The sequence below is a fragment of the Scardinius erythrophthalmus genome (assembly GCF_964197995.2).
Source record: "Scardinius erythrophthalmus genome assembly, chromosome: 7".
Lineage (NCBI taxonomy): Eukaryota > Metazoa > Chordata > Actinopteri > Cypriniformes > Leuciscidae > Scardinius > Scardinius erythrophthalmus.
Window position 1 is genome coordinate 21188775 of NC_138227.1, and position 141253 is coordinate 21330027.

The following is a 141253-nucleotide window of genomic DNA, read 5'->3' on the forward strand; positions in this document are numbered from 1 at the left end:
ATCACTAATTTTGGAGGAAATGTATATACAGTGCAATGCATAAGTGAATACACCCATGCTAAAGTTGACTAAAAAGAGGAATAAAAAATCATATTTTGGAAATTGAACTTAATGCCTTAATTTAAAAAATTAGGAAAAATCCAACCTTTAAGGACACCAATTTTCTTTGTGAATGAATAATGTATTGTAAATAAATAAATGTTCTTCCTTAAAATACATGGTGCATAAGTGAGTACACCCCTATGTTAAATTCCCATAGAGGCAGGCAGATTTTTATTTTTAAGTATTTTTTTTTTTTTTAATTTTAGGATACTATGCATCCTGATAAAGTTCCCTTGGCCTTTGGAATTAAAATAGCCCCACATCATTACATAGCCTTCACCATACCTAGAGATTGGCATGGAGTACTTTCTATAAGATCATCTCTCAATGCAAATCAAACTAGCTTTTAGGCTAACTGAAATAAAATCATGCCAATCTCTAGGTATGGTGAAGGCTATGTGATGATGTGGGGCTATTTTAATTCCAAAGGCCAAGGGAACTTTATCAGGATGCATAGTACCCTAAAAAATATTTTTTTTAAATACTTAAAAATAAAAATCTGCCTGCCTCTATGGAAATTTAACATAGGGGTGTACTCACTTATGCACCATGTATTTTAAGGAAGAACATTTATTTATTTACGATACATTATTCATTCACAAAGAAAATTGGTGTCCTTAAAGGTTGGATTTTTCCTAATTTTTTAAATTAAGGCATTAAGTTCAATTTCCAAAATATGATTTTTTATTCCTCTTTTTAGTCAAATTTAGCATGGGTGTATTCACTTATGCATTGCACTGTATATATATATATATATATAATGTTTAATATTATAAATATTATATAATATTATAGTTAAATATAATAAAATGTACTTCTACAAGTTTATTAGCTTATAGTATCATTATTATTTATATAAAATATTTAAATAATAATTTATTTAAAACATCGAAATAATCAAAATAAAAACGCAAGTGGTAGGGAACGTGCAGAAGTTTTTTGAATGATTCTGCAAAAAATAAATTGCGTGCGAGCCTATGTATAGGTTCTCATGTGAAGTCCGATTTAGCACAAACCACAATGGGGATGTTGTAAACAAGAGATGGATACAAAAGAAAGAAGTCTGATGTCACTTACATACGTGTGTACTCTAAAATACACAAATATTGCTGACCTCAGATCCAGCAAACTGATAATCATGCAAATATTTTACTGGCAAATACTGTAGTGTACTGGATTGCATAATCACATACATAAGGTAGTCAAAATTCAGGTCACCATCTTCCTGCTTTCACTCAAATAATAGTTAACTATATAATTTCAAATTTTCAGTTCCTTCCTTAGACACAGATATTTATTGTTACATCATCTGAAATCACAGATCGGCCTCCACTATGACTTTAGTTCAATTTCTTCACTAGTCCTATTATTAAGCCGAAACAGGCAGATCAAACAATGCAGTTACCCATTCTGAACATGACCCAACCAAACATTATAATAAAAACTCAGGTTTGAATATTGGTCATGCACCGTTCAGAATACTCCCCCTGGTGGAGATAATGCATAAGATGGATCGAAACTAAAGTGAATGTTTTCCTCAAAAACAAAATGATGGTCCAGTCAAGTGTGGCTATATATGAGAGATAAATGTGGATTTTAGCATGCTGGTGGATGAACAGATGAGGTTAAATGCAGGCCTGTGGACGTACCTTCTGGGCTGAGAGCGCCGGTCATCGTCAGCACTGCCTGCCTCCTATTGTAAGAGAATGAGAGAAAAAGAGATACAATGGTCAGACCTGGAGTACACTCAAGCAGATTACAGTGGTCCAGCATGAAATCCAACCCACTCAACTTACAGTAATTGTACTCCTACCTGAACCTCTATCTGCAACGATTGGCTGATACGGCGCTAATTTTTCCCATCAAAGTTTAGCATTAGCCAGCAGTGACAGGAAACTACAGAAATTACATACAAATTATATTACCCAGTGTTAGAAATATACTGCTTCTCCACTTTTTGATAGATTTTGTATGCTTTTTCCTATAATAATAATAATAATAATTCATAATTATTTTCAAGTTTAGCAAAAACAAACCGTGAACTGCCGCATGAAAAGTCACCAAGTTCCTATGATATGACTACTAGAAAATAATGTAAAAAAATATATTAATAATAGTCATTAATATTCAATTAATATTACTTTTCAGATCATATCAATCACAACAAGCTCCATACACTTAGCTACCAGCGGAGCTAACTGGTAGATTAGACTCTTGCCGTATCCGGTTGGCAAAACAGTAAAAACGGCATTCTTGCAAAGGAAGGATTCGAGCGCCGTCTTCTGTTCCTCTTTTAGATAAAAAGCCAAGTCTAACTCGTTCATTGTAGCGGCCAAAGCCGTTTCAAACAACTGGTGTTCATCCATAGCCATCTTGCAATGTTTACCAATGACTTTGACGTCACAGCGCTGTCGTCATCTGTTTAGCTCGCCTCTGGCCTGCCTATATTAGATAACCCAATGTGATTGGTGCAGCTCGAATACAAGGGCATATTTAATGAGCATCATTACCCGACGCCAGAGTAACTGGCTGAGCAAATTCAACTTGTGCTCTCGCGAGAACTCTGGATTTCCAGGGTACACCAATGCTGCATTTATTTCAACAAAAATTCAGTAAAAACAGGAATACTGTGAAATATTACAAGTTTTCTTTTTTAACATATTTTAAAATCTTTATAGTTAACATGGTGTGAGAGGGCCTTTAAACTTTATTCAGAATTATGTACTACCATACTTGTACTATTTTTCACTATGCAGTATATGTAGGCTACACTGTGCAAAAAATGAATTTATCGTGAGGCTTGACAATAAACAAAATATTTGAGGTTAATTAAATGTTATTTTTAAAACAGCACATTATTCATATAATTTTTGTAGTATGCAGGATGTTTCCTAAACAATATCAACCACAATTTGAACATCATTTGATTATTTGATCAGACTGCCAAAAGTTTAATATATTTTAAAATGTAATTTATTCCTGTGATGTAAAGCTGAATTTCAGGATCATTACTTCAGTCTTCAGTGTCACATGATCACTGTGTTGATTTGCTGCTCAAGTAACATTTCTTATTATTATCAAGGTTGATAACAGTTGTGCTGCTTAATATTTTTGAGGAAACCATGATACATTTTTCCCCCAGTATTCTTTGATTAATAGAAAATTCAAAAGAACAGCAATTATTTGAAATATAAATCTTAATCATGATACATGGCTTAACTGTCACTTTTGATCAATTTAATGCATACTTGCTTAATAAAAGTATTAATTTCTTAAAAAAAATAAAAATAATTACTGACCACAAACTTTTGAACAGTAGTGTAGATGAACTTAATTGTGAATACAATCAGGGCCATTATAAAGATGAGGATAGGCACTCAACACACATCATTACCCAGCAAAATAGAGGGGAATGTTTATTCAAAACACCTTCTCCATCTGCAGTCTCATTAAGAAAGATAATCTTTTGTCTACTATAATGACGCGTCAAGCCTGCTTATCAAGCGGCTCGCACATCCCCGTCTTCCAGTGATTGATATCTTGCTAAACTAAACCTTCTCACTCACTCACACACACACACACACTCAAGTAGACGTGTGATTACTGCAAAGCTTCAGGCTTCCTCTGCCAACAACGGCCTAGGCTATGTTTAATCCATGCTGCCTGTTTCAGTAATCCCAATCCCAGAGCACTTTCTCTCTGGGATCAGGCAGCCAAACCATGCTGCATATGGACGTCACAACCCAGTGCTTCTTAACAACACTGTTTATGGTACATAAGAAGTAGTCAGGCACAATTCAGATTACAATAACCATATGCTAAATGCAAAAATATGCTTCACCAGCAAACAACAGTGTCATACGCTGCACTGCAGGGCCGTGGACTAAGGTGTCTGTGAGTATATTGTAAGAATACTGCTTTAGTAATATGAGAATGTACAACAATGTAACTCTTCACTTCCAATTTATTTCAATACATTTGAGAAAGTGGCTAATTTGCTTATCCAATACCAGCTCTCAGCAAGCAAAGTTTGCATGCGGACATGTATCACAACTGGCGTCAAGCATGGCGTACTAATAAGGCTCGGTGGGATAAGTTCACTGAGGACTTTGTCTGGAAAACCTTGAGGCATCTCACAAGATGACTCACATGGATGCCTCAATGGGGTCACATGACGTACAGCTGGTAATGGGGGGGGGGGGGGCTTGAATAATAAGTCAAACCAATCTTGACTTATTTTTTGATCAGACTGCCTTTTTTAAATGAAGCTTTTATTTGAGATAATAACCAGATAGCACTCACTAAATTGAATGTGCAACTTATAATAAATATGGTCAAGTAACATGAAAGTAGCCAAAGCAAACTAATATTTTAAGTGTTTATTGTTGCATCTTATATTGTTTCAAATATGTACTATGTGAAGAAAAATATATATAATGTGCAGTATATACTGCGTAGTAACCAGTTTTAAAAAAAATCTGATTCTCTCATATTTAAATACTCATTCCAATTGAAAATGAAAAGGATGGATTGGGGTACAGGAACAGATTTCAGAGTTTAAATATTGGAATTTCATGGTGAGAGTCATACTGTCACTGAAAATTATTTCTTGTGGACCGTAAGACACGACAAAATCATGACGTGAGCTTTACAGAACTAACCCACTTTTCATGGACCATCACCCCCTTGCCATCAACAAACGCATTCATCTCAAGTAAAGCTGTGTTGTCCAGATCTCATAATAGTGGCTAGACATATGGGCATATATGTTCAGAATAGCATACAACTATACTACGCTTAATATTTCTGCAGTGTACAATGTGAATACATATACACAAATAATTACAGCCACAGTTTTACCATCTCTTTCTTTGACACTTTATTTAGCATTTTTTTAAACGTGCATTAAAGCACATTAAAGAGAGAGTTGTCAACAGGCACAAGTAAAAGATGAGACAATCTATGGTCAGTCTGTGCAACACAGGCAAACATTACAGATGTATGAGATAAGCCTGCTGAAACACAAATCATGCACTGATGGTAATAGTGAATTTGAGAAAACATTCAGAGAAACTGGAAAGTGGTGTGAACACACAGGGCTGTGCTACTTTATCAAATTGCAACAGTTGTTGAGACAAATAGCCTAGTCACTGCACTACTGTATCAGGCCAAAGCTTCCACAAATTCGCAGATTCTAACCAGTATTTGTGACACCTATCCTAGATATAGTTTTAACACAGTAACATAAAAATGTTTGTGTGTGTCCTTTCGCCATATTTCAAGGTATAACTAAGACATTTCCTCCAAAAACAGAATTTATAGTATTGATCTGTCTATATAAATTGAATGCAACAGAATGACAGGGTAACGTTACTACATAGATTGTAACTGTACACGTACTACAGATCAGCAGCTAGCAACTAACGTTAGCTCAACTAGCTCACAAAACTATAATAATAAAAAATACCGCTTTGCTCACTAATAGTTGACCAACCCTAATGGAGTGTTGTTTTAGTGATTTTAAAATAACATTCAAAAATCAAACATGAAACTACGAACGCTTGTACAGAACAAAGCGTGACCGGCTAGTTGCATGTCTACCACTGATAAGCTCAGTATAGTTCTACGCATGCGCAGTGAACACTCAAACTGCCGCTACAGCTCGGACATGGATAAAATCATTTAATAAGTAGAAAAAAACTAGTGAAATAGATGAGAAACTCACCGACACGCACGGACTGGAGGTTGTACTAGGGGTTGGCGACCGTTGAACGATGACCAGCGCCATTAAGGTCCAGGAACACAAGATGTAAAAGAAGGTAACGGCGAAACTCACATCATTTGGTGCCGTCGCACATAGGAAGATGTGCAACGTCTTTGAGCTCGCTCAGTTCTGTTCGCTCTGCGCATGCGCGATGCGTTCCAGCTGTCAAACCACTAACAGTACTAAACAGTAACTTAAAGGAGAACTCCGGTCAATTTTAACATTAAGCTAATTTTTTTGTACATTTGGAGTGCTGTCAATACAGAGAACAACGACAAAAATCGGTGTTGCCTACACCGAGTTATTCTATTTTTAAAATTTGCACCCTGTTGACTTCAATGGGGCAAGTACTAAACCTGCTTTTAGCCTCTTAACATCCTTGATGTGTCATTACAAGTGCACAGAAAATGTGAGTGATTCCTTCTGAGTGAACACGAGTGAATCTGACTGCAGTAGATGTGAAAGATATGGATAAAAAATATGTTATTTAAGCCAGCGCAAATATCTGTGTTTACATCCTGTTTTTCGGTTGAAGTCCAAAGTAGTCGATTGCCGAGTTCACACGCGTGATCATATGTAACTAAACCTATGCGCGTGAACTCGGCAATCGACTACTTTGGACTTCAACCGAAAAACAGGATGTAAACAGGTATTTGCGCTGGCTTAAATAACAATTTTTATACATATCTTTCACATCTACTGCAGTCAGATCCACTCGTGTTCACTCAGAAGGAATCACTCACATTTTCTGTGCACTTGTAATGACACATCAAGGATGTTAAGAGGCTAAAAGCAGGTTTAGTACTTGCCCCATTGAAGTCAACAGGGTGCAAATTTTAAAAATAGAATAACTCGGTGTAGGCAACACCGATTTTTGTCATTGTTCTCTGTATTGACAGCACTCCAAATGTACAAAAAAATGAGCTCAATGTTTAAATTGACCGGAGTTCTCCTTTAATAAAGGGGTGAGGCGTCATACTGATCGCTCTCTAAATCCTTTAAATGATGCGTTGCCATGGAAATAACGTCATAGTTGAAAGGTTTGTGGATGCCAGCAGAATATAACTATTTGAAACAAGTTTCTTCTCATTATTTTATTGTTAAATGGGGAACAGGGAGTGTTGTAAAAATTTAGCATGCTGTAGCATAATCGTCTAAACAAGCTTTAAAAGGCAAAAAGCTTAAATAAGAATGTAGCCTATAATGTCACGAAAATAAGCTTTAATTTGTTAGTTGAATTTGTTTCCAATTTTCGAGGCAAAGCGCTTAATTTAATGCTTTTTTATTTTTTCCTATTAAAATGTTTCAAATGAAATGTGGGGGAAGGTGGTGATGGTGGATGGCACAATACAGGCCTATATTTTTTCTTAAGTGTTTTGAATGAATATTTTATACACAACATTTAGCCTACAATCACACTTTTTTTTAATTCTTTCAACGCACCTGGTAGAATACAGTATTTCTATACTTTTATTTAAAGTATTTCTGAACTACTTTACAGAAGACAAATATGTGAAATATTAAATCAAAGTTTGAGACATGCAGCATAAATAGCCTATATATTTTCCCTTAAACAATAAAAACCTAAAATAACCTAAACTTGTCATGTCCATATTATTGTTCAGCTGCTCTACAACAGAATACCTTCATAATGAATGTGTGATCTCATTTCACAGCTTCATTTAAAACCTTTGGACACATGATTACCTTCAATGCAACATTAAGGAAGCTGTGTTCAAGGTGACAGTAAACACTCCACACCTAGATGACTGATGCTAAGGTCATGTTTCAAAGGGAGCTGTAGTCTGTCCCTAACCATCCTCATTAAGACAGAGAACCTGTTCCCCACAGTCACAACAACCTGATGACAAACACCACATAATTAAGAGGATGGCAGTTTGCTGTCACAGTCTTCTGGGCTCTGAGCCTGAAGATAGAGCCTGGCAATTTCACGAATAAAGAATAAAAATAAAACCGGCTCTCGAAACACCACAAAGACTTGCCGTCCTAGTCACAGATGAGTCAGCGTGACACGCATCAACAATTTGTCCTTTTTCGAACTCTGATATGTCTCCCATGTTGTGTGGGTTGCAATATTTTATGTACAGCTGTATTTCAACCTTCACACTTTGCTCTTACTGATGGAATGTAAATCAGTAAAGATTGGCCACCATGGCTGAGAATATACAGTATAGGTGTGATGCATCCAACACTATTGGATTCATTGTCCAACCCCATAATCAAATAGAGTAAAGAGTATGCATATTTGGCTTGCTGTCTGAAGGGCCAATGAGTGGATTATCTGAACGTGCTCCTCCTGAACTTTGTTCAAAATAAATAAATGATGTGATGAAGTGTGTAAGCAATGCAGCAATGCATGTGAAAGCCTGGGAGTTTTAAACAACATTCTGAACATGGAGCATCCGTGAAACCCCTGGTTGAAATGAGTAAAGAATTCCACAGACAGACGGCAGCGGGTGGGAGTGCTCCCGTCACCCATGTGTCATGCACATGTACGGAGGAGGGTGCTATTTCCAGGGCCTAAATAGAAGGGCCTTGATCATCAGTCTAAAGCTGATTGTTTTAGCCGCAGCTTTCTTTATTTTATTTAGAAAAAACTAGACTAATGCACACCAATTCAGCTGAGATTTGCACAGAATATATTCATCTATGGTGGAGCGTATGTAGGAAAAATTCATCAAATCCGTTAAAATATCTCGGCTACAGATTATTAAACCCACCCGTTCAATCTGAGCTCCATCCCCCATTTCATCCCAGCAGATGTAACATCAGTATGCTGGTGTTTTAGAGAGCTTGTGGCAAAAGACCACAGCCAACAATCAATGCAGACTCATTCTGTCAGAGAAAACAAGCAGTCAGCCGGAGACACAACACATATTGATTAGAAATGAGACACCACATTAAGAAATTATTTTCCTGGGTGTTGTGACAGTGATTTATGGAATCATTTCTCTGAGTTATTACTTTCAATGGTCGAATGTCTTATTGGTTGCATTACTATTCCTCATATTTTCTCAATACAGTTAAAATCCCATACTATGAGGTTTTTTTTATATTATTATTATTATTGTCAAACAGTAAAAGAACCACCACAACAATACATAAGGAAATGAAGAAGCATTGTCTGCTACTTCATGATGTCTTTTATGCTCAAATGTTGTTTTGCCACATGGGCACGTCTCACATTTTGTCTGTTATCACATGCTGTCTGCATCTGTCAGTGACCGTATCTCTGTCTCCCCGTGTGGATTAGCAGGGAGAGCAGGGAAAATAAGATTGAGATTAGGGAACACTGACTATCAGGGTTTAAGACAGACAGACAACAGCAGTCATGGCTTTTAATTAAAGTTCGACTCGGAGGGCTTGGCTCGGTGACAGTGAGGGGGGGGGGGGGGGTGAGAGGGCTGGAGTAAGAGGAATTGCTCCTTGGGGATTCGCAAAAATTCGAATACTCCCTTTCAGACGACAAAAAATATTTTAAACGAGAGAATGAAATTCAAATGATGCAGAAACAGATGCAGTGGACATATTCACACTGGAGTAGCATCAAGAACCACTTCATTATTTTTGTGATATCAGTCCTCCTAGTGTTAAATCCTGTTTAATCTCATTTGAGATGTCTCAACAGCAGCATTTCTGATGCAATGGAATATGAAACATCATATATCAGGATACATGCAGATACTCTCATCCTTTCCACAGAGCACTAGTCCTTCTAGTGGTGATATACTGGAATTGCAGCCTGTCTAAAGTCCTGTTATTACAGATTAGATTTCTTGAGTGTGATTGAGTTATAAAAACATTAAATCCACGTGATAGAGGATACAAAATCTCTAATATTGCAATTACAATTGAGGAAAGAATATAAAGCTCTAATTGAATGTATTTAGTACATATTGTCAGCCCCATTGTTTTCTGGCCAATGTACTTCCACGATTTTCTGTTTGCTCCTGATTATTGCACATATTTTTTTAATATCATAATATTACAGAGATTGCAGGTTAGGATTTCCATTTGTATGTAGGTACCAGAATTTTGAGATTTTCCATGATACTTATTTGTGTACAAAGCATCCAAAAATACAAAAACATCCTCTTAATAGATATCAACAGAACACTTTAGGTATTTCCATGACATTCAACACGTTATTAAACTTCCATGAGTTTGGAAACTTGCTTGGAAGTCACTTTTAATAAACCACTATTTAAAGGGGTAAAAAATCCCATTAATGGTTTAACAGTTGTGGGTCCAACACAGAGATCCATAATGTTCATGTTTCTTTTTCTGTCAGCAGTCATGAAATTCTGTTAGAAGTCAAGGAGAGGTGTTCTTCACTCCTGTTTCTTCTCAAGCAGCGAGTTGTAGCGCCCGGGGGAGTGTAAACAACAGCCGCGAGGACGACTATCACAACGACGATCATCAAACTCAATCCCACCGTCAGACCTGTGAAGGCATTTACTCTTTTAATATTATAAGATAAGCTTTCAGAACCATATAGAGTGGATATAAGTTCTTAGAACGTTTATTCTAGTTAGAACGCAAAGCAACTGATACGCGAGGAAGTCACGAGAATGACAAACGACAAAGATGTGCCCACCAAGACAGCGTCTCTGATTATCTTTTTATTTTATTTTATTTTTTACATTTTTTATCATGACAACAAAGCACGGTGTGTGCTTTTCTTTACCTATATGTTGTTGTCCGATGACATTCGCAAGTCGGTCCATGATTTTTCAGGAGATTTCACGATCTTGTTCGATGGATCCACGAAAACTTTTGTCCTGAAGACACGCAGACAGCGTCCCTGTTGGTCGTCACGTGATTGTTAAAATTTAGCTACAGATTCGATTCAGATTGAGCAAAATTATAAAATTAGATGCCAGCTTTGTAATTTGTAATCATTTGTTATGTATTTATTTTTGGTAATTTTCTATATTGTAATTATTTCTGTAAATGTCATCAGCAGAAGTGCAGACGTAAAGATAGATGGCAGCACTGATAATGAGTTTGATTGCTCTGGCATAGTAGAAAAACTCATCAGGTCGTCTTAGATAGAGAGATAGAGAGAGAGATAGAGATAGAGAGAGAGATAGAGAGAGAGAGAGAGAGAGAGAGAGAGAGAGAGAGAGAGAGAGAGAGAGAGAGAGAGAGAGAGAGAGAGAGAGAGAGAGCTTTCAATTTTTAAATTCAAGTTCAAGTTCAAATGTTAAATTCATTTATATGTAAATACACTAAGTGGTAGTTGCATATAGGCTGTCAGATTTCTTTAAAAATATCTTCATTTGAGTTCCGAAGATTAACGAAAGTCTTACGGGTTTGTAACGACATGAGGTTGAGTAATTAATGACTAAAGAATTTGTATTTTTGGGTGAACTAACCCTTTAACATGAAAAAGGTAATGGGTAACAACAGTACTACTAATATTGAATGTAGGCCTACAGTAGGCTATGTATCTATCAAACAAACCTCTAGCACTCTGCAATCTCCATGAGATGGCGCCACCTCCTAGATGATGATAGTGCAACAGTTGTGAAATGCTGACCTGTTAGTTAGTAATTGCAAACTAACTAAAGGTATGTTCTAAAATTTATATTGATTTATAACTTAATCATCATATTTTCCAATTTATCCAGATTGTTCAGTGATATTTTAACAACTAATCCGAGACCACCATATTTTAACCTGAGTTCACCATCATCTCTCTCTCCCACCCTTTCATTTGTTGCCATGTGTCTTTACTCTCAGCACCTCAGTCTATAAAGAAGGTGGATGGAAGTTAAAGGTCCCGTTGCATGCGATTCCATGTTTCAAACTTTAGTTAGTGTGTAATGTTGCTGTTAGGGCATAAATAATATCTGTAAAATTATAAAGCTCAAAGTTCAATGCCAAGCGAGATATTTTATTTAACAGAAGTTGACTACATAAAACGGCTCGTTTGGACTACACCCCTCTACATCCTGCATTAGTGACATCACCAGAACCGTTTCTTGACTAACCTCCGCCCACAGGAATGCTCCCTCAACTCTACTGGCTACTTGCGCACTTCTTATAACTTAGCCTACTGTGTTTACTCAGCTCTTACGGTGATTTTCTGAAGTAAAACTGACGCTTCATCTTTTGTGTGATGTACAATAAACTTTATTAAACTCATCAGTACATGTTTGATCATCATTCAGACAGCAGACTTGTAGGCTATTAATAAATAATGGATACATAGCCTACAAGCAGATGACAAATACGTTATAATAACTGTAATTAAACTACTAAACCATACCTGTTTCATCTCTATACAGCAATCTGACTCTGTAGGCATTATTGTCCGACTCGAAATGAACGCCGTTACTGAGAGTTTCTGATATTATCATCATTCCGTGAGATGAATTTTTCCTGACAGACTGAGCACGAGCTCATGAAGCTCCGCCCCCTGTGTCGTCCAGCAGCAGCTCATTTGCATTTAAAGGGGACACACTGAAACGGCTCGTTTTTCTGAGCCCCAAAAAATGTCAATTTAAACATGCTGTAAAAAATGATCTGTTAGGTATTTTGAGCTCAAACTTCACATACACACTCTGGGGACATCAGAGACTTATTTTACATCTTGTGAAAAGGGGCATAGAACGGGACCTTTAAAGTTCTGAGCCTTCTGAAAACAATTATAATACAGTGTATTGAGAATCGAGAGGAAAAGGAGGAGGTGGACGTGTGTGTGTGTATTTGTTGAGATAAGGAGGCATTCTTTGCGCACAAAATGAGTTCATTAGGCAGTTGCTTTTGATAAAGGGGCAGCAACTGGGGAGGAATGAAAGGTTTCATTTCCTGTCTTAGCAAGGCAACATATCACCCAGATCAGTTAGTGGCAGGGCAAAAGCTGGGTGACAGACAGACAGGAGAATAGAGGAAGAGGAGGAGAGAAATACCAGGATTCAAGGAGCTAATACAAACAGAGAAAAAAACAAACGCTGACTTATATGCAGAAAATACATACAGTTCACAGATCAAAGATAGGTTTCTATAAAAGGAAATATTGCAAATGTTTATAGGCCTATAACATGAAACATTAAAGTTGAAATCAAAACTTGAAATGAAATCCACCATGAAATCAAAATTGACCATTCTTATTTTTATGGAATATTGCAGGATTTATAATAAATTATTTATCCACATCATCATTATTTTTTTAATTAATGTGCTCTTGTAATCTTTAATCAAATAACTTCACCTCTCCCTTAGAGTGTTTACTGGCGCGAGGGCGGGACAACCTGTCACTCACATGACATCACACCGATCGGTGGCTGATTTGAATGCATGCCGTGCATTAGAAATTTTGCCGAATTTTGCCCGACTTGATACAGCGCCGACGCCACGTGACTGTGTAGTAGTATGACAACGGTCACGTGGGTTTCGTGTTTATTCGAAGTTCGAACATCTTCAGATAGATAGATCGCTCCAAATATGTAAATGCGCACAAATCTGTTTTTCATAACAGTAAATTCTCTTTTCATGTAGTCGCTATGTTATATTGTGTCATGTTTATGAAAATAAAACTGATTAAAAAAACATAGACCCAACTACATTGGTATTTAAATAGTAGCCTATAGGCTTGTGTTGAACTTTATTCTTGTACAAACAGACGCTGTTGCAGACAATAAGTATTAAATGGAAACGTATTTGAAACGTGCAGTAGTTGACAAATATTGCATTAATTTCACTTCAGCTGTGGTAAAGTATGCAAACACCACGTGAGCGGTCACTACGGGAAGCAGAAAGCGTCCGACTTCACGTCTCCGTTTGCAGCCGATGTCGAACACACCGTTTATTTCTTTTTAAGAACTTCCGTTTCAGGCCGTACACAAAAAGTCACATAACACAGACATAGGAATGAGTTACAATCATATTTCAATATATTCATTTTCCACCCACTACAATACAATCTGATTTCACTAATTAAACCTACATGTTGCTCTTACATTCTCTTGTGTTTCTTGTTTGCTGTTTATTTGTTGCACATTTGTAGCCTGTTTGGCACATGAGGCTATAACTCCCTGTGATGTTTATGAGGTATGATGTGATCTCACCATTAAATATTCCATGGCAACTTCGGCTTTTATATTTTGCCAACATTTGTAAGGGTCACCAACACACAAAATAAAACAAGTATAAGTGGTTGAGAATGCAACCATTAAAACCAGCATCATAAATGTAACACGCATTTGCTGCCATTCGTTAAACAGGTTACAACAGTTTGGCTACGTTTACACGTGGCCGGCTATTTTCATAAACGGACATATCACCCTCTCCGTTTTTAGGAAGTGTTCGTTTACACAAACCCATGTATATGCCGTCAAGAGCATGCCAAACCTGTAGGTGGCAGTGTAACGAGAAGCTCAAGCCCATGTTAGCCAATCAGAATCCCGAAAATATAGGTCGCTCCTTTGAGCAGTGCAAGTTCTGTCGCATACTGTGATGTCGACTGCCTAAAACTCAGTTTTTCTCAGTTTACATGCAAACGTGCAAACAGAGTTTTCAGAGTTTTTTAGAAAGAATCGTTTTCAGAGGCGAATTCTCCGTTTGCGTGTAAACGAGGGCCACAACCGAAGGGAAATGTCTCCGTTTTTCAAAATAACCATGTAGGCTACGTGTAAACGGGGCCTTTGTCTTGCGTAGAACATTTTTTAATAAATCTTTGATGACTGAATAAGTGAAATTCACCTTTATTCCACAAGGTGGCAATGTCTGATACACAATAATGAAGTGACGTTTCACTCATAGTTACTGCAGGCAGAAAACAAAAGAAGAGGAAGTATCATCAGCAAAACTTGAAATGGCTCAGCGATTTTCTGCAGAGCAAGTACTGAACGCAATCAAATATTAGTGTCACTGTGTCACTTGATGGTGGATCTGGTGAAGAAGCTGTCAGCGATCAAAATATTGACTTTGAAGGTGTTGAAAATTATAGTTTTGAGAATATGTTTGAATAAGATGCTGAATGTAGGCCTACCTGGAAATGAGCTCAAGTACAGTGATGATGGTATAAAACATTTGCTCAAACTGAACCTGTCCAAGCTCCAAAAGGTAACAAAATATGATTTATTTTATTCTTCTGTAATAGTCTAATATCAGGAGAGTTTTATATTATTGCGGCAGGTAGAGAATAGAGATCCATCCGTGTTAGATATAGATGTCGTTGTCGCTAAAGACCCGAATATGTAATTGCTAATGATTGGCGAAACATTCATGCATTTAAGGGTTAAAAGCGATAGGTTTATAGCTATTTTTGTTTTGAATTGCTTTTAAGTTTTGTCAATATTCCATCCATAATGATCGATAACTAAAAACGCGATTTCTATTTGTTTTTTTTCTGTCAGTATGTAAATGTAAATATACATATAAATAGTAAATTTACTTGTAGGTAAAGACTCTTGCAGTTGAACATGCTCCCTGCTTTTAAGTGACCTGTGACAAGTGTAGTCAGTATAAAACTGAGAAAAGTAACTTTTCTGAGCTAATATCAGTAAGAAAGGTCAAAATGATAGGCTTACAAAATCACCGAACAAAAACATTAAAGCAAAAATATGAGCAGAGTGGGTGTGTGAGAGCAGCCAGGCAGATAAAGAGATGGTGTGATCGTTGCAGGGGAGAGAGGGAGATGTGACAGCGTTTAATATAGATCCTCCAGTCTGATAAAACTGACAGGAGGTTCCCATTCCCAGAAGCTACTCATAGGAAATTGCCAGTATGAAAAACAGAGAGAAAGAGAGAGAAGGGTTACGTGACTGACACCTCTCATTACTCTGTATTTCCTCTCTCTCTCTCTCTCTCTCTCTCTCTCTCTCTCTCTCTCTCTCTCAGCTGTAACTCAACAACACTGTGTGTATGTATCTGAGTTCAGTTTGTGTGAAAGCAGAGGAGTATTTATTCAGTCTCTGGGTTCAGAGGCCCAGGCTTCACATACAATGTATAAATTAGTCCCTGATGACAGAAACTCATTCTGTCATTCAGAATTTGAGATGCATGTGACTCTCAGTGAACCGAAACGAGTTCTTGCCCAGTATCGTTCAAGATTCTCAATGCAGTTCATGAATTATCATGAATTATATAATCATTTTACAAAAAAAGAAAAAAGATTTTAAATTTCTTTTTGAATATATTTACAGCATCATTACTCCAGTCTTCAGTGTCACATGATCCTTCAGAAATCATTCGAATATAATATTGGTGCACAAGTACATTTCTTATTATTATCAATGTTGAAAACAGTTCTTCTTAATATTTTATGGAAACATGATTTTAGAATTTCCTGATGAACAGAAAGTTCAACAGAATAATATATATTTGAAATAGAGATTGTTTGTTACATTATAAATGTCATACTGTAACTTTAGATCAATTTAATGTGTCCTTGATGAAATATATAACAAAACAAATGAGTACAAAATAGTAACAAAACAAATTTTCATAAATTATTATTAAATCTGAATGGAACCTATTAACTTGGTAATATTTAATAGTATGTTTAAAGTTTATTAACACATGTAGTCCTTTAAGAATAATATAACCATTTAAAACACACCAAATTGAAGTAATTTCAGCATAAAACATATTTGTACTCCGGTATGAAAATTAGATTTATCATTTAAGACGTTAATGCAGCCGGCATTAACTTATTTCTATTGGTTTGATAATGTATCTCTTAAAGCAGAAAATGATCTTGTGGTTCACTTTGTGGAGTGTCTCCTTTAGGGAATTAGGAAGATGACTGATAGCCCATGTCAATTCGAGGAGAAGCTTCGAGTCCTCTGTGACTTGTGGTGGAGAGTAGAAGCGTGTGTATATGTGTGCAATCTGCTCCTCTGTGAGCAAACCCTAATTTATCTGTGTCCAAACCCACCTGATAACAGGCTCTCAGGGTGGAGTGTGGGATAAGTGGGCTTTCCAAAGATGGGATAGAGTGAATCATGAATTAGCTCAAGTGATTCAGATGCAATCAACTTTAGTCATAGAATTTTAATGAGTTAACATTCTTTTGTTTTTCATGACCACAGCTGTTGGAAAGTGTGGGGGTCAGTAAGATTTTTGAATTCTCTTATGGCTGCATTTATTTATTCAGAAATACAGTAAAAAGCAATATTGTGAAATATTGTAATATTAGGTTAAAATAAAAATGTATAAATTAAATATTGTCAGCATCATTATTCCAGTCTTCAGCTTCACTTTATCCTTTTGAAATCATTCTATGATTTAATGCAAAAGAAACTTTTATTATTATTATTATGTTGAAAACAGTTGTGATATTTAATATTTATTTTTATTCTTTGATAAATATAAAGTTCAAAAGAACAGCATTTTTTGACATTTTTACATTTTGTAAACATTATTAATGCCTTTACTGTCACTTTTGACCATTTTAAAATGACCAAGTATTCATTTCTTTAAAAACATCTTACTGACCCCAAACTTTTGAACTGTATTTTTATGATTTACTGGTTAAATATTTAATAAGAAAAGACAAATAGAAGAAATTTAAAAAAATTAAATTTTAAAAGAAATGATTAAACAAATTATTTTACTTTTTTCACTTTGTTAGAAAAAAAATGTACCATGATAATTCCATGCATGCTTGAAGTAAAGAAAATAACATTATATATGAATATTATTCAGTACCATGTAAGTTCTTGTACATTTTCTTCTGTGTAAGCAACAAATTCTTTGAAGTAAAAATACACAATAGGAACGGCAGTCAAATACCTCCATATTTGTATTATAAACACAATAAAGACTCACATCCATTATACATATACCTTTATTTTATATCTCTTAATAATTCATATATGTCTTTGTCCTATACATATTTTCTCTTAACAGTCTTGGAGACATACATAGATCATAGTTAGTACTATAGATTTTTCAATACTTTGATAGACAGAATATTAAATTCTGTTGAGAAAGAAGAGGAAAAGTCAGCACTGGACTGAAGCACACACCCACCCACACACACACACACACACAGATGCACAATATAGACTCACGTCTACGGCATGCACACACACACTGACCGTGGCTTATTACTTTTCTACCTCAAATGTACAGCTCAAACATGTCAGTTCGACAGAGAAATCGACGTCCTCACATTTTTCCCACTCTACGAAATCAACGAGTAACAGAACGTCGGACCGCACAAACAGCAAGACTCACAAATTACACATGCATTATGCACATACTTAGATGTCCAGTCACACCTTTCTTTTCTCATGAGAAAAAAAAAAGTCGGAATCAAGGCTGAAGCGTCTGAAACAAGCACATTAGTTTTTGGTTTCTGCTAATTTGTGTAACTCACATAAAGAAATATGTACAAAAGAAATGCTCAGAGCCCCATGTTGATATTGAAGAGCATGCTAGTGGTCGATCAATATGGGTTTTTCAATAAACGAGTCTTAAGACTTATACATTTGGTTTCCCCAGTCCTGAATATTTGGTCCCATCCTTGTAAATGCTACATGTAAATGGAAACTGGTATAGGCAGACAAAGAGTTCCAGTTGTAAATAAACAAAATAAGGATTATGTGAATGAAATGCGCCACAAATAAATACCCATATGTCTAACAGTTGATACATATCCACAAAAAGTAGGCTAAACACTTAACAACTGTTTCATACGGGATTGGTGGACAAAGACACACACATAAACACTCACTCAAACACACAAACACACCTGTGCAAAAAAAAACCAAATACATCTGGACCTAAATAAAAGGTCTAATTTGGGCTCTTGCTTCTCTCATTTAAAACATACAACCGTAACCTACATTTACCCTTACCACATCTGAAATGAACAAAAAAAACATTAACACATTTTTTAAGTAAGAAAAAAAGACAAAATATCCATGATTAGTGATGGATTCAGTCTTTAAACCAAAAACAGATTCATTGAAGTCATACTTACTGTACAAATTTCTGTAATAACAATAAAGAATATGGCCTTATGTAAATGTGTGTACATGTAAAATATACCTGAAATTGGTCACAAAACCATAATATAGCAATCTTTATGTATTTAGTTAGTATTAAAAAAAATGTATTGTAGAAAAACAATATATATATATATGTATGTTATATCTTCATAAAGTAAATTGAACCATTTGTGCGTCCATTCCTGTTCCTATCCCAAACTTAACTGAACAGATATACCAGCATTCAAAAGTTTGGGAACAGTAAGATTTTTTTTTTTTTAAAAGAAGTCTTTTATGCTCACCAAGGCTGCATTTATTTACAAAACAAAAAAACAAAAAAAACATTGTGAAATATTATTACAATTTAAAATAAGTGTTTTCTATTTTAATAAATTGTAAAATACTGAATTTTCAGCATAATTACTGCAGTCTTCAGTGTCACATGATCCTTCAGAAAATCATTCTAATATGATGATTTGATGCTCAAAAAACATTTCTTATTATTATCAATGTTGAAAAAAACTGTTGTGCTGCACAGTATTTTTGTGGAAACCATGATATACTTTTCCCAGGATTCTATGATGAATAGAAAGATAAAAACAGCATTTATATGAAACAGATTTTTTTTGTAACAAAGTAAAAGTATTTACTGTCACCTTTGATTCGTTTAATGCATCCTTGCTAAATAAAAGTAGTAATAATCAAAAAAAAAATAAATAAATAAATAAATTCTTACTGACCCCAAACTTTTGAATGGTGGTGTACATATAGTCCTGAACCACACACACACACACATTTTTATATATATATATATATATATATATATATATATATATATATATATATATATATATATATATATATATATATATATATATATATATATATATATATATATATAAAATGAACAATGGAAGGACAAAAACACAATCTCAAGAACTTTCCACGTCGGTCAGTAACTCAATTGAGCGATGACTGGTAACACATGGACGGCAAGAATACAATAAACAACGGCTGTATTCGGAGGCCTGGCCCCACCGTCACACAATACAGGTAGCAGACTCCTCTGGGGTGAGGTGTGAAGGGAGGTCGGCCGGGGCCCTTACAGGAGCCACGGGCCCGCCGCGTTTGTGCTACATGTCCAGCAGAGGACGATATGTGTCACACGGCATTGGTGATGACAATTGTGTCTCTCTGAGGGCCGCTGGACCCCGAAGCCTCAGGGGTAATGCTTTTTAACAGACGCTATGGGGGTAAGCAGTGAGAGTGGCACAAATGTTTAACATCATGAACTGTGAAAACATTTAAGCAACTGAAAAAACTACAGCAAGTGAAGACAGTTACAGCTCAACTTCAAAGAAATGTCTTAGAGACTGCTTATAAATTAAAGGATTTCACAATGCGTTGCAATTCTTTAGCAGTTAAATAGTGAACAGCTGTGGGCTAAAACTCTCCTCTGTGAGAGACATAATTACTCACCCAAAACCTGACATGCTAAAAGCACTGGTAGTTATATCACAGGAGCAACAAAGATTAACCTTGTGTCATTTTTCACCATCTGCCAAACACACATCCTGTGACTAAACACACACTCTCAAAGTCACTGTATGGATGTATGTAGTGACTGACAGCCATGAGGCCCTTTGATGTCTATCTTCACGTCTCAAACAAAGAATGCATTGCAGCATAATTGTGTTTGTGCTGCTGTAATGTGTTTAAATGTTACCTGATCAGACCAGATACAGTCATGTACGTGTTTTGATGTTTTAGTCTGTCTAGGCTCACCTGTTTGAAGGTTCCTTTGGTGGTGATCAGATAGTAGACCATGTAGGAAGGCACACAGATGAAGGAGGAGACTCCAATGCAGTAGCCGAGCACTGTGGTCCAGAAAGGGTAGAGGTAGTCAAACAGCTTCACCTCGGGAGGGAATGCCAGGAAACTCACAATAATGAACTACAGACATGAAACAATGAGGAAAAAAGAAAAAAATGTTTTTGTTTTTATTTCAAAACTGTATTTGCATATCTGACATGCTGGGATCTGTTGTCATTTACATTCTCAGGTTGGTCCAAACCTGTATGACTTACCTTTTTTCTGTGGAACAAAAATATAATATATATATATATATATATATATATATATATATATTTTTTTTTTTAAGTCATACGTTTATTTTGGACCTCATTGACTTTCATTGTAAGGGCAAAAACAGTTTAAACAAATCCTTAACAACAACAACAAAAATCTTCATTTGTGTTCTGCAGAAGAAAGTCATACATGTTTGGAATGACATGAGGGTGAGTAAATAATGACTATTTTAATGTATTTGTAAGTGAATGCAGTCCTTTCTGGACTGGATTTACAGTATATAGCCCAAGCAGTGTAGCATATGCCAATATTATGGGTATGAAACCTAGGGAATGCATAAACCGATACAATGTATTCATTGAAAGCAATATAAGTTGCTTAGGCAAGTCACCAGATGCATAAATGTTATGTAATGGACTGACCAATAGGAAGCAGGGACAGATGGCTACCCAGCAGACCCTCCAGAAAATACCAGGGGCAAAGCCAAGCATCAGCTGCACGTCGTTGCAGAAACGTGTCGTCCCTGCAAGTATTTTACAAACACACTTAGTGCACATTGCCTGAAGCGACATATCGGATTACGAAACTATTGAAGTGCATGATAACATTTTGGGACTTATAAATGGTAGGTGGATGAGAAAGAACAGATGGACAACAGCAGAGAATAAAGTGATAGAATGACTAAACAGTTTTATAGTTTGACATTACGACTTCTCTCCCTGTAGCAGTGACTAAAATGAGATTTTCATAGACTCTCATAGGAAAGGGTACACAGTCCAAAAATAAGAAATATAAAGGACACAAGCTAGGAGGTTTAACAGCAATGCTCAGACAGTCTTGAAGAGTTCTGAGGGAGTTGAGGAACTGTAATACAAAAAAACTGTGACGTGTCAAAAGTATACCTTTTCTGGCTCCAGCTTAAAAGCCTCTAGGGATGATCTTGTCTAGACAATTCATCAAGAAACTACGTAAGAGTTTGTTTGCACTTAGTTGCGTCAAACTGACACTGAATTAGAGGGATGTTTTGAATGATTTAGCTGGAATCCAATACTTACCATAGAACCAGGAAACAGCAATGACCTCGAGGAAGACTACCGTGATAACAGCAGGGCCCGTGGCATACTCCTCAAATAGTTTAACAACAAACGCACCTCCCTAAAAACACATTACGCTAGTATTAAAAGGAATAATGAATGTGCACACTTTGGAAAATGACATGTTGTTTTGGTAAAATTCCAAGTTTGGTCTCTGGACAATGTTTATAGACCTCCAATGCAAAACAAGATTTTTGTTAGCTGTGCTGTTAGACTCACGTAGGTGAGAGTCGAGAGGGCGCCCAAATAACAGACACACACCAGGCCGAGAACAAACCATTCTCTTCTTTTGGCCAATAGGTGGGGGAACTCGTCCAACATGGCTGTAATTACACCTTCCAGACCAGCAAACTGTAGTGAAAAGCAAGAAAAGCAGGGGATGATAGAAAAGTAGGTCAAGGACCCATTGAACCTGTACAGGCATTAATCCAAATAATGCTCGTTACGGTGAATATAGCACTAACTCAGTGGTTTTTGACAGGGACAAACATTATAATGAAAGAAAATTAGACTACATATGGAGTTATTTAATTAGCAGACTGTAATAAGCCATGCCTAACATGACTTCATTGTGAGTGTGATCACTATAAGGACAGGAATGGGTTAACTATGCGCACTAAAGCTTAATGTAATGAAACACTGTTGACAATACATCATTCTAAATTCAGAGACAATAAGCTGAGTAAACAGGGAAAAAAGCTAATTCATTAAGATAAAATTGTCTCGAAAGAAAGAAAGACTGACCGTGCTATCCAGCCCCAGCATAATTATCATGAGGAAGAATATGATGGCGAAGAACGTAGCAGCAGGCATATTGGCAATAGCCTCAGCATAGATGATGAAGAGCAGACTGGGACCTTCGAACACATGCATTTAATCAGCACAGGTACATCAAATGTAATTTCAATGTAAACGGCCATATCAAATTGTATGGCTTCTCACAAACTTTCGTATGCAATGATTTATTTGGTATTATGGTTTAAATAATTAAAAATTCTCTAATTCGTACTTATTTGAATGGAAATGGGAGCAAACATAAAGAAACGTGGTGCTCACCAGCATCCTTAGCCACAGTCTCCACACCTTGGTGGCGCATCTCTGCCATGTAGCCTAGCACTGTGAAGATCACAAAGCCTGACAGGAAACTGGTCAAACAGTTCACTGAGCTTGTGATCAATGCATCTCTGAAAATCAAAGAGAGATATAAAGATTTGAGCTAAAGGAAAAGAGACGAATAAAAAGATAGTTCAAACAAGGAGCAACACAAAAAAAAGGGTTCTAGAAAACAAAACTAGAATTTCTGGAAAAAGTAAGAAAATCTGAGTGGTGATTACGAAAAGGTGTAGTGGCTGTTTGCCAGGGCATTATATAAACCTGCATAGAAACACATGCAACAAGTTGCAGGGGGAATAAAAATGGTGCAAAGGAATGGCTGTTCACGGTTTACTTTCCCTTTGTGTTTATGAGAGAGGCACCTAAAACCTATATTTACTCTTCTAGCTGACCCTGTTAGCCTATGTCACTGAGGTCACTCAGGCCTGTTGCCTTTACTATTCATCTTTAATCATAAGAGAATAATGACAAACATTGTCTGAACCACTTCCTGAGAGAAAAAATATCTTATCAGTGTGTTTTGGGAAAGTTTCCTGGTCAGAGCTAGAACTCGACCAACTCCAACCTTGAAGAAGTGGTGTATCTGTGTGTGTGTGTGTATGTTTCAGTACACTTTTACTGGCAGGAAGGAGAGCTGAAATTACCATCTGCAGACATACTGGAGCCTAGAACCTCAGATTGGTGACCTCAGCAGGTCACTTTGTGCCTAAACCGGGATTTTGACTGACATCCAAATAATAAATAGAGATAGGCTTCTGACAAGCAGTGCCTTTATCGATCGGAATCATTCAACTTGCTGGATGACGTAGTTAGTGACCTGTGTAGTTGCTGTATTTCCCCTACAATAGAAAATGACGGTATGAATGTGAGGTATGTACTTGTAGCAGTTGTTATGAAAAGGATTGTAGCTGGCAAAGGCCAGGAGAACACCAAAGCCAGGACCCAGAGAGAAGAAGATCTGTGCAGCTGCATCAAGCCAAACCTGAAAAAACACAGATGGAGTGATTTGTCTGTAAAGATGTTCATTCATCCATATCATATCTGACAGATGGCAAGGAGTATTTGTTTAGGAGGAAGACAGACATAGCAACCAACACAGATTGTGCAATATCTAAGTATTCAAAATGGTTGAATTAGTTTCCACTCACTGAAGTGGTTAGAAGTTTGCTCCAATCAGGTTTCAGGAAGAAGATCACTCCTCTCCATGCTCCTGGCAGGGTGGCCCCTCTTACCAACAGGATCAGCAACACCAGGTATGGAAAGGTAGCCGTCACCCACACTACCTACCAGAGAGAGTCATGAAGAAGCTGCTAAACAAAGGGTGCAACTTTTGAACAACAGTCTAAAGTCAAGGTTGCTATTTTTCCCCTTGCCTTGAGGTTTTCTGTATATCTTACCTTGCCAGATGTCTTGACCCCTTTCCAGATGCTGAAGTAGACAACAGTGAAGATGAACAACAGACAGAGGGCTAGCTGCCAGCTCACCCAGCCCAGCTGATGAAGACCAGGGGACAGATGAACCTGCAACACCTGCCGTCTAAGGACATGAGAGAACATTTTATAAAGGCATTCCCGTAGAAGCTACTATTGTGAGATTAAGGTGCCACAGAATAATAAAATAAAAATCGGAACACTGTAAAACATTATATGATCAATAAGTTAGGACAATGTATGTTTTTACATCGCTTTAACTCGTCAAAATAAGTCAAGCAACTTTTTTTTATAAGTTATACAAAATTCAACTTGTTTTTTTTTAAGTCAGGTTAATGTAATTTAAAGGGGTGGTTGATTATGATTATGATTTCACTTTTTAAATTTTAGTTAGTGTGTAATATTGCTGTTTGAGCATAAACAACATCTGCAAAGTTACAATGCTCGAAGTTGAAAGCAAAGGGAGATATTTGCTTTTAAAGAAATCCCTTTTTAAGGACTACAACAAACGGCTGGTTGGGACTACACAACATTCCTCCCGAGTTAGTGACATCAAAATTTACATAAACCCCGCCCCCGGGATGTGATTTATTATCAAGACAGAATATGCTAATCAATGATTAGAAGATAACTACACATAAGCTACATAAATTCATCAACTAACCATTCAGAAATGTCCTGTTGCATTCTACATGTTGTCACCTCTTCTTGAGTCTCTCCATCATTGTCTGAATCCGGTTTGAACATAAAAGGCTAAAAGTGCACTGAAATTTTCAGTGCACGTCTGTGTTAGTGCAAGCTGTTGAAGCTCCACCCTCTGCAGCAGCAGCTCATTTGCATTTAAAGGAACAGAGACAAAACGGTGCGTTTTTGCTCACCCTCAAAATATTTTTAAATTTTAACATGCTATCTAAAAATATCTGTAGGGTATTTTGAACTAAAACTTCACATACACACTCTGGGGACATCAGAGATTTATTTTACATCTTGTGAAAAGGGCATTATACCACCCCTTTAAGTTGAAATTACTTAAACATTTAACACTTAAACAAAGTTGATTGTACTTAAAAATTTAAGGCAGCAACTTTTTTTTTACAGTGAAGGTGGATCTTCCAGGAAAGGACTGATGAGTGTAGGACAGTTAGATAAGAACACGGAGCAACATTTATATGGAAAACAGGAAATTCCGGCATCACATAAAACATATGGGAGCAATCAACAAAATAAAGTCTCTAAATCTCTCGTAAAGCAGAGGAAACAACACCCAATCCTGCCTGCATCTTTCGGGATCTTCCTCATTCAAACACAAAAGTCTCTTGATGGTACATGAAGCCTGGTGAAGGCAAAGTTCTTAGTTTCTATCCCTTTAAACCTGGACTTGCACTTACATGCACTTACATGCACTTACATATAGAACTCCTCAGCAGGAGAGATGGAGTTTTCGGTCCAGGAGACATTCAAGTCGGTGGACAGGTAGTGGGTGCAGTTGGGAGTGTTCCACCGGTTGTTGCAGGTGGTCCAGGGCAGTGTGGTGCGAAAGGAGGACAGGAGGTAGTAGAGAGCCCAGGCCATTATGGTATTGTAGTAGAAGGCAATGTAGAGTGCAATGATGCAGATGGCAAAGCCTATACCTGGAAAAGAACAGGAAAAACAAATGTCTAACTGGGTTTCAAGCACCTTCCACTTTAGTGGAGTGGGTGACATTTAGGGCCAAGTTCCATTTACATATAATTAAGTTTCTTAAGCAGCTGGCATTTTACCAGGTAAATGTGACAATTTCCATAACAGAGTCCTGGCTATCAACAAAGAGAGAGTGAAATCGGTAAGAAGTTTAGAAGAATGTCAAGGGAGAGTGTACTATCAGCCCAGCACATGTCAATCTGCCACTATCTGTCTGAGTGTTAACCCGGGTCCTCTGTCTCAGAAGTCTGAATCTTGTGAAGCGAACCCTTCTTACCCTTGAAGATGGGGCAAATGTGTTTCCAGATGGAGATACACCCACTGCGGTGAAACTGGCCCAAAGCCAGTTCCATGTAGAACAGAGGCACGCCACCAAAGACAGCCATCAGCAGGTACGGCAGGAGAAAGGCACCTGTGAAGCACAAGGATTTAAACAGGAAGTACAACTTGATCTTCACGGTTCCAGTGCATTGGTCTAAACACATCCTGAAAGCACTATTATACTAACAATAACAGCATAAAAGGCGCTAACATACACAAAAAGTTCCTGTTCAGACAAGCCCTCTGTGCTTGATTAAAGCTTTATACGTGAGCTTTTGACGTGAACGCTAGATAGCTGTTGATTGAGTAGCATTGAGCCAGATTATTAAACAATATGAGAAAGTCCCACCCATGAGAGCCACAATTATTGGCGTTGGATGCGATGAGTGTCTCCTTGCCCACTCTATCTCTCACGCACTCCCCTTGCATGGTGAAACAGGAAATTACAAAGATTTTATTACTTCAAATTCAATGAAAGGAGACTAAAGCCTGTTCGCACTGAAGATGCTAGCTGGATCGCACAAAGAGCAGAGACAACAGCAGAATTCCCCATTGTCTATTTGTTCTTTTTAAGCAAACAGTACCTAGTTGATCTTGTCTTTAAGACGGAAATCTTTCTTTTAATGGGATGCAACACAATATTTGTTTAACTCCTCTAGAGCGCATCACACTTATGTGTCTCAGTGTTGCCTACTAGTGTTCCTAACTTTTGACCTTACCCCCTCCGTTTTGGTAGCAGATGTAGGGAAAGCGCCACACATTGCCCAGGTCCACTGCATACCCGATTACCGACAGCAGGAAGTCCATCTTTTTGCTCCAGGTCTCCCTAGGTGGATCCAGGCTGGTCTGCTGGACCACCAGAGTCCTGAATGTTCCAGGGGTGCTGCCCCTGTCCGTCCCAGCGCCTGCACCTTCCCTGGGACTTTGTGGGGATGTGCTGGGATAACCGTTGGAGACCTGCCCAGACCCGGAGCAGGATTTCGGACCCTTATCCGCAACGCTGTCCGCAACCAGCCTGCCATTCTCTTGCGACTCCTGTTCTTTCTCCTGCTTTCCCCCGTCCTCTTGATCCATCATCATTGGTTGTTTCATCTCCATGGTGAGGACTGCTGTTAGGGCTGAGAAGGTGGTCCTCTTGCACTGGCTAATATCGTGCCCATGAGGGGATAGAGAGCCTGGAGAAGAGGGGCTGGGTGTGGAACAGAGCGGGCAGGGATGGAGACAGCAAGGAGAGGGTGACTGGTCCTTAACCTGTATGTTTTAACAAGCTCAGGTGGGAAAACAAGGAAGGACTGCTCAGGCCCAGCTGCAGAACAAAAAAAGGGGAATTTAACATGGATTTACCCCTGTCATTCTCATAAAAAGTGTTCTTAAGAAGTCACACATCATCTTTGACAGAAAAAACATATGCTGTTTTGCAAGGTTTCTGAAGATTTTGATTAAATATACCCTTAAAACACGGCTGTAAAACGCTAAGTGAACTCTGTACATGCCACAGCAACTTTAAGCCTTAGGGATATGCCAAACACATATTTATTCTCACTATGCCTGACACTTACGATACTCGAATTACAATAAGAGACTCTACCTGATGTTACACACAGATAAACCAAAAACATGCACTTAACCCAACCTTGACACTAATTTAAACAGATATTATATACATTTGGTATGTAAACATTTAACAGTGGAATACTGAACATTACAACATGTTAAACTCATGTAAAAGACTAATTACAACTATTTTTATTTGTATTTAAGGTCAGAAATAAAGGGTCAAACAAGTTTAACACTTGTTGATCAATACCAATTAATCCATCACTATTTAATACAAATATATTATATTGCATTTTAATAAAAGTGTGATTCAACATCTAAAATTGTCTGGAGGGTAAGTTGCTTCCAGCAACTGCATTTCTTTCCGCCTAGCGTTCTCTAAAAGCTGTTTGTAATTACTAGTTGAGGAGTAGTGAGGCAGGTGGGCGCAGCGACCAGAGTGAGAAGATATTAACCAATACATCAAAACATAATGATTAAAATAATGTCAGGAATAATTGAAAGGGGAATAAAAAATATTCCCTGCTTGCCTTTTCCTCATACTTTTGCCTAATTATAAACAGCATTTCATTTAGTTTCCATCAGGGGATATTTTTTTCTTGCCAAAAATGTTTATTATTTATTCAAAGTGAATAATTTGTTCCGCTAAAACACATTTTGAAAAAAAGACAAATGCTATTAATGATTTTATGATGGCTGTGGAGAAGGTGGAAAGCGTTCCGCACTATTAAAATCAGACAAAAAGTGAAATGTTAAAATGTTTGCGCATATCCAGCATGGCAACTTATCAATACAATTAATTTGAATGTAAAAGTTGAATCGTCAAACATGAGTACGCATACAGGAAAATTACACTTTTTTTTTATGTGGAATGATAAAAAAAAAAAGGACAAGCAAAAGTTACATTATCATGCCATAGTATCAATCATCTAATTAAAACATAATGACAATGTAAAACTAAATTTCATTTTTTTTTAGCTGCCTCCACTCATCCTCCTCATTCAAGTGTCACAAGATAAAATAATAAATAACACTAATTTACTAGTTTTACCTAGGATGGTTTTCTTGACAAAGATTATCTGATTGGCAAACTGCCTGATTTTTATTATTTACAGCTGTATCTCTTTGCTACTTTCCGCCCGCTCTTCTTTGCACACACTAAATCAACCCACAAATCGGCTCTCTTTTACAAACCCTAAATCAACCCTCTTAATGCTGAACGTCTAGGACACCTCGTCTCAGTTTTTCTTTCTTTCCATAATTCATAATTATAGATAATATGCAAGGTCAAGATCAGTGCAGCTTTGTTATGGTAGGAGTTTGTTCGGTTACCAGGATCACAAGATTACCAGGACCTCAAGCCAAATGTGTGTAAAATAACCCATTACTCCACTATCTTCATCTATTACACATCTGATACTGTATACACATAAATGCCAAATGAAATAAAGTTAATATGAACAGTTTTACAACCACTAGATACTGAGATAAAACACTTCCAGTCTCATTGTAGCATCATTAGACCTAATAAAATGAGTTATTCTTGGTTCTCAAAAACCTCCACTACAGCAGAACTAGACTTCTACATTTTAATGAACTTAAAATGTCTGTTAAAGTACAACTTGACGATAACATAAATCAACATAAAACTTTGGACAAAGAATCAACGGCATACACAGAAACATCAAAATGCCTCCTGTTACACATGCAGGCGCATACAGACACACACAAGCAAAGACTTGCCACCCCAAATCGCTTCGTTAAAACACACACGCAGCCACAAACACCATGCACAGTGCAACCCTACCGTGCTGCGGTTGAGCAGTTCTGTGGGGGTCTGTGTTAGGGTGGTGACCAAAACCATCCCTGGGAGCCCAGCACTCAAGACACACCCCCTTCACCCCTGCTCGCTCTCTTTCTCTCACTCACTCTGTCTTCCTCTACTTTTTCTGCTACCAAACTTGCTTTGTGGTAGTCACCTTAAGGCACTTCAGATGTAGTCACATAGAATTAAGCTCAATGATATAATTATGACCCCTGCTACCAAGCATCTGTTCATGCAAAACACAAAAGGCATGAATGGAGAACTCCAGTCCTCATCACATGCGTATCCACATAGTGTTTATTTGTGTCAAAAGAACCCTGACCTACATTCTCAAAATCCCACTAAGATATTTGACTTACTTAATTGACGTCAGGTTTAAGAGGGACTGCCTATTAGTTTAAAAGAATCGCTGATATCTTTATACACATGCAGGTCAAAAGTTTGGATACACTTACTGATACACTTCATCACTATTTTATTATTACATATTTTCGAATAATAGTAAAGTCATAAAAATTATGAAAACAAAAATTAATTGAATGAGTTTCTATGGTGGGCACTTGTTGCCCGCTTTTCCTTTATTATCCGGTCCAACACACACACATACATATCATTTATATGTATTTTACATAATATGATTTTATAATATATGTAGACACAAGAGAAATGTAAAATCTAGTCAAGTGTGTCTAGACTTTTGACTGACTGTATATAGGCCTTTTCAATTACATGCAGACAAAACAGTTAAAATATAGGCCTTGTTTGTCAATGAATCTTCTAAGTGCCATGGCAAATAAGTGAATTACGCACACAGTTGGGAGTCTAATTGTAAACAAGATTTTAGAGATAAATATGAACACGCAACATGGTTTCCACATTGACTTTTTAGCTGTGCATAATGTAACAACTACATATTAGATGTAAAAAAATAAGGATTGAATCAACAGGGAAAGATAAATATACATTACCCTTCTGTTCTCCTGAATGATCTGCAATCCAGAAATAACACAACTTAGTGATGGACACAAAACATATCTATTACCTTTTGAAAATTAAACGCCATGCACTACAACACAACTGACTCTTCAGCTTCATCAGCAGACTATGAACCTTTCTAGTACAGCAAGTTGTTATTTTCTAAGCATAGCTTATTCAAATGCATTGTATACTTGAATAAAAGCCATCACCTCAGGCAAACATAGGCTACAACCAAACCACACACACATACTCATGTTGTGTTTTCATGTTTTATGGGGACTTTCCATAGACAGAATGATTTTTATACTATACAAACTGTATATTCTATACCCTTACACTAACCCTACACCTAAACCTACCCATCACACAAAACTTTCTGCATTTTTACATGTTCAAAAAACACCCACACGGACAAGGATTTCGGATATTGCCATATTTGTGGGGACATTTTGTCCCCATAATGTAGGGTTTTCCAGGACTAGGGAGACCGGGGACAGTTGCAACACTTTTTGCATTTCTCTCAATTACTCAGAGACTATTTGGACTAGACCAACCAAATTTGTATATATTAAACTTGCATCTGTCTGCTAATTACCCATACCATTTAAAGATGATTATATATGACATATCGTTCACAGTATTTATATGAATGGAAGAAGTCAGATGTTGCAACTGACCCCGACCCAGAGACGGTTGCAACATGTTAAAAATACCTTAAATTTCATTAATTAACTTAAGCTTTTTGTCTCAATGAGCAAAGAATTCTGAAAATATTAACTGTTTTAGGCCTACTATAATATTATAGTATTATTTATTTCAATAATATTATTGTAGCTTATTATTTATTTATTTAGTCATATTTATCAAATAACAGTTATTGAGTTTTGTTTGTTCATGTGTAGAACATAGGCCTACATAGATTCAGTGTGCAGGAATTACAAATGCTATTCAATCTCTCCATATTTCAGTGTCAGACAAGAAGAATTTAACAATTTGCAATGCAACAAACTTTTATTAAACATGCAATTTATAACATGTTGCAACCGTCCCCAACCCTATCAGCCATGACAGAACATCATGTGCCTGCTAGACACACTGACTTTGACACATGCTAACCATGTCACTTAGAAGTCAACAAAACAATAACAAAATTTCAGGACAGTATGACAAAAATATATCTCATGACAAATTTTACTTTCATACCCCCAAAACAAGTTTTGTTCAATATAAATGCAGCAGCAGATGTTGATATGTCTACTGTCTTCTTGGTGGGTGGAGGGTCTAACTGTGTTCAGTATGAGTGTCTTCACTCTAGCTTGTTTCTGATTGGAGAAAAATGACATGTTGCAACCATCCCCTGTTGCAACTGTCCCCGGTCTCCCCTACATACACACACACACACACACACACACACACACAACAAACAATGTAAAATGATAACTGAAGATTTGCATTTTCGAACACAGAGAAATTAGGTCAAGGACAGCTTGATCCAGTCCTATTAGTGTGAATTAATTTATGCAGATTTGTTTTTAAAAAGTAAAAAAGAAGAAATTCTAACCGTTTGCTGCATTATTAAATGAAAGTAAAAGTGATTTTCGACGTGCAATCTGTCAAAATGCACTTTGAGCCATGGAAATTGTAACCATTAGCACCAGAAGTTGTGATATGAAAATCAATAATAAAACGTTAGAAAAGACAGTAGGCTAGGCTATAATGCTTCATAAAATGATCAAACTGACCACCCGAAACTGATCAGATGATTCTAAGGTGATTTTATGTATCAAGTCCACACAGGTGTCTACGTAAAAGTGTAGCCTACTGCGTCACATAAATATTCCACTATGTTCAACAAAGTTGCCCAAATACTTTTAAACAGCATACTATGTTGTTGTAGCAGCTATCATTCAAAATCGTAGGCCTACTAGCATATTTTTGTGTCAATGTATGCTATAATCTGAGCAGAAAACAAGACAGTTAGCACCTTTACTTAATCTCTTATTGTTGTGATTGTCCGTATAGATCGTACAGAAGACGGGACAGAGGGATCAGGACAGAAGAAGGGGTGCTGGCTGATGACAGCACAAACGGACCGAAGGAGACAGGACGTTTAATCTGTATAATAACCTTAACCAGTGAAAAGTACAGAGAACCACCTCAGGTGAACCGCATCACAGATCTTATTATTATTATTTTTTATATTTACCTCGATAAAACCGTTCTGAGGTGTTTTCCAGTTTCTTCCATACTATTCAATTAATGTCAAATATTTGACTTTTTCTATATTTATCTGAGTTCCTTCTTTCTGCTATCTTATTGAAAGAAATGCTCTCTGGACATGTGTTGGGGAGAAACAGCGTCCTCTACAGAGCAGTGAATAACTGCAAGGATTGACCAGAAGGCTCTGTCTGCGTCCCGCTGTACTACAAACCACGCCTACTACAACAAGTTACGCCTACCGCGAAGAAACAAGCGTGGTGGTCATTATCTAAACAAACCGCCGGACACACTTGGATTTTAACAGGTACAAATAATATCTTCACATATGAAAGGTAGATGTAATTTATTATTAGTCAATAACCCCTTAAAATACAAAAACGGCGACCTACCTTACAGATGTCAAGTTGAGTTCTGCGGCTCATAATTTGATGTTTTTGGAGCATCTCTCAGGGTCCACGGTGAGGGGACAATTCAACCTATTTTCCCCACTTTTAAGCACTCACACACTGTTAAGCACATAAATAATGTAAAGTACCCAAGAACATTTGCTGAGGATCCATTACATCATCCCATTCCCATCTAAAGATTCTGATCAAATTGTGTCTCAAACGTTCCCAAACGTTCTTCTTATAGCAAGATGTAATAGATGCTCCAAACCTGTTTTAAATCCCCAAAAACAAACAGACAGCTCTTGAAGAACCAAACTTCTCTGACAGACATATTACAACAGAGTCTTTCCAATCTGTCTGAGCTAGTAGGATAATCCGCAACAAGTCCAATGAACTGAAAAGCAGCAGGGTAACAGAGGGGTGGGTGGATGTATCTAAACTAGGTGAAACAGGTTTTTAAGGAGAGAAATAAGAAGCTTAGGTTGTGTCTGTGACAAATGCACTCCCCTTTAACTTTCCCTCTAACAGTGGCAGATTGGGATGTGAAAGAACTAAGGGCACAAATATCCAGTCAAGAGTATCTTCCCATTTCAACACCAAAAGAGTTCTTGGAATCACTCTTTGTTAGGATGAGGACTCGGAGGCATAATTGTTCCATGGAACGGCCAACAAAAAGGTACCGTTCCTCAGAGGTATTTTAAACCCCTTCCACGCTTTTTAATCTTTTGTGAGGCCCTGGTATTTCCACAGTCTTCGCAAAGTTCAAAAAGATACCATCTCTCCACGGTAGTGGAAAAATTGTATTAAATCCATGCAAAATAGTCGGATCATTTTATGTTGTTGGAAGGCATTCAGTTTAAGAGTCTTAAAGAGACACTTTGCCGTTTTGAGGCATTTAAATTGGAAAAATCTTAAATCACATGGAGGACAAATTGGTTTGGCAAAATAAAAACAATACATTTAATTAAATAAATACAATTATTAAGAAATTTCCTAGCAAAATATACATATATATATATATATTTCAGTCGGGTATCTGCTGTGTGATATAATCTGGTGAACAGCCCAAAATGTGCAGGTCTTTAATTAAGACATCAGCCTAATCCTCAACAGACCATGGTTTATGTGACCAAGATTTTTTTTAAATAAAAGTTAATATCTGAAATGTCTATATTAAGGGTCTTCTAAGATAAAAATGTGTTGTTGTTGCTAATGAAAAAGTAAATTAAAACATATTTGTTCTTGTTTAGATCGAAATAAATGCTAAAAATATTGAATAAAGACTTAAAAATAAACAAAAATATTAGAGATATGACCATGAATTAATTTTAGTTTTTGATACTCAGTATATTATAACATTTTAAAACTTTACAACCTGCCTGCATTATACATACAATTTCTAGTGAAGACACTGTGGACAGCCCTGAAAACTTAAATGACCAGTTAATGTATTAACTTAGCCAAATGTATTTTATATATTTAAATAATATATTATATAAATTTTATAGATATTATATATTTGAATAAAATCTCATTTAAAAAAAAATATCTATATATATATATATTAAATAAATATATTTACTATATATATATATATATATATATATATGTATGTGCGCTCAACTATGAATTAGTTTATATTGAATAGGGTAGGTACATGATTACAAAACATTGTTTATAACCTTATATCCTCATGTTTATTTCCTTCTTTCTGTGTGGGTGTAATTAAGAGCCATTAACTCCTCTTAATTAGATTTAACACACGGATGCTGACTCAACTCAATTTGTTCTAGTTTGATTACAAATCGATCTGCAGTAATCAACATTTGAAGTGGATCAAAACCTTTCATCAAAGTTATATATGAATTTTGAACAATATGTTGACTACTGTATTATATGTCCCTTAAAACTGATTTTTAACTCAGACTTGAATAAAAAGTGCAGCATACTGTATGCGAGGCTTTAAAATACGAGCATTAGGAGTTCATATGTAACATACATGTAGCATATAATATCATAGATATCAGCCTGTACTGAGTCTTCCGATGGGATCTGAAATAATCCTGTCTGTTGGTGGTGCCCTTTGCACTTAGGATGCTGTTGTAGGGAAATTGTAAGCATGGCTAGTACATAACCCAATTATTCATAGCATTTCTCTATTGATGGCCATTCAAAAACATATTATACACTACTGTTTGGGTTTGGTAAGATTTTTTAAAATGTTTTTGAAAAAAGTCTCTTATGCTTGTTACCCAGTTACCCAGGCTGCATACATTAGATCAAAAATACAGTAAAAACAGTAACATTGTGAAATATTGTTACAATAATTTTCTTTTTCTATTTAAATAGATTTTAAAATCAATGTAATTTACTCCTGTGATGACAAAGCTGAATTTTCAGCATCATTACTCTAGTCTTCAGTGTCACATACTCTTTCAGAATCCATTCTAATGCGGCTCAAGAAACATTTCTTATTATTATCAATGCTGAACTTTAACTATAAAAAAAAGAAAACTTACTGACCTCAACCTTTTGAACAGTAGTGTAATATATCATCTGAAAGGGAATGCTAGCAGGTGACCACTAAGCAAACGCCGCATTGAAATGACTCGTGACTCAGACTCCAGTGATAATAAAAAAGAGACAAAAAAAACTTTATTTTTTTTATCTAGATCAGGCTTTTTGTGAGAGATGATGGGAGGGGTAAAAACCAGCTGCAGGCTGAGTCAAGGAGACCAGGCTAAAACTGGTGCCTTTGGCTCCAGTGGTTAAGCCAGGGCTCCCATGGGGTCCCAGGCCGGGAGGACGACGGGGTCTTGATGCATGACGTCCAGCACTTCAGGTGGGATGAAACTCTTATCCACCACCACCTCATATACATACTCGGTGAACCACTCGTCTGTCATGATCAGATATCCTGCAGGAAGAAGCAGAGATAAACGGGAAAAATAAGAGAGGAGCAAAAGAAGGGGAACACTATTTAATTTGCAGCAGCAGAAGCTCTTTTGAGAAACTTCAGATTGCCCAGCTCACTAGGTTTGGACAGAATTCAGTCGGCTAATTAAACTTGTAACAAAGCAATATATGACACTATAAAGTCCAGGCCTGAGAGATGTCCGATTAAGTGCCCGCCTCGTGAGACGGGATTTTTCGTCACACTCTGAAAGCCGATTAGGCTTGTGAGTAAAACTTAAACCGCAAACAGTGTTTAACCAAATCTGATGTCAAATGAAATCCTGATCCCATTAGCGCAGCATGTTCTTCATTGTTCCTCACAGAGGGAAAGAGCCACACCCTGTCTTAATCGCCCGTCTGTTCTCACCTCTCGAAACTGACAAGGTTTGATTTTAAAACAAGCAAACACACATTTGAACATTATTTTTTATTCAGAATGTGTCTGACAGTGGCTCCCAATAAAGCCAGTTCCTTTCTTAATTGCTTAAAGGGGTCATATAATGCCATTTTTGTACAAGCTAATATGATTCTTTAGGGTCTAAATGAAAAGTTTGTAATATACTTTAATTAAAAATTCTCATTAGTATTGTAAGACAACACAAATTTTACCTGGTCAAAAACAGCTCTTTTTTCAGCACGCCGTTTAAGTGCATGTGTCTTTAAATGATAATGAGCTTTGCTCACCCCGCCCCTCTGTTTTGTGGGGCGTTTTGACACAACAACATACGTGGAGTGTTGCCTTGACAACAGTTGAGGGTATATTTTGAAGAATGGCAGCGGGAGTCTCTGAGGAAATATCTGTGCAACCGTGTCAATTTGAACCGGAGTCGGAAAACAGGATGTTTCTGAATGGTTGGTTAATGTAATGTCACTTTGATCTATCTTTGTATGTACTGGCAGGGTAGAGTAGTGAGATACGAACGCTATGTGTTTACTGATGTATACGTTAGTTCATTGACAGATTGATGTTACAGCTAATGGTCATGAAAAACTTTTTTTCGGTAAATGTAGGCTTGTCCGTGATGTGTAACGTTATCTATGCAGTGTTAGGTACAACTGTCAGGGCTGAAGCACTAAAATTTTACTGATCTGTTTAAAAAATAACCAGTCTGTGAGACAATGACAGTCATTAGGCACATAAACAACACATAGTTACTCAGACAGGAGCTGATACCTTTTTCAGTGTTCTCGTTTATAAAGCAGTCTGGTGAAATGATCCGCACAAACATGAAAGCATTGACGTTGATCGTGGGATATTCCCTTCGAAAACAAAACTCAGCCACTGCGTCTTCAGCGGTTCGGATTTAGGAACATCAAAATGACTGCTGTGTTCGTTATTACACCCAAGAACAGAACACCACAATCGCTTAGACGCCATTCTGCTCATAGACAGTGCTCCAGCGTATCAACAATGACGCTCGGACTATGATTGACAGCTCGCTCACGAGCGAGGGCGGGTCTGTGTTGAAACGCTGCTGTCAATCAACAGTCGTGGGAGGGGCGTCCGACTGTGTGACGTCACACGGTCGAACGGCTTGATTTGAGAGAGGGGAAAACATGTAAGAAGATTAAAAAAAAAACACTGGATGGATTTTTATCATTTTATGATGGTTGTGTACAGGCACTGCCAACACACATTTCAGTACAATCAACTTGTAAAAGTGCATGTACCATTATATGACCCCTTTAAAGAAAGCAACAAGTCTTGAGAACAGGAAAGTTTTCCCTTGCTGAAAGCAGGAAGTAAATGTCGATAAGGATTATTTTACGTTATTCTTGAGCCATGTCCGGTTGACTAAGACGTATCAACCGGGCAATCAAATCAAAAGAAAAACACTTAGAGAAACAGAGCAGAACACGTACTGGAACAAATAGAACAGTAGAGCTTGAATTTCCATGTTGGATTTCTATGCATCGGTACCTCAGTTCAATGCTTTGGTAATTAAAGTGTGATTTTTTTTTCCCCCTCCAAAATACTTGTAATGTGTGTGAATGGAGCTTCATTTTTGGACTTTTAATGAGCCCGAGCCGAGCCTCAGTGACAAATTGTTCTAAATCTGAAGAACAAATAGATTTTTGCTGCAAAACATCATATTTATTTATGAAGCAAGCAGTCTTTGTATTTGCAACAGAAATCATCCATTCCTGGGGGACATAAAGCATCTGAAAGAATATTTATCTCTCTATTCATCACTCCACTTTTACACCCATAAAATCTACAAGCTTCAGGGCCCCCAGTGAGCCACAGAACACATTATAAATATTCGGTCAAAATCAGTTACACAAATACCCCTCTTCAAACTCTTGTTCGTGACACAGTATGTAAACAGGCAAAAAAAAAAAGGTAGGAATGAGGCAGAAATACAGCCCAAAGTCTGTATTCCCCCTGAAATGTCAACCCGGCCCCCCTGAGTATATCATGTTATTGTTTAATCTTCAGGGGAAACAACTGTTATGACCAATTTGAGAGCCCTTAACCCCTTCAACCTCAACAACACATTTTTTAAATTCCCCCTTCTCGTCTAACTGTCAAACAATATTGCTCGAAAACCACAAAAAGTCCTGATTTATGTGCAGCTGTGATTTCTGAGTTCATAAAAAGCTGTGATTAGGTGCTATTTGTCATGTATTATTAATACGCAGTGTGCTGTAAGACTGCTGTTTTATAAGACATTGGCAGGTGTTTCGAAGAAAGTCAGTGGGTTAAAGAAGAAGCGTGTAAATTCTGCACTACTACCGGGATGTTGGGAGTTGGCACTGCTAGAGTGTTCTAATGGTTGTTAGGGTGTTGCTAGGTGGTTGTTAAGGCAGTTGCTTACTGTGCAGAATATTAAAATTTTATAAAATTGTCTAAATTAAAAATAATAAAAAACTAAAATCAGTGGTTTCAAATGCTACAAGTGAATTTTAGCATCACAACATAATTTAGCATGAAAACTGAATATTCATTTTGAAATTTGCAAAAGAATTTAAGTTATTTTATTATTATTTTAAGATTAACCAAGTTAGCATTAGGTAATTTAAATGATATATGATATATAAATAATATATGAGATATATATATATATATATATATATATATATATATATATATATATATATATATATATATATATATATATATATATATATATATATATATATATATATATATATATATATATATATATATATATATATGTGTGAAATATTACTACAATTTAAAATAACTTTTCTATTTTAATAAATTTTAAAATGATTCCTGTCATGAACACCTGGATTTTGGGCATTTATTATCCACGACTTTCCCGAACTCTGACCTTTCCCGTGATCTCTATGGCAACGTAGAACACGCCGGTAACGAACTTCCGGTTTACGTTAGCCCGAAGATACCGCTATCATAGAGCCTCAACAAGCACAAACAACTTGCTTGGATAATGAGGAGTAGAGCTTAGATCGGGCCCAAAAAAAATCAAGCTCGACCCTACCTAAGCCCGTTGTGTCCGAGCCAGCCCGACACATTAACTGTAATTATGAGCCCGAGCCCAATTTTGACCCAATCATTTTTAATACGTGGGCCGTTATAACCAGGGGTGGCGCCAGATATTTTTTAACGTGTGCTGAGGGGGTGCTAGATATATTACATATAAATACTTTTAATAAATGAGCAAAAATTGGCCACTTATTATTTAATATTCAATTATTTTAATGATCACAATTAAAGTATTAATTGTATTAAATTGAACAAGCACAACATTCGGCATTCAATCAAATATTATTAAAGATTTATTATTATTAATAATGTTATTTCAACACAATATCTCGTTATTTCGACATCATATGTGTGCCGAGTGTGCGTGCAATAAGCAAGATGTGCATTTGTAAATCCAGAGACACGCGTGCATTGATTTTTAATGTGTTTTCTGTAGTGTTTTCTGTCAGTGTCTGCTGCAAAGATGAAGTTGACGATCGCCATCTCCGTAGTGAACGCGCCTATAACCTAGAGAGAAATGCATCTTGGATTACATAATCAGAGAGTAGCCTATTTCTTTTCATTTTGAATTGTTTCGTTTAAAGACATTTAAAGCTTTCTTAATGTGGTGATGTTATCAGCCATCACGGGGTTAATTCCCAAATATGCCATTTCCGCGAGGATAAAAGGAGATGCGACGGACATCTGGGTGAGCGTTTATTCCGTTTCTGGGAAGTGACGTCACTTTCGGGGCGCCGTTTTCGGTTCAGGAGGTAAGGGCTTTTTGCGTCTAACGCATCTTGAATGTTCGGATCAGGAAGGGTGATTTTGGGACTCGTTTACCTTGCAGTGCGGCAGAGGAGACTAGCAGACACGAGAGGCAAACAGATATAACTACAAGTTTTTCTTTATTAGCACGTTATTGAGTGCATTGAGCACCGCGAGTCATTTACCACAGGTATGTGATATTCTCTTATGCCTAAGCTAACGATTAAAGTGGGAGGATCATCTCCTTAACTTAATGTTATATTTTAACAGCGATACAAGCGTGGAGGTGTTGCAGCAGGCTTGGCAGACCTTGAAGACTGGCAGACGCTGTCGGCTCATGCTACTTACTGACTGTTTGTCTACGTGTGATACTAAACGACCCTGAAGTGGATGGGGTGGCGTTTCACGTATAAATTACCGTGCTCGCCCTCATTTCCGTCTCTTGCTCAAACTGTCTACTATTATCTGAGAAGCTGTATTCTATTTCAACAGTGTGACTGCTTCCATCCGGTTGTGGACTGTATTCAAGCCGATCGAAACACGCGTCGAACGTACAGCCTGCCCGGATATTTCTAAAATCGATCCTTAATGTGACAGTATTCCTCGATGAACTGAGGTTGGGGGGAAATAATTGCACACTGACAAATTCTCTATGTCACCCTTGTATTTATATAGTTTATATATGGGTGTTTAATCCGAATTCTGCATTCATTATTGTGTGATGACCTGATCTACTGTTTGTGACATTGTCGTTCATTTTTCTGTCAGGAAGTTTGTGGGGTGGTCTAGAATCTCCCGCTAACGTGCTGAGCACGGTCATTATAGAGAAACTGGCCTGTTTGGCCGTGCGTGTGATTTGTATATGCTTCTTTGACACCCTTGATGTGAGAGTGCATGTTTCGTGTATCATTTTTTTTGTATTGAATATTCTTTTTCCTTTTCCTTCAGAATCTGGGGCCATTCGTGGTTCCTGAAGTCTTCTGGGTGTGGTGGTGGTTTGATTGACAGTCTGCAGTGTTCACAGTGAGTGTAGTGTTGTGAGAGAGCACGAGTGGTTGCAGTGTTGATCTGATAGCCAGGACAAATTCCCCAGGTTCTACCCCCCCATTAGTCATCGTAGTCCCGACGATGAGAAAAAAACTACTGGTCCCACGGTCTGAACCAGGCCAGGTCCAAACCAGAACTGGCAGAAATCTGATGGACTTCACTTCCTGCCGCTCGCGGCAAGTGGTGCCGATTGGAGTGCTGACCTGCCCCAACACGGCCCGTTCTTCTTGGGGCATCCCCTAATGAAGCGGACGGCCCCGAAGCTATAGACTCCAACTCTAACCGAGGGTCAGCGCCATGTCCTCCCACTAAAGGCTGGCCAGTAGATTCTTCCACTTCCGGAGCTAGACTGACCCTGGCCTCCAAGCGGGCTCTACCCCCCTCTACACCTCCTTGAGTACCCGACGGGGCCTCTACCACCACACGGGCCAAGTCCCCGTCATCCAGCTCGTCTTCTATCTCCAGGGGGGATGATGGTTCGACCTGCCCTACTAAGGGCTCAGTACAGGCTGGATTGTTCTGATTACGAGGTTTCAAGGACGCCCGGTGAACATGACGAACCTTCTCAAGGTCCTGTACCGGTGCAATTGTATACACTGACCCGCCATCTCGTGGAGTCTTGACTACCTGGTATACCGTCGAGCTCCAAAGGTCCTGGATCTTATGACGTCCCACGAACCCATGCTCGCGCAGATAGACCAGTTGACCCTTGGATAATGGCTGTTCCCTTACTTGGCGATCGTGCTTAGCCTTACGATGTTGGGCTGCCGCTTGCAACCGCTCACGGGCGCCATCAAAAGCTACTTGAAGCCGGGATTGATGCTCTTCCACCCAATGATGGACCCTACCAGCCACCGGCTCCTGCACCCGACCCAGCAGGAAATCCACCGGCAATCTATGTTCCTGCCCAAACATCAAATAGTAAGGGGCTTCTCCAGTGGCTTGGTGGGGAGTGGTGTTATAGCAAAACAATACCTGGGGCAAACAAGATGCCCAGTCCCTCTTTCTTCCGGTGGGCAAAGTCCGCAACAAATTATGCAAGGTACGGTTAAACCGTTCGCACTGGCCATTGCCGGCTGGATGGTATGGTGTTGTGCGGGACTTGTCCACCTGGTAGAGGTTACACAGCTGCTGAATAAGACGAGACTCAAAATTTCGGCCCTGATCCGAATGGATTCGGCCAGGGACCCCAAACTTATAAAACCACTCACCCACCAAGACACGGGCCACGGTCTCCGCCTGTTGATCCCGAGTAGGGACTGCCATCGTAAACTTGCTAAAAACGTCTGTCATCACAAGTACGTTTTCTTGCCCAGAATGAGAGAGTTCCAAGACTGTGAAGTCAAGGGCCACGATCTCATTTGGACGAGAGGCCAACAAGTGTGCCATATAACTCCGAGCAACTGGTGCAGCCCCCTTGGCCTGTTGACACCGCTCGCACTGCTGTACCCATTGGGTTACGTCAGCAGACATCCCTGGCCAGTAGCATCGTTGTCGCACTAACTCCAGGGTGCGTTCGCTCCAGGCCCTGGTGCCCATGGCCCTGATGTAATTGGGTCAGTACCTCCGCTTGTAACACAGCGGGCAGCACCAGTTGGAGCACCTCCTCACCACCATCGGGACGACGGACCCTTCGATATACCAGACCTTCCTGTTCTTGTAGACGGTCCCACTGCCGAAGTAATATTAGCACCAGATTAGGTAAAAATCGTCTCTCCTGAGGCCCTGGGCCTTGCCCTTGACGCCAATACCTAAGGGCTACACTAATAACCGGGTCCTCCTCCTGTAGAGCCACCAATTCTGGCCCGGATCGAGCTGGCATAGCCTGCACAGCTCTCACCGCAGTGGATCCAATTGGGCCTACACCCGCTGCGCGTCGCAGCAGCTCAGGAACCAGCATACCTGACTGGCTATTATCCCCGGTGGACTGTTCCACCGAAGGTAACCGTGATAATGCGTCCGCATTTTGATTAGACCTACCCGATCGATACTGCACTACAAAATCAAAAGCCGCTAATTCGGCTGCCCATCGCTGTTCGGTGGCGCCCAATTTTGCAGTGGCTAGGTGGCTCAGTGGATTGTTGTCGGTCCGGACAATACATCGATGACCCAGCAAGTATTCGCGAAATTTTTCCCCCATAGCCCATTTTAAGGCCAAAAACTCAAGCCGCATCGAACTGTATGTGGCAGTATTACGCTCTGCTGGTCGAAGACTTCGGCTAGCATAAGCCACTGGCCTCACCTTACCATCGACCTCTTGTGAAAGCACTGCCCCCAGCCCTACATGGCTGGCGTCAATCTCTAAGATAAACGGAAGTTTGAAATCCGCATAAGCAAGAACCGGCGCGGTAGTGAGTTTCTGCTTCAAAGTGTGGAACGCTTGATCGCATTGTTCTGACCACCATGGCGCTAATTCCTGCCTCCGACTACTCCCCTTCCCTTTATTTGCCTCAGTTACCAGCCGATGTAACGGAGCTGCTACCTGAGCAAACCCTTCTACAAACCGCCTATAGTAGCTAACAAACCCCAGAAAGGTCCGCAGCTCTGACACAGTCTTAGGACAAGGTTACTGTGCTACGGCCTCCACCTTTCCTGGGTCCGTAGCTACTCCCTGGGACGATATGACATGTCCCAAGTACTGCACCTTTTCCTTAAAGAACGCGCATTTTTCCAGCTTCACTTTGAGGCCAGCGGCTCGCGGGCGAGCCAGCACCATCCTCAACCTCTGCAGATGGGATTGGACCGATGAGGAGTACACGATAATGTCGTCAAGATACAATAAGACAGACTGATGACGCTGGTCGCCAAAGAGCCGCTCCATCAAACGCTGGAAGGTACCGGGTGCATTGCACAGGCCAAAGGGCATACGATTCCATTCGTATAACCCAAAGGGTGTGCAAAAGGCGGTCTTATAGCGATCGGACTCAGTAACAGGGACCTGAATGTACCCGCTGGCCAGATCTAATGTAGTGAACCAGCGGGCCCCTGTTAAAGAATCCAATGTTTCCTCGATTCGGGGCAACGGAAACGAGTCTCTTCGAGTCTTAGAATTGAGTTGACGGTAGTCTACGCATAAGCGCAGGCTACCGTCCTTTTTCTTTACCAATACTACCGGGGAGGCATATGGACTGCAACTCTCCTTGATCACTTGTGCATCCAAAAGCTGACCAATATGGGTCTTAACCAACTCATATTCAGATGGGGGGATTCGTCTATAGCGTTGTCGGACTGGAGTTTCATCCAATAGAGGGATGTCGTGAGACAACAGGTTAGTGCAACCAAGGTCTCCCTCGCCAGTGGAGAACACACTCTGGAACTCCCAAAGGAGAGCCCTTACCTGTTCCTGCTCTTCGTCCGACAACCCTTGCAGTTCTACCTTGTCAACGCATACCGCCTCTGACACAGCAATCCCATCACAGGTTACGAGCCTAGCAGTATCAGTCGAAACCTCCTTCAACCCTACCGGAGGATCCACAAAATACACCTCCTGCAACTTACCTAGGATTGTTGTAGGATATAAAACCGCGTCAATTAGACCGACATTAACCACGGGTACCAAAACTGTACCCCCGCTCACGCGCACTAAAGACGGAGAGGCTAATAAGCCCACGGGTAACCCGGTCTCAAGGGGCTCAAATAACACGGTCTTACCACTAAACACGGACGAGCACGTAGCAGCTACAAATTTCAGAGTGCCACCGGGAACCCGACACACTCGACGGCCACGGATTTTGGTATTACCTCCGCATGGAAGAACGCCATCCACTTTTTGACAGGCTTGGAAGGCCTGGGATAATCCCGCATCCCGCGCTACTAATGGTAGATCGAATAAGGCTGCTCCGTGTTGTCCGAAGAGCTCACTATAGCAACGACTAAGAACATTCATCCCCAGAATACCCGGAGTACTCGGATTAGCACCTGGGGGGTCGCGAACAACCAGTATTCCACAACCGGATACGGTGCGACCACACAGTCCAATGTCTAATTCCATATACCCAATGTATGGAATTTCCAGTCCATTGGCGGCTCTGAGGCGCAACCAGTGGCATGACTGCAACCGATCCTGGCCCCATGGTTCAAAACACGACCTAAAACAGCTCTCTGTAATGGTTGATACCATGGAGCCAGTATCTATCAGGCAGGGCACTGAGACACCCCCGATCTTAACAACAAGGTGTGGGCAAGAGGAGACTAGACGCGACGTGGAGAGACCATCAGAAAAGATACGAGAGCCATTCGTAAACCCAACCGGACTGTGGCTCTGCAGCCCGGTGGGGACTAGTTTTCCGACGGGTTGGAGAAGCCAGACCTCATGCCGCTGGATAACGAGTCAACGGGGGGATGAGTTGGAGGGCCAGGAGGGTGAAATTGCCGAGTACAATCTCGAGCAAAATGACCAGGCTGCTGACACCGTCGGCAAACCAGGGATGCAAAACGTGGTGAACGACCGCGAAACTGGGGGCTTTGGCTACGGGCTAGAACCTGAGTAAGTTGATCAATTTGCTTTTGCTGCTGCTGCAACATTTCCCGTAATTCACCTAATTCTGATGAACGCCTCCCATGTTCGGAATTTATCCCCATATCGCCTTGAACCCCAAATTGATTCCCGTGCACCAAAGGTGCCGATTGACTCCGGCCCCTAGCACCGCCTGGTATCCCCTCTCGTTCCCAGCGAATAGCTTCCTTTCGAACCTCCAAAAGTGTTGCAGCAGGCTGACGCCGCACTAGCTGTTTTAATTCTCGGCGTAACGCATTATCCAACACACATTCAATGAATTGATCCCTCACTATGACATCTGCATTCAAAATAGCATGCGGTGACTGTTGTTTAAGTTTATCGAACAGACCCAAAAGTACCAAGGAAAATTCTTGTAATGTTTCTCCCTCCAATTGTCGCCGTGAGTAAAAAGCCTCTTGAAGTGCAACATACGATACTGCACAACCATACAGCTCGCGCAGTGCTGAAATTATTTTTATTGGGTCATCTCTATCCCTACTTGGTCGATATTTAATTTCGTCTCTAGCCTCTCCTTCGAGATGATCGAACAAAAAGAAAGCTTTTTCAACAACAGTCATGGTCCGTATGCGCATACACGCCTCTGCTTCTTCGATCCATTCTTCAACGCCTATACCAGATCTACCGTTGAATTTTGGACAACGGCGTTCTCGCGGCACGAACACGAAGCGTTCGACGGTACCAACGTTTGAGTCGACGGAACTAGGTGTTACCGGTCGCGAAGCACTACCAGAGGCTGCGCCAGGATCAAGCAACTCAACCGGTGCCCGCTCCTGTCGCAGTCTCTCATTGTCAGCCTTTAACTGAATCACAAGCTCTCTCATTTCCTGTAATTCAGCCTCCATAATTAAATACTATGGGGGGGGGGCACTTACCAGACAAATCCACTGTATTGTCACCACTCGTACAAAACACACACAAAAACAAACGAAAAAAACAATCACCGTGTCTGAATCTGTCCGACAGCCACAACACCCTGCCGACTATACGCCAAATGTGGCAGTTTGAGACTTTAGGTGAATTCCGACTACGCCACCCAGATGTAATCCGGGAACCCAGAAATAGTTTGAGTACATAAAGCACACAGGTACGCAATGGCTGAGTCAGATACCAGACAATGGTGAAAGTACAAACAGTTTATTGAAAAAAGCATAATTTACTAAACACACTTTTTAATAAAGAATCTTAAAACCAGACACGTCACACATTACACACACACACACACACACACACACCACTTCAGAACCTGGGGAATTTGTCCTGGCTATCAGATCAACACTGCAACCACTCGTGCTCTCTCACAACACTACACTCACTGTGAACACTGCAGACTGTCAATCAAACCACCACCACACCCAGAAGACTTCAGGAACCACGAATGGCCCCAGATTCTGAAGTGGTGTGTGTGTGTGTGTGTGTGTGTGTGTGTGTGTGTGTGTGTGTGTGTGTGTGTGTGTGTGTGTGTGTGTGTGTGTGTGTGTGTGTGTACCTGTTTTTCTATCCCAGTGGGGACTTCAACCTGAATGCACACAGACTCATGGGGACTCGTGTTACAGTGGGGACCTAAATTGAGGTCCCCATGGGTAAACAAGCTTATAAATCACGCAGAATTAGTTTTTTTGGAAATGTAAAAATGCAGAAAGTTTTCTGTGATGGGTAGGTTTAGGGGTAGGGTTAGTGTAAGGGGATAGAATATACAGTGTGTACAGTATAAAAACCATTACGTCTATGGAGAGTCCCCACAAAGATAGTAAACCAGACATGTGTGTGTGTGTGTGTGTGTGTGTGTGTGTAATGTGTGACGTGTCTGGTTTTAAGATTCTTTATTAAAAAGTGTGTTTAGTAAATTATGCTTTTTCAATAAACTGTTTGTACTTTCACCATTGTCTGGTATCTGACTCAGCCATTGCGTACCTGTGTGCTTTATGTACTCAAACTATTTCTGGGTTCCCGGATTACATCTGGGTGGCGTAGTCGGAATTCACCTAAAGTCTCAAACTGCCACATTAAGATAGGCTATATTTCTCATGTCTGACCCCACTATGTCTCCCGATGCATCCTATCATGGTGTTCACTTTTCATAATCAACATAGATGGAAAAAATGACATTATAATATTTGAACAAATATGAAACTAAATGCTATTTAATGGCTACAACAAATATAGTAGCTTAGGCCTACATACTCTCTATCTGTACAAATTGCTGCACATTCAAGTTAATTCTCGAATTAATTTTCAAATTATTGAAAATAAACATACCACTTAAAAATATATACAGTTGTACTGCAGTTTTTTCTATAGCGTTACAAGAAACACTCTTTCTGCGTAGAGGGTCCGTTTATATTGGAAACAACTCCCATTCATTAAATCCTTCAGTTTTCGCGTGTTGTTTGTACACCTGACAACGTTACACGTTGAGCCACAAGGAGCCATTGCTTATCTGTCAGCATTACTACTTGTCAGTAATCAGTTTCACCCGTTTGTACCGCGACGCGAGTATCCCCTGTGTGCTATTTTCATTAAGCGTTAGGCTAAACCGGAACTGAGATACCGGCAACAGGAAGTATCGAGTGTCATGGCGACGCCCATTAAGACTCGCAGGAAAGTTGTGGATAGTATTATAGTATTAATTACTTATTGAGTAATTCTTATTGACCCCAAACTTTTGAATGACAGAAAAGTGAAATTAAAAATAGCCATACTTGCCTTAGAAACACCACAAAGCCATGGCGATTACACTCTTGAGAAAGTCATCCAATGAAAACTTTCATTTAATTGTCTCCTCACATTAAACCACCATAGGAAAAAGTATTTTAACATAGAAAAAAAAGGACATGTTTCATCTTTAAGGCAAACTTTGAACTTTTTAAATGCAGAGATGAAGCAATCTGCAAGGAATCATTTTCTACAATAAACGAGTAGGCCAAAAAAACCTTTATAATCTTCTGAGGAATGCAGGTCTAAGGAAGCAGAAAGAAAACGGCCATGTATGCATGTGCACACACTCTTTCTCTCCCCAGGCCGCCAGATCTAATTAAACAGCCCCTCGATGTAGCGTCTGTTTTAAATAAGAAAGTGGGTATGGACATTTGGTCCAGCTGTGAGCGGGTCTACAGATGTGCTTGACAAGACTAGCGCACACAGCGTGCTATAAACCTCTGAAATCAGAAAGGCCCAGCACAGACCCCATGCTAAATCAAATATCCGACTCCCAGTGTTCTCAGACAAGAGTTAAATTAAGTCATTGAAGAGTGTACTAAGGAGCCCCAAGAGCTAATCCTGCTGCAAATTGAATTATTCAATGTCAAAAGCCAAATATCTGTAAATTAGGAAGCACGTGTAGTCGTCAGACAGATGGTGACCCCTCACCTTTATTCCCACGATCGTCTCCCCACGAGTTCTCTACGCGCCATTTCTCATAGCATTCCTCCTTCCCATTCTGAGGACGAGAGACAAAGGTGAAGAAACAGAAAAAAAGACCATCCCATTCACATGACAGTTTTATTGGTTGGTTTAGCATAATGGATAGATGTGGGCTTGAAATGAAAAGGTTTTAGGTTTGTAACGGCTGAACTGTGAACTATTACAAATGTGACCTTGGGCAAAGCGCTAAAGGACCTAACCAACCGGCCAGGGTAAATAGAGATGACGTGGAAGGGCCACAATCAGAACCTCTGTTTTACTCTCATTTAATTGAAGGAAATTATTAGTCAGCCAAAGCTTAATGTCATTATAGCATTCACACACATGGTCTAAAGAAGATTTCTTTGCTAAACCTACTGGAGAATAAAACTGAAAAATAGAATTCAAAGGATCCAAAAAATATATATGGACAATAAAAGTGGTCCCAAAATCGACCCCTGAGGGATGCCACATACTAAAGGGGCCGATTTAAGTAATCATCATCAATGTTGAAAACAGTTGAAAACCATAATTCATTTTTTTGGGGATGATAAATAGAAAGTTTGAAATAACAGCATTTATTTGAAATTAGATTTTTTTGTAACATTATAAATATATTTACTGTCACTTTTGATCAATTTAATGTTTTCTTGCTGAACAAAAATATTCATTTATTTTACAAAAAACCTTAATGACCCTAAACTTTTGAACAGTAGTGTATATTTCACACAGTGTAACATCTAGCTGCACTTTAAACTTGGGCTATCTTTTACTGATTGATAGACAGGCTGAAGAAGCCCTTTGTTTTATAGCACATGTACACTGAGGCTGCATACCGGCTGCTGAGAAGAGAATAGTGAACTCTGGATATGCATATGGCAACTAATGAGGGGAAAACAGACAAACTGTTGGTAATTAAAACAGGCCGGATGTCTGCAGAAAGGGAGAAAAAAAATCTTCAGGTCACACTGAGTGTCAGAGCTGTTAATGAGCAGACAGGGTCATAATCCATGCGATATACTGGTCGTTAAATAACTTGCTCAAATTCTTGTACTATCCAACCCCAGTGTGTGTTGGGTTTTTGAGCATGCTGTTCTCTCAGTACCTTGTCAGTAACGGCAGTAAGGATCATGGCATGGGTCATCATGGAGTCTCCATAGATCAACCTTTCCGCCTTAGATAGGTTTTTCACTGAGATGCCAAACACCAGGTCATGGTTAAACCTACAAAAATATACAGAGAATACTTAATCACAAATACATTCAGAAATAAGTCTTACTATTTAACTAAAGGAAGAGGCAATACTCACACATTCATGTCATTGATGCCCAGTTTGCTATGGAAATGTTTGCCTACATCACAGCCAAACCACACCGCCTGATGCCAGAAAGACATTACAAACATACAAAAATCCACTTTCAGCTGCTCAGTTATTAAAATCACCATCCTAAAGCCCAAGCTAAACAACAGCATCACTGTTCTAAATCCCAACAATAACTTTGTCAAGACAAACCACTACAACAAGACTTTCAAACAAAACTCCAGACAGAGAGCAAGATATTGCAACTGCAAAAAAATTCTAAATTGTTTGAATGGCAAAAAAACACTTAGGCATGTAAACCTCAGCACATTACTATGGAAATACTGGATACTCTCTGTGAATAATTCATACTTTTTTCATTTAGTGGGATCAAACTTGGTGTAAACAAACTCATTATGTCTCATGTAGACAGAATATGCGGTTGGAAATAGGGATGGGACAATGATCAAGTTGCCCAGCAACAGACTATTTGGTTAGTGAGTTTTCATATTTTTTTCAATGGTAATGCTTTAAAGATGGTGTTTTTTTTTCAATTTATCTGTACTACAACCATCAAAACATTTCTTTTGTAACAGATTCACCACCTTCAAGAATATAATTTAGTCTCTTCTGCTCCCCAAGGCTACATTTATTTGATCAAAAATACGGTAAAAACAGTAATATTGTGAAATATTATTACACTTAAAAAGAATAGTTTTCTATTTTAATATATTTTAAAATGTGATTTATTCCTGTTATGGCAAAGCTGAATTTTCAGCAGCCATTACTCCAGTTTTCAGTGTCACATGATCCTTCAGAAATTATGTTAATATACTGATTTCTCATTATTAGAAATGTTGAAAACAGTTGTGCTAGATAACATTTTTGTGGAAACTGAAACCTTCTGTAATATTATGTATGTCTTTACTGTCACCTTTAATGAATAAAAAGCTAAAAAAAACAAAAAAAACATTTGCAAGGATGATCACATGACCCTAAATCAGCCTTATTATAATGGCCTAGTTGTTCAAACAACCTATTGAATAGCTGATTTTACCTCTCCGCTCTTGATGGAATTTGCAGCAGCTTGCTTGAGCAGCTCGATGGGCTGGTTGTTGTAAAGTGTTCTGCGGCCGCCCACCATGTTGCCCAGAAACTCCACACTGTACAGCTTCCCATAGGGGTTTTGGGGCCGAGGGTCATTAACGAGGCAGACCTGCATAGAAATTACACAACCTGTGAGTGAGGACTACAACACACTGAAGGCAACTAATACGCCTGTAGCTGAGGTAGTCTGTGCTGCTTGTACCTTGTCCTGGAGATTATAGAGTGGTTTGACGTGCTGTGTGTAGAACTCCAGAGGAGTTAAAGGGCCCATGCGGTGAAAGTTCTTGTCCTTGTCCCGGTATTCCCAACAGATGGTGTCTGGAGGACTGCCCAGACATACACTGGCCACTCGAAACACCTGAACACATTAAATGAAAGAGAAAAAAAAAAGACACATGAAATCAAAATTAGCCACTATTCACACAATAAATGGATTTCATCCATGGATTAAAATAATTCTGATTGATTCCCTAATGTTAAAAACAGTAATATTGTGAAATATTATTGCAATTTAAAACTGACAAGAGTTTTTTTCAGAATTGTTTTAGAGAAAAATCTTATGTAACATTATAAATGTCTTTCCCAACACTTTTGATCAATTTAATGCATTCTTGCAGAATAAAACTACTAATAACTTTCAAATAAAAACAAACAACAACATACTGATACCAAACTTTTTAGTGTACAAAATTTTAGAGTACATTTTAAAGCTCTCAAGCTTTACGGCATCTAACAAGCATCCAAAATTCAAAATTTGTTGTTTGAAAGCTCACATTAAGTTTGAAATCTAAAGACGGATGACATATGGATGTGATATCTTGAATAAGACCTGGGAAAACAAACCACATTATAGAGAAAACTCTGGCTTTGACTGGATGTAGCTGAGATGAGCACTAAGAACACAAACACTGTGTGTGAGGCGTCTAATGTTTGATTATAGTACTCTTTATTCTGAACTCAAACTGTTTTTAGTTCTCAGAACTTAGCCTTTGTTACTCCAATCCCAGGCATTTCCTGGCCTCTCCTGACCGCGGCCTCGGCTTTACATATTGGAACGCGGATTTCTCTTAGCCAAGATTAACTTGACCTTGATAATACACGCTTCTTGGTCAATCACAAATGTGCAGGCAGGAAGGCAAGAAAATGGACAGATAAGATGCACCTGTCATTTTTCTTTTGGCATACACAAGTAGGTGGATTGAGGAAAAACATGCGCCACACGAAATGAAGTTTACAGAGACTTCTGGTCGACACTATTCACACTATGTGAGATTTCATTTGTCTGGACTTTACAGGAAGTAAATAGAAAATAATAATATGTTATTTATATATATACATAACTTTTGGGTTTTTAAGGCATACTTTACTTCACCCACAAATTAATGCCACAGTTATTTACTCACCCTCACAAGAAGATATTTTGCATAATGTACAGTTTTAAAGTAAACTAAAAACTAAAAAAACTAAAAAAAAAAAACACTGTAGAAGTACAATAGTACAATAAAAGCAATTCAGAACACATAAGATGTTCAGTCATGAGATGTTTGTTCAATGCCATGTAGGCTTGTACGAGATTTTAAATTGGGAGAATAATAGCTTAAAAGTTCTAGGAAAATTTTATCATTTATTCCAAAGGGTCAGAGCCATGGCTTTTGACATATTTGTCATTTTTCTTTTAATTAACTGTAGTAAATAAAACTAAACTAAATAAAAACAAAAAAGAAAAAATCAAATTATGATAAAAATGACAACTTTTAGTGGTGCTTTTTTGTCCTATTGGGAGTTTGACAGTATAAATCATCCACAAAATATCATTTGGCTTCCACAGAAGGCTTATGATGAACACAAGGGTGAATAAACCAAAGATGTCTCAATTTACTGTACTCTTTAGATGCTCTTCAGAAAAAAAGGTTTTCTCTAACCAACCTTCTCTGTTCTCTCTCACCCTATTCCAGCCCTATCCTGGAAAGAAAACCATTTAGCATTACAGTTTGTTTTCTCTATCCAGTCTTCCAAGAGGGAGAGTAAATACCGGCGGCGCCCCGGCCCTCTTTCCTCCCTGTTGACCCGGCGTTGGACCCAGATACACCAACCGCACAAACAGCCTCTGCATCGCACGCTCTCACATCCTCTCTCCTCCTTGGCAGGTTACATAAACATGCAGGACCGTCCAAACAACACGGGCGCCTGTATTTTATTATTTTTTTGCCTGTTGAAAAGTGCCGCTTGCGCAAAACAATGGCTGAGGCTCACTGACGTCAGTACAGAACCAACGAGTCAATATTGAAACACCTGTCTGAGGATGGGTGGCCACAGGGCAGCAGGAAGAGCCGAGAGGCACAACCAGGGAAGAGCAGCTGGCTCACAGGCCAGGAAGATGAGCACGACACAGCAAAATGTAGAGCTTTTTCTTAAAAAAAAAAAAAAAAAAAAAGTCTCAACCAAAAGCACTAAATCTCATTTCATCTGGCTGTTCTGTCATGCCTTGACTTGGGATAATAAGGATCTGTGAGTCAGAGTAACTTAAGAGCAATGTGTATGGATGCAATGTTTGAATTATTCTGAAATCAAATGTGTATTTGTGTGTACGGAATAAGAAATAGGCACTTGATCTGAAAGAAGGTGCATGAAAACCCACTATATAAGCAGACTGGCAAAGGCATCTGTAAGATGTTATAGGAAAACAACGGTCAGAGCTAGGTCCTCATGCAGGGCATTATGAGATCAAATATGGCTTATGATAATTCTCTTTCATTTCCCCTGTAAATAACACCAGTAAAAAAGGCAAAACATTATAAAAAAAATCAACAAATAAAAATCAACAAAACTAAATACAATATTTAAAAAAAGAAAAAGAGCACAGAACTAAATAAAAACAAATTACAACGAAATAAGGCAATTTAAAAGAGTAATAAACTAAAGCAAACAGAACACTAAAAAATTAAATAAACCCCAAAGAACTAAATAAAAATAACAAAATACTACATTTAAAAAAACAAAGAGAAAACACACAAAAATAACACAAACTAAAAGAAAACAAAAAATTAAATGAAACAAATAAAGAAAAAAAATATGTAAAACTAACAAAACAAAAAAAAGTTTATGGAGTGGAGTGGGACTGTTCAGGCCACCCACGGTCAGACTCATCCAATGCCACACACGTCACCTCTCAGTCTAGTGGGTTGAGATACTGGCTTATCTAGGATTACAAGCACCTGCTCCTGACTTAAAAACATGCCCTCATGTGGGCACGAGGCACTCCAGGTATGGTTAAGGCATACAGGTGTTTGTTGACAAGGAAAGGAAAGGCTGGCTGTCTCACATCAAAGCAAACGATGTGCAAGCAATCAGCCATGCAAATTGCTGGATGTATGAAAACACAACACGGCACGATTCCAGTGGCCTGTGTGAAGGTAAGTGTATCTGTGTGCAAGCTCTTTATCAAAAACATTGTGCCATGCTGCCAGACTCTGGTACTGAAACCACAGCGCTGATCCTGTCATTCGTGTCGTTTGCATCTGCTTCTCAAACACAGCTTTGCAAGGAAGTAAACAGTATGGAGTTCAACGAGGTATAGTGTGTCAGAAATTTGCCTTTCTGCTTTTATCACATGGCAGATATGACACAACGCAAGCCAAAATATAATTTAGAGCATGACCGTGAACAGCTGACAAATACATTTAATTGATTTACTTTTCCTGTAAACTTGAAACATTTGGCCCTTACAAACAAACAAATTCCTCAAGGGAATTTCAGTAAATCTTTGCAGAGAATTATGCATCACAGTAATGAACCAGAGTTCAACCCACAAAAAAATAAATAATACTGCACATTCCTCTATCATAGCTAGAATATGACAGAAAATTGAATGTTTATACAACACAATTGTGATACACACAAAGTATGATTCCAATTGTATGTTTTCCTCAGTATTGTTATTGACTGATTGTGTTGCTTTATTTCATTTATGCAGTGTTGCAAATTAACAAATGTCTATTAAACTATATGGACAAAATTAAAAAAGGCCTCTTATTTTGTCATTCCAGGGAGTTGCAAACAGAACAGTGAACTACGCATGCTTCCTCATATCCGCAGAGAAGCTGTGAAAGACCAAACACGACTCTCCCATTCTCCTCACTTTACGTCTCCTGAGCCAGGGCCTGCAACAGATTTTTGGGGGCTCGTCCGGGATCCACTCCATGTGATCCTAGGAGGATGCAAAGATTCCAGGACCGTGGGACAAGGTAGCGCAGGGGCTAGAGGCTGGCGGCTGCTGTGTCAATGGTGACAACGAGAGTGCGAGACACATACAGAGGGTTGAACAGACGGCTGTCTACATCCTGAGGTTAAGGCGCTTTCGGGAAGGACGACGGAGGGCAACATACAAGGAAACGCTTGGTGTGGGACATCAGAAAAGACCTGATTAGACTGCCTGCTGATGAACTATTCCACATTGCAAGGTAAAGTTAAAGACTCATCTGAGCTGGACCTGGAGGACACTGAGGGTTGTTTCGAGTACATCAGTGCCTTCAAGTCAAGTAAATCCTTGCTTGAGATTGAGGATTAAGGTATGAGTTAACTGTTGTCATTGCAAGAGACTGTAAAATCAGCAAAACAGATTTGCAGTACTACATCTGATGTTGATACAAACACACATCTTGCACATGCGTTACATCCACCCACCAACTGACAACACCACGTCACACCTGACTCTAGGGGTGTTAAGGGGGCCATACCTGAAACAAACACAGACATACATAAAATGCTTGAAGAATATGAAGAAATTGGCAGACAAATCCACCAGTACATGACACCTACCCAGAACACGAACTTGACTAGCTTGACTCACACTGAGCAGCCTAAACGTGTAGATCATGACTTTGCATTCCCTATGGGAGGGTTTTTGATATATACAGTCCAGTGAGTTCAAGATACATGGAGGCCAGATTGGCGATCACTCATCAGACATCACATACAACAATGTTGTATGCTGATAAACAAAGACATGACTGTAGCTGAGCTGAAAGGTTTCTTACAATCACACTTGGGGGACCGAAATAGCACAGAACTGTTCCAAGAACTGATGTGCACCAATCAGAGTGAACAAGAAACCCCTCAGCAATTCCTATACCGAGTCATGGGGTTAAAACAAGAAAATACTCTTTGCGGCAAAACAAGCTGATTCAGACAGGAAGTACAGTGCAGTTACTGTGCAGGATGTGTTCTTACCCACGGTTTACCAGAGCCTAAGCCACCGGTGTAAAGATAGTAATGTAACTGACGACGCTATCCTCAGGCACGTTATGAAAATCACAAGTGGCGAGAATGAGAGGCTGCGCCGACTGGGCCCACCAACCAGTGCAAAACCATCCATGATGAGTAGTGCCCAAGATAGGGATGAAACAGACGGAGATGTGAAAGCTGCAAAAGGGTCTGGTGCACAAAAAGGACAGGCCTAGGGAGGGAGAAGTGCTAGGACCAAAACACACCCATCAGAGACAAAAGATCAAAGATACTTAAGAGGTGAAGTACAGTAGTCAAGGAGAAAGCATTCTGGATGCATTCTGGAAGACCAAAAACAGCAACAATAAAATTGATCGGCAGCAAGGCACTGACCCAGTGCAACTTGACAGTGAGGGCACTGCTCGACACAGGTGCCCAAGTTAGTATGGTGGACCGTGCATTGAAAAAAAAAAAACTGCCAAGTGTTGAGGTGAGGCCGCTTCGGGAGCTTCTTGGGTGTGAAGATGATCTGAAAGTCTACACTGTAAATGGACACCTCCCATTTAATGGCTGGGCAGTTACCACAGTCACCCTGCTAGGAAATGAGGACCCATGTCTATCTATTAATATCCCATTCCTGGTGAGTAAGATGCCAATTGAGAGACCACTCCTGGGTTTCAACTTAGTTGAAGAACTGATTCAGGGTCAGTCTGAGAAACTGATGCCAACACTTACCTCACTACTGGCAGGAGCCATTGATATCCCTTGCGAAAAAGGCACAAACTTTAGTCAAGGTGGTCCGAGCTGCTGAAGATGATGATGGAGACGAGCACTTGAAGGTTAGTCCAAGAGGGGTAGTTATTTGGGCTGGGCAGGTGGCTTGGGTGAAGTGCCAAATCCCTTCAAAGATGGCACAGCCTGATTCTTTGATCTTGTCTGAGCCTCATGAAAGTATTGATCATTTAAGATACTTGGACATTGGAGAGGGACTCTTAGAGATACAACCCCAAAGTGACCCTTCTGAGAGGATGACAAAGATGACATTGGATGCATACCCAGCTTGCAGATGCCGATCACACTTAAAGGCCCTTGCACACTGAGTCCGAAATTCTCGCACGTTAAAAAATAAATACGGCCTCACGTTATGTCAATCACACTCACGCCTCCGAAACTTTCATCCGTCAAAAAAAAAAAAATCGAATCAGGTTCGATTTTCTGCGTTTTTCGCATCCGTAGCAAGCATTTTGAATGGTGTTTTGACAATTTAGAGCCACCGAATCACGAATATTCACGAATACGAAAAAACGCATGCGAAAATTTCGGACTCAGTGTGCAAGGACCTTAAGGATGACAACATCCCAGATTCCCAGTTCAGAGAGTGTATTCATCAGTACCAAAACCCTTGTTCAACGAGGTGAAGAGCTACATACAGGACCTCCTGGCAAAAGGATGGAGTGCCAAATCAAAGTCACCATATGGACTGGCTCTCTGTCAGGGAATCGAACCCCGGTCTCCAGCGTGACAGGCGGGGATACTTACCACTATATACATGATGAATTGATTCTGTGATTAAAGCGTTTATATCAGCATATTTCCCTTGAATTTTGATGTACTATAAAAACATACTGTTACTTAACTTACACACAAACACACGGATGTGTGAGTGTGTGTGTGTGTGTGTGTGTGAATATTATATATATATATATATATATATATATATATATATATATATATATATATATATATATATATATATATATATATATATAAAGCTTCTTGGGTATACTGAAATTAGACATGACAGGGAGGTGTTCTGAAAACAAAACAAATATTTTTAAATGGGTAAGTTCTAGAGTCTCCATCTGTACGTGATCGCATTACAAGGAGGCATTTTGTGTGTGAGCCACTTTCAGGTGTGTTCTGCTGCACAGAGATCTGTCAGAGACAATCCTGATAGTGTAAAGAGTGACACTGTCCAGTCCAGCACTGCCAACACATCAGTTAAACAAGGGCACCTTTGATCTACTAGTGATTATGAATGGAATGACAGATAAAAGAAAAATAAACATGATGCAGGCTGATTATGAAACTATGACTCTCATACAAGTTCAAAGTGCAAGACCACCGCTCCGATTTCATGCGTAATGCTCTTTCATCTATGCTGTACTAGCATTCAATCTTAATTACATAAATAATATGTACTTATTTATGTACATATTAAAAAGTATATTATATTATATTACCCCCCCACCATCACCACGTTATCTCATCCATTGTAACTCACCATTTTGATAAAAGCGACATCTCTCCACGTCCCTGTTAAGTAAACAAACACAATTCCCAACAACTCCTCTGCCAGTGAAGTGTTACAGAAAAAACAAACCAACACCAGGTGGACAAACAAACACCCCATCAAATACAGGAAAACATACAAGAGGAGATTTACAGGGAAGCAGATCGTACTCAGGCATATGTTTGTCCTGTGAAAGAAACGCAGAGCACGAGCTTAGAGATATTAACTTAGATGTGCGCGCTGTGCGTCGTCCCTTCACAGATGGTGGAGGTATAGTAATAATGCCACTGAGATTGCCTTTGCCACTCAACGACAGGCACCGGGCGATAGCAATCATGTTTGTGGAACATTCTGTCATCAAGTCCAGCAGGCACTTGTTCTTTCTTTCTCTCTGTCTAGCTCGCTCTTTCCTCACTCACAGTCACACCCACAAAAATGCATGCAAACACATAAAAGATATGTTCAAACACACATCCGCAGGTATTCACAAAACCAGGGCATGCTTTGTATGTGCTCATTTTGGGTCACAGGTGGTTGACAATGTTATTGTTCAGGTTAGCGCTAAATGATTTTTAATTATTGATGACCATGTTTTATCAGATCAAGTTCTTACGTCACTACTGTACATCACTTACAGTCTGACATACAGAAGGTTCCAAAAGAATGAGACTATTTCAAATGTAATAGGCTTCTATTTATTCGTTCAATTCTCAATATTAGCAGCATAGTAAATTTGCTTAACTAGAAATATTGCAGAATTTTAAATCTTTCAAATTCTTTAAGCTTTATTTCCAGTTTGTTTTTGAATGACATTTGCAATGAAGTTTCAGAGTTTTGGACCTCATTGCATGTGTATTTGAAGAAAAATAGTGTTCACTTTTTTTTTAAGTAAAATTTATAATACTGTTTTATATTGTATTTATTTTACTTTGTGCACTCTATTATATATATATATATATATATATATATATATATATATATATATATATATATATATATATATATATATATATATATCATGTAAAAATTACCATATATCATATAAAAGTTACCCCAGGTATATGCTGCTGATCTTTGAAAAAAGACCTTTACCTTTACTAAATTACGAAACTGATCATCATACTGCCTGTCTGTTTGTTGATTCTGGAAACGTGTCTAAGAAAAGCTTTTATGTTTCTGAGGGCTGATATGTCAGGGACGTTCTCAGAGCTGGCAACTGCTGATAAGGAACAAACAGTTGCAAATCCCATAATTATAAAAGTAAACTTGACAGTCCTCATACAGTTTCACAATTTATGCGAAACATGCAAGGGTTTGCAGCCAACCAAGCCTGTGAAGGATAACCTTGCAATATTGTCTGGCAACCTCAAGTGGTGGTTTCATCAGCAGTGAAACAGCGCCATCAACAGCCATAAAAGAAATGCACCATGGAATATTTCACCCAAAAATAGTAATGATCACTCTTTTACTCAGCCTCATGTCATAACAATCTATCAACCATATGGTGTTTTCTTTTTATGTTGAACACAAAAGAATTATTATTAAAAATTAAACTGTTGCCAGGATCTTTAATGACGTCATTGACGTGCACATGCATGAAACAGAATTCAGGTTTAGCACAACATAAGGGTGAGTAAATAATGACAGAATTTTCGTTTTAAGCTGAACTGTCCCATTGTCATAAAACAGAGGCCGTGTTAGCTCCGAAATTGAACTCACCTCCTCAATCATGGTGTCTATAGTGTCAGACAGCTCAGCTTTAGTGGCTTCACTGGCCACCATGTTCCTCAGCCTTAGACAATATTCCCTCAACTGCAAACAAACAAATGCAAATCATAAAAGCGATTCAAAAGAAAAATATGTTAATATATAAGAACGTTTTAAATTATATAAGACCATTCTAGGAGTACAACGGATCACAAAACTAATTTTTGGATCATATTAAATTTTTTGAGTCATGGATTATTATTTTTTTGGGTCTGCTTTCAGCCTTTCAATCTTTTGAGGTTGCAAGCGTTGCCTTCAATATTGTTATTGTTAAAATAATTTTGGGTAATTAAATCAAAACTTAAATAAAATAAAATATACACAGAGGAAAAACAAACTAATTAAAAATGTTGCCTTTTAAATACTTAAAAATACTTCAACTTAAAAAAATAAGTTTAAGTACTAAAATTACTAAAACTGAAAATTGAAGTAAAGCTAAACAGAAATATAATTTAAAAAAAAAACTAATAAAAAGGACAAAAGCAGAGAAAACTTGAAAACTGAAAATATAAACATAAAAACTAATAGAAAAAAAATAATAGTATATAAATAATACTTAAATAAGTTGCCTATCCCACCATCTTTTCTGGCACACTATTTCATATTGGTTTTAGTTCTTTATTAAATGTCACACTGGCCAAAACTGCCATCTTCCTCAATTATCTAAGGGAAGTGACCTTAGTGACATTCTCCTCTGCTCATCCGGTGAGTCAAAGAGTGCTCAGTCACCAGCTCATACACAGCCACTAAATCCTCATTCGGTAAATGTCAACATGAAAGCTTGAGGGGATACAACGCTGCTGACTGAGAGTAGCTTTCAAGGCTTGAGCGTAACTTCGAACCCACCTTGTGATTGAGGATATCGTTCATTCTTCGGGAAGCCTCTGAGCTGTGAGACTCGGGGAAGCACTTCTTAGGGACGACACCATATTTTTCTGAAAAACACATAGGAGTTTAAACGCACCTCGAAAGTGAAGATTTTCAATTCATATTTTTAAACCAATTTCGGTCTGAACTGAAGTGAACGATATGGATATCAATGATCACTTATCAGTTGAGAATAATTACTTCCCCTGAACAAATGAGAGTTTAGTTGCAACAGTTGCATCAATGCAACAGAGCTAAACTGACCAATAAGGTTAACCAGCATATCCCACTGTCCACCATCATTGGTAGGATTTGATAGCAGGAACTGAACCAATCTGCCATCTACTGACTCCTTCCGCTGGGCTGTCTCCACACAGGCATGCAGAAAATAATAGCACCTCTCCACCTGAGACAAAAACAGAAATACACATAATCAGGGGGGTGTGTACCATCAAGGTGAAGGGGCAAAGAGTGGACACAGTGGGCCACAAACATCCAGGGAACACAATACATCTCACACAAAAAGAGGATTTACTGGACCGTTACCATTAACACAATGAGAGAAGGCGATACACAGCAAAAACAACACACAGCAGAATTATAACCTTAGAGCCTGGTGCCAATAAGTAGTTAATTCTCAAATGTAACACTGTTTTTGTGATGCAAACAAGACATGGTAACGCTGACTTACCTTATCCCAGAAAAAAAGATAAGACTGACTGAATTCAAATTCTTCAATGTTAAACTTCTTCATGAATGGAAGACGCATGACATTGAGGCATGAGAAGATCCAACATCTCCCTGATGGAAAAAACAAGCATAGACAGTGAGGTCAAGGAAGCATTTAAACTGTATTTTCAGCCATATGGACCATTTTCATAGACGTTGTGGTGGATTTATGCAACAATTAACATTAATCTAGTTTTTTTTATATATATATTTTCATTTTTTAATATTAATAAAAAAGATACACTATCAGTTAAAATATTTGGGGTCGATACAATGGTTTTGAAACATTATGCTTACCAAGTCTCTTATGCTTATGATCAAAACAGTATTATTATTAAATATTATTACTCTTTAAAATATCTGTTTTCTATTTGATCATATTTTGATCACCATTATTTGATGCTTCAGAAACATTTCTTGTTGTTATCAATGTTGAAAAGATTTTTGCTGCTTAATTTTGTGTAAGCAAGCATGATAAAAAATTTGAATAGAACATTTTTTAATATACATTTATATAACATACATTTATAACACTACAATTTGTGTTATATTATCCCGGTATTAAACAAACATTTAGTCTACACTGCTGTGTGGGGGTTTCTATGCAGCCGCTGAGGAAGTGACTGTAAATTTGACACCGTTGTAATTCATCACTGTATATTTTTTTTCTTCTTTTGGAAAGTCACAGAAATGTATTAATGGATTTTTTTCAAAAATAATAAATAATACTGAATTTGCTATGCAAATATTACTCCCATGTACTTCTATAAAAGTTTATCCTGTGATCGTTTACATCCATGTTCCAAATCTACAACATGTGAAATGTGTTTTTTGAAGAAATTGTTGTTGTTTTGGTGATTCTTAAGAAAAAGTTAGGTACTTGCGTAGCTTTTTCTAGACTTGATATGACTGATACTTCCCACTCAAGTGGATCTACATCTTTTTAAACATATGTCAAACTTTATTTCAGTGTAGGTACCTGAGTTTTTCTGGTTGGTAACAGGTTTGCCCTCTGTGGGAATGCTGTGCTGGAAAATGTGTACTGTGTCCTGGACTGTCTGCCGATGCAGACACACCTCTAAAGGATCAATGCAAGTCGAGACGTTCTGGGCGAGCAGATATCGAGGCTCCGACCGGAACCGCTTGACAAAAGCTGATGCTTTCTCCAGACTCAGGCCTGGGCAACAAACAAGGACACAAACACAAAACAAGGGCTCACAGTTTACAGTCCAGCAGAGACAGTGACAGAGTGTGACACTGCCCATTTACTTCCACATAACATTCACTAGCATTTTCATGAATGAATCAATTGCACAATCATGAATGGTGAGAAGCAATGTTGATCTATATGACTTCTTTTTTCCCCATGGGACACAAAATAGGTTAGACATAATGACAGTGTCAGATTCTGCCTGAAATTATTGACAGCCAGCTCTCTTGACTTGAGTTTGACTCCCTTCATTGTTTCTGGACTTTGCCGGTGTTTAGCTTATCTTTCACTCTACAAACCTTTCCATTTCAAATAATTACACGTAAACAGTCATTTTAACCCATACAAAGAGTCACTCCAGTGATTTAACTCGAGCAAAAGCCATCAAGAGTTTAAAGTCACATCTTTGCTTAGTCACTTTCAGCTGTAGTAGTAGTAAACAGCTCTGGCTAACTTAGTTAGCCACACAATGCTAAGTAGTTATTACAGTACTGCATTCACATCAACATTTGTGAAGCTCTGAGCCCTCAGCCCGCACCAACGACTAGCGAGAGACAATATTTACACATACGCACCAGTGTCCATGTTTGCAGGTGAGGAGAGGAGGTGTTGGAGTCTGATTTGTAAGTCTTTGTTTATTTCATTCGCCGACAGCCAGTCAGTCCGTGCGGAATTCCGGAAACAGGAAATCAAGTGAAATCGCGTGTCTTTCTGTCGAGGTTGCCATGTCTGGGGGAAACCCTCCTTTCTGGAGCTTCAGGAGGGCACATTTTGATGAATACCGTGGTATTTGCGTGGTACTCCAGGTTAATTTCCACGAATAAACTTAAACTATTAAGTACTTACTTCGTTTTTTCTTTTCCAATGTTAGTCAGTGAGTTTAAAAATAAATAAACTTAATTAAACCTTTTTCAAATAACAAACTGCCATTTTCTTTGGTAAACACGCTCGCAAAATAATCCAAGCAGCATACAATAAAAAAATATATATATATATAATTTACAAAAAAGAAATACCGAAATATATAAACGCAAATTAAACCTTTTCAGTTGCTTAAAGATTACTTTTTTAAAAAGATTAATTATTTTAATTATTTTTAAAAATAATAATACCACAAAACAAAGTTAACAAATCTACTTGTTTAAATAAACTATAATCAAAATGTTATTACACAAAAATTAAACATGAGGTTCCTAACAGCTTCTGTCAAACAAAATTATAAATCAGCTGTAGCAAAATATTCTGCTCATTTTACATGGGTTTTTTCTTTCTTTTTTCTTCTTTTTTTGCCAATTTTGATATTGCAACCTTTGAATTAGCTAGTTTGGGATAACATTTTAGTTTGTAGTGTTTAATAAACAACATTTAAATAATAATAAAAATAATAGTTTAATTATTTTCTCTTAGCTACAACAACACAAGTCAGACTAAATGGTTGAGCTTGATGAATGCAGCGCTGCAGTTTCTCTATGGTGAGAAAATGGAATGAGATTATATACTTGTTTTCCAGCCATGTTGTATAAAGCGTCCAAATACATATTTTGTAATGGTGGAAAATCATGTGATAAAAGGACTGTAAGTAAAAACTGCCATTACATGTTTGACAACTAAAAGAGTTAATAATTAAAAATAGTTTTCTATTTAAATTAATTAAATAGGACATTTGGTCTGAATAAAGTTGTACACGGCCCCTCCAAAGTCTATTTGTCACATGGTTTAATGGACATTATAGTATACGTGATAGTGCTGCCATGGTCCTTGTTTTTTTCTTTTCTTTTTTCTTTTTTTTCTTATGCAATGAGAAATGTTTCAGTATTTTTCCAACTGCTATGACTACTACAGGCCTACTTTCTTTGATGGCTTTGCCCAATAACCTTTCAGACTTATATATGTAATAAGGGTGTGTGCCACTTAAGTCTGAAGTATAGTCAATTTTATTTCAGTAAAGCAAAGGTAACAAGGTTGAAGTCCATTACAAGGTAACACATTTGCAACATATCCGATTCTGCACACAGCAATAGTAGTAAGATTTACTATATATATATATATATATATATATATATATATATATATATATATATATATATATATATATATATATATATATATATATATATATACACTACCGTTCAAAAGTTTTCAATGTTGAAAACAGTTGTGTACAAGTATATGATAGTAAAGTATATATAATACTCTCATAATCTTTACTATTATAGTCATGAACCCTAAGGGAAATTTTTAAAGCCAAAAAAACAAAAAGATGTTGTGCAACATCTGCCCTCTTGTGGCTGTAAATTTTACTGTTACATGAAAACTACAATGAAATGTGATTATCCTTTTGTCACAAGAGGACAGTAACCTTGCGTAACCTCCACAGCTGCACTGACTTGAGTAAATACAGTGTTTCTTAATAGCTTCTTTTATTACCAATTCCAAGAATGTTTCTTTTTTTTTATATAGTGGGATGCTTTTACTGATATGGAACAATTACTGCATTTCTGATGTGTTGTAGTTGTACCCCCAATGCTTTGGAGTATAGACCTAAGTTTAGTCTTGTTTTAAAGGGGAAATAAAATTGGAGGTTATTGCTGAAGTGAAAGCACTTCAAAAAAATTCAAAAAAGTTTAAATTGACAGTATTTTGTCTTTTATATAAAATATCTATTTTACAAAAATATTTTTACTATAAAATTTATATAAAATCAAAGCCATATATCTAACCAAGTTGTGTTCCAAATTTGAAGTTGATATCACAAAAATTTAAGTTCCCATGAGATTTTGTTTAGGCGTAATATCAAAAAAAGCCACCGGGTGTCAATGAATTCCATTGAATTTAACTGTAGGCCTATACATTTTGCCATAACAAATTAATACATTTCTGTCCAAATATCACTTCTGTCACAAAATATGGAACCTTGAGACTCAGACCTTTCTGACAATATGTGTTTTGTCAAGATTAGAAAATATTTTGATCATAAATTATGAAACATAATGATGGCCAAAAGGGGAGGAGCCTGACAAAATAATTTAGAGTACCGTTTCTATGGTAACACAATGTCCAATTTCAAAACAGTTTTAACAGGATGAAATCTGAGATCGTAAGCTTTCAAATGATACCTAATGTATGATAACTAGCCTACTAAAATATGTAATGTAATAAAAAAAGCGAATAAAAAAGACGCTAGCGGTACGTTGACACTTAAGGTTAATTGTTAGATCTGTATATAGAGTTGGTGTGTTTGTTGTCTCTGCAATCTTACATTCTGACAAGAAACACTGGACAAAGAAGCAGCTCTTAGCTCGTCTCAGTCTCTTTGAGTGCTTCCACAATTCACCCACAAGATGGAGACTCTTGTGTGTGTCCCAATCTGACAAACAAATGATTTTATATTTATTATTCTAGCTGAGGCTGATATTAACAATGTTTAGGGAGTAACTCAGTATTCTCTTTGGGTTTATTAGTTGTTTATTTGTAAAAACAACTCGATAATGATTCCAAAATAGCTAGTTTGTGCCAGATTAATTATCAAATACCCTCGTCTCCTTTTAAACCTGCATAGTGCCATGTTTTTGCTCATAAATAAATGTGGCATTGAATGCCAGATGTTGCCCAGTCTGGCTAATTCTTAAGGTTTTTCTGTGTTAGTTGCAGAAACAATAGTGTGGGTGCTCTTCATAGAGAAGGGGGCAGATGGGGTCCCCTCTTCAAACAATGTGCATTGCGTGGGGGAGGGTGTGATGCATTGAAAGTCATCCTTGACGTGATATCACCCTTTCACTGGTGTGACAGAGGGGGAAAACTGCAAAGGTTTATGTGAAAGCTCATAAACCCATATTACAGGAATGGAGAGCTTTAGCCACCACCATCTGTCCGAAATTAACATTTGCGTGCAATGAGTTGCTGGTAAACAGAACGGGATTTTTTGTTTTGCTTGTTTCATGGTATGTAAATATAGACTTATGAAGTCTATTATTTATTTGTCAGATTGGGTATATATATATATATATATATATATATATATATATATATATATATATATATGGTGCATATGAGTGTACATATCACACAGATATATTTAATCTTCAGGAAAATAAACGAGTACACTTATATATACATATATATATACATACATATACACTTTTTTGCAAGGATTAGAGTAGAATAAATGAACTAAATATATTTGCCTTGTATTTAGTTCATGCAGCTCATGAGGTTCCTCTGAGGGTTTTTCTTTTTTTCTTTTTTTTTCTGTGGCATCTGCTTATATCGGTTAAATGTAACACGGATAAACCATAGCATATGTGAACATGCTCTATGATTCTAGTCTGACTACATCCCATTCGGCTGGATCCGTGGAAGCACACACCATTTTCAAGCAATGGTATCATGTATCCTAATTCTCACATTACTAAAGCTTTGTAGTTTAAATAAAATAATCACCCATTTTATTTCCTGAGTAATGAGCTTTTCTCGAATGTGACTGGTAGAATAAACAAAGCGACTGAGTTTGATTGTTTCACATTGATTGCATTTCATGGATGGCCAGACTCAGAAGAGCACAAGTGTTTTATAGTCATATATTTTGCTCAATTTTCCCGCTTTAAATAGGAGTCAAATGTCTCAGTGTCGGTTTGCCAAATACCTCCACTCACACTGAGCATAGGCCTATGTATTTCAGAAGACACTGGCGCACTGCTGAGTTTTTCCACAGAAATGTGAAATTGCGTGAGGGTGGCTCTTTGTGTTCATGCAGTAGACGGCGCAGCATCACCTCGATGCGAATCTGGAATATAGAGAAGTGCTCGCCTCCGGCCCTGATGTGTTGACACAGGAGGAGTGTGAGTGTGTGACAAGAGGATACAGAGACTCTTACTGGGCACTGAGGACACTATATACTGTAAAATATGTATTCACTATGTTTGAACAACATCCTTTAGTCCATCCAGTTAACATCCATTCATTTATACTCAATTTTATGATTTTATTCTAAAGTGATTTTTATTAGTAATTTAAATTCAAAGTTGTCAAATGTGTAGCCATTTCTTTTTATCATCTTTTATCAAACATTTCTTTTTATCGTAAATGTTGCTTGAAATTGTACAGATTTCAGTTTTAGTTAAGTAGTATTTTGTTCATTGGTACTAAGTTTTCAAAGCTCAAATACTGCAATAGTGATAATAATAATAATAATGTCAAATTAAATAAATATAAAAATAAAAATTACATTAAAACTACATTAAAAATAAAATAATGATGATAATAATAATACTAATAATAAAGTTATAGTTAATAACAATAATGATAAATAGTTATTGTTAATAATATAAAATAATAAAATTACATTAATAATATTCCTAATATAAAATATTTATATAAATACATGTACATATTTAAATATATATTCAAATATAGGCCTATATATAAAACATTTTGTTAACAACAACAATAATAATAAGGTAAAATTAAATAATACAAAAATAATAATAAAACAACATTAAAAATGAAATTAAATAATTATGATGATAATAATAAATACGTATTGTTAATAATAATCATAAATAAAATCATAATGATGATGATGGTAATAGGTATTGTTAATAATAATAAAATTACATTAAAATATATATATGTTTAAATATATGTTTATGGTATATTTTAATGTAATTTTATTATTATTAACAATACCTATTACCATCATCATCATTATGATTTTATTTATGATTATTATTAACAATACGTATTTTTAATATTTATTATTAGGGTATAATTAGACTAATATTGTTGTTGTTATATATATATATTATTAGGGTATAATTAGCCTAATATTGTTGTTGTTATATATATATATACACAACAACAATATTAGGCTAATTATACCCTAATAATAATAATTATAATATACTGTGGTAGAATTCTTGGGTGTTAGACAGAGACGAGCTGCGCATTTAGAACTACGACGACTATTATTTTTCACAACCCTGCGCCTATTTTTCAATGATGCTCTCGCATTTTTATCACCACCACCACCACCTCCTCCTGTCTGTGTTGTCATGTGACAAGCAGGATTTATACTTCGCTTTGCAGGAGAAAATCAAATCTCGACCAATCGCAGCTAGAGGGGGGCGTGTTAGTTCCTCCACATTTGACAGGCGCGCGCTCGGCTTCGCATGACGTCACCCGCGGCTCCGCGCTCCAGCAGCAGAAACGCGCAAAGATGCTCTGAAAGCAAGACTGCAGCATCTCCGAGTCAGAGCCTACAAAAACATCGCATCTCCTTCAAGCGCTCGTCCAGCGCTTCAACACCGTCCAGCTCTATCCGCAGGGGGTTTGCCCACCTGCATGCGGGATCCGCTGTTTTTCCCTCTCGACTCTTGTACATTTCCCGTTGCTATTTATCATTCGCGCATCTTCCCAATTTTTAGCAGTGAATCCTTTGAGTTGTGCTGACCACTGAGCCCGAGGTCTCATATTGTTTTCAGCTGGAGAGCGCCATCGCAGAGCCACGAGCGAGGACGTTTCCCACATCACTTGTTATTAATAATATCAGTAGCCTACAGCCTAAGCGAAATCGAGCCACTGGATATCGATGCGTCTTTCGTTCTGTATCTAGGCTGCTACGGAGGATCGACGCACCCCAAACATTCATATCATCGTGGTTTCACATTCAGAAACAACATATCTGCGTATCGCGTGTAGGGGAAACGAGAGCGAGCCTAAAGCTTCTTTATAAAAAATGATGGCCGGTGGGGCAGTGCAGCAAAACGGGATTTTTTCCAATCCGCATCATCACAATCAACCGCCGCACATGGAGTCTGATCCCCCCGATTCCCGCAAAAGACCCCTGGAGACCCCGACGGAGGCCAGCAGCACCAAACGCACAAACACAGGAGGTAAGAGCCAACTGCTGTCTACATAGGCAACTCACTTGGCAATGAATTAGCGACTCTTCCCAAAGACAAGTGCTTTGATGTAAGTCCCAATGGCAAAGATGAAAGCAAAAATCGTTCATGGCATATTCATTCATTTTCGATTTCCACGGAGCATCTCACCATCTAACGTGCTCATGCTTCACCAGACACGTGCATCTGAGATTTTGAATTCATATTTACAGTTCGCGTCCATTTTAAGTGACCCCGAATTGGTGGTTGCGTCTACTTACGCACTTACGACAGTCGTTTACCAAACACATCCTCAAGAATTCCTGAATAAAGGCGTATATATGGAATAAACGGGTTGTGTATTTCTAAATATAGGCTAATATCACGAGCACGTACCCAAACATTAGAAAACATGGCTCGTTCACGCATCCTTTCTATCACCACAGATGACCTTGCTCTGGTGCCTTGAATCTACGTATTCTTTCATTTGAAAAATTAGCCCTGAAAACTCAAATTATGCATGATCAACGATAATATAATATTTGGATGAGAAACACAAATATAGTGCTAATAATTGTATTTATGAATTTTATTACCAGTTGCAAAATTTAATATAAAATGTTGCTCACACACATTTGCATGCTTCACCTGCATCACTGATATTCGAAATTTCACACTGTATTCAGTGCTTGAACATGCCCTTGATCCTTCAATATTTGACTGTAGTCTATTGTTTATAGCCTACTGGACCCATGCTTGCTTGTTTATTATGCATTCCGGCAGATGCCATAAGAAGTCTTGTGTGCACTACACATGTCTGCTAAACTGTTATGCAGACTAGTCATCGAATTAATCAGTTAAAAACAAAATAAGCTTTAACTCTTAACTGTTTAATCTTAGTTTTTTAGCAGATAAAAAGTGTAAAACATTGTTTTTTTCTGATCTGTGATGATTAAATCCCCATTAAGCAGGAAATCTTATAAATCTTATTTAGGTCTTTTTAAGGCAGAGCATTTTGATATTTGCAATATTAACAATATGTCTCAACTGATTGGCTGAGGTCAATATTTGTTTTCATTAAAGGCCAACAAGTGCAAGAATCTCTTATTTCACTTGCTAAAGGGTTCATAAAAAAAAGAAACAAGTATTTGTAGTTGGAGTTATAGGGTTAATAATGGCGCATAGATGAAGTGATTGGCGGATGTTTACATGTGAAAGAATCGATGCTGAAAGCGTAATGAATTGTCAGTCAGAAGAAGCATGCTGGACCCGTGGGAGGCATAACCTGCAGATCCATTTGCTCAAATGAAAAGACTTTGATGCTTAAGAGATCTAGGCTTCACTGGAATTTATTTACCAAGGCAGATTATTCTATGGGGTTCTCACAACTATGGAAGGAAACATTTTAATATTGTCATTTCCAGGCCTGCAAATGACAAAGAAATGAATAAAATCTTGAAATTTCATGGAAGGATAATGGAAATTTCTATTGGTAATAATATACAATTTTGTGTTGCTATCAAAGATCGCCTGTTAGAAATTGCTCTTTGTCCATGCAATCTCTATAAAATGATTTTTAAAAACCTTAGCCAGTTACGTAGTATAAAAGCTATTGAAATGTATTTACCAAAAGCTGTAGAATCCCTGATTCTATTCAAATGCTCAATTCATTTATTTCAATTTATTCCAAATAATGTATTTATATTATAGGATGTATTAATATTACAAAACAGTTAACTTAATTTAGTATTGTAATATGACATGTTTAAGCATATATATTTATATTAATTAATCCATATTTTTTAACTTACAGGAAAATGATCAAATACAAATGCTGAAATAATTTTTTATTATTAATTTAGTGTTTCGTATCTCTAAGAGTTGGTAAGACATGTTGATAAATATGTGGAAGGGGATTTATATTTATATTAAAAGAGTCAAATTAGTTAGGTCATGTAAAAGAGATAAATATGGCACGTATTAACATACGTTTAGAGTCGACATTTTTGTGGTTCATTTTTAAACACCAGCAGTTAAACAGGCAGATCTTTGGCCAAGTTAGTGTGAATCTGAACCATTTATGTAGTTTATTTTTTTGGCATACTGCATGGATCCAGCTTAGCATACTGAAAACGGGAAAAGCAACTGACAACAACAGTCCTACAACAATAATAGGTCGAATTTGTTTTCTCTCATTAAACATTTACTCTTTGATTTAATGTTTTCATACATGTAGGATTAGTTTCATATTTTGTATGACTTGCATATTGTTTGAACGTTTTTTTTAGCGGATTAAATCATGATGTGGCAGAAGACGAAGGATTTTATCTTAAAGGCTGCCTGGAAAGAAAGTTATAGACATTAAGATGAAAGTCAGTTGGCTTAAAAACAATAATCATGTTCCTGCCAATTGATCGTTAAGGCTTCGACTTCAAGTTAACCAAAGAGCCTCTCTCCGCGTTCCCGAGCTGTCTCATAAGATGTAATGTTTTAATTTTGTAAATGGATGAATTGGCACAGGACAGTGCTTCCATTTACAAAAGGTTGTTTTAGGGGATATATGTCCTAGCTGGATGGCGTGAGGGGACTGTGACCCTCTGAGGCCGCAAGAAAACGTGGAAGTGTGTGTGTGTGTACAATCCTGTGTTGTTTTTACTATATAAAGACATTTTCGGATGCTGCTCGGCACCAGTGAGTAGCTTCTTTTTTAGATGCATTTCTACCCGCAGGATGAGAAAATAGACGCAGGATCCGTCTTCGAAGGGGTCGTTACGTAAACATGATTTGCCAGCTGTGTTTGAAGATTCAGGCATTTATACGGGGGACCAATAACCGATTCTTCGCTGTCGCCCACCTTGTTCTCTCACATCCTTCAATGCAATACTCCCACCAGTTTTCAGATTAAGTGCACAGTTTTTTCTACAGCAGGTTTTTGATTGGCTCAGCAGAAAATACATTTAGGGTGCGCTGCGTTGTGCTCCCCCATCATTTGTTTGTTTCGCCTCTAATCATGATTATGGGTCGAGGCGATCGTTTCTTCCTCCTTCCCGGGTCCATCTCTCCCATCTTCCATCAATAGCGGCAAGTCATTGATTATCCATGCAACCCTCAGCCTATTGATCACCGTACGATCACTTCAAAATGAAGGGGGCGCTGCTTCAGTTTTTTCTTTAATGCACTGCGTCAAAGAAAAAAAAAAATCTCATGCAGGATGGCGAGGATTTGGGAGGGCGTTGTGAAAGGCAGCCCCACATTGGACGATTTGCTCGCCTCTCTCGGCTCGTCTGCCGTGGAATGGAGGAAGGGACCTGAGATGAATATGGATGAGATGAATGAAAGAAGCAATGCGAAAGCTTTTCTTCGAGCCTTCGCGCTTGTTAGAACAAAGCATGCTGCTTTCTCTCACGTGCAGCAGAAAGCGAGGAGCATGTTTGCAATGTTTATATCAGAAGGCATTTTGGTCAGGCAGTTGCTTGGACAGCCTTGCAGGGAAAGTGGTCTTTTCATCACTCCACTAAAATTAGATGTTTGTTATGCTTAAGCTAAAATGCTGTCTAACCCAATGATGCATTTGAAATCTAATGCAGTATAAATCTATTTGTCAAAGACTAAAAACAAAAGCAAATGAAGACAAAAAACAAAAAATTCATTGCTTTGTGTCTGTTTTTGAAAAGCCCCCAACATAAGCTCTCAGGAACCTTCAATCCTCAAGGTGACGTTGCTTTTTCTGAACCACAGGTCTCTTGGGATTCTCTTGCAACCAATGATTTGTGTTTACACCCACTGGTTTATTATAAATAATACCCATTCGGGCTTTTTTATTAATTATTCTAACTTCTCAGTGAGTATAATCATAGACGAGGACTTAAGATATGAAGAAAGTTTGAGGAAAGAAAAACAGCATACCAACTTGTTCTTGTTTTGTTCCCGGTGTAGCACAATGGGAGGGACTCATTTCCCTCAAAGGCACTGCTACGGATATGCGTGGAGTGTAATCCACTGATTTTTCTCAGCCAGGGCTTTTGTGTTGACAAGTGACAGGAAATATGCTTGATCCGACTCAAACTTGGGCTGTAGATGCTCCATGTTTTAGAAGAGAATAAACTGAGAATGCCTTTTATTCTGATGTACTGATTATGGTTGATATAGGCTTGTTTAAAGGAATATTCCTAGTTCAAGTTAAACTCAATTGACAGCATTTGTGGCAATATTTTTTTATCGACTGGTTCCTAGTTTTCTTTTTTTTTAAAGAAAAGAAACAAAAATCAGTGAGGCACTTAAAGTGAAAGTGAAGTAAATTTAAAAGCAGAAACATGCTTAACAAGCTTAATATAAAAGCACTTACATGACTTACATTTTTACAGTTATTTTAGGCTTTAGACATTTCATGGCAACTAAGTTGAAAAATTGCGAATAACTGTATACATAAAAGTTTAGTTTGGGGTTTTTCCCACACCAAAATCATGTTAGTACGCATATTGTTTACTTGTGGCTAAACAGTGATTATATCAATGTTTACAGATTGGCCTTCTTTACTAATTTGTTTCTTTAAAAGAAAATTAGGAATAAGTTAATCCATTCATTTTTGTGGTAATCAACATTATGCCACAAGTGCTGTTGTTAATTGAGTTTAACTTGTATTGAACCTGGAATAATCTTTGAATTTACAGTGCCATTCAATGTAGAACAATTCAATGCCATTGAACATTGTTATCAGGTCATAAAAGTGAAAATAATTGGAAGCCAAGAAGTCATTATTTTAAAGTTCATGATTACAGCATCTTGTATCTTTATCCATGACGTAAACATTCACAGCAATCACAAATTAGAGCAGGAGGTTTGAAGGTAGACTCTTGTCATTGACTCTGTCATGTTTCACTTTGTTTTGTTTTTCTATCTGACATTTCCACAAAGATTAATTTTCTCATTCACATTCTTTTAGAGAGATGCAACCAACCGGCCATCCATGATCCTCCATTTTCATCAGATTTTGTCGGATTTCACGGTAATGTTTAATTTTCTGCCCAAATTACGTACAGATCTTGTTATCTGCAAACCAGAGTCTACCTTTAACTCTATAATGTTTCTTTCTTTATTTTTCTTTCACTGCATAACTGCCACAATGCTTTGTAATATTTTGCTGCTCATAATTAAAGTAACATATGTAACCTTTAAAACAGCCTAATATTGTTATGAAAATGTGATGCTTGACATAATATTGTGTCTAATGTGTTACATTAATTAGAGTAGATAATGTCAATTATAGCCGGTCTGGATGCATCCGTGATCCAATTTATGACAGACTTTTGTTAGATGCTTTTTGAAGAGAGAATACTTATGTATGCATGATACACATTATTTATGAACCCCACGCCATATTAATCAAGGTTAAATTTAGACTCATCCAAATCAAAAGGAGGACAGTCTTAGCTCTGTGAGAAATCTGGGTCATTGCAGAAAAGCATGTATCTGTAGTGTTCTGTAGACACAGTTTGAACCGCCTATTCATAATGTGTGAAAACAACAGCAATTTTTAGTATGTGAGTGAAAAATCTAGACTTGTCATGTAGAGCTGTTCATGAGTCTAGTTCTGAGTACATTTATTTATGTCGCCGTAAACCTCCATTATTCCCTTGTTGTTTATGTAACTCATAATCTGGTGGCATCCAGCACTAGTGTGGCTAAATATGAGACTATACTTATTTAGTTAGAGATCCGCTTCATTACACATCCAGATCCATTGGCATGTGATTCAAACGAGATTATCTCACGAAGACTACAACATTGTTAAAATCATCCCATTGCCTACTGTTAAAGGGATAGTTAGCCCATAAATAAAAGAAAATTCTGGCATCATTTACTCAGCCTCATGTCGTTCCAGTCCTGTATGACATATTTTCTTCAGTGGAACACAAAATGTGATGTTAGATTTAAATGAGTAAATAAAAGTAAATGAGGACTTTGATTGTCAAGTTCCAAAATGACAAAAAAGCACCATGAAAGTATCATAAAAGTGGTCTTCAGTCTTCTGAAGTCATAAAAGCTTTGAATGAGAAACAGACATTAAGTCATTATTCATTGAAAATGGAATTTGCTTGTTTAAATTATGTCAGAATCATGAAGAATCATTCTGTCAGAGTCAGATCTTTTCAATTATCAGTAGATCAAGTTCACAAAACCAATCTGAGTGATTCTTTCACGAATCAGATTCAAATTCAGTTCTTTAGTTCAATTCACTGAGTCACTGATGCAGCCTCGTCAGTTACCAGCTCAGTGGAGGCGTCAACTGTCAGTGAATTACGAATTAAATTTCAGTCGGTTCGCCACACGAACAAATCATATGGACTACTTTTATAGTGTATTGTTTTTCAAGCTCGAAATATCTCCGGTCCCCATTCATTGTAATTTACATGGAAAAGAGAGATCAGTACATTGTTCACACTTACTCCATTGTGTTCCATGGAATAAAAAAAGTAAAAATCAGTTACGGGGTCCCGCACATGACATACGAGTAAAAAAAAAATAATGAATGAATAAATCGTGGGAATGAATTCTTAATTCGTGGCCGTGATATACATCTATATATTTGTCCACATTTCATGTGCAGGGCTCCGTAATAATTTTGTAAGAATGTAAGAATTTTTATTTTTGCCTGAACTATCTCTTTAACCTTAAAACAAATCTGCTGTATTAATACTCTCTTTGATTTCCAGCTCAAAACAATCTGATCTGTTGACGTCCATCTTGTTAACAGAACACTGACACTTCTCTTAAATTGGCTCACACGTAACTACAGACATGTGCCATTACTTTGTCAGCGATGCGGTTAAGTCGGGCCTTCGACCAAAACATGCCACGCATCCCCGCCGTCGTTGCTGTTGTTAGCTTGTTTGCTTGTCCAGCTGCACTCTGAGATTAATACTCCATAGTCTATATCATTTTTACCCAATCATCAGTATTAGGCTGCAACTGCATGTAGTTTAGCCTAGCCATCAGCCTAGCTTGACAAAATAAACTGCTTCTCCAGAATAACAATCTAATCTAAAGCGGCCGTCTTCTGGGAGCCGACACAGATTAATTGTGGTGGAATATTAAGCGCGTACCCAAGCGGCCCAGGCAGAGGGATACAATGTCATGTTAAAGTCACTGTGTAGGGACCATGTATAGTGCTTCTGCTGACCTGGATATGCTGCAGCCAGGTAGAGCCCAACAATAGATGAAGCACTTTACTGCCCCACCGCTGCTCCACTTTCAAGAAAACCTTTGCTGACCTTCCTCTAGAGAGGGAAGGGAAATCAGGATGTCTTGTGCTATATTGTATGTGCCATGCTCTTCACTTGCTATAAATGGCTACTTCTACACATTACAATATCTACGTCGAAATGGAGTCTGCTAATACGTCTTTTGAAATTCACCCTCTCTTGCATTTATTTTGATTGACGTTTAACAAAATGTACCCGCATCCCTTTCCTGCTTGCATGACTTCTAATTTTCTTGTACCTGCACTGGAGTTTTTGTTCTGCTTTTGACTGGTAGCAGCCCTGCTTAACTTAAGCATTAATACTTGTGGTTCAGGTTTAATTACAACTCGTTAAGTCCACTGATCTTATTATAGTAGTCTTGTAGTTCTTTGCTGGTCTAGTATTTCAGCTTGACTTTTATTTATAGCTACCTCGTCTGATTGCCACTTAGGCAATATGTGCTTTTTCTCATAAGTCAGGCATTAAAGTGTCTAGCAAAAATTTGCTCTGTGCAGCCATATTTTATAACCATAATGTCTACACTTCAGTTTGCCAACTTGGTAATAGTTGGATTTTCTGATCAGCATATGGTAAAGCTTTGTCATACTTTCTTTTTTTCAGATAACAATTCGATGCTTTAGGCCATAGGAAATAAAGCTATTTAAAAATTCACTACCAGCTAAAATTTGGATGCACTTTCTCATTCTTTATTACTTTATTTTACATGTCAGAATAATAACAGTAAAGTCATTAAATCTATGATGTAGCACAAATGGAAGCATGTGAATTATGTAGAGGCCAAAAAAACAAAAAAAACAAATCTTATTTTAGCTTCTTTAAAGTAGCCACCCTTTGCATAGATTACAGCTCTGCACACTCTGGGCATTCAACCAAATTCATGAGGTGCCACCTGGGATGCTTTTTAAACTGTATATATTATTAAAGAAGTTCCCATGTATCCTAGGCACTTGTTGACGGCCTTTCTCTTCACTCTCCCTGCTAAAATTCATCCATTAAAAAAAGTCATTAAAATATTAGGTTGTAGACATAATTTAGATTTGTCTACAAAACTGATTGCATGCATTTTTTAAATCTCAAATTTAACAGTAAATGTCAGATTACATAAAAACGTTTAAATCCATTGCAAATATTTATTATTATTGTAAATGTCAGATTAATGTTTAAAAAATGCTAAAATCTATTGCAAATATGTATTATTATTATTAGTAGTAGTAGTAGGAGGAGGTATTGTAAATGTTAGATTACAGGAAAAGTTTTTTTTTTTTTTTGCAAATTGATATTTGTTTGTTTTGTATACTTGTTTGTTTATTATTATTGTACGTGCCAGATTTTGTAAAATCTATTGCGGAGTTCATTTTTTTCTCTTTCTCTTTTTCCAGAGGAAGGCGAGTATTTCTTAAAGGTGCTGATTCCAAGCTACGCCGCAGGCTCCATCATTGGCAAGGGTGGTCAGACTATTGTCCAGCTACAGAAAGAGACAGGGGCCACCATCAAGCTGTCCAAATCCAAAGACTTCTACCCGGGTAAGTCTCCTAATTCCAGAAAGCCTTGAAGGGAACCCTCATCAACCTCCTCTTGTTTACTGCTCTACTCTACCATCCAGTCATTAAACGGCACACGTTTTAAAGCACCTGGATTGCTTTATATCTTAATTAATCTATGCTATCAGTCTATGCTTATACATTACCAAAGGTACCTCGTTCCCAAAGTCACTGCGACTCGTGCTTAATGAGAATCATATGGGACGCTGTCACCTTTGGGCTTGCGGCCACACCATATGGCCTTTATCGGAGCTCAGGTTGCACATAGTGCCAGATCAAGTGAGGACAATGAGCTGAGAGACTCAGAATGGAGTTCAGTGCTCAAATGAATGCCGATACAATGTCTGAATGCTCCTTTTCTAGCACTATTAATATTTAGAGAGAAGAAGAGAGATGTTTTGTTTCTGTGTGTGTTGGAATTCTTTCAGATGTTTTTAGGGATGGGGTGACAGAGGAAACGAGAAGTGGTGGGGGGCTTCTGGGCTCTTACTTAAAAGGGCTTTGTGCGATTTGCTCATCCTCCCATCGTTGGCATGTCCAACAGGGCACCTCTGTCCCTTTTCCCTTGGGATGTAGAGCACAGAGCGATGGCCAGCCATGGCAGATGCCAAATGCAAGACACCTCCTACCCACCCCCCCATTTCATTGGTTTTGGCAACCTTGAGTGCTCCAATGTCTAGAGCGGGGGGTTGTGATGGCTACTGAATTCAGCGAGAAGTTGCCGGTGCTGTGCTAGGTTGTTCGAGTGCTTAATGGGGGGTTCTTCCTCTCCAGTGAAGGGGGCATCTGTATGGAAATTAGCTTGAGCTTTTCCTTGGGTGCGAGTCAAAAGATCCACCTGCTGTGCTGCTCTCAGGGTGGGGAAGGAGGGAACTCTTTCCCTTTTCAGGAGAGAAGTGTCCGGTATAACTAAATCATTAAACTGTTTTAGGAAGCACATCACATCTCTGAAGACATCATCTGTGATAGAAGCCGCACTGGCATTTAATTTTGGACAAAGCAGCGCTGGCCAGAGACATCCATTATTTCTGCAGAATGAATTTATTAGTTATCTTCGCTCCAAGTATAACTCCTGCTGCATTTATTGGAAAACAAACATATTTGACAACAACCTTGCATCTGTAAAGAACACTGTTCCATCTTAAAGACACGAGACTGCTAAATTAAATGTAGTTTCAAATGTTGTCGTTTTTTTTTCAATTAGCAATGCATGCAAATGCAGAACATAAAACTGGATGTTGCAGTTTCAGTTCACACAAAAATGAAAATTCTGTCATTATTTACACACCCTCATGTCTTTCCAAACCTCAATTACTTTCTTCTGCGGAATACACTCCAGAACTACTTTCAAAAATGTCTGTGTGTGTGTTGGGGTCTAATGTTGTTTTGGATATAACTTTCATATAACTTGCATATAACTTTCGTTATATGATCAAAAATATATATTTTTGTGTTCCATTGAAGAAAGAAAACCATTCAGGTTTGGAGCAACGTGATGGTGAACAAATGATGACAGAATTTTCATTTTTGGGTAAACTACAAATTTGATTTATGTAACCCTAAATGTATTATGTTGTCATTTTTATTAAATAGCATGCAAATTTATGCAAATGCATAAATGGAATGTTAGACTAAGTATCCACTACTTAAATGATAGTTCACACAACAATGAAAATTCAGTCATTTACTTTACCCTTATATTCATCCAAACCTGTATGACTTTCTGTTTTCTGTGGAACATTAAAAGATTATTTTATTAAAATGTGTCCATACAAAGAACATCGATGGGTCCAGTGCTATTTTGGACCCCAATGACCTTCATTGTATGGACAAAAACAGTTAAAAACATTCCTCAAAATATGTTCTATTCTTATGTTCTTTTGTTATCCACAAAAAAAACATACAGGTTACAGAAAAAACAACATGAAGGTGAACAAATGATCACAGAATTTCCCTTTTTGGGTTAATTGCTCAATTTCAAGGCTTATGTTCAATGTTTATGAAAAAAAACTGCTCTAAAAGTCACATTTTAATGCACAAGACTCGCTCGATTTTTCTCACAGCATTTTCAGATATGAGTCCAGAGAGTTGCATCATCCTTTTTTTCTTTATGATTGGCCAGCGCTCTTCATCTCAGGTTTCCTGACTGTGTGTCCATTCTGACTTTTCCATGTCCAAGTCACTGATCCCCATCCAGCCTCTGTCCCTTTCAGCAGTATGTAGCACAATATTAAAGCTCGCTCCTAATCTAGCACCGTGATTGCAGTTTTCAGTGTTTAATACCCAGAGAGCCATGCTGCCCTCCCCCACACATTATCAACATTACTGATTTCTCTGCTGTGTAATCTGCTTAAGACCTAAGCTTTGTGGCCAAAAGATGAAAAGCCGCAATATTACAAATCTAGGGGTAGAAATTTGATATCTGTGTGTGTTTATATTATTTGTTTTTGCTCCCTTTCTTCAGCCTCATTCACTCACATTTTTATTTATGATGAGCTTAGTTTAATTCAAGCTGTTTTATCTTGTGAAAGAATTTTTTTTTCAAAGAGTACTTAGTATGGAAATAATGTTCTTTTAAAATAATTTACCCAAGTGAAAACTGAATGTAATATTTAAAGACACTTGACTGCATGTTATTTGCAGTTAAATGAATGTCTTATACATTTAAATGCAATTAGTTCAAGAGTACATTTTGACACTTAATTATGACTTACTTAATTAGTATATCATATATAAATTGATAATTATTTTTGAAATAATTGTCTTTGCAATATGGTTAAAGTGTAGCCTACTGCCAAGCATTTATAGTCGACTAAAATATACTTTAATGTAGTCATGTATTTTTTGTAATAAACCATTTTTTCAAGATGTTGCTGTTAAGTACATTTAAAATATTTAATTTAAATGTAATATTGAATAACACACTACAATTAAAATTAAAATCATGTACTTTACATGTGTAGTATGTTAGTCAACACATCAAAATCAGTGCACTTTAAAGTATGATAAAAGATTGTTAAAACAATGCACTTAAATCTTTTAATTTGACATCTTTACAAAGTATAATTAATATATATTATTTGCAAGGATGTACACTATTGGGCATTTATGTTTTTTGGATGGTGTTTCTACAATGTTTCATGTAAATACCATGATATATATCAGAGTACCTTGTAATTATCATCACAGTGGATACCACCACAGAATGTTTTTGTAAGGGATTGCTAACAGTTAAGGTTTATGATAGAGTTAGCCTTTATTGCTACTAAATTTGCAAATGTTAGCAAGTAATTATGTGACTTTTGTTTGTGTCTTGGATTCGGCCTGTGGAAGACGGATAAACTTAAAAGATCCACACTCAAGGAGTGTTATGTTTTATGTTATGTTAAGGTGAATGTTATGTTAAGTTAAGAGTGTTATGTTATGTTAAGGTGAAGTCGCTCACTATGCTAGTTGCTCACTATGCTACTTGAAATTGTCAACTCCTAAAATCTCAATAGGCCTATGTCCTAAAGCTTGCGCGTTCTAATTAATGATTCAACACATTTTAGTGCTTGTTAATCAGTCTGTCTGTAAACTCCATTAGTGCTATGTGCTAGCCTACATGCTAATTGTCTTTAGCATGTAAAAGAGCCATTGTCAGAAGCGGCGGGATAGTCGGCATCTGGGCTGTGGAGGAGAGACGAGGTACCCTTAATCCCTGTGGCTTTGTTTTCTTTTTCAGGCACGTGACGTCATCTTCTGTGGCCGCTAGCCCTCAGTGCCAGCCAGTGCCTGAGACTCACACAGTCAAACCGTCTTATACAAAAGAGCCTTGCTTTCCAGAGCCAGTTTGACCCGAGTCTCATCATAGACAGAGCGATATAGAGAGAAACACTTAGCGAGGGGGATGATGGGAGTGATGGCGCAGACAGTGATCTTGAAAATGATGAAGATGCTAGGACATCAAAGTACATTTGTGATATAATTAGCATGTTGCCCACTTAGCCTGCTGACGCTTCCAATTAGGTATGACTAGACCTTTTTCAGGGATCATCAGGAAGATCTTTAGAATGTGACTTCTTTCTTTCTTTCTTTCTTTCTTTCTTTCTTTCTTTCTTTCTTTCTTTCTTTCTTTCTTTCTTTCTTTCTTTCTTTCTTTCTTTCTTTCTTTCTTTCTTTCTTTCTTTCTTTCTTTCTTTCTTTCTTTCTTTCTTTCTTGTATTAAATTGCAACTTCATCATAACAAACATAATATTACAAATATATTTAAATACAAGACATACAACTAACTAATACATTTTTATTGAATTTCACATAATAATAAAGTGTCCGAAAAGTATATTCTTTAAGGTATGTTATTTAAGTACTCTTTTTTTTTTTTTAGAAAAGCTAATGTGTACATCTTTTTCACAAAGGTATCTTCCTGGGTACCCCCTCTCTTTCATTTCTCTTTCCTCTTGGGTGTTGTACTTTTGCTTCTGTAATGTGTGGCTTTTCCGTCAGATGTAATGAAAAACCTCAGAGGGACTTGCCGTTAATAGAACACTGCAAATTTATTCCAGGGATCAATTTTTGCATCATGGGATTGGTGCCGTGTCCTTTACTCCACACCCCCCCCTCGGCCGACCACCATCTCTAGTGCATCTCTATGAGGCTTCAGTACAAATGCTATTGATCGATCCTGCCACTGCAAATAGACAGGATAAAGGATAAAATTCACCATGAGAACTGAAGAGAATAGCAGGTGCCTTCCCTTCAATTTTGAAAAGCCAATCTCCTTCCACCCAGGAAGTACACTGACTAAATAATTTTGATAACTTTCACCTTGATTCAATAGCGTCGAGAGGGGATGTGTGTAACAGAACATTAAAGTGCGATCTTTCGCATTACTGGCTCAGAAACACTGAGGCTTACCTGCAGACCCACACTTAAAAAAAATGAAAACTCTAATTGAAAAAGATAATTGAATGAACATTGGGAAGTAAAAAAAAAAACTATTGACTTTCATTTTATGGACAAAAAACACATTCTTGAAAATATCTTCTTTTGTGTTCCATAGAAGAAAGCCTGAAAGCCTATCGATATGCTGACCGATATTTTACTTTTTTTCTCTCTTTTTTTTCTCACATTGGCCAATACATTTGTCTGGATGAACTGAGACTTTTATTTTGACAGAGCTAACAAGACGCACAGGATTTTCCATTCTCCGTCTTCATTAGTTTACTAGAATCAAGAAGTTACTATCTAAAATGTAAATCTATCTATTTTATTGATTTTTTTTTTATTCAAATATATTTTAAATATGATTAATTTTTAAATTATTTCTAATTTTGTAAATATAATGTAAAATAAATATACATTTAGTTGCAGCATTTGTTATTTACCATCTTTATATTAGATTGTGTGATATAATATATATCGGGTTTATATCGGATGGACGATATGATATAGATCATATCATATCATATGATATCGGCATATTACTAAAAAAACCCATATTGGTTGACTACTACTGATATGATTATACAGGTTTGGAACAACAAGACATAATTTTTATTTTTGGGTAAACTATTACTTTAATATTTCTTTTTTCTTCTGAATTTCAGCACCGATTTTGATTGATTTACTTAAAATTTGTTTAAAATATGTTAGAATCATCAAATCAGTCAAAAAATGTGAAATACACACAGCTTTCTGAATATCGACCTATTCAGATCCTCCACCGGGCAGCGGTACTGCCTCCTCGTCCGGAGCCAGTATTTCGCATAGCGCTTGTTATATTAGACCTTCTCAATATGCAACTTGTTTGGATTGTTTTTAATAGTCTCTCATGGAAACGGTAAAAACAAATGAGTTGATGTCAGTTCTAGAAACTGAAGCCAGTTATGAGATAACGGTAAACCATTTTGTAGATCTGAGAGCCTTTAATCCAGCATTCCTGTAGGTCTCAGCGGCGTTCCCTGTCTGTCATCCCTCAGACTGTGCATCATTAGACCAGGCACCGAGTGGGCGAGAGCTTATGGGCACAGAGCTTAGGACCTCAATAACTGTCCCATGCTTGGGCGATGTGCGGAATAGTGGATTCTGACAAGGAGGATCTTGGATTTGAGAGCCAAAAATATCCCTCCAAATGTTTGACCCATCTGTATGTCCTTCCCATGGTCTATATAATAACCTCTGACACTGAGCTTACCGCCTGACACTCCTGTCATTTCTCATATTAGACTCGAAATTGTGAGTGTTTGTGTCTCTGTCAGAGTATATCAAGGGATTTGATATATTTATGACGGTGCAGTTATGTCTGGTCCCTCCGAAACACTAGGACAAAAAGATGCAGACATGGAAAGAAGTTGAGAGGGGAATGACACAGTGAAGGGGGAGGAGTGATTGAATATCTAATTGTTTGAATGGTCAATGATGGGTCTAAACTGTGTAGGACAAAGAGGAGTGGTGGGCCACTCATAATGACAATAGAAGCTTTTGACATTGTTGACGACACAGCTCCTCAAGTTTGGGGGGAGGTGCAGGCGCGCAGGCTGGTCTCCCATCTGCCTGAGGAGGTGTTAGTGTGTGTGTGTGTGTGTGTGTGTGTGTGTGTGTGTGTGATGATGCGGAGACAAAAAACAAGAGTGTATAGGAGACTGGCAAAAGTGAGAGTGCTGTGCACCGTGTAAATCTCAGTTGACTGAATTTGTTTAACACGATGTACATATAGCAGTTTTTAATTGTTCAGAGCCTTAAATTATATATAATAAATGTTATTTATTTATAGTATATATCCATATGGTTTATTTTTATATAAATATATTTATTAGATCATTATAATATAATATATAATTCATTTCGGAATACAAATCTCAACATGTAATTGTCATCATTAAATGATTATGCATACATCAGCATCTTATCAGACATCGACCAGCAAGCTCTTTAGATATCAGTCTCTGAAAACTGACTAATGCTGTGAAATAAATAGTTATCAATCATATTGAATAGCTCTGTTAATCTGTTAACTCATAGTAGTGGTAGTAGTTGTATCGAACAAGTCCCGTTTTATGTAGAAATGCATCCAGGGTGTCAGTGGGAGTCCTGACGTGTTACATAAGTGGGCCTGTCTCTGTGCTTTTGTCTGAGTCTGTCAGTGGTGTAGAGATGATGAATGTGTCAGTGGGAGACAGCCATCCTCTTCTCTCGCTGCGTTCACTCTGTCATCTGCTGCACATTTTATGATGAGCTCATCAGTAAAAGCCAACCCCCCACGCTCAAAGCTCAGCAATGCAGGAGCTTAACAGATTCGATCTATATGCAGGGATATGTACATACTTTTGTGCAACTTTTGGTAAAAGTGAGTCGCTTTGGATAAAATCATTTATAAGTGTAATGTAAATGTATATCGATTTGGATAAGTGGATATATTTTTTGGCACGAGTACAGGAAATTTATTTAGTGATACTATATATATAAGGCTTGTAAATGCCTTTTTCTTCTCAAATGTGTAATACTTAAATTTTTTAATACCATTTTTTTTTTTTTGCTTGACATTGGTACACAAGTCCCTCCTTTGTTATTGTAAACAAAAGCTTTGAATTATTCAAATAAATTGTAAACAATCTAAAAACAGCATTCGATTTTCCAGCCTTGTCTAGATTGTGACTCTCATGTCTTATAGCTGCACGCAAGGTGCACAGGATCTGTCCCACGAAGGTGGGACCTCTCCTGGGGTTTGGTGCAGAGCTGACGGGGCCGACACCCCCCATCCCCCTTTGTCACAGACACGCCCTCCTCCCTACGGGTTCTCACTCCCCCCTTAGAGACAAAGCATGCTTTGTTAGTCTCTACACTTGGTTGCCTCAGAGATGGGAATTAAAGTGACGGCTCTAGAGGCAAGAGGTTCCCCTCTACCATCATCATTATAGCCGTCTTTCTCTGTTTCCCCAGTTACAGCAGGCAGGTAGACAGGCGACAAAGATGTCTCTCGCTTCTGTGCCGATGTTTGCCTCTGGGCTTAGGGCGAGACAGAAGCGTGGTCTGAGAGAGAGAGAGTCAGCCGCAGTAAGGATGGATACTCTTGCAGTCCAGTCACGTAGAGACTCCGGCAGCCAATCGCATAATGGCATGGCCTCCATTTTGAAGTTCCCGCGAAGGAAAAAAAAGCGGTGGCAGATGTCCTGTTGCTCTCACTGGCTGATTAAAGCATAACGCAAACACCAACCGTACCTTTAAAATAATTTAAATATTTTTTGTTGTAGCATATATATATATATATATATATATATATATATTAAAAATAATTATTCTTGAAATTTACTTGACCAAAAATACTATATTCAACAAGGTTCTTGTTAGATTTCAGAACTAAAATAATATAAATATTCTCAAAATTGCCAATAAAATAATTATAAATATGCAAATAATTTTGTGTAACATTAAGATTAATATATAATTAATAATAAAAAAATATTCTGACACTTAATCAACAGAATAATTATTCAGAAGCCATCTTTAATCAAAACTCAAACATCACCATGTTAATAGAGCCATTTGATTACTAATCATTTTTTCACTGAAGCACAATCAAAAGACACAAAAGCCTCCAGCACATTTCTTTAATCGTAGATCCACCATCATGACACCTGGCTTGCCGGTTGCTGTGGCATGCCCTCCCGTTGCATAATGAGGTTATAAGTGCAAAATCATTTAATGCCTGTGTCCTGCATTTGGGGCAATTTAGCATTTGTGCTGAGACATTTGGGGCTTAAATGAGAAAAGCCCCTTACATAAGATTAGGACAATGGAAAGCTGCATTGTGTAGAATAGGGGGGCACCTTTCCTCTAAAACGGAAGGTGGTGAGGGATGACAAAGAAGAGTATTGAGTGTTGGCGGTGGGTTTCTTTTTGGAGCAGATCCAGCCTCTTCGCAGAGGGGACAAAGCTCCCCCTCTGTGCCTCAACAGAGCCTCTAAAGGCACAGAGTTCCGCAGCTGCCTCCCGCTCCGCCCATTTGCCTCCCAAAATCTCTAATCCCCACTGAATGACCCCCCAAACTCCCTTTCCCTCTCTCATACACTCACTACCACCTTGAGCCCACCAGACTAGTGATTCATTTCTCCTTCGTCCCCCCGTCAGCTGTCGGAACGTTCCCTTCAACACACCGGCTGTATGCTCGTATTAATTGCAACAGATCGGCCACGGCTAATTATCTTTGACCCCTTTAGTCTTGTAGGAGTAGTGTGTGTCTATGCGTCAACTATGGGTTAGAGAGGATACGATTGGGAATTTGCATGCACAGATATCTACATGCAAGACTGCTATTTGATATATAACCAGAGATATTATACAGCCTATTTGATCATCTTTGGCACTAAAGCACAGGTTGCTAGAGCTGTTTGTGGGTCAGCTTTGGATCTGGGGAGAACAGTTGTTCCTCAAGGGGACCTCTTGAGATGGTCATGTGATCATGGCCTTCTAGAATTATGTAGCATGAGGACTGGGATGGGTTCTGCCTATTGACATCAACCAATTGTCACTTTGATTTGATACCTTTTGTTGTTCTGAAGATACAGCTGTGTCTGTAATTTTTTCCATCAACAAAGAAATCATAAAAAAGAAGTAAGTTATATATAGTTATATAATTATATAGTTAAAATATGAAATATATTTGATTGTATATTGTTTTATATGTAATTGTTTATAATCATCACACATCATTGACAAAAGAAAAAATATTATATATACAGTATATATGTGTGTGTGTGTATATAAAGTTAAATATTTTTTTCCTTTTTTTCCTTTTGTCAATGATATAGCCTATATATATATATATATATATATATATATGTATATTTCAAATCAATGACAAAAGTAAATATATATGCAAATGTATCTGTTTTTTTTTTTTTAGCGAATCAAAGATGCAGATTATAGTTTGCTATTCTTGTTGCAACCAGGCTGTATGATGTTGCCTTTTCAGTCACATGAAACCTTCGACCGCAGACACAAAGGAGATTGCTAATTGCTATTTTGCTGATTGCTAATTGCTATTTGCTTCTCAGCTATCGCCAAAGCCAAATGTTCCCCAAAACATTTAGTTGATGCACCACTTTGGCTTTCCCTAAAAAACTTCAAGTAAATAAGCAAGGATAAAACACATTAAAAAGATTCCTGTTTGTCTTTAACTACTAACCTCTCAGTTTTCAAGACAAAACTGGAAGCAGAGGGGGGAAGATCCACACGTGCACTGAACACTTCACAATCAGTGCTTTCAACCTTCGTACCCACTGTTTCACCTCCCTTGCCCACGCAGGGCAGGTGCAGGCAGAGGGGGCAGCGTTTCAGAGCCTCCTTTGTCATGAAATGTTAGCACTTTACTGCACAGGGTTTGGCTGGCCAGTGCCAGGAGCTCTATGCCAAATTTCAGGAAGGAGGATGAAAGCCAAGTCAATTGTGAAGACACCCACACCCTTTAACCGAAGAAACAAGCGTAATGCTTCTGTGTTCCTAACGGGGAGCTTCTTCATTCGGAGTGGCGTTTGCTAACTCCTGAAAATCCCTCAGCAGAGCTGAATAATGGCTCTGGTTACGTATGCATTTTGGCAGCCGCAGCTAAATGAAACTTCTCCTGACAGGCAGTGCTGATCACGTCCTTTTAGACATGAGCTGTAGGTTTACCTAAGGCAGCCTAAAGGGGCTTTGGAGCTGAATCCTAATTGTACAGCAAGTAAAGTGACTCTCAGTTGTGTCTGTAGAGCTGCACTAGCTGACTGTCGTAATGGTGACCCGAGGCGGTGTCATGATTGTCTGTGCTGCAGGGTTGTGCATTGTTCACAGTTAAATTGAGAATGCCTTTTAAATTCTTGTTTACTGTCTAAATTTGAATTGACTTGAAATTGAGGTAGCAAACAGGATGCACAATTGCAGTTCGAATCCAAATGTAAGGAAGTAGGTTTAAAAAGAACTGAAATTGAAAGAAATTCCTATAACATTTTTTTAAGGAGAAAAGCAAAATGAGACAATTGCAATACATTTCAATTTTGAATAGCAAATTAATTTGAACTGCAATAGAGTGCAACCGCTGGGTTCTGGAAGTAAAAATGCCATTAATTTTCTCCAAAGGGGAATCGATATTTTACAATAACTTATAAACTATTAAAGACAGACCCACTATGAGTTACGAGGTTGTTAATTAACGGTATATGCTTTTGTTGAAGTCATGTATTTTTGAAATAATTGTTTAACAGCTGGCATCCTGGTGAGAAACTGCATTACCCATGTTTCTGCAAAGAAATCTCTTCCAATTAGAGAATAGATCAAATCACACCAAGGCTGCATCAGAAATCACATACTTTCCTACTATATAGTAGGAGAAAAACAGTATATGACAAAAGAAGTATGTCCGAAATCATAGTACTCATAACAGAGTTGGCAGAAAGTACCCGGATGATCTGCTTTTTCAAACCAGTATATCCATAATTTTTTATTTGATTTCCATTTACAATGCTTCATGGGATTGTAGTTCTTTCCCTCACTGAAGCTGTTAAATACACATTTGTGTACCTTTGTCTCTTCAATTACTTTTTTGCTTCAAATCAAAGTTTGTTGTGTTGTGATTCACCTCGTAACTGGTAGGTTTGGTTCATCTCTTTAACAAAGACTTTTAAAAAAATCCCTATTGGAAAAAATTAATGTAAAGAATACCGGAACTGTTCTCTGTTCTGTTCCGGAACTGTTCTGTTCTCTTCTGGTCATTCCAGGTCAAATTTCAGTTCAGCTTCTTGTGCGGTGTAGCCAATTCAGTTCAGATTTAGACTTTGATTTGAAAAGGAGCCAATTCTTCAATTCAACCCAACCGACATTTGAGAAGTGACGTGGCTGCTTCTTGGACCACCAGCTCTGTATTACACAAACGTCTTCTGTCTGCACATCTGCATGCACATGCGAGATCCATTCATATGTTGGCAGTTGCATTCGGTGCATGTTCATTTCAAGCACTCTTTATTTCTGCGCGCCTGTCAGTATATTCTCATAGTGCTGAGAGCCTTAAAAGGCGGTGGGGGTGTCTCATTTTCAGGTCGACTTCTCCGGCCTTGCTTGGCTCCTTAACCCCATTGCCTCACTCGAATTCCAGCTGTACGAAATGGGGAACAGATTGTGTGCATGATGTAAAACGGCAGGCATTCTCCTGTTGCTATGGATAAGGTCAACTGTTGAGTAAACTCAAGCAGATTAATACACATTATGAAAAGTAGAAAACTGAAAACATGGCACTGGAGAATAAAAACAGAAAGCTCTTCTAGTGGTCTCTTGCAGCAGACAAATAAATAAATAAATAAAAGAAGTTAGTGGTAAAGGGTTGCGATAAGGAGTGGGCTGAAAACTGAATCTTGGCTCAGGGTTCGGAGACACTGAAAGCGCTGATAAAGAACCAGAGCAGAAAGCTGGCCCTGGACCTTCAGGCCTCGGCGCCTCAATTGGCTCGGAAGAGATGACTCACAGGCCAGTGGAGGAGGCCCAGACCGGAGAGGACTCTTAGCAATTAGCAGTGCTTGGACATGACAGCGTTGAGGGAAGCGGCAGCAGGTTTGGATGGTCTTGTTGTAGGTTGTTTGGGGCAGCCATGCCAGCTGACTCAATCTGCCTATCGTTCAGACGGGCAATGTTTAGACATCTTTGATGGACAGCAGGCAAGCCGAGACAGGTGTGTGTTGGGCTCCGAGCACTTGTGTGGAACCCAATACCTCCGCAGGGAGATGCGCTCAACGAGTTGAGGACACGGAGTATGTGGACGGGAAAAGCATTTAAATGCAGATTTAAGAAGGAAGTGTTTTGAGAGTCGCAAACAGGCTATGCTATGTTAGCATTCTGATATTGTAATAATAATGCCACGTTTTCCTGTTGCTCACCATAATCTTACTCTGTTAGCTCTTCTAATTCGATTTTTCTGATCCCGTAAACTTAATCCTCCTCCACTCTCATTAACTTGCACTTTATGGTTAGCAAAATGGACTAATGTTTCTAGTGTTTTTACTAAGATACTTGGTTCAAAATTCAACTCATTTTGCAAATGGAGCTCTCTTTGTTTGGTGCTTTCATATAGTCTCTCTCATATTATAAGGCACAGTGTTAATTTTCCAAGTTACAGTCCCAGTTACACATTAGCAGCATACACCTAGTTGGTTTTCCTTCCAATTTTTGTTGTTAGATTATCATGTACCTGATTATGGAAACATTGCAAATTAGAAATATTTGAAAGGCACAAAAATCTGTAAGTAGACAAAACAGAGGGACTGATGGACATTTACCAAGCGCCCCAAGAGTTTTGCGCCTGGAATGTGATGACAAAAGCATTGTTACACAACCTCTCCATTATCTTGCTCAGTTTTCTCCTCTCTGCAGCTTTCTTACAGCTTCATTATTCATATTAAAGGATGGAAAGAGGTAGAGGAAGGATCTTAATTGCGTCGTCCACACACTATGTACTGAATTATGGGGGCCAGTGGGTTACTCTCTTCTCTATACCCTAATGTAGGTGACCATCAGTCACTGTTTGAATCATTTGTGCAAGCCTGGAATTCACACCAGCTCCAGTTACCACACCGGCCTTTAGAGATTGCAAATGCACTATGGGTTACCAGGCAGTGTACATGTGTGAGTTTGAGCGTGATAAAATTCCTGCTCTAATGGCTTAATTCAAGCACGTTTTGAAGTGAACTGATACATGGTGAAAAATGAAAAGAGTTGTTGTGTAGGTGTGCGACAAGCAAACAGTGTATTACTGTATGTGCATGTTGACACGCGGGTCAGGCATTGTGCTCTGGTTAGCGTGCATTCAGTATAACAAGCCGTTAGACATGTGTTGGATGTGGCTGAGCAGTTTGGTTGCTCGTTACAATAAGCTGAACCAAAGTGCTAACTTAACATCCACAAGATCCTCTTGAGGATAGATGGTTTTGATAAATCTTCACAAACAGATCCAGTGGATTTGTAATAGAGTCTCAGTCCCAGTGTTAAATGCACATGACTAGAAATAAATAAAAAATACACATAATCCCTCTCAAGTGTGTGGAAGGTCTGACTGAAACCATAGTCTGTGTAACACTTGAAATCATTTCAGCAGTAAATTCATTGGCTGTAAAGCAGGGTCGCCTCTAACAAGGAGCAAACACTAAAGCATCTATGGATTTTACACCTTCTCTCCGTTCCCCTGCAAGGCAAAGGCAACTGGTCTGTTTAAGCATCAGCAGCCATAAATCAGGGGCTGTAACTCTTTCAAAAAAAGATCTGCTGAAAATACCTTTTGATATTTTTATTAGAAGACATAACTCATGCAGCTATCGATGATGTTTCGCCAAAGTCATGAGTGTTAAGTGAAACGCTGCTCAGGCTAGTTTGTTAAACTTTCAGTTTGCGAGTTCGAGTTGCGAGTCAGAATGTGAGGTATTCGTCCAGAAATAACATCGCATTCTTATTTGACTTATAGGTTTGTATGCAACAGATTTATGACAGTAAATAGCTGGTTGTGATCTTCAGGGCCTAGGTTTGCGAAATCTGAGTTTAAGAACCGAGTCACATAGGATTACAGACTGAAATGTCTTTTGAAACGACCCATTTTGGCAGTCGTGTCCCTTTCTTTTTTCTGTCCCTTGAGATTAGCCATCTCTTAATGCAGTTCCCTCTTCAGAAATCTGCATAACACACCCGTGGAGTTGGCCTCGGTTGCCTCTCGAGTCATTTCCTCATCAACAGTGAGTCAGTGTCTAAGCTCATGGACCCAGTCTTTATTTTTATTCGTTTCATATGTGAAATGTAAGAAATATATCCGGGAAGTCACTCGGTTGCGTTTTTTTAATGGAATTAGTTACATGAAACGGCAGTTCATTATTTTGAATGATCAGATGTATTTGCACAATTCAAAGTAACATTACGTAACATTACACATTTATTTAGATGTTAATAGATAAACACTACCATTCAAAGGTTTGAGGTCATTAAAAAGTTTGGGGATAGTATTACTTATACTGTATTGTTACAAATATATATATATTTCAAAGAATTACAAATTCTATTTCAAAGAAATCTGAAAATAAAAATGTATCAGGGTTTCCATTAAAAATATTCAGCAGCATAACAGTTTTCAACAGTGATAATAATAATAAGAAATGTTTTTTGAGTAGCAAATCAGCATATTAGAATGATTTCTGAAGGATCATGTGACACTTGTGACACATGTGAAAATTCAGCTTTGCATCACAGGAATAAATTCAATTTTAAAATATAATTAAAATAAAAAATAGTTTTTAAGTTGTCATCAATTTAAAATTGTAATAATATTTCACAATATTATAGTTTTTACTAGTTTTGATCTAATAAATGCAGCCTTGGCCATAACATAACATTTAAATAATCTTACCGACCCCAAATGCTTGAACAATGATGTAGGTAGGTTGCACATTTTTGAAAACAGTGATATCACAAACTATTTTGGATATTAAGGAGATTTTTTTCGAATTATTTTTTAGTTGTTTTTAATTATTTACGTTTTGCCATGTGCTTCGTTTTTCAGCATCTCGCACTTGAGCACCACTTTGAAGAACACGTCTAAAGATCCTTGCTCTCTTTTTTTTTTATTCTGTTCTATTTTTCCCAGCTACTCTTATATGCAAGAATGCAAGCTGTGTATGACTCAAGAACATACGGAGGATTTTCAAGCTTGTATTACTCCAATAATGAATTTTATGGAATGGTCAGGGGGGCGTGACTAATGCATTTTTTATTACACTTCTTAAATTGACAGCCCTAAATATATCACGTCACATCTAAAATGCACAGATTACAAGAGTTGAGGAAAATATCCTTTTTTAAGCCAAAGTGGAAAAGCTCCCCAGAGCCATTGAAACAGTGTAAGGCACCTGGCAGGAAAGTTTAGACCCCCCTTCCCATCTCCTACCTCTTTTTTCATTCTTCATCTTTCTTTTTAGAGAGTTTAGTTTCTCTCTGAGTAATGTTACCCCCTCTTTCCTCTCTTTATTGATGGGTTGGACATATTGAATAAAGAATCTCTTTTGCTTTCCCTTTAATCGTGTTCCCTTCCTCACTGTGTTTCTTTCTCACTCACTGCATGTTGTTTTGTCTCTTGCTCTCTCTTTGTCCTTCTGTGAGGTCTTGGAGGGGTGTGCAGGAAGGTCTTGAGAGGGTGAGAGAGAACATTAGGGAAAAGATGAGGACAGGATCTCAGCCCAGTCCAGGCATCTCTTCAGCTGTTTGCACGACATGGGCCCCGTATCCATGGCGACGTCACTATAGATGTGGGGGGCTGGGGACGGCTTGGGTCAAACTGAGGAAAAGGGGTGGACAAACCCAGCACTTCTCAATAAGAGTGACATCACTGAAGAGGAATTCACTCTTTCTTCCAGATCCTTTGTTATTCTTTGGAGACCCTTCTATCCTTCCTCTGCCGTTTAAAGAGGCTTGTTGCATTGGAAAGGCAAAGCCGAACTGATCCAAGTTCACTTCGAAATTTTTATTCTGTCATCGTTTACTCACCCTCGTGTTGTTCTAAACCTGCATGACTTGCTTGTTTCTGTGGAACACAAAAGAATATATATTGAAAAGATTGTTTGTTGTGTTCATACAATGAAAGTCAGTAGGGCACCATGTTGTTTTGGACCCCATTAACTTTCATTATACGGACAAAAACAGTTGAAGAATTCTTCGAAATAACTTTTGTTGTGTTCCACAGAAAAAAAAAAGAAAGTCATAAAGGTTTGGAACAAAGACACAGGGAACAAAGGTTTGTTGGGGGAACTATCCCTTTAAGAAGACTTGGAAAGTGAGATTCCCATCTGCCCTAGTGACTGCTGACATGGGTTAGTTTAGGCCCATAAAGAAACGTCTGGATTTGGAGTGTCCATCCAGCCTGACAGACTATAAAATACCGGTTCAAACAGCATAAAGAGATTTGAATGGAAACTCTTTCCGAATTTCCAATCCCCATCTTTCTTCTTCCTTTATACTGGTCATGATTACATAAGCACATGCAACACCCCTTCCTTTCTGTTTTAAAATAAAAACACATTACGTCATTAGCAGCTGCCCCACAATATTTTCAGGGTCTGCCAGTTGCTGTGGTGATGTGTCTTATGTCATATGCCTGGACTGGCCCTATCCCAAACATTCATGTAGTTATTAACATAATGGTGCACACTGACACCAACAGGACCCAGGTGTCCCCTGTTTTAATTTGCTCGTCTCTGCAGTCAACGCTTCATCTTGTAGTGGGTGCTCCATGCTAAAACAATGGCCCGTGTGCTCCTAAGGGACTCGTACGTGGAGGCTGCAATCAGCCGCCCTTTGATGGGCGGACAGGAAAATACGAGTCACCGAGGGAGATGGCTAGTTTTTTTACTCTCCCCACCTCCCAAACTCATTCTTCCTCTCGCTCTCGGTTCCCCCCCCCCCCTTTTTTTTTCTTTCTCCCAACACCAAAGCCAGGAAACATCTGTAACCTCGTCCACAGGCAGGGCCGTATGTTCATGAATTCTCTGAGGCCGCTGTTGGACTCTTTGGAGTGAGGCAATCAGGAAGCTTGACAAAATTTGCTCATATTGAGATATGGCGTAGAGACGTTTCTTGGACAAGCCCGTACGGTGTATATTCTGAAAGATTCTCCATGTGTTTCCGGCAGCTGTTCTCATTTGTCATGTGGTACGCAGCAGTTTAATTGGTTATTGAGCCTGCTGTGGACATTTCTATGGGTTCAGAGCCCAATCTGGATCTTGTCAATCAATGGGTCAATCCGTCTAGCAGCTTTTGGTGTTGTGGGACTTGTGATCAGCATTTGTGATCTACATGACCCTGCACTATTCTTCCAATTGACAAGCTCTCGGCATCTGGTTTAGGAAACATCTACCTGCTCATGAATTTTTGGTAACACTTTAGCTTACGGTCCAGTTCTCACTAGTAACTAGTTGCTTATTAGCATGCATAAGGATATTGGCTGTTTATTAGTACTTATAAAGCACATATTAATGCCTTATTCTGCATGACCATATTCTACATCCCTTAATCCTACCCAATACCTAAACTAACTATTAATCAGTAGGTAGTTAATAGTTAGTTAATAGTGAGAATTGGACTCTAATCTAAAATGTGACCAAATTTTTTTTATAATTTTATATTTTTTGAAGTTTAGGAAACATCATCTACCACTTTAAGCCTAACTGTTTTTTAATCACTTTTTTATAATTTTGTGAAAAAACATATACCGCTATAAATTTGATTATTTGTTATAGTTTTGGAAACAAGAAATCAAACTACATGCAAAAAAAAAACATATTTTTGGGGGGGATTGATTATGGTGTCATTTTCAACAGTATACAACAGCAATTTGCACCAACATTGACTCTCCATCCGTGGCAGCAACAGCAGAGATTAGAGGGCGTTCACACAGGACGCTTTCTCCTTTTCAAACAGCTAGACAGAGCTGGAACAGAGTGATGTCTTGTGACACGTTTCTGCTAGACTATTTTTAACCTGACACACCTTAAAAACAACGTCTGTACATAGACCAACAAAATAATGCAGATCTATACGACTCTTTCCGCCGTCCTTGAGCACTCATAAGATTTATCTGTCTAATACTCAAGTAAACAAAATGACCAAAATATCCATCCTTGCTATGAGCCACCATGTTTCTGTTCTCTCTCTAAATAATTTGCAGGATCTAGGCATTACCTCATATTACTGCACAGTTTACCAGGTTTAATTGGCTCTTCTTTTTTTTTTTAATGAGCTCACGTTACATTCCATATAGTAGGCTACATGTTAATGTTTTGTTCATGCTCATGTGGTTTTGTTTAGTGGCCCTTATAGACTTACATTGTCTGTTTTGAAGTCATGATAGAGTTATTCTTTAGAACAGTCTTCCAGACACTCCATCACTCACGCAACTACAGAAAACAGGGCCCTCCTCTGTTTTACATGCTTTTGGGAAAAAGATTGGCATTCCTGTGGAGAAAGATAGGATAGCCCATGCAACATTAATAATAATGATTAATTTCCCTTAATTTCTCAGTAGCTAAATCACCAAAGAGGAGCTCCATCTAGCAACAAGAACAAGGAATGAATGACTCATCGACTTAACAACTGTATAAAAACAATTTAGTACAAGAGTGAACAGCCAAGCAGGCATTCCCTAGGCAACTATAGAAAACACCTCCGCACTGCCCAATACCTTTTCTTAGTTTTAATTCTTGGTCTGTATTGAAGCTTATATTGTGTTTCCATAAACGCTACTAGCACAAAGCTCACACATATTCTAAAATCAAATGCCGATTAATAGATCTATTTATTAGATAGTCTCTGGGCTTAGAGACCAAACCCTTAATTTCAGAAGTTGCACAGTGACTCACAGTGGTCCATCAGAAATCATTCTAACATGCTGAATTATGCTCAAGAAACCTTTATTATTGTTATCTTTTATATTATTCTGTTGAAAATGTTTCTACTACTTAATATTTTTTTGGAAACTTTGATCATTTTTTTCGATATTCTTTGATGAACAAGAACCATTTATTAGAAATAGAATGTTTTGTATTACTGTGAAATTATTTATTGTCACTTTGATCAATGTAATGTGTCCTTGCTGAAAAAACAACAATTATATGAAAAGAAAATTGAACGGTAGTAGTTGTATGTACGCTCCATTCCAGTTTTTGCTTGACCAATTCTCTCTTTTAATAAGTAAATGTTGGTAAATTTTATATTGTCAACCAAATAATCTAAAATATATTGTGTCTAAATATACTGTTGCCCAGCCTTACTATGTGGTGTGTCTTAATGAGGAGGCAGAGCGCTGTTGAGGGGGGTGTTTATGTGTTTGGATGGGTGGTAAAGCAAACTGCCCATCACTTTCAATGAGCTCCATGAGCAGAAACTTAAACGTGTGTCAGAAAGTGTCCCGTCCATTTGCAAGAGGAAAGAAGATCCTCAGTGACCTCTTTCTAAACACTCCCCCACCCCACCCCTTTCCCATACCCCGCTGAGTATCTCACAACAGACACATCACAACCTCTCCAGGAACTCTTCATCCAGACAGTCAACACATCACATAAGCTTTCTGCTTGTATGCTATAACCTCGCCTGTGCAGCTATTTGGTATTTAAAATGTTGAGATAACTAATGGTCATTGTGTGTATACCGTATATATATATACACATTACACCATAAACATAAGTCATGTTTCAAAACTAGTCCTCCATCTCTGACAGTTGTTTGACTGGTGTTGTCCACACCCTACCCCCTCGTCTCCCTGCCAAAACAATGGTGATCTCTGCTCTAATAATCTACCACCCCGATTGGTCCGTCAAAGATTACTCTTGGGCCGCCAGCTGTCGGGAGCTCAGCAAAGCTTTTTTTTTCTTTTCTTTTTTGTAAGATCCCATCCATGATCCTGAGATTCCTCAATTTGAGTGTATTAACATGGCTTCATATAGCTAGTCTGGGACCAAACCCAATTATTTTCATGCTAAACAATAGAAGGTTAAAGGAAACCGGAAAACCCTACTGCACCATGCCGATAAGGGCCGATTCTCTTCCCAGCCTCTCGGGAGCCAAGAGATTCTGGCTTCGGATCAGTCTGGTTGCGTTTTTTTCCCCTCTTCCCTTCTACTTTAGGCTTTTGTCTTTATTTCTGAATCTGAATGGCAACGTTTAACTGTCTCACTTATGGTGCAATGTGATTTTGTGTGGGTTTTGTAGGATAAATATCCCAGAATATAAATATCCTTTCAAGCAAATTGTTATAGTGTTGAAGATTAGTAACCAATCGGAGAACCGCAGTCGGCTAATTCCTTTAGAGTCTGCCCCAAAACACAGTTAATCAATGGTGATTTGTATGTGTGTGCATGCACTGAACCTCCTCGTGTTTTGTAGGAGAGATGGTGGAACTGGAGTCGAATTGCCGGTATTGTATCAGAATTAATTGAAAGTGGAGACTTTGGGGCGTCTAATGGAAGGCTTTCTGTGAATAGGCTGCCAAAAATAGTAGCTTTGCCAGGCGACTGTTATTGCAGCTGCTCCCATAACTTCAGTCTGCATGTACATATATCCATGGTATTTACATGGGCAGATGCTTTAATGCTGCTTGTTTGCCTCCTAACACAATGTCTGTAGTCTCTCGTGTAATGTGATTGATAACCCAATGACTGACGGATTCACTCTCTGATAACACATACTACTCTGAAACTCTGTATGTGCCTGTCATACAAACAGTGCACTATAATATTATATCATTTAGTTGAGTAAAAACAGAAAGTACGTTTTCTATTATCAGCCATTTCTGATTTTGTCAGCTGATGATATTTTATGCTGTTTCCATGTAAGGAAAAAAGCATTTCATCACCGTTTCAGTTCCAAACACCATCAATCGCAAAAACATGCTGTACTGACGTCTTAAACCAGAAGCAGTAAAACAACTATGGGTTACTTTAGAAATGGGACATAATATGGGACATGGGACATAATATGCTTAGAAAGATTACTAGGGAGCTTAAAAAAGGTGATGAATTAAATTTTAAAGTGCAATTTTTTTTAAGTCTTCAGTGCACTCACATTTGCTGATCTGGTGCTCAATAAACTTTTCTTATTATTATCGATGTTAAATACAGTTGTGCTGTGTAATATGTTTGTATAAGCCTTGCATCCTTGGCCTTGCTGAATAAGATATCATACTGACCCCAGACCTTTGAACAGTAGTGTATTCTTCATTGGTCATCTAACACTTCACTAGTCAGAATTTCAAAAGATTTGGCCAATGTCAGTTTTAATTAAATTAAATTTAGAATAATTAATTTTAATTTAGAATAATTGTTTACATATTTATGTATTATATTTATATTAGTGCTGTCAAATCGATTAATCACATCTAAAAGAAAAGTTTCTGTTTATGTAATATGTATGTATAAATATTATTATATTTATATATGATATGTAGTATGTGTGTGTGTGTACACACCCATTTATGTATGCATAATATATATATATATATATATATATATATATATATATATATATGTGTGTGTGTGTGTGTGTGTGTGTGTTTGTGTATATGTATAGTTACACACACATATATTATATAAACAAAAAAACGTTTGTTAGATTAATTGCGATTAATCGATTTGATAGCACTAATATAAAATGCTATGTTCACATATCGCATATTTCAGTGTGCAATAATTCTATTGGGGTGGTTTATTATATTATATTTATTTTATGACATGGCAATCGTCTTGGACGACTTGTTATGCACTGACCTGTACTGACATTACTAATTTAATCTGGAAGAGAAAGTATTTTTTGGCTGTTCATGTGATCTAAATATGGCTGCCCCCATGAGGTAACCTGAAAGAATGTTTACTTTCAAAAAATCATTTTAAAAACAATTATTCATTTATTCACATGTAAAACATTTTATAATGAGGAAAAACATGCTCCTTTGGCCCTCACCTCATCACAGCACTGTGATTTTCTTAATCATTTTACAGCAGTCTTTGGACAACATCTGTAAATCGCACTGAGGTTAAACTGGAGTTCTCTTTGTGTGTGTCCTTCAGGAACAACAGAGCGTGTCTGCTTGATCCAGGGCACTGTAGAGGCGCTGAATAGCGTCCATGACTTCATCGCGGAGAAGGTGCGGGAGATGCCGCAGAGCGCTCAGAAAACAGAGCCAGTTAGTATACTTCAGCCACAGACCACAGTCAACCCTGACCGTGTCAAACAGGTGAGGCTTCACTTCCTTTAACTCGCCCATTTCCTGTTTCTTTTCATTTCCAGTTTCCTCTCTATCCTTGCAGAATTGCAGAGCACATGCACAAGATTGTGAACTTCCTTTTTATTCATTCTATATTTAAATCAGATTTTTTCCCCGCACTTCTGATTCCCATTTGATAAGTTGTAATAAAAAGCACAAGCAAACAGACCAATGAATATAGCCACAGAATGAAATGAAGTGTGAGGAAGGACATTTTGATTATATCATCCTTTCTAATAAACTGTGTTAACTCAGTCAAACAGGCCCCACTTGGTTTGGCCTTTGTATTATACAAGCAAACAAACTCTCGAAGATTCGGAGTGTGTTCCAATTAGACAAGTCATTGATTGTGTACCGGCTATCTGTTTAGGAGATTATCGCCACCGGTCACTTCATTATTATGGTCCATTGATCTGCTGGGCTCCTGCATTGTTGTCATCCACATCAATGATTCTCCTCCTTTATTTATAATTTGCTTAATTAAATCACCCTTAGGACAAAGAGACAGAGTTGGCTGTATTCATGAATAATTTACGACATGCTACCGTTTTCTGCTCTTAATTTTTAGTTAAGCCTGTCCATTAAGGAAGCTTCTTCTTTGTGCTTATTGAGCAGTTTCTGTGAAGTCAGGGCCATAACCTGAATTCCTAGAACATAAGTCCAAGACGCTTACCCCTGCAGAGTTGCCGACCTAATTATTTATGCATGTAATTATAGAGCTTATCAGCGGAGCAACACAACTCAATTTAGTGCACACTATTGTCTCTGCTGGGACAGCATCACTGCATTCTGCTGCACTCTGCAATATGACAAACTATATTTGTATGATTCTGATATATATACGTACAGGGATGCAGAGAGTTTAGATTGTGGTGATATATTAAAAATGTTCAATATGAAGATGTACAGTTGAGTCATAACTAACTGTCCTTGAAAAAATTGATCAAACTGTTGATCAGACCTTATAGATAGACAGATGGATAGGCATTGGTACTTCAACATATCGTTTAAATATATATTTTTTAGTCATATAATGAAATATATTTTAATGAAATGATATATATATACATATGGTAAATTAAAAGATTCCATACATATATACACATAATATTAAGTCATTCAATTTTGTACATTTTTATGTCAATATTTTGTTTATATTTTATTTGGTACTTTTTGGTACTAGATGATCTGTCTTACTTTTCGGTGGTCAGAATTTTGCCAATGCCAGTCCGGTTTTGGCCACAGTGAGTTGTGATCGATGTCATATGATCTTGCATTGCCTTTGCATTCTTTTCCAATTGTCACCACACGTGCAGCTGTCATGGCATGTATCTCATTGCAGTGCACACTGATTGAGAGATAGAGGGCAAAAATTAAAGTCATATTAAGCGACAGCTGCTAATTTCGGGTCAGGAACATCAACCGCTGATCCTGCAACCAAATGGTCAGGGCAGGAGCGCGGCTGACACCTAACTTAATCCACCCACCCATCAGCACAGGAAATCAATCTGGTCATCTAGATGGCTCATTGTTATGGACGCCTCATTGTTTCCAACAGAGTTTGACTAAACTCAAATGTTGAAGTGCCAGCCTTCAGTGGCTTCCTCTTGTCAGCACAGGTTTCCTCTGATCCTTTCCTCTGCCTGCTTCCCACATCCTGTTTTTCCTATCCACAAAGGAAATGGACCATTAATGCAGAGGAATGCAAGAGTTCCTAATGTTGTCTATAGGTAGACACAGTGAATCAATGCAGTTGGCCATTTTCGTCACTGAAGAGCTGGCAGATGCTGTATATGTGAGCAAAATAATGCACTTACTGCATACCCAAACAAATCAATCCCAATGTAATTTATTCAACTGAAAATCTATAGTAGTGCATATTGCAATTACAATAATTCGCTAAGCCAATAAAGAGAAAAGAAACGCATATTCTGGACTTTCATTAAAGCTATGAAATTAATTTTGAAGCTTATTCACATAGTATTTATTCACATTTTGATTTGGCACAGGAACACCATCAAAGGTTCCTCCTGCTTCGCTTATGACTTTGAAAAATGGAACAATTTCTCTGTAATCTCGATTTCTACATCAAAGAGAAAAGAATGATTTTCTCCATGCATCACTGGCCTTTTTCATAATAACCCACAGCTTTACTTCTATTATATTGATCAGTGGGATTGCCTTAAGTGGCTGTGCTGTTTCAAACCATCCTTTCCCTTCACGACACCACCAAAACCAGCCTATTTAATTATCCTGCATCATGAATCTAATAAAAGTTCTCATTGGAGCACTACGCTCGCACACACACACACAGAGACAGCCAAGCGAAACACTGCTGTGTTCCCTGCTCATCTCCTAAATTAAAAGCGACATCAGGAAAATTGCTATAACGTCTAAAATTGAAGAAGAAGAAAAAAAATCTCTCGCCCGATAGCCCAACGTTCCCTCCCTGCTCCGGTCTCTGGAGGGATGATGACTGGCTAAAATATTTTATGCCTTTTTTAACCTTCAAATCCATCAGCCGGCCAGGAAAAAGGTCACTGTCTCTCCACGGAGGATCGATCTAATTTCCAGAAGAGCCAATGGAGAGGGAGAGTCTTACACAACATCGGTTGTTGGACAAGGAAGTACATCCTCTAATGCAGGGCTCAAATCTCTTTTGGGTGAAGGAAAGGACAGATGCTGTCTGTGTTGTGTGTCTTTAGTATTTGCAGACTGGCAGTTTTGTCAGTTGTTTGTTTATACAGTCACGGCGTGTTTGTGGAAAGCATGTGTGCAACTTATGCACACTTTCTTATGATTTCTACAGGGTTCTCACAAGGAAAATATCAGGGAATTGTGGTTTCCAGGTCTTGAAAAATCATGGAAATATTTATAATGATTGTTTTTTATTTATTTATTTATATAAAATAAAATATTTAATTGGCCAAAATGCCTTTTTTTGTGAGTGAAATCTCATTTTTCAGCTTTAAAATGGTCTAACAAATTTTAATTTCAAGACATAATTTTATTGTTACTGTACTCACAAATTGCACTCAAATACCAACCCAAATATATATTCACTATAAAAATGTCTTACTTAGTTTGTGATCTAATCATTTCAAAACAATATTTTATAACCAGAAACACTAAAAAGTCATAAAAATACTCGTCAATCTACAATGCAAAATAAAGCTCTGAAATCACATGCCCGATGGATGATACAAGAGGATATTAATAAGTCAGAATGTTGAGCATTATTATCAGGGATCATATTGGCTATTTCAGAAGAATTGACATGTCTATATCAAGTCTCACAGCAAGTGTCACACCTACCTTAAATACAGGTCGCCCCGTTGATATTGGACTGTGGTGATCTCATATTGTCTATGTGTGAGAGGATGTTCTCTATCCGCAGCTCGCACATCTCTAATCCTGAGCCAGACCCCTGGAGATATGAGTTGTAACATTGTTTGATGGATGCAGGACTTGAGCTGTCCGAAATGGCATAAAAATCAATAATAAATTAGATCTTCATTAAATATGCATTTGTAAGGCGCATACTTAATTTGGTGTTGCTCTGCGTTGGAGTTCTGAAGAGATCTGTGATGTTTCTGTGTCAAGACTAGATCATAATGTTCAGATGGATTTTTTCTGATGCAAGTTTATTTTATGTAGAAATCGAAACATATTTAAACATGCAAATAAGTGATATATGAGCTTCAAGGCATAGTTTACCAAATTCTGTCATAATTTACTCACACTCATTCCGATAGTGGATTTTAAAGTTGGACTACACTGGCCTATAATCGATTAACCAACCAATAGGGTAAACGTACCTATTAAGCTCACCAAAATCTACATTGAGACATTTTTAGTGCACAAGATATTGGTTTTAGTACAAGAAGTTATTTTAAAATAAAATATTAATCTCTCACACTATAATATTTCATTTTATTTTAAATGACAAAAGTATTTCAATTAAGATGTACATTATTAAATATAAAAAGTCTGGCTGTGCTTAATGGGTACATTTTGTACCCTTTAAGCACACCCCTGTTCCCAATAAGCTCACAACAAGTTTTATTAAAAAATCTTGTTTATTTTAAACAACCTTTTTAAGGAATAATTGAAAAAAGTTTTATTTGAAGGTACAGAGTCAATCACAAAAAAACAGAACACTAAAATCAAGCAACAAGGCATTCAATTTGATCAGGTAGCCTATCCTATTCATAGTGACGTGTCATTCAAACTCATTGCAACATCTAGACTAGTCCACGTTCAGCTATGTAACCCATATTGAAAAATCAAATAACAAAACAAACCAATGTGCTCCTTAAAGGGATACTCCACTTTTTTTGGAAATTGGCTCATTTTACAACTCCCCCAGAGTTAAACAGTTGAGTTTTACCGTTTTCGAATCCATTCAGCCGATCTCCGGGTCTGGCGGTACCACTTTTAGCATAGCTTAGCATAATGAATTGAACCGGACAAGACCATTAGCATCTCTCTCAAAAAAATGACCAAAGAGTTTCGATATTTTTCCTATTTAAAACTCGACTCTTCTGTAGTTACATCGTGTAATAAGACCGACGGAAAATGTAAAGTTTAAATTTTCTAGGCTGATATGGCTAGGAACTATACTCTCAAAATCGCACCTTTTCATTTTCCGTCCGTCTTAGTACACGATGTAACTACAGAAGAGTCAAGTTTTAAATAGGAAAAATATCGAAACTCTTTGGTAATTTTTTTGAGAGAGATGCTAATGGTCTTGTCCGGTTCAATTCATTATGCTAAGCTATGCTAAAAGTGGTACCGCCAGACCCGGAGATCGGCTGAATGGATTCGAAAACGGTAAAACTCAACTGTTTAACTCTGGGGGAGTTGTAAAATGAGCTTATTTCCAAAAAAAGTGGAGTATCCCTTTAACTCTCTGGGTCAGAGCTTTCCTGTCTACTCCAAACTTCTTGGACAGATACGACAGGTTTCTGATGGCTCCTTCTTTGTATGACATGCCTCTTTCATCTTTGGGCATACACTATAGTTTCGTCTAGCTTTTGTCATCTTAAGACTGTGAAAATAAGTTTATTAATCATTTTTTTGAAGATTAACATAGTGACAACCATCAGTTAATATTTAAATTCTGATTATTAAGTATTTACATAGACGTTTAATGTGGGTGAGCTTAAAGGGAGCACACACTGTGCTTAATTGGAGCAAAAACATTTTTTTAATTAATAAATATTAAATTTAAATTTAAAGGAAAATATTTAGCTAAATTAATAATCTAGGTAATGTATTAAGTTTATACCAATTTTAATATGAACAACTATTATAGACAATATCTATGAAATTATGCTTTTTCTAATTGATGTCACACTGAAGCTGTGTGATTGTCATAGTAGTGCACCCTTTAAGCTCACCTAACAATAATATGAATTCTTTAAAAATTACAGCAGTTTAAAACCACAGACTATCAATAAAATGTAAAATTATAATATTATGGATTTAAAAGTACAAGCCATTAATTCCTGTGAAGTAATATATTAATGTAGCACACAATCTTATACAGCTAGTAAGCTAGCTATGTTCGTAGCATCTGGGCTATGTTGCTAAAACTATCTTTTAGATCTAACTGTAATTATTTCCCACATCCAGGTTCCAGGTTATAATATTCAAAAGTCTAAACATTAATCTCTTAATTTTGCAATAAGAAGATGTACTTCTTCAAAATAAATGCTTAAACATATAAAAAATGCACATCTGAGGGGCTCCTCTTCTGGTGAAAGTTTTCAGACAGCTTTGAAAATAGCCGCCAGACAGTGTGAACACATGGACACATATATCTCAGTGTGCAATGGTCTGATTGGTTTAAAATTACAGGAGGTATATAGTAACAAACACATCAATTGGTTAATACATCAAATAGGATAATACATTGCTGTTTCTTTTTATAATCTGAGCTCCAAGATGGTAGTGTGCTTAATGGGTACTTGAGCTTAATAGGTACGTTTACCCTAGTTTTTAAAATGAATTCTGAATGAAACCAAACATAACACATAACATAGTGCTGAACTTTATTACAAAAATTTTAAAACAGTTTTGAACCATGAAAATGTAATGTACTTTTTAAATATAAAAAAAATTGATCCTTGATCATTCATATTAGTTCATAGTGCATCAACTAATGTTAAGAGATGCAACTTTAATGTATTAATAAATGTTGAAATTAGCAATGAACAATACTTTTTACAAATGGACTCTTTTTGTAAAGTGTTATTATTTCATATAAATCCAGTCATGCATAAAGATGGCCATCGTTATATCTACACAAAAGCCATAGCATTGAAATTAGATACATATGTATATTATATGTATACTTTCACACTTCATTTACTTCTATTTTAGAGCACTTGATGATTATCTAATCAAAATAACAAAATATGTATTACAGTGATAATAAAAAAAGAGCTGAAATCAATGCATTCCTGATTTATTTATGTTTCTGTTGGCTGCATGACGATACAGTTTGCGTTCTCATGACACTAGCTTTAAATATGCAACTTCTCTGCATAACGAATGCATAAAAGCTGGATATAAACTAATGCAAATAGTTGGTAACAAAAACCGCTTGAAGTACTGCTAATGTTAGCGTCCTCTCCGCCTCAACGGCAAACATACTGCTGTTCTCCACTAAGGCAGCATCTAATCAACAAATTAATTGCTTTATAATGATATGAAAACATGTACTGTAGCGTACTGTATATACTGTTTCATTGTCTGTTTTAAATCCACATTTGGAAGTGTCCATCTTTGTGCAGCATGCAGCCTCATGTGTCAAAACAAACACCAAGAGGTGTCAGTGATAGTTTTTATTTCGCCTCTAGAGGCCGCCCTCGTACTGTATAATGACAGCAGACCCTTCTCAGCCGCTCCAGAAACGGACGCAACCCGGAAAAACTATCGGTATGGATTCTTGCCTATAACCGATGGTTCCAGCAATCGGTTATCTGTGACAATCAATCGGCGAAACCAATCAATCGGTCGACCTCTACTCACAATTCCTGTAAGACTTTCTTTTTTCTGTGGAACACAAAATATATTCTTAAGAATGTTTTAAGTGTTTTTTTTGTTTTATAAAATGTCAAGTTAATGGGATCCAGTGTTGTTTAGGTACATTTGTCTGTTGTATAGACAAATGTATGTTTCAGAGAAGAATGAAAGTCATACAGGTTTGAAAAAAAGTACATGATGGCAGTATTCTCATTTTTGGGTAAATTATCCCTTAAATAAGATTTTAGAATGTTTGTCACATTCTGAGACTGTAAATATTAATATTTATTGTTGAAGAGAGCAGCACACTGAATTTTGGGGAGGCCAAGGACCTTATTTTAGTTTACTATGAGCTTGGCAATTCACTCGTGTGATTTTGGGTTATTTAAAGGAACACTCCACCGTTTTTTGAAATAGGGCTTATTCTAGGGTTGGGCGATGTCCCCTAAATTCGCAGTTGACGATGTTTACAGTAACACTAGGCGATTTCCTATGCAGATATTGACTTGGGACTATATTAGGGGGAAGCACAGGCGAATCACTGCTACTTGGGCGCAGAGATATCACGCCCAAGTAGCAGTGCTTCGCCTGTGCTTCCCCCTAATATAGTCCTTAATATATAAGTCAATATCTGCCTAGGAAATCGCCTAGTGTTAATCTGCATCGCTATTTGTACTCGTTGTGAATACGCAGGCCACAAGAAGTAATTAAGTGTTTTTTATTTTATTTTTTATATCACTTTTACTCAGGACATGCTAGCTGGCAACAAAGGATTCCATTCATTATGCTAAGCTAAGCTAGCGCCGACCTTGTCAAACTAAAACAATGCATGCACTGAGAAAAAAATGCATTTGCCCACCTATCTAAATGTAGGAAAGAAGGTGAATAAGCCCTATTTAAAAAAACGGTGGAGTGTTCCTTTAATGCCGTCTAAAGAGCTGAGAGTTAAAATGATTTGTTTATATATGAAGTAAACTGGTATCTTGCAGTCATAACAGCCCGTTCTCATCCCAAGGCGTCATATACTGACGCTTTTGACATTTCGTCTACATCGAACGTACATGGCACCCTTTAGCGTCAATATGAGACGCAGATAGATATGGGCCAGAAGGCGCCTCCTAGCGGTCTAACCCTAACCCTACCCCAGACCTAAACCTACCCATAACCGAACAAAGCTCTGTGCGTGTCATATTGACGCTAAAGGGTGCCATGTGCGTTCGATGTAGACGAAATGTCAAAAGCGTCAGTATATGACGCCCTAGGATAAGAATGCGTTGGTCATAAATACATGTTAATTGCTTTGATATGTCTAAAAAAAATATATCCTTATTTTAAGCATCATCATGTCTAAAAGTAGAAAAACAAGAAATTGAATACCAGGTTAAATGAGTTCCTTGGCACTACACATTCATTGAGAAGCTCAAATGGCGTAATCCCTTGCCCGTTGCATTTTGCTCTTGTGCTCAAAATATAAAACGACTTGCTGCGCCTGAGCCTGACAGAAAGAATTATAGGGAGTGAAAATTGAGAGTGTGACCACTCATACAGGACCCTCGCTAGCAAACAACAACCTCTCACGACAGTGACCAAGGTGAGAAGGAGGAGGAGGACAGAGTGTTATTTTTAACTCGTATGGAGTCTTTTTTTCTTTTCTTTGTCAATGCCAGCAGCCAGAGCACACAGGCAGATGCTGTACAGAGATGGGCGGCTAAGCCCGGGATCAGGAGACAGGCGATTAACCCAAAGGCAAGCGCTTAAGACTTCAAAGTGCAAACAGCTACGGCTCTAGAGTCAGGCACTGTTTCGGGGACAGAGGTTGGGAGGGGGGAAACAGTTGCTGTGTGCCCGAGTCGGGTGGGATGCGCCAGGGGTCATTGTTTGAGACCCCTTGTCACCTTTAGGACTGGGTACATTTTGATGGCACATCAGTAGAAAGTAGGACTCCACGAGATACCGCAATAAAATCGCTATATGGCTTAGTGTGATTGTCAAATCGTGCAGACTGCAATTTAATTAAAGGGGGGGTGAAATGCTCATTTTCACTCAATCTCCTGTTAATCTTGAGTACCTATAGAGTAGTATTGCATCCTTCATATCTCCAAAAAGTCTTTAGTTTTATTATATTTATAAAAGAAAGATAGGCTGTACCGAGTCTTTCCGGAAAAAAAATGAGCAGCTGGAGGCGGGCCTTGTGGGCAGAGCTAAAGCTGTGCTAATGCACCGAGCTAACAACACACAGAGACATTTGAAGCAGTTTTACTCACCGCCCAGTTCCAACGCACGACCGACCGCGAACCATTATCGTTGGGACTGCTCGATCCTTAAGCATTAGACGATCTGCAAATCCGTCGATCTGGGCTTTGTTTATAAAACAATCATCGTCGAAATGCAGGGAACAACAGTCTTACACAACTCTGTTGATGATGCTCAGGAAAAACAAACTCCATCCACTGGTCCCTTAACGCTGGGTTCTTTGGGAATCTGTGCAGGGATGTCTTGCCCTGGCAACCAAAAACACACTTATTTGGTGACATTGACTTCCAAAAGCCGAGCAGAGCACTTTGATGGCGAACTGCTTTCGCTCTTTTGCTCTGGTCTACGAGTGCGCGCGCGCCCGCGCTATTCCGGGAGAAGAGCCCTTAGGACCCATATAAGGAAATTCCGCCCCAGCTGACGTCACACAGACCCATACTCGAAAAAAACTTTCCGAAACTTGTGACAAACCGGAAGGACAATTTTTGGCACAGAAATACTCCTTCAAACGTACAATTTAATTTTTGAAACTTTGTCCATGTTTAGCATGGGAATCCAACTCTTTAACAGTGTAAAAAACTCAGTATGCATGAAATAGCATTTCACCCCCCCTTTAAATAAATATATGAGCTACCGGCTCCAGAGTGGCACTGCTCATCCACATCCCATGATGCATTGCTTCACAGGTCCACAAGCTGCCCGCGTGCAAAGTGCAGAGTTTCACTCTGAAACCGGCAACGCATACATCCATTTGCCAGAAACCCATTCAAAATAAAAGCTTGATGGTTTTACGTTTGAAAATGAAGAAATTCAGACGTAAATATTAGTATTGTAATTTTACAGTTGTACTGTGAAATGAAACTATTTTTATGAAATATTACATTTTCTTAGTTTATGGTACATTACAATTATATTTTGTTTATTTATTTTATTAAGTACTTAATTTTTCATTTAACAGTACAACAGTTACAATATTATTTGTTTACAATATTACTTATTTAGTTTAATATATTATTTAAAAATAAAAAATAACTATTTTATACTGAATTGGTCAAAAATAGTGGAAATGTGCCACATGCAAACTCAAGTGAAGAGATATATTTTTTAAACTGTTCACTTTATGTTTACTGAAGGCTTGTGTTAGTTTTTGTAAATAGTAAATCCAAGTGTGAACACCCAAATTAATTAATTTATTTTTATCCCAAATCGTTCTGCCATAAAAGTATGGTTTGCACAAAAAAAAGTCTCCAGGATTAAACAAGGATTTTCCAGCTTTTTAAATTTGCATTTATTAATATTGCAATATACATGTAGCAGAAAAAGTAAATATCGCAAAGTTTTTTCCAATATCATGCAGCCCTAGTTGAAAGAGTTTAGAGGAAGTTTGAACTGCTCATTTTCAGTGGCAGAAGGTTTTTTATAATGCGCAGCCGGATACGAAGACTCCCGGGGCCTCATCTGCCCGTTCAGCAAAAACACACACAGAACGAGACTGTATCCTTTGATTAATTTGTGCTAGTCTCAGATGTTGCTCTCATTATTTTATTTTATTATTATTTAATTTTTTTGCAGAAATAGAACAAAGTAACACAGTCTGCATAAGGAGTGCATACATGTCCTTCATGGCTGACCAATCTTTCATTGCCCATTACCCACAACCCCCTGCAGCATCCTCCCGACAATTCATCAAAGGCTTCTAGTCCCAGATGACTGGTGGCGCAACAGCAGCAGGCGTCTCTCTCTCTCTCTCTCTCTCTCTCTCTCTCTCTCTCTCTCTCTCTCTCTCTCTCTCTCTGTCTTGCACTCTTTACTTCTCTGTCTCAGCCTCCTCTTCCGTTCACTCTTTTATAGATAGACGAAGTGGGCATCCACCTCCTCTAGCTCAGCACTTGGATGCATTCAGTCAAATTAACTTGAATATGTGTCGACGCTGCTCGGTTCCTACCCAACAGGCTCGATTTTATCAGCACTTCTCCTGCCAAATGCCATCATAGCAAATGATGGCATCATAAAGAAAGAGGCGGAGAAGGAAGAGAAAGGAGCTGGATCTGCTAAAAGTAGCAACAAATTCCACTTAATTATGCTAATAGTCATCTGTGGCATATGGATATAATGATCAGATAAAGTAATTAAACATTTATTTTCATTTAAGCATTTTCTGGTTACACTTTATTTTAAGGTGTCTTTAATACACTGAAACTATACATTTAAGTAATGAGTAATATTAAGTAACTACATGTACTTACTATAGGGTTAGGATTAGGGTTTGGTTTGGGGTTACATGTAATTATGCATAATTTATAGTTATTACTATAGTAACTATGTGTAACATATGTAACAATGACACTGTAAAAAAAAGTGTTACCGACTTTTTATTTTATTTAAAAAAATCAACACTTTTATTCAGCAAGGACAGTGACAGTAAAATACATTTATAATGTTACAACAGATTTAGATTTACGATTCCATTTTAAAGTGTATTAAAAAATATTTCAGTGTTTTTAGTGAGCAAAGAGCCATTCAAAAACATTTTACAAAATCATACCGAGCCCAAACTTTTAAGCGAAGTGTGTGTATATATAGGCATTATTATAAGTCTTTTTATTTGGAATTTTTTTATATTTATTAATTTCATTATTTATTATGTTCAATATTTATTAATTAATAGTATACATACAGTATACGTATTTAATAAAAACGTTAAATATATGAACATTTGGGATCAAGATCTGGAGTTTGGAAGTGTAATTATTAATATATTAATGATTTTATTAGTGATTTTTTTAAAAGACCAAATTAATACAAAATCTAATTTAAGCCTGGCAAAAAGTTTTAGGATTTTGACAAAGTGACAAAAGAAACATGTAAATGTAAAAGCAAAAAAAATTATATTTCAGATTTCGGGGTCACTATTTGTGACATTATGTGAACAAAAGGTCTCAATTTTTAATCAGCTAATAGATCTGCTGACTGATGTGTTTTTTCACTTTTGGACTGCACTGTATATGAACTGATCAATCACAGTACATCTCTAGTGCCAACAACAATCTGCTTTCCAATGCATTAAACGATAATTGTGAATATGATTATTTTGCTCAAAATGTTCTCTAAACAAGGTTCTGTGTATTCTAGCAAGATAAAAGGTGAATGTAGGAGTCCATGAAATTACCTGTCGGCAGTTTTTCATTTCTATGCTAATTCAGTTGAGCTGAATGAGAATTGGAGCTACAGTGGCAAGGCTAAACAGCCTCTGTAAAGACATGTCTGTGGGCAGCGAGCTTCAGCAGACCTTGAGGCAAAGAGTGAAAAGAACGAAGCGACTCACAAAAGAAACAAACGTAAAGGCTGAGCCGATCACCACCCCTCCCCAACCTCTCTCTCCTTTCCTCTAGTCTCTCCTTGGCTTTGTTCGTAAACACACACACACACACACATACAGAAACACGCCCCCACAAACACACATCCTTCTTCACCCACATCTACCCGCTCCTCTCTTCTCCCCTTTTTACAATTTTCATCTCTCTATCTGTCATTTTGACAGTGCAAATATTCTGAATCCAGCATTGTCAAAGCGCTCTCGGAGGGCTGGAGCTTTTCATTATACAGAGTAATTAACTGTCAAAGCGAACACCACACCGCATATTTTGTTTTCTCACAATGCTACAGTGCGTAGATGTATCCGGCAATGATCAAAGAGATCAATCGCTAATTTGTCAGTTCAATTAATAAGTGAATATGTCAAGTTACACAAGTGAAAATCAAAAAGTGTGTGATGCTTTCTTACAGAATTGTTGGTAGTGTATGAGCATACGCACTGTTGTGGCACAAGTAGCTGGTGTTTTTAAGTGAATGGTTGCGAGCATGTGAGGTGGGGGGTGGAAGGGTGGTTGGTTGGTTGCTATGCATCATTCCGACTCCCTTTCAGTCCCTCTTGAATGCTGGAGTTGAGTTTCCATGGAAACACTGACCCCTGGGAGTCGATGCTTTTCAGGAGGAGCCTGTTTTTACCTAGTGATTCACTGCTCAGGAAGTACAAGAACAAAACACATCTTTATATTTATCTTCTAATACATAATTTTCTGGTCTCATCAGTGCTGCAGTATTTTCTTCTTTTATAATGTTAACTAATATACTAATATTTATATTCATTATCTCATATTTTCTTATATATATCAGATAAACCAGTGTCAACTCAGTATTATTTATACACTATTATAGTAATTATTTATAATTTGAATGAGCTTTTTTTAATTTTGGTATGTTTTTTATTTCACTTTTAGTTTTAGTAATTTTAGCAAATCAACTTATTTAATTCAGTTAGTTGCAACATTTCTTAGCGTTTTTTAAAGTGTTTTATCTAATATTTATATTTTATTTTAGCTTTATTTCAATTAGTGAAAAGTATTTTTAATAGTTTTAGTTAACAATACCAACACTCAGCTAAACTTTTTTAAATTTTATTTTTTATAGATTTTCTATTTTAATGTGATATTTTGCAGTCTACACTCAAAAATTATAGTATAATTGATTGAGGATTGTTCAGTTATTCAATTCAAATACGCAAGGATTATTCATTTCAATTTGATAGAATTTTACTATTAATTAAGTCAAAAAAAAAAAAAAAACGTAATGTTTTGAGTGAGTGTGATAAAATTGTTAACATTTTTAGATTTGGCTAGACTTTAAAAAAAAAAAAACTCTTTTTAACCAAATGTTTCTAATCCTTTTATACTATTTTACAGCTTTTGGTTACTACGCAGTTAACAGCACCTAAAATGGAACATAGAAACAAATTCAGATTTTTTTTTTTTTAGGCAAGAAATCCAAAATCATTTTAACCACCACATCAAGGGTGCTTTTTGCAACATTTTAACAAGATCGGTATGTACTGTGTAAAGCTTTGGTAAAAAGTACCAGTGTGAGTCACTGCTTGATCAGAGGAGCAAGCCTTTCTAAGTTAAGGAAGAAACCATGGTAACCACTGTTTACACCCCCCCCCCCCCATTAAAGAGGATATTGTTTTCGCAGACATTATCAAAAACATACTCACTGAGAACACTATTTTGCTGTTGCACTAAATTACAAGATAAAGCTCTTCTGTCAAATGCAATTTGATTAATGCTTTAATGATACAGCAATTGATGAAATGGCAACTTGAAGCAAAGTAATTATTGTAAAGTCTAAAAGCCAGGCTTTGGTTTAAACACATACAGGCGCAGTTGCCGCAAAAGTAGTTGTTTGTGTTCAAAGACATTGGTTGGGCTGCAACTAATGGGCTCCCAGTGGATAAAAAATAAATTCACACTTTCTACTTTTAAATCCCAAAACTGAGAAATGGCGCTTCCTAGACTACTAGAGTGACTCATTAACTGACACTAGCCTCTCTGCTTATGTTTCCTTCAGGCCAAGCTGATAGTGCCCAACAGTACGGCAGGGCTGATCATCGGCAAGGGTGGAGCCACCGTGAAGGCCGTCATGGAGCAGTCCGGTGCCTGGGTCCAGCTCTCACAGAAACCTGAAGGTATTAACCTGCAGGAACGCGTTGTCACCATCAGCGGAGAGCCCGAGCAGAACCGCAAGGCCGTCGAGATCATCGTCCAGAAGATCCAGGAGGACCCGCAGAGCAGCAGCTGTCTGAACATCAGCTACTCCAACATCTCCGGCCCCGTGGCCAACTCCAACCCCACTGGTTCTCCGTACGCCAACTCTGCAGAGGTGATGCCGGCTGCTGCCGCGGCGGCGGCGGCCACGGCCTCCAGTCTCCTGGGGCAGGCCAGTCTGGCTGGAGTGGGCGCTTTCCCCACCACCATGTCCAGCTTCTCAGGGAATGACCTGCTGGCTATCACGTCCGCACTAAACACGTTAGCCAGCTATGGATACAATACCAACTCCCTGGGTCTTGGGCTAAACCCCGCAGCCGCCTCAGGAGTCCTCGCCGCTGTGGCTGCAAGCGCTAACCCTGCTGCAGCCGCGGCCGCCAACCTGCTAGCCTCCTACGCCAATGACGCATCCACCGGCGCCGGCCACCCGGCGGCCAGCCTGGGAGGTTTCACGCTAGGCTCGCTCGCCGCCGCCACTGGAGCCACCAATGGCTACCTGAGTGCCGCTTCCCCGCTGGTGGCGAGCTCCCTACTGGCCACTGAGAAGCTGACAGAGGGGGCGAAAGATGTGGTGGAGATTGCAGTGCCGGAGAACTTGGTGGGCGCCATTTTGGGGAAGGGAGGCAAAACGCTTGTGGAGTACCAAGAACTGACGGGAGCCCGCATTCAGATCTCAAAAAAGGGAGAGTTTGTTCCTGGCACCAGAAATCGTAAAGTTACCATTACCGGATCGCCAGCCGCTACACAGGCAGCCCAATATCTTATCAGCCAGCGAATCACATACGAGCAGGGTGTGAGGGCCACCAATCCGCAGAAGGTGGGCTAAAAACAGGGAGTATGAAAAAAGGAGAGAGAAAGAGTGGGGGATGGGGAAGATACAGAGAAAGATGGAGGGCGCGAATAACGAAGAAAATCAGCCACATTCTTTGTGGGAAAAATCTCAGTATTAAAAAAAAGAGGGAAAAAATTCCTCTCGACGTGGAAAATTTGAAAAAAAGAAAAATGTGTAAAATGTAAATATGGGTTTATTTCTTAAGTTTGAATCTTTTTGGAATTTTTATTGGTTGATTTTGTTTTGTTTTTCTTTCTTTTTTTTTTTTTTTTTTTGGTGCATTTCTCTGGACAGCAGTGAATGGCATTTCAACCTGGCATGCTGCCGCGCTGCAGTTCCCAGCAGGTGGGCAAGGTGGTCGGATGGGGGACAATGGGGTGGAAAAATCCTAGGAAACGGCCCTTTCCCCACCCCCATCCCCTCCTAGCTGACAGATTTTTGTTCTTTATTTTTAGTCTTTAGTTTAACTCCCTCCCTTTCGCCCATGCCTCCTCTTTAAGAGGGTCTGAGACTGATTATATATCCCCCCCAGTCTGTGACACCCCATTCCCACCCCAGCCCCCTTCGCCTCAGCCCTCACGATCCCAGCCGGTCTGACCCTGCTCCGTGCTGGGCAGGATAGGGTAGGGGATGTGAGGCTGTTGAAGGGGTCGCAGCGTCACTAGACATTGACCTGGGGTTCCAGTTCGACCAGGTCCATTGCCACTACAGATGTTGTTAGCATAAGGGAAGCTTGTAGATCATGTTGCGGACATAGGCCAGGACGCAAAATGCACCTGAATCTTTCGTACCAGAGCTTCTAGAGTTTGTGGCATTTCTCTATGGGATTCGAGGTCTGGTGTTTATACAAATACTATTATCATTATTATTATTACTACTACTATTATTATTATTATTACAAATTATCATCACCATCAACGTTATTTATTAATATGATTTCACCCATAAGAACTGAGGTATTTCCTTTTTTTGTTTTTCTTAATCTGTGAATTCAGGTTGACATGAATGTAAAGACAATATTTTGGATTTAGTTTTTTATTTAAGTAGATTGAATCTTGTGTCCATTTAATATATGTCTTATTTAACGTCCAGTGATAACTGCACCGTCGGCACCAACAGAGAGAATAGGGGCAGATGTACTGTACAGTGATATTAATACAACAAAACACACACCCTCAGCAGACTATTACCAGATTTAAATGCTGAAAATACAACTACGCATACGCAGACTTGAAATCACAGTGGGGACTAGACAATTTATTCACATATCTACTGAATGAGAATGTAGGTCTTTGCACAAGTCCAAGGGAGTGTATCAGAATACGACTTTATATAAAAGCCAATCTCTTTCTGTAACGTCCCAAAACATATCCCCGTCTTTACTCTATGCTGCCCTTCTGCAGTGCGAGACATTGTGCACTTTGAGCCTCTGCAGTTGAATATCTGCACAAATGTGCTGGAAAATCTGCGTAGATATTCCTTATCAAATCAGAAACTGGCCCTCAGAGCTCTGAGGCGTTTCATGAACACATACTACTGAACGACTACGAACAAATTCTGATCGGCACAGGCTGCTTAGTAACATGGTCTGCACTGGAAGTCCCAGGTTGTCTGCTCTATTGTGGCTAATGTGATAGCCTCGACATTTTTTAATAAACGTCCCAAGGCACCAGTTCCAATTTGGTTCTGGTTGCGTTATACTGAACAGGCTGCCCATGTGAAGATCTTCCTGTGCAGTTCAGAACCACCCATGTGCTGCTAATAAGGTCCTGTTTTCTTTTTGTTTTAAATCTGAGTACACTGAATTTCGTCTTAATGCACTGTGAAGTGTGGAGGCCGTGATGGAAGGCCAAAAAAAGTCAGGGTTTCTATATCGTTATCGTGTTGATGCATCACCATGATGGAATGTACTCAAGTGGAACGTTTCATATTTAAAACAGCCTCCATGGAGTCAATCTATCACTTACCGTGCACTCTTAAAAATAAAGGTTCGAAAAGGGGAGTTTTTGCAGCGATGCCATAGAAGAACCAGTTTTGGTTCCTCAAAGAACCTTTCATTGAGCAGTTCTGAACAGAACCATTTTTTTCCTTAGTGTGAAGAACATTTTAATAACCAAAAGAACCTTTTTCCACCATAAAGAACCTTTTGTACAATGGAAGTGTTTCATGGAAGTTAAAGGTTCTTTATGGAACCATTGATGCCAACATAGAACCTTTATTTGTAAGAGTGTAGGGCGGAAAGGAAGCCTGGATGGTTTGTTAGGTTGAGGTCAGACTCTTCTGAGCAGTTTTTTTTTGGCATCATGTTGCAGTATCCAACCTTAACTTTCCAAGTGTGCACTAACTAACCGCCAGCCGACCGTGTATATTTATCGTGAAGGGGCAGAGGATGGTATATTTTGTATGTTTAATCTATGTGTCCTCCAAATCTATTCTGTGTCTAAACGACTGCTATAACAACGTATTGATTCTTTACCGACTGGAATGAGCTTAAAAATGCCAAACTGATCCTCATTAACCACAAGACTTGTATACGTTAGCACAGAGAGCATTTCCCAAAGAAGAATTAGACCAACAGAGAAAGACAGAACTGTGCTCTCTCTCCCCCTGGCTAAAGTTATGATTCTTTCCTCTCCTTTGCTATTGGAGCACCAAGGAGAGTAAATCTGAACCGATTGGTAAGGAGGCTTCTTTATTCTCATCTAAAAACCATCACCTCCCCTCACCTCTTCTCAACCCCCCTTTTTACCTTTGTGCACCCCCATTCTGACACATCAACCCAGAGACCCTCTTTTCTCTCACATCTCTCCATGGGTGGCGATGACTGGTGTAACAGTGCATGTCTGCTTGCCCTTTGACGAAACTGACAATGCGAAAGGGAAGATGCGCCTACAGAGTAGAACTAGAAGCTTGCCGTAGATCACGTTCGAGCACATCACACCTTCAACAAGGGACTTACTACGAGCCATCAATCTTTGTACGGTGTGAATGTGTGTGTATATGCGTGTAAAGTTGATGCGTTTGCATACTGGTAGATATGAATTTGTCAAGCAGTTGTGCCCTAGGTGAGGAGGTCTAACAAGCGTTTGTAACAGCAATGACTCCAAGTGCTCCGAAAGATAGTTGCACGTTTTTGAGGTGCAATGAGCGTTTCTTTTCAAATGAAGGGACACTATTGTTCAGACTTGAAGATCAAGACGAGAAAGCGATGGCAATCGAGCGCCTCCGCATTTTAGAGTGCATCTGTGCATTCGGTTTTACCTATGATGCAGTACTTCATCAGACACTTCAGAGCTTGAACGAGTGGAAACAGTCTTGGTAGATCCCCCCAGATAATTTTTATGTTAAGAAACCTTACATGACCGTTCAATTTGATTAAGACACACAAAAAGCAAGATATTACTGTGACAATTCAATGTGAAAACTATAAAAAGGTGCCAACATAGTGTCAAGGAGCAGCTTTCTGTTTTGTTGTTTTTGTATTCAGTACTGAAAGTACATATGTTTTTTTTTTAAGTAACTGGGAAAATAGATCAAATGTGATGAGTACTGAAAGCAATATACGTAGTAGCATGTCGTCATGTCTTGTCCTTTTATTCTGTCTGTGTAGGAGCTTTGGATTTACCTAGATGTTGAGTAGATTTGCATATACTATTTTTTAAGTTGTGAAGATGCTGCTATTGAATAAGTGATGTACTAAAATTTAAGATTAAAAACATATCTGATCAGTCATTTAGCAGGATGTGGTAGTTGTAAGAGGTGTAACTAAATGCTACATTGATAATGAAATAATTGCTATATCAATGGATTAAATAAACCTGTGCCAAAATAGATCTTTACAGATTTAAATGTGATTTAAACACCATTAGTTAAGAGCAGACATACTTTTGTAATTTAAAAAAGGTGAGGAAAAAAAAAAAATGTGAAAAGTGCCAAACAAGCCACAGTTAAGATATAACTAGTGGAGGTAAAGTGACTAGAGAAGCAAAAAAATAGACATTAGCACTATAAGGTTGAGAGTTTTCTGCCCCTTAAACAAACTAGTCCTTGTTAAAAAGAAGGGATGGATTCATCTCGCAGGCCAAACAAAAGCAGGGTGCCATGTGGCCATTAACACACATCCCCGGGGCTAGAAGACTGCCGAGTTAGCTTAGCATGGTTAAAGTTTTATAAGTTATCAGCATTCTTAAGTCAGCCTTTTATAGTTCTGAAAATGTATTTTGTGAAGATAGATGTTATCTTTTTTGCACGTTGATATTTGCATGATACCAAGTGAGGCGTGGATTTAAAAAAAAGTGAAGACAAAAAAATCATACAAAAAAATTAGGCAATGTGCATTCATTTTGAGGACAAATCTTTGCATGGCAACAACAGTTCGAGCTATTAAATTAGCTTTTTTCACATTTTTTAGTTTTGCTAAGACCAAGCTGGAGTTTTGTTGTCCTGTGAAAACTAGGCCACAGAAACCAAAATCATTCATAGCCATGGTCATATTCAGCGTCATAATAAGAGCACTCATTTTGTACAGACTTATCAATGTTTTGTGATAATTTGTAAGAAAAACAATGGGAAAAGTTGGAAACGGAGGGTTAATTCAGCGACATTAACATTCAAACATGGTCGTGAATGTATCCACCACTACATAAGTTTGCATATCACTCTTTCGATCATGATTTTAGGGCTTGTGTTTGCTGTGTCAGTTCTAACAACATCATTAGGCTTCTGTTCTTTAGCTTGTTCTGCCATCACTGCACATAAAGCTTGACTCATTATCACGAGAATATGCACTTTACAATTCTCTCGCGCTTCACGCCACCCCAGATAAGAACAGCCCCGTTTCCGAATGAGAACAAATGCAATGACACCGCTAAACTGCTTGAATCCTTTACCTCAGATCACCACGAATAAAGGAAAGGGACGGGACTTTCCGATGACGTCACAATGCAATGATGCGGCACTACTGTTTGCATGAGAAAGGATTGGCCAGATGTTCGAAGCTGACCAAAAAACGGCAGAATAGTTTTTACAGAAATTGGAAATGTTGTTATTTTGACAGTGTTTTTTTATTATTAATATTAATGTTAAGAAGTGCCAAAAAGGGCATGTCTGATATGATGAATATTGTTTTTTTTCCACTTTCTCTCTCTTTAAGGCCATCAAAATTGCACTGTGCTTAGTCATGGTTGCTTTTTAAGCTACGTTCCTGTGCGCAGTTGTGTTTTTGTGCATGCGCTTAGCATTTTCGCACCCACGTTCCTCTCCCAGGTCACTGGGTTTGTCACACGCTGTTAAGTCGAGATGAATGCAAACTTATGGTTTAGATGATGTCGAGGAGGTCATTGCTTTTATGTGGGCGCATGGCTAGAGCTCGTCGCTCTTCCCAAACCCCACACGCCCCCCCCAGTCCAAGCCCCCCCTCGCCCCGCCCCCCACGCCATCAGAAGATGATAACCCGGGTCACTTTTGAGCTCGTACCCATTGAAGCACCAGCAATGTTAGAATACATTTGTCATATCACTGTTCTGTTCTCTTTTTTATTTTCCTGTTTTTATTTGTACGACACTCTCTAACCTAGACCAAGTATAACAAAAATGTCATTCATATGTATCCTGTTTACTCTCCCTTTTTCTCCCTTTTGCACTTTCACTGCTCCCCTTTTTTCCAACCACTCCCCACTCTTCTGCCGACCTCCCCCTCACACCCTCCCAGACTTTCTCCTGAGTGCCAAACAAAAACAGTACCATTCCAAACTTTTTGAGTTCTCTTGTATGTTGGACATCCATTGGACGCACCCATGAAGCCAGCATGTTTCTCCATAACATGATGTCAGTCATGACGCCTCAACATTACCCAAAAAGCGAGCAGTAAAAGCAAGACCTGGATTAACACGGTAAAAACACAGCTGGCTACCTCTCATAAACTGCTTTTCCTAATTCTCTGTCATCTCTTCAACCTCCAGGACATCACTGATTGTGTGCCATAATGTTGGGGGGCACTGTCACTCTCCTCACCCCCGAGTCTCTCCATTTGATTTTCTCGATGGAAAACATAAAGCGCAGGCAAAGAAAATAAATCCATTTTAACGGCAGGTTTCTTTTTGTTCCTTTAACATAAAAACATGCTCAAAAAAGCTGAGGAGTGTGTAAACGTCAGCCGTGCAGCCATCTTCTGTCTTCTGAACTTTGAACTTCTCACCCCTCATGAACTTTATTGACCTTCTTCCTCCCCTTCTATGTTCATCAAATGTTTGGACTTAAAATCTCCATTCCATCTCCAAACCTTTTTGAGACTGTGCAATTCTAGTTGAGATGATTGGATTTACTTTTCTTTCTTCTTTTTTTTCTTTTTTTTTAAGTCATCATTGGGGACGAAAAAATTATAATAATAAAAAAGACACACACACAAACATCAGTAAGATCCAAACTGTTTCCTCCACGATTTCATTATTTTCTCTCATTGTAAATATCTGTCAGATTTGGTTGAACTGTAACCAGAAACATGTTCATCGTAATGGGGCTGGCAGCATAAATTCGCTTTTGTGGAGTGCTCTTATGAGCCGGCGATATGAAGTTGAACTAAACTAAACTAAAGCAGTTCCTTTTTTTTTAGAATGATTAAGTCTTGTTGAAGATGATTATAGAGCCACATACGCAGTACTGAGACTGAGATCCGGATCCGGCCCCTCCAAATAATGCATAATCACCACTAACCGCTAAAGTAGACTAAGAATAGCTTGAACTGATGCTAGTCGCTAATCTCATTGTACATATCAGACGTGTTGAGTGTAAATTGTGATACGTGTCGATTAGGTGTCTTGACCATTGCAGCATCTGTTCACGAGACGAAAATGTTTTTCTGTGATGCCGAACGATCATTTTCATGCGTCTCAACCATGCTTGAGCTCCACATCTAATGTTTCTATGCTGCCAGCTTTGTTTTCTGATAACCCTTCATGAGCTTATTTATTTTCAAACTACTTTACATTATTAATAAATGGCATCAAGAAACTAGACAAAAGGGAATGACTGGAAAGATGAATTACTGTTTTGTTTTTAGTATTTTAGTGTTTTAACATCATCCATTAACTGACTTAAAAAAAAGTATTAAATATTTAATGTAACTGTAGCATTGTGTTTGTACAAGAAATAGTGAGTTGTGTTTCTTGACTTGTGGATTACCAGTGAAGTCAGCAATTTAGTGCTAATATCTATTAAGTCGTTCCTTTTCTTTTTCTCTTTTCTTTTTTTAAGGGTTATTATTTTCCGACAGCAACAGCAGTCATTATAAATGTTCATTTTACCATCACCTGTCTTCTGTTGTCTTATTCTTCACCTCCCACTACACTCAGTTTCATCAAATAACACATTGCAAGTTCGTGCCTGAAACCATGTGCTCGGTCTTGGGGGAGGGGCCATGCTGCGTGAGTGAGTGGGCGAGCGAATGAACGAATGCGACTGCTTGCGAGAGGCTTGGCCGGGTGGGTGTTATGTCTTCTGTCCACCTGAAGCTAAAACCTGTTGGGTTTCCATTTACCAATGGAACCTGCTGATGTTATAGCTGAATCCCATCATGTAAGCCTAGTTGATTTTGATCGTCCATAACTCCCCTTCCTCCGTTTGCCAACCACTTTCCACCACTACCTTTTCCCTCCCCCCCTTACGAGCCATTCCCTCGCCACACCACGCCATGTGATGTTCTCCATCGATAACATACTACTCGACCAGACCCACATTAACTCTGTTCTCATGCCTGCAAATGAGGCGGTTGCCAGTCAACTCACCCTCCACTCATGATCCGCCACCATCCCTTACCGGCTGCCGGGGCCAGGCCCAAAATGATTAAAATAATAATAATGTTTTTTAAAATGAGAAAGAAAAAAAAAATCAAGAAAATACAGACAAGTGACTCTCAGGGTGTTTACGTAGTCTACCTTACTCTGTGATCTCACAGAACCGCAACCCAGCTCTCTCTCAAGCTTTTTAAGGAGCCCAAAGACAATTTACCATGTATGATTGCTTATCAAGTCTTCTTCAAGAAAAAAAACAACAACAACAGAATGATATGCACCCAGTTAAAGGAGCAAGCAAAATGCTGTAATGTTTACAACCTTAACGAGACCAACGCTGTTGAAAGAATGTGTAGGAGTTCAAAGACAATTCTTTAATAATTACGTCCTTTTCGAAGTGACTTCATTTTAATTGATCATTTCTATGTGATATGGAGTTATGTGTTAACTGAGGCATTCTGGAAACATTGCATGTTCCTCTTTTTTGCAATGACTTACATTTTTTTTAAATGTCAGAATGGCTGGTACAGTGTAAAGTTAGAGCTACGTTTAGTTGCTAATAATAAACTACATTGATGTCAGTGTTCATCTCACGTATTTTGGAGAAAGGTACCGGACTGTGGTCCGAAAAAAAAAAAAAAATGCGTCACTGTATAGAATTTGTTCATATTTGTATATGGTGGCAGTGAAATAAAGGATATACTGGAAGTATCAGGGACACGTGGGTAGAGTTTGAAGGGCCACTGACTGTAAAGCTCGCAGTCATGAGGTAAGTTACACGAGGGGGGAAACAAAATCAATTTTGGTTTTTATATTTACAGATATTTATGACATTAAACCTTTATTTAAAACAGTATATGAATATGAAACACATGACACAGATGCTTTAATGGAACTGGCATCTACATGTTAAGTAAAGAAAAATTTCAACATTTTAAACAGTGTATCAGTGAAATAAGCCTGAAGAAATTATGTTTTTCGTATGGGTGTCTTGAGTGTGACTGATATGCAAATGCAGCATGTGTGATGTAATCCAATGTAATTTGCCATCACATGCTTGGTAAAGCAAAGCCACTGGTCGTTTTGCTCATAATGCATGTGGTTTCAGGTTGAAGTCAATTCAAGATGATCTCAAAAACATGATAAAGTCTCTTGATCATTGTCATCCACCCACTTTTTCTGTGCACTAATTCATCCAACCTGCAAAAACCACCTTCACCTTCCCAACATGTCTCCAAAGCCAACACCAGCTAAAAGCACCGCGGAAAATCCCAATATAGTCATCGGTCAGCGGGCTTGACTGGTCTTCATGTTGGCTTCCAGCACATTGATCTGTGGTGGAGACCCCAGGGAAATTAACATTCACCGCATGATTAAAACCTGTCTCACCAAACCAACCATAAACTAAAGAAGTATCTCCAGTGTTCAGACAAAACGGCTCAACTTGATTGTTATTTTTTAGTGATGGTCTTTTAGACAGCGTTCAATTCTAATAGGGTTTTGCAAAAATATGATGCACGCTGAGGGATTTAAGTGTTTACAGGCAGCTTCTAGATGTCTAAAAAAAAAATCAAACGTAGGAATGTTTCTGCACCAGTCGTCATGCATAAGTAGTGATTTCATAATCTAGCCATGATCCTATGATATCTATATCTGCATCCATAACTCGGCCCAAAGCTCCGAGCTCCTTTTTAAACATGGAAACTGTCATGATGAATAATTAGGTCTTTCAAGTGGAATCATCATTCCCTCTCTCTGTATCCACTGGGAATGGTGAGCTGGTGTAGCCGAAGCTCCATCATTTCAAATGTATCCAATCTCGCTAATTGTGCACCTTTACCAGCCTTAGGCCATGATTGATTTTCCCCGCTCCAGCTCGGTTCCTTCCCCTCACCTCAAACCCAACAGGCTCGTTGCAGCCCAGCTGTTCCAGAAAGCAAACCTAATTGTTTCTGCTCCCCTGCTTTTCTCGGAGGGGGAGAAAGAGAGAGAGAGAGAGAGAGAGAGAGAGAGAGAGAGAGCAAGAAGCAGACAAGAATATGCTCTCAGCTCTCATAAATCCCTAGAGTTGGAAAGCAGACCTGTGGAACATGTGCAAAGATCTCCAGTCCTTAGTCCAGCACTTTTCAAGGGAGAACACGTATATACTCTGTCCTGAGATCATTTCGTCCTCTCAGCTATTTTTATTAAGGTGGACTGTCTTTACCTGTATGTGTATTTGTTGAACGATATCTGTTGCAAATTTTTAAGTTGGATTATTTCTAGTGACCCTTAAAAGCATTTGGACATTTAAAACACACTTAAAATATATGAATTTCTATCCACACATATTATATAAACAAAAACTTTTTATGTTAGATGTGATTAATCATGATTAATCGATTTGACATCACTAATATATACTTACAATATATTTAGGCCTACATACACACATCATTACTGTATAGTCTTCAGTGTCACATGATCCTTCAGAAATAATTCTAATCATTCTAATATGCTGATGTGATACTCAAGAAACATTTCTGATAAATAGAGTTCAAAAGAACAGCATCTGTTTAAAATAGAAAGATTTATAAATGTATTTACTGTCACTTTTGATCAATTTAATGCATAACAAACTATTGAACGGTAGTGTATAATGTTACAGAAGCTTTCTATTTCGGATAAATGCTGTTCTTTTGAACTTTCTATTCATCAAAGAATCCTGAAAAATAATTGTACGCAACTGTTTTCAGCATTGATAACAATCAGAAATGTTTCTTGAGCAGCAAATCGCCATATTATAATGATACAAATGATTTCTGAAGGATCTTGTGACACTGTGAAGTAATGATGCTGAAAATTCAGCTTATATATTATATTAATATTTTAGCCTATAATATTTTTTTCTTTAATAATTGAAAACTTTTGCATGATGTTTTTATTTTTCATCATTTTAACTGGGCCTAAGTGTCCAAATACTTTGTGGGGCCACTGTACAGTGTTTATAGATTTGTATGACATCAAAATGACTGAAGTACTACATTTCTACAGATGCGTTAGTAGAAAATGCAATTATGTGCAGAAAAAAAAGTTGAAGACTGAAAAGAAAGAGGCAGAACATCTGACACTACAAATGTGTATAGTAAATCATTTTGATTTGCAATCTGAGCAACAGCTCTCTGGCTGCAAACAGGCCTCAGGAATGCATGAGCCGTAGATCTACACAAACGACGCTGTCCCTCACGTTTCCTCGACTTCACAACAGGTTTCTGCCTGTGCGGTGGTGCTGAAGTCAACAGCACGAATTCAGCAGGAAATCTGTCCTTTTAATAGGGCTGACTCCTTAAAAACAGCTAGGATACAGAATCAGTCAGTGTGACGCAGTCTAATCAATTTAAAGCTAGTGTCTCAGATACATGAAGGCTTGTGCTGATACAGAGAGTAGCTGTCAAAACGAGGTCTGGCTCACACAAAGACTATAAAACTAAAGTCAGCAATCTGAGTCACAGTAGAAAAGCACTTTGTCCTTGTTTTCCCCCAGATTACTTTGTGTATGAAAATATATCAACTGAATATACAATATATATATCTTCCTTTTTGTATAATCAGTGACTAATACTAGTCTTCAATGTACATATTTGACCTTAAATACTGTTTCTAAGACAAAACCAAATCAGATGGTGGTAAACTAACTGTGGTCCATTAGAATATGTCCTTTTATCAGCAATAATGTTCGAAACTTTATAAGCTACCTTTTTATGGCTTTGATATATTTATTTGAATGTTGCAACATGTATTTTGACAAAATAGTACAAAAGTGACAAAAACAGTTGATTAATCACTCCAATTAATGTACATTTCTAACACATTTTTGTTCATCAGCTTGTCTGTTTTTAAAGAAGTGCAATTTAAAAAGCAAGAAAATGCTTTCATATGCTACTGTGAAAGAAAACTGCAGGCTTCCTAGAAGACGTCATCATTGGTATTTAACCCCCCCCCGCTAAATTCGGATTTAATTTTGCTCCCCCATTTCTTTATTTAAAGAGTATACAACATTTCCTAAAGTGGGAGTTTGTTTTCGACAGACCAAAATATCCATCCGGTCCCATTTCACTCAATTTAAACTGGTTTCACGGAAAACACTGAAAATGATTGTAACAGTTTTGTATGGTTTTTTGTTTCTTGCTGTTGTAATATTTCTAACAAATGAAGCTGATAAATTATCCTAGAGATCGTTCGGAATATAAGGAATAACTTTTAACATCAGTGTTTTATGAGTATATGTACATAAGATAAAGAAATAAATTAAGAAAGTTGCAATGCAAAGCTGTGATTTTAAAGCACTGTAGCGTGTACAATGATTTGTTTTTTATCAATTTTATGGTACATATGATATGTTCTGCATTTCTGCAGTTGTTGTTTCTTTTCTTTATGTTCATGAGCATATGCTTTAATAAATATGTTTTTTACAGTATATCGCTGAGGCCCAAGCCATTCTTATGACAAATTACAGTAGAGTGAGTGAACTCACAAAGCAACCTGCATATAGGTCATGCTTTCCTTATCTATATCCAGTGTGTATTTTTTTCCGAATTATCCATGAATTCTTGCTTCTATCTGTAATTAGCTTTTGGTGCTGTCGTACATGGAAGTTTATCTCAAAAGTCTTTCATAGGTGATGTACGTTAGCGCTGATGAACCCTGCTGGGCTAATGAGGGATATAAATGCACAAGTTCGAGTCTTAATTGGGTCACTGCTTGCCACAGATATGACTAGTACAATGAAGACAACAACTTATGCTCCCAAGACGCAAGATAAAATAAGAAACGTCTTAGTTCTTTTAGAAATCTCTCCACGCTTTCTGTGTAGGTTGACGGTGAGAGACACCCGGCACGCAATGATAAACCTACACGCCTGTGGAGGAGGGTCTTTGTGATAAAAGACTTTCTGGAACTAACTAGATAGAAAACTTTAAATTGAAATCAAAGTGCATACCAAACAAGAAGTGGCCAAAAGTGATGTCTGCTTTTCAGGGTCTATTCAAACTATGAAACAATCAAACTATGAGGAATATGTTATATTGGGAAGAAGAAAGGTATTCAAATACCTTTGCCCAAATACCCAACAAATGCCCATTTTTAAGCATTATAATTAAAAATGGGTTTTATTGTATTATGCAAAAAAGGCATAGAACAACAAAAAGCTCATATGTAGGAAATAAAGCACACATTGACTGAATACAATGTAATCAGTTATTAATATTTTGTTGGTTCTCCCATTCTCCTGGGCACTGACTTACAAAACCTTGTCCAAGTGTCGTGCATAACTTCTTTCCAATCCTGTTCTTCCCAAAGTAGAGCTTCGTTGGAAGACTTGTATGACTAATCAAAATTCAGGTTTATAATTTCCCAAAGGTTTTCAATGGTTGTATTGTGGTTGAAAATGAAAAGTCGGGTTCTGACGTCAACCCGACTTTCATTTCCAACCAAAATGCAACGCCTGCAACCAAAATCATCCCCTGACTGACGTTACTACTTTCTACTCAAGGGCCGTGGAGTAAAAAGTATGATATTTGGACAACCAACACAGCCATTTCCAGATCTGCAAACTAAAACATACTGTAGGCTGAAATAAAAGTATAGATTCATAATAAATGAGTTTTGCTTAAAGCCATGAATGCAGTAAACAGCATGCATCAGTACCGCAGCAAGCTATTTTTTTAATCACCATAGAAACTGGTTGAAGCCTTCTGACTGAGCACAATATGTCCTCTGATGATAAACTCATTGTGGACACTCAAGTCTCTGGTAAGTGGCCTACAGTAATTTTAGCCAAGACTCACTGATAAAGCTCCAGCATCTCATTTTCCTAAAAGCTCATTTAAATAAACTATGCTTTTAAACACCTATTTGAAAGAGTTGCATTAAACAAACATAACCATTATTTCTGACACTGAGGTGAAATGCTGCTCTACACTCCGCCTCCCCAACTCCTGTCCTCCAGAAGACGTCAACTGCCAGGGTGACACCACTCAAGACAGGCCGAATGCAGGGGGGAACCATTACTCTCTTTTACTTGGCCACAAGGGGACAAAATACATGTCTTGTGACCTTTCAAAGCAACTCACCGCAGCACTTTGAAAGACCATAGAAGGAACATTTTATGGTGAATTGAAAGGAGGAAATCGCCCTTGAATCTGTGAATGTATGTGTGTCCCGTAGCCCTTTATGGGGAATTTAAGTGCCAGAGTATAGCTGTGGAAATCCAAAGAACAGTAGGCCACAGCTTGCTGATCAAAAAAGCACAAGTAGCCTATAGTGCTTATAATACATGCAGTAAATTGACAAGCTTTATGCAAGTACCTTAAAAGCAAACTATAGCCTACTCTTTTTAAAGTCAACATATAATCAAAATTGACCCCATTTATTTTCTTAACACACTTAAGGCTGTTAACACCAACGACGATAACTTAAACGACAATGATAAAGATATAGTTCTAAAAATCGTTCTAAATATAAAAGAAAAGCAGAGTCCACACCACAAATATATGGATAACGGCAAAGAGAAACAGAATCGTTGGAATCACTTTTAGAAAGATTTTTTTTCCAGCTGATAAACAATAAAAACATTGAAAGCCAATCAGAATCCACCCTCCTTTAAAGAGCTCGAGCATTTAAAGTGACAGACTAAACCCAACTGTGCAGCCTATTAACTCTTTCCCCTCTATTGACATAATTTTCCGTGTTTTCACTGTTATATGGTAGGGGGCGCTATTACACATCTTCTAAAAGAGTACAGAATCTGAGGAGCAAAACACAGACAAAAAGGAGCAGAAACAAGCGTTAAAGCATATGCACGTTGTTGTCTTTCTCAGTTTTTTATGAAACTTGCCCATATTCAAGTGGAGCAAGCAATGCGTGAAGCAAGAATAAAATGTTTAAAAAAAGCAGAGGCTCTGTTCTTTCTTTTGATATACTGCATGTTCAGATATTCATACAACAAAATATTCTGGGGCCATGCAAGTTTTGTGAAAATTATCAAAAATGCTGGGGGTGGCAGGCAACTTTTAAAACTAAAATAAAAAAAACGCTGCCAGGGAAAGAGTTAATGTTCATCAGATGTGAATTTCTTTTTATTTAGGCTACATCAGAGCCTTTCTACAATAGCAATAGCTCACTGTAACTTTAATGTGATAAATCCATGCATTTTCACAATTCAAAAACTGTTTCTAAATGATAAATTAGAATTCTACTCGAATATCCTGTTTAACTCTAATAGGCCTAAATGTCACATTACAGAAGCAAAACAGGTTTGAGAATGCTTTTTCTAATTTCTAATCTTTTGCTTACCAAATTTATGAATAACCCTGAAAAGGTGAATAAATGCTAATGTAGTAGTTTTATTCTACAATACTTATTTTGAAATACTGTAACATTCTGCAACGCAAAGACGCTATCCTACAGACACAACTATAGGACTGCGTTTCCCAAAACAATCATAAGTAGATCGTTGGTGCCAATGGTTTTGGTATCAGTGGTTTCTACAATGATGCTTTTGGAAAATACTGTCCCGATATATATCCCAATTCAAACAAATGACAGAAAAAGTAAAAATTAATCACACTCCCTAAGCAGTCTAAGCAACATTTCTGTACACAGAGAGGGAAACCCTGTCAATTTCATTTGAATTACAAATTTGACTTCCAATTAGCCTACTTTACTAACATCTTCCCCTCGTTTTTCCACAGTTTTAGCTACAATAGCTAGCACCTGAAGGTTAAATCTAACAACAATTCCATGAGGTTATAAAAAGCTCTAGTGACCCAGTTTCCATCTGTACTCCCTCCTTTTATCTCGACAAGCCAAAAGAGGCAGAAACAGAGAAGATGTCAGAGCCGCGCAGAGGGAAGCGTGCGTTTGGCACCGATGGGGAGTAAGTGACCCTTGGACAGATGGAAGCACAGCATGTCTAGCAGAGACAGTGCCGGCCTGTCCTAATGGGTCATGCAGTCGCCACCATGAACCCTGGCCCTAGACTAAATAAGGCTAGTTGGGTTTTTGTTGAGGCAGTAAGAGAAAATGGCGTATTTTCAACAAATCATTCATTTTTATTAAGCTAAATTGAGTGTATTGCCTTGCCACATTGCCCACAATAGCCAAATAAGATGTGTGTCAGATCAGCGTCATGTGCAGCAACGTCAACTCTTAAAGTGACAGCGGCCTAATAAACCTGATGCTGTTTGTCATTAAAGGAGAACTCCGGTCAATTTTAACATTGAGCTCATTTTTTTGTAAATTTGGAGTGCTGTCAATACAGAGAACAGCGACAAAAATCGGTGTTGCCTACACCATGTTATCCTCTTTTTAAAATTTGCATCTTGTTGACTTCAATGGGGCAAGTTTTAAACCTGCTTTTAGCCTCTTAACATCCTTGATGTGTCATTACAAGTGCACAGCTAATGTGAGTGATTCCTTCAGAGTGATCACGGGTGAATCTGACTGCAGTAGATGTGAAAGATATTAATAAAAATGATGTTATTTCAGCCAGCGCACATACCTGTATTTACATCCTGTTTTCGGTCAAAGTCCATAGTAATCGATTGTCGAGTTCACACGCATAGGTTTAGTTACCTATGATCACGCGCGTGAACTCGACAATCGATTACTATGGACTATGGAAGAGAACATCCTAACTGCTCTTGACTGAATAACTTTTTGCTATAATAGGTATTAATCTATATTCAATTTATAATTTTTGCAGTGAACACTGTGCAGTGTTTATTAACCGCACAGACACAGAAATGATTCAAGGAATTATTTAAATATTCAGTTTCTGTATATTCACCTGTTAGACTGAAAATCTTAAGCACTAGCAGTTGGTGACACCAAAAACCTGAACCAGACCGACTGAGGGGGAAAAATGTTTGTTTTTTAAAACAGTTAAATGTGACATTTATTATAATGGGTTTATGTGAAGACTGTTTTAAGTTCACTTAAATTAAAAGTTGTATTCAAAATGTAAAGCCAATTAAATGTTCAAATTGATAGCTTTCAATTATACTGTAATGTTGAATGGCTAAAATTGAGGGAAAAAATTCATTTAATAGACATCAGTATCATTATTGATATCAGTGATACTGGCCGTCATTCATAAAAAGATGCCATTAAACAAATATTTAAAATATACTGTCTTTATGTTATTTACATTAATTTGGAGATTCAATGTGAAAGTAGGCCTATTACAATATAAAAATATATTAAAAACTTTAATGTTAGGTGAGATTAATCACGATTAATGTGATTAATTAGTTCATTTTTTATCGATTCACAGAAAAGTAGCCTACTAATATCCTATATATTTACAAACTTTTATGTTAGATGCGAATCCTGCGATTAATCGCGATTGATTGATTTGACAGCACTTATAAGGTAGGATATATATATATATATACTGTATATACATAATAAATTGGTCAGGTTAGCTAGTTCCACTGGCTTTATCATCACAGCCAAAAGTTGGTTTGAAAGGCTAGTCTTTTATAAAGATAAATAAATAAATAAAAATTCATGGAACAAATCTTGGTCAGAGACAGAAAACCAAGTCCTTGAGCACGAACACAGTCATTGAGGTGGGTAAGGAAACAATGAGGGAAAAAAAACGGCATTGTGGTTGTCATGACAACCAGCTGAAAGACCTGCTGCTTTTATAACATATGTCTGACTTGAATTGGGTGTGCGCATAGCAACAATAGGATCACACTTCATTTTTTTCTATGTAACGCAAGAGCCAAATCCAATTGCACTCTTGCTGTCATGACAAATCAAACAATAAATAAACAATCCTGTATTTCTGACACCATCTTAAACTGAAATGTAAAGGGGAGGCTTGTGAAGTGATGCTGTGCTGAAAAGCTCCCAGAATTCCTTGCTGCTGCAGAGGAGGCTCAATGACACATTTTGGAATAGATTGCTTTGAGTGAGTCACGTCAACGTATTAGTATGCAAACAAGTTCCTGGTGCGGTAATTCATCCCAAACAAACACTTCAATGGAAATTATCAAGAAGAAATATCGACTTTCGCCTCTTGACAAGAGGAAAACGATGTGGTGGATACTAGATACTAGTACTATCGTCTAATTGGGGAAAGGAAGGTCCCTATCGATGTGAGCCGAACCCCATTCCGACCGCCGCGCGGCTCCGTAGTCCTTGGCAAGTGCGCGTTGCTATGGTAACTCCCCCAACCCCCCTCCCCAAAAGCTACAGGCCGCATGGAGCACGCTGAAGAGAGAGAGTCTCTGAGAGAGAGAGAGAGAGAGAGAGAGAGAGAGAGAGAGGAATTGCTGCAGTAAAGAGGGGGAGGGTGTGCACAAACGAGATTGGCTCAAAAATAAAAAGAAAAAACATTACTCCCCCACCCGAACCTTATCGTTTGCATCAGTTTAGGGCGCACAGGGGCCCCGCGCTGAGCTTTACAGTCTGGGCACGTTGCTTCCAAACTTCAGATTGCATTCAATTATTTATCTGCCTCACCAGACACCCAGCAATGTTCAAGCATCTCATAACGCCTATGGCATTCCGCGGGAAGTTTTTTTTTTTTAACTAATGGGTGTATAGAATATATATATATATATAAAAGAGGCGCGTGCACGAACGCGATTAGCGTCTCCGCCTCTGAGATAAAATCACAGGTGATGACAAACCACTTGTCTTTCTGTGACTCAAACTCAGAAAATAAATGCCAAACGATGTGAGTGCTGTAAACAGGTGCACATTTGAATATGACCCACGCAGTCTTGGAGTTCTTTATGTGCATCATGTATGTACATATATATGTGTGTGTGTGTGTGTGTGTGTGTGTGTATGTATGAGTATGCGTAAATACACGCACCCATAGCCTATATAAACAAAAACTTTTATGTTAGATGCGCTTCATCCATTTGACAGCACAAACATATCTATATATAGAGAGGGAGTTTGTGATAATGTTCAGTTCACAAAACCAGAGAATCAGCAGGTGCAACATTCTTTAAATACCTGGTCAAAGAAGAAGCGAGTAGCGCCTATATGAAATTCCTCATGTGATCCCACTGGACTCTAGGATGTTGAGCTGTACCTGCATGTGCGCAGTGGGAGGGGCAGAGAAACCCATTTTGCAGGCGGCAAACGTGCCTGTGCTCATTAGAAATCATGGCCATACCTCAGTGCAGAACAAGCGGAGGACCTTCAGCGCTTCCACCAGCAGGGGGAGATCTTCCGCCACCTACCGGTGAACTGCAAGTACTGCAGGAACGCTCCACCGTTTTTTCATATTAAACTATGTTATTCCCTTAACTAAGACGAGTTGATACATACCTCTCTCGTCTCAGTGCGTGCACTCAATCGCTCTGGCGCGCGGCGACACTTTGATAGCACTTAGCTTAACCCAGTTCATTCATTAGGGACCAAACAGAGATGAAGTTCGAAGCGACCAAACACCTCCACGTTTTCCCTATTTAAATACAGTTACACGAGTAGTTACACGACCAAGTATGGTGACACAAAATAAAAACGTGGCGCTTTTCTAAGCGGGTAAAAAGGATAACTATAATGTATGGCGGAATAGCACTTGGGACTCGGGAGCACTTCGACTCGGCGCAGTAAAAAGTCACGTTGGTTGTAACGACAGAAGGGAGAGGATTTTTCAGGCGTGACTTTTTACTGCGCCGAGTCGAAGTGTACACTTAGTACAGTTCACTTTGGATAGATAATTACATTTTCTGTCATTCTTTCAAAACACTTTGTCAATACAATGAAATTGAAAGGGCTTGACTTTCGGACAAACATTTGAAACATTCTTAAATATACTTTTATGTTCCACAGAAGAAAGCCATTGTTTAAGAAAAACAATGTTGGTGAATTTTCCGTTTCATGCCTGTATCACATAGCACTCTGCACATCTGCAGTACAACAAAAGAGACCAAAATAATGATTTTAAGCAAAAGAAAGAATGCTTGTTTTGAGGTAATACTGAGTGTTGTACAGAAACGTTGAATTCTTTTATGAGAGACACAGTACGAGAAACAGTAAGAGATACTGATTTCTTAGTTGTATTTTGACAGTTAAATATCACAGTAAGCATGTGTGAACATGACAGAAAAATTGATAGAGCATTTCAAGTTCTTTTGAGAGTCTACTCATCCCGACTAGTCTTCTTTTTCTTCTTCTTAGTTTTCCCTGGGGTGTCATTATAATCATAAGGATCCAGTGGCTCTGTTTTGGATATTAAACTTTCATTAACCATATCTTCACTCTGTCTTTCCTTCTCTTTCTTAATCTTTTTCTTCTTCCTCCTCCTCTCCTCCACTGACTCTTCCTCCACAAGTTCAGATGACTCTAACTGATCACAGTCCATTTGTGTTTGTTCTTGCTTGATAAAAACAGTTTCACTGTCCTCTTGCCTCTTGTCTTTCTTTTTCTTTTTATTCCTTTTCCGCTCCTCGCCCTCATTCGGATCCTGTCTGGTTCTCTTCGGTGTAGTCGGAGAAACTACAGTGACTTCATCTTCCATGTGAGCTGCAATGGAACTACCAAAAGGCTGGAAACGTTGCTTGAGACCGGCTGGGATGCGCGGAGCTGGAGCGGCCGGGATGGGAATGGGGTCTTGGTTCTCGCTGCAGTTTCCGTAGCTCTCAGAGATCTTGAGGACGCCACTGAAGCCGGAGGAACAGATAGAAGTCTTCTGCTTTTTCCCTTTGGTAACGAGCAGATGGAGGTCCGATGGAGCCGTCCTGCCACTGAGGACGCTGTAGATCTGAGGTGCCGTGCCACAAGACTGGACCCTTTTCAGCCCTGATATGGGAAGTTTGAGGTCTTTAAAGCTGCGGAGGACACAAAACAACAATTATTGAATTGATCAACCCCATATTACAGCTATTTTTAAATCTTGATCCAGATGTTTTGTTTTTAAATATACATTTTACAAATAATATTGTAGAGATATCTTGAAGTTAATACATTTAAGCCATTTAGCCAGAAACTTCTAAATCCCACAGGCAGTTACCCTCAATGGACAGATTGAAATTATAATGTTGCCATGTTTTTTTTTACTCTATATAGGAGAATTTACAAGATACATAACATGGTCAATATTTTAAAAATGAAAAATCATAAATACCCTAGACTTAATATTCTGAAGGAATATACTATTATTATTATTACTACTACTATTATATACTAATTAAATTGTAGTAGGCCTAATTAAACATGTAATATACAAAATTGTATATGTTTAACTCATTATTAATAATATATTGTTATGCAATCTCGTCAGGATTGCTTCCAAATTATGACAGAAATCCTATTAGCAAACCTGTGCGTCAATTCCAAAGTTATTTCCAGGTTATTTTGTACCTTTTAGGATCAAAACGAGCTGGAGCTTTGATGAGCCATAATTCCTTCTGTTCATCTCCGTCCCATGACTCATTTACAGAGGCATCATATGAAACTGACACAAAATCATCCGGACACTGGTACTTTGAAACTGTGGAAAAAAATAATAATTAGAAAATAAAGTTAGATACATTCTATTTTACATGTTCGAGTTTACAACTGTATGTAATGAACAGACTGAAAGTGTCAGCTAGTTAGCACTAACTTACCTTTCTTCTGTGCTACTGAAGCTTCGTCTTCATTTTGCGACATATCTGCACTCTGCTTTTACTATAACAGTATGAAATAAATGTATTCCTATGCCAGTGTCACCAATACAAGTGTCCATGTAAACACGTGAATCTCATGTGGATGGAACGGAATCAACCTTGACCCGGAAAGACTTCTACGTCGCAGTTTGCTGGAGAACTCGTGTCTGTAATACATGTTTGTGACAGCAGAGGGTGCACTTATACAGCTTTTCTATGGGACTCTGCGATAAGTTGACAGGAACAGGCTAGAGGTATTTTTCATGAATATCAGTCGGGGCAAGTTGTCACGTTTAATATGCTGCAGTTTAGGGCATAGTTTACATAGGAATTACAGTTCATAATTTATCAATGAGAAATATGGACTTCATATTTTTACATGTTTTTATAGCCTATTTTAAAATCACAATTTAGCGATGTTTTTTTACGGTTTACAGTTTACTGAAAGACCTGTAATTGGCTTTATAGCTCTCATTGTGAGAACAGTCAGTCCAGCTATTATGTTTCACAAAAAGTCAATGTCTATCAAATGGATATTTTTCCTTGGCAACATTGGCGGGGATATTCAATAGCAGTAGACGTTGTGCCTAGTATTTGTTTAGAAAATAAGAAAATATCTATATAAAATATTACATTTTAAATTAATATTTAAATTAATTTTAAATGTAATTATTATTATTATTATTATTAATTATAGTGACATATCAGTCTATTTTGTTGGGAGGCATGGGCTTGGTATTCTCTTACCCTTCTAGGTTTATTTTACCAAGTTCATCTCAGGTTCAATACTGTGGGAAAGCTCCCCAGTGCAACAGAGCACAGTAGATGCATTTTGTAATTGGAGATGCTCCTCGTGAAGAGGCAAAGCCTCCTCCAGTGAACAAGATCCTTACAACAATATCATTTATAGCAGGTCACTGAGCAGGTCGTAGAGTCCATATAGTCGGAGGTTCACGATTGAGAGGTAGATCTGTCAGTTGAGTTGATGTTGTAGTGTGTGTTTTGGCTGGACCGAGCAGATTATGTTGTCCTGGTTTAATTTTAGAGCACACATGAAAAGTAAATAAATTAATGCTGAGCAAAAATGAATGTAAACAAAATATGAGTCTTCTCATTTTTGGTTGTGCATTGCGTAATGAGGCCACTATTTAAAGAAATTTATTTATATTCATTTTTCTTTTTTTTTTCTTTCTCAAAGTATCGAAAATGTTGTAGAATACATCATTTGGAATATTATTATTTTTTCAAGTTTTTTAAAGAAGTCTCTTATGCTCACCAAGCCTGCATTTATTTGATCAAATATACAGAGAAAAACAGCTAATATTGTGAAATATTATAACAATTTAAAATAATGGTTTTCTATTTTAATATACTTTAAAATATAATTTATTTCTCTGATGCAAAGCTGAATTTTCATCAGCCATCATCTTCAGTGTCACATGATCCTTAAGAAATCAATCT

General features: G+C 38.0%; 5 protein-coding genes across 8 annotated transcripts in view; 1 reads left to right on the top strand and 4 right to left on the bottom strand.

The window, feature by feature from the left end:
- Positions 1 to 5997, bottom strand: part of ssh2a (slingshot protein phosphatase 2a) — a 26094-nt gene extending 20097 nt beyond the window's left edge. The window contains exons 1-3 of one of the 2 annotated variants that reach the window (XM_081371512.1): positions 5828 to 5997; positions 1916 to 1998; positions 1752 to 1795 (exon numbers count right to left, since the gene is read on the bottom strand). Coding sequence is in view for 1 of the 2 variants with exons in the window: in XM_081371511.1 (XP_081227637.1) it covers positions 1752 to 1795; positions 5828 to 5890 (107 nt within the window). In the remaining variant the exon portion in view is untranslated. The remainder of the gene's footprint in view (positions 1 to 1751; positions 1796 to 1915; positions 1999 to 5827) is intronic. The other variant, XM_081371511.1, reaches the window with a different exon arrangement.
- Positions 5998 to 19848: 13851 nt separating this feature from the next.
- Positions 19849 to 27816, bottom strand: slc6a4a (solute carrier family 6 member 4a). 2 transcript variants are annotated; one of them, XM_081371530.1, is made up of 13 exons: positions 27280 to 27816; positions 26517 to 26651; positions 25968 to 26190; positions 24527 to 24665; positions 24278 to 24412; positions 24008 to 24111; positions 23073 to 23200; positions 22761 to 22873; positions 22236 to 22367; positions 21978 to 22077; positions 21345 to 21445; positions 20620 to 20787; positions 19849 to 20079 (listed from the first exon to the last, which is right to left on the bottom strand). In XM_081371530.1, exons 1-13 carry the CDS (start codon positions 27656 to 27658, stop codon positions 19996 to 19998), a joined length of 1941 nt encoding a protein of 646 aa, XP_081227656.1. In that variant the 5' UTR covers positions 27659 to 27816; the 3' UTR covers positions 19849 to 19995. The 2 variants fall into 2 exon arrangements, with proteins under 2 accessions (XP_081227656.1, XP_081227655.1); XM_081371529.1 differs by lacking the exons at positions 19849 to 20079; positions 20620 to 20787 and adding an exon at positions 21825 to 21866 and having other exon boundaries at positions 21389 to 21445; positions 27280 to 27776.
- An 8343-nt stretch (positions 27817 to 36159) lies between these two features.
- blmh (bleomycin hydrolase) lies at positions 36160 to 64868 on the bottom strand. The gene is made up of 12 exons (XM_081371539.1): positions 64740 to 64868; positions 63934 to 64131; positions 62917 to 63026; positions 62490 to 62631; positions 62205 to 62293; positions 61311 to 61403; positions 52278 to 52433; positions 52026 to 52184; positions 50978 to 51045; positions 50774 to 50891; positions 49636 to 49705; positions 36160 to 36446 (listed from the first exon to the last, which is right to left on the bottom strand). Exons 1-12 carry the CDS (start codon positions 64747 to 64749, stop codon positions 36298 to 36300), a joined length of 1362 nt encoding a protein of 453 aa, XP_081227665.1. The 5' UTR covers positions 64750 to 64868; the 3' UTR covers positions 36160 to 36297.
- A 5451-nt stretch (positions 64869 to 70319) lies between these two features.
- nova2 (NOVA alternative splicing regulator 2) lies at positions 70320 to 118506 on the top strand. Of its 2 annotated transcripts, XM_081371536.1 has the most exons (5): positions 70320 to 71054; positions 75985 to 76047; positions 79684 to 79827; positions 102435 to 102601; positions 117320 to 118506. In XM_081371536.1, the coding sequence occupies exons 1-5, from the start codon at positions 70898 to 70900 to the stop codon at positions 118340 to 118342; spliced, it is 1554 nt and encodes a 517-aa protein (XP_081227662.1). In that variant the 5' UTR covers positions 70320 to 70897; the 3' UTR covers positions 118343 to 118506. The 2 variants fall into 2 exon arrangements, with proteins under 2 accessions (XP_081227662.1, XP_081227663.1); XM_081371537.1 differs by lacking the exon at positions 75985 to 76047 and having other exon boundaries at positions 70350 to 71054.
- A 19277-nt stretch (positions 118507 to 137783) lies between these two features.
- polr1g (RNA polymerase I subunit G) lies at positions 137784 to 139966 on the bottom strand. The gene is made up of 3 exons (XM_081371550.1): positions 139754 to 139966; positions 139506 to 139635; positions 137784 to 138973 (listed from the first exon to the last, which is right to left on the bottom strand). Exons 1-3 carry the CDS (start codon positions 139794 to 139796, stop codon positions 138286 to 138288), a joined length of 861 nt encoding a protein of 286 aa, XP_081227676.1. The 5' UTR covers positions 139797 to 139966; the 3' UTR covers positions 137784 to 138285.
- Positions 139967 to 141253: the final 1287 nt, after the last annotated feature.

Bases quoted from the DNA above. Each gene is read 5' to 3' on its own strand.
- slc6a4a (XM_081371530.1), bottom strand. From the start codon at position 27,658: ATGGAGATGAAACAACCAATGATGATGGATCAAGAGGACGGGGGAAAG. The intron at 24,666-25,967 runs GTAAGTGCATGT...TCATGTCCTTAG, and splicing joins CCTGCTGAGGAGTTCTATAT to ACGGCAGGTGTTGCAGGTTC. The intron at 24,112-24,277 runs GTGAGTGGAAAC...GTGTTTTTTCAG, and splicing joins GCAAACTTCTAACCACTTCA to GTTTGGCTTGATGCAGCTGC.
- blmh (XM_081371539.1), bottom strand. The intron at 62,294-62,489 runs GTCAGTTTAGCT...TGTGTTTTTCAG, and splicing joins TATGCTGGTTAACCTTATTG to AAAAATATGGTGTCGTCCCT. The intron at 52,434-61,310 runs GTGAGTTCAATT...TAATGTGTTCAG, and splicing joins TAGACACCATGATTGAGGAG to GTGTTTCGAGTGGCCAGTGT.
- nova2 (XM_081371536.1), top strand. From the start codon at position 70,898: ATGATGGCCGGTGGGGCAGTGCAGCAAAACGGGATTTTTTCCAATCCG. The intron at 79,828-102,434 runs GTAAGTCTCCTA...TGTGTCCTTCAG, and splicing joins ATCCAAAGACTTCTACCCGG to GAACAACAGAGCGTGTCTGC. The intron at 102,602-117,319 runs GTGAGGCTTCAC...TGTTTCCTTCAG, and splicing joins ACCCTGACCGTGTCAAACAG to GCCAAGCTGATAGTGCCCAA.
- polr1g (XM_081371550.1), bottom strand. From the start codon at position 139,796: ATGTCGCAAAATGAAGACGAAGCTTCAGTAGCACAGAAGAAAG. The intron at 139,636-139,753 runs GTAAGTTAGTGC...TTTTTTCCACAG, and splicing joins TTCAGTAGCACAGAAGAAAG to TTTCAAAGTACCAGTGTCCG. The intron at 138,974-139,505 runs GTACAAAATAAC...TGTCCTCCGCAG, and splicing joins GCTCGTTTTGATCCTAAAAG to CTTTAAAGACCTCAAACTTC.